At 37.6% G+C, this 107,500-nt stretch overlaps 7 protein-coding genes across 9 annotated transcripts in view; 6 read left to right on the plus strand and 1 right to left on the minus strand.

Moving 5' to 3' along the window:
- Window positions 1-13,899, plus strand: part of myo10l1 (myosin X, like 1) — a gene marked incomplete at both ends in the record, with an annotated part of 58,069 nt that extends 44,170 nt beyond the window's left edge. Inside the window, 18 exons of the mRNA XM_081380522.1 lie at window positions 5-94; window positions 1,540-2,334; window positions 3,706-3,829; window positions 4,010-4,253; window positions 4,583-4,678; window positions 4,772-4,865; window positions 4,947-5,002; window positions 5,722-5,864; window positions 6,236-6,430; window positions 7,352-7,509; window positions 7,624-7,747; window positions 8,334-8,631; window positions 8,720-8,927; window positions 9,054-9,190; window positions 9,279-9,402; window positions 10,246-10,725; window positions 12,704-12,895; window positions 13,795-13,899. Coding sequence (XP_081236648.1) covers window positions 5-94; window positions 1,540-2,334; window positions 3,706-3,829; window positions 4,010-4,253; window positions 4,583-4,678; window positions 4,772-4,865; window positions 4,947-5,002; window positions 5,722-5,864; window positions 6,236-6,430; window positions 7,352-7,509; window positions 7,624-7,747; window positions 8,334-8,631; window positions 8,720-8,927; window positions 9,054-9,190; window positions 9,279-9,402; window positions 10,246-10,725; window positions 12,704-12,895; window positions 13,795-13,899 — 3,663 coding nt within the window. The remainder of the gene's footprint in view (window positions 1-4; window positions 95-1,539; window positions 2,335-3,705; window positions 3,830-4,009; window positions 4,254-4,582; window positions 4,679-4,771; window positions 4,866-4,946; window positions 5,003-5,721; window positions 5,865-6,235; window positions 6,431-7,351; window positions 7,510-7,623; window positions 7,748-8,333; window positions 8,632-8,719; window positions 8,928-9,053; window positions 9,191-9,278; window positions 9,403-10,245; window positions 10,726-12,703; window positions 12,896-13,794) is intronic.
- Window positions 13,900-18,703: 4,804 nt separating this feature from the next.
- On the plus strand, window positions 18,704-26,092 carry pttg1ipa (PTTG1 interacting protein a). The gene is made up of 7 exons (XM_081381504.1): window positions 18,704-19,160; window positions 19,614-19,666; window positions 20,823-20,931; window positions 23,813-23,915; window positions 24,177-24,242; window positions 25,032-25,078; window positions 25,525-26,092. Exons 1-7 carry the CDS (start codon window positions 18,971-18,973, stop codon window positions 25,569-25,571), a joined length of 615 nt encoding a protein of 204 aa, XP_081237630.1. The 5' UTR covers window positions 18,704-18,970; the 3' UTR covers window positions 25,572-26,092.
- An 834-nt stretch (window positions 26,093-26,926) lies between these two features.
- On the plus strand, window positions 26,927-31,129 carry sumo3a (small ubiquitin like modifier 3a). 2 transcript variants are annotated; one of them, XM_081381507.1, is made up of 4 exons: window positions 26,927-27,305; window positions 28,240-28,368; window positions 28,627-28,698; window positions 29,577-31,129. In XM_081381507.1, the coding sequence occupies exons 1-4, from the start codon at window positions 27,285-27,287 to the stop codon at window positions 29,637-29,639; spliced, it is 285 nt and encodes a 94-aa protein (XP_081237633.1). In that variant the 5' UTR covers window positions 26,927-27,284; the 3' UTR covers window positions 29,640-31,129. The 2 variants fall into 2 exon arrangements, with proteins under 2 accessions (XP_081237633.1, XP_081237634.1); XM_081381508.1 differs by lacking the exon at window positions 26,927-27,305 and adding an exon at window positions 27,331-28,144.
- Window positions 31,130-31,238: 109 nt separating this feature from the next.
- Window positions 31,239-54,088, minus strand: abcc6a (ATP-binding cassette, sub-family C (CFTR/MRP), member 6a). Its single transcript, XM_081381506.1, has 31 exons — window positions 53,969-54,088; window positions 53,066-53,242; window positions 52,496-52,621; window positions 49,158-49,295; window positions 46,997-47,116; window positions 45,798-45,859; window positions 45,555-45,686; window positions 44,885-45,091; window positions 43,842-44,019; window positions 41,908-42,069; window positions 41,665-41,757; window positions 40,440-40,643; window positions 40,011-40,157; window positions 39,789-39,876; window positions 38,768-38,837; window positions 38,521-38,647; window positions 38,187-38,363; window positions 37,876-38,043; window positions 37,584-37,776; window positions 37,181-37,259; window positions 36,690-36,798; window positions 36,371-36,578; window positions 35,938-36,248; window positions 35,592-35,791; window positions 35,264-35,390; window positions 34,855-34,956; window positions 34,587-34,733; window positions 34,141-34,299; window positions 33,859-34,025; window positions 33,489-33,683; window positions 31,239-32,097 (listed from the first exon to the last, which is right to left on the minus strand). The coding sequence occupies exons 1-31, from the start codon at window positions 54,008-54,010 to the stop codon at window positions 31,989-31,991; spliced, it is 4,524 nt and encodes a 1,507-aa protein (XP_081237632.1). The 5' UTR covers window positions 54,011-54,088; the 3' UTR covers window positions 31,239-31,988.
- A 16,452-nt stretch (window positions 54,089-70,540) lies between these two features.
- On the plus strand, window positions 70,541-74,573 carry coq7 (coenzyme Q7 homolog, ubiquinone (yeast)). 2 transcript variants are annotated; one of them, XM_081381027.1, is made up of 6 exons: window positions 70,541-70,750; window positions 71,432-71,610; window positions 71,698-71,812; window positions 71,895-72,034; window positions 74,146-74,214; window positions 74,320-74,573. In XM_081381027.1, the coding sequence occupies exons 1-6, from the start codon at window positions 70,660-70,662 to the stop codon at window positions 74,395-74,397; spliced, it is 672 nt and encodes a 223-aa protein (XP_081237153.1). In that variant the 5' UTR covers window positions 70,541-70,659; the 3' UTR covers window positions 74,398-74,573. The 2 variants fall into 2 exon arrangements, with proteins under 2 accessions (XP_081237153.1, XP_081237154.1); XM_081381028.1 differs by having other exon boundaries at window positions 70,554-70,750; window positions 71,413-71,610.
- A 13,679-nt stretch (window positions 74,574-88,252) lies between these two features.
- notum2 (notum pectinacetylesterase 2) lies at window positions 88,253-95,946 on the plus strand. Its single transcript, XM_081380234.1, has 12 exons — window positions 88,253-88,336; window positions 88,520-88,854; window positions 89,072-89,124; window positions 89,621-89,716; window positions 89,797-89,857; window positions 89,956-90,032; window positions 90,106-90,205; window positions 90,941-91,129; window positions 92,971-93,071; window positions 93,176-93,323; window positions 93,531-93,578; window positions 94,787-95,946. The coding sequence occupies exons 2-12, from the start codon at window positions 88,541-88,543 to the stop codon at window positions 95,085-95,087; spliced, it is 1,488 nt and encodes a 495-aa protein (XP_081236360.1). The 5' UTR covers window positions 88,253-88,336; window positions 88,520-88,540; the 3' UTR covers window positions 95,088-95,946.
- Window positions 95,947-103,682: 7,736 nt separating this feature from the next.
- On the plus strand, window positions 103,683-106,716 carry ccr7 (chemokine (C-C motif) receptor 7). Its single transcript, XM_081380405.1, has 3 exons — window positions 103,683-103,777; window positions 103,972-104,012; window positions 105,044-106,716. Exons 1-3 carry the CDS (start codon window positions 103,762-103,764, stop codon window positions 106,232-106,234), a joined length of 1,248 nt encoding a protein of 415 aa, XP_081236531.1. The 5' UTR covers window positions 103,683-103,761; the 3' UTR covers window positions 106,235-106,716.
- Window positions 106,717-107,500: the final 784 nt, after the last annotated feature.

The following is a 107,500-nucleotide window of genomic DNA, read 5'->3' on the forward strand; positions in this document are numbered from 1 at the left end:
AAAGAAAAAGAAAGAAGGGGAAGAGAAGAAAACCGAGGGAGGCAATGAAAAGAAAAATGAAGAGGAAAGGGAAGGAGAGGAAGGGGCAGCAGAGGTAAGAGACTTTAATGTTCCTTTTAAAAGCTTAGAGAACATGCATTTTAGCAGTGTATGTATTTTAAGGCCCTGAAATCATGAAATCACCATTAGGCGATTCGCTTTTCTTTTGAAGTTTCCTAAAAAAAAAAAAATCAGGGTTTATTTATCATGAATATTCAATATATGTTTAGCTGAAATTTAAAATGCTGATTGCCTGTAATTTTGTCACGTAGCTTTTTCTTTTTTTCTGTGGAAGCCCATGTCCATCACATTAAAGGAGAACTCCGGTCAATTTTAACATTGAGCTCATTTTTTTGTAAATTTGGAGTGCTGTCAATACAGAGAACAACGACAAAAATCGGTGTTGCCTACACTGTGTTATCCTCTTTTTAAAATTTGCACCCTGTTGACTTCAATGGGGCAAGATTTAAACCTGCTTTTAGCCCTCTTAACATCCTTGATGTGACATTACAAGTGCCCAGCCAGTGATGTTATTTCAGCCAGCGCACATACCTGTATTTACATCCTGTTTTCGGTCGAAGTCCAAAGTAGTCGATTGTCGAGTTCATGCGCGTGATCATAGGTAACTAAACCTATGCGCGTGAACTCGACAATCTACTACTTTGTCAGTCAGATTCACCCGTGTTCACTCTGAAGGAATCACTCACATGGCTGGGCACTTGTAATGACACATCAAGGATGTTAAGAGGCTAAAAGCAGGTTTAAAACTTGCCCCATTGAAGTCAACAGGGTGCAAATTTTAAAAAGAGGATAACACGGTGTAGGCAACACCGATTTTTGTCGTTGTTCTCTGTACTGACAGCACTCCAAATTTACAAAAAAATGTACTACTCGGACGGCGTCGAGTTTTTTGGGGTCGATTCAGCATGTAGAATCAGCGTCAGGCTGTCGTTGCGAGAGAGAACTCTGATTGGCTGTTCAGTTTAGGTGTTAGCCCATAAAAGTCCTGGCAGAAAGCGATGCATAAGGATGTAGTGTAACGACAAATTATAATTTTTTTTAGTGTTGACAACTTAGTGTTGACTAACAATTGTTGCAAACTGGTACTACCAACAAAATATTAGTGCATTCCTGGAACTGGGCGTCGTTACACTACATCCTTATGCATCGCTTTCTGCCAAGACTTTTACGGGCTTTTCCCAAATCACTTGCCAAGTGACCTCGACGTCCGGGTTAGCGGTAGCATGAGCCATTAGGCAAGTGTTATTTAAATAAACTCCTGATGTACTTACAAACTTTCCAATGCCTCGTTTTATGAGCACAGAACCTATTTATACTACTGTAGAAGTTTGGTACCATTCTGGGCATTATTAGTGGGGTAATTTACGAGATATAACCTTGGTTCCATTAGAGCCTACATTAAGCCATTCGGCTGATATCTCTAAATAAGCTCAACCATGTTCAACCAAGGGAAAAAATCTCTCTTCTGTCCTCCTTTAGTCCCCACGCACTGCTGAGGAGGCCCGTCAGATGGAGGAAATTCTGCGTTTGGAGCGAGAGATTGAGCGTCTGCAGAAGAAAAGAGAAGACGGTGTGTCTATGCTATGTGAGAGCTCGAAACAAGAACTCCGATTGCGGCGCGATGCAGAGGTCCTGCGCGAGAAGAAGAAGGCTTCCCGTGTCGCCACTGAATTCCTCGAACTACTCAACACCGGAGGTCCAGAAGTCATCCCTGGTGATCCTAAACCACCTGTCTCCAGACCGGCAGCCGCCACTGAGGAAGAGGTAGACGAAGGCTTCCACGCAGAGGAGGAGTGCATACCCCTTCCAGAGATCCCTCCTCCAGCAGAAGGTCCAGTGGATCAGGAGATCTTAGCCACTCTGCCACCTCCTCCTGCCGCTTTCGCCGAAGGCACGGTAGCTTCATCTGCACCCAATGTTCCACCTGGGGCTCCGCCCCCACCTCCTCCCCCTCCTCTTCCTCCCCCTCCTCCCCCTCTCCCTGGCGAAACCAAAAAGGAAGATGGAAAGCCTGAAGAGGCTAAAACAGTTAAAGAGGAGGATGGGAAAAAGGAGGGTGAGGACGTAGACCGCACCAGCAAGCTGACCGCAGCGGAGTCTCTGCCGGACACAGAGGAACCCATCTACAGCGTCCCCGGGGACGGCGAGTCGGACTATGACCAAGACGATCTTGAGGATGGACAGAGCAGCATTGCGGCAACAGACACAGAACACGCACGCAAGTCCACCTGTACCAACGCAAGCCAGGAGTCCTACAACCGCAGTTCAGATTCAGTGAGTTTTGCAGAGAGAATATGCACACATGTTCTAAAGCAGTGGCCCTCAACATGGAAGCTGGGGCCCAACAGGGGGCCACTGCAGAATTCCAGAGGTAAAACTTTGAAATAAGTCTTTTTTTTTTTGTCTAAAAATTATTTAGATTTTGTTAATATCATAATTTTAATTAAAACGACGAAAAACACAAAAAACAGACATAAAACATCACAAAAAAAAAAAAAAATTTTGAACAGAGAACTACAAGAGGTAAAAATTAGCAATAGATAGGAGGGCCTTCAAATATTGTCTTGGACACAGGTGGGCCTTGGTGTCAAAAAGGTTGAGAACCACTGTATGGGACATTCCTACAGTGCCATTTGGATCTTTATAATGGTAGCCCAATTAAAGGAGCAGTTCACATTTCTATTCCTTTAAGTTAGCTAGTAAGTTTTAAGTTAGTAAGTTAGCTAGTATTTTTATTTATTTTTCCTTTTAAGTTAGCTAGTGTTGGGTTAACATACATATATTTGAATACTCGCACACTGGAATAAATGCTGGATAAACATGTTATCTCTTATTGTGTAGTTTGCGATAAATGCCAGATTTGTGTCATAACCATTCTTTAAAAACAAGACTAGAATCACATTGTGTATAAATGTGGTAATTGTATAGATTCTTTTCTGTCTTAGCCAAAGACTGTTTACATACCAAGACAGTACACCAGTATTGCTATGAATGCAAGAAACTGCAACATGCAAAATAGCAGCTCTATAAATACAAGTCCTGCCTTCTAAATAAAACAGCCAGTCACCAATTGGTTAAGATATGGCGTCACTGCAGTTGCTTTTAGAAGCATATCAGATATATAATGATAAATATGCTATTTAAATATGAGTTTGGCCAGCAGTCTTGGAAAATTCTGTTTATTTCCCTTTCAAATAGATAGGAGTTGGTCTTTAATGCCTGAAATATCTGCCTCGAGACATTGCAAATATGGCCGCCAAGTGAACTGTCTTTCTTTGAAAGGAACTGTGTCTTTCTCATCCTTCTTCTGGACCAAAATACTGTCAGATTAAAAAACTAATGAGTGCAAAAATAAACTTCACACACACAGAGGTACTTTCCAGGACAATCCATATATAAGTATTTTTTGTTATACTACTAGTAATACTAGTTATAAAAACATTCTACATTTTTACAATTTAAAAAAAATTATTTACTTTATTTTTATATCGTTTTTACAAATGTGGATATGCCCTTATGTCCCCCAGAATAGGTTTAGTCAGATTTAGCTCACTTCTGGGTACATATTAGTCCCCAAAATATGAGTAATTATGTTCATGCACATGCTTTCCCACTGGCTGATCATTCACTCTGTCTCTCTTTAAGTATGCTGAGAGCGATGATGAGCATGATGGGTACGTGGACACAGATGAGGAGGTATCCAACGGTAAAGTCAACATCTTGAATGGGAACGGACCTCCGTACTTCCACAGTTACCTTTACATGAAAGGTAAGAAATCAAATGATTCAATCTTTTTATACAAAATAAAGTCCCTAATGCAATGCCTCAACTATTTTGACTCCAAGGCCCCCTATTATTGTCAAATACATTAGAATGTAATACCATCTCACAAAAAACAGCTTGGTCAATGTTGTTCTCATGTTTTTGTCTCTTCTGCCTCATCCACAGCTGGGTTGATGATCCCGTGGCGCAGGCGTTGGTGTGTTTTGAAGGACGACACCTTCATGTGGTTCCGCTCTAAACAGGAGTCGTTAAAGTCAGGCTGGCTGTACAAGAAGGGAGGCGGACTTTCCACTCTCTCTCGCAGGAACTGGAAGATGCGCTGGTTCGTTCTGCGTGACTCCAAGCTCATGTACTATGAGAATGACAGCGAGGAGAAGCTGAAAGGGACAATTGACATCCATTCAGCCAAGTAAGTTTAAGAGAAATAGGATTATTGTGGTATCATTAGGTGTCAGTGTCAGATAGGAAAACACTTTTTGTGATTGTTGATTATCTTACATTTACATTAAATTTATGCATTTGGCAGACACTTTTATCCAAAGCGACTTACATTGCATTTCAAGGTAGCCTACACATTTACATTCTTATCATTTCTTGCTTTCCCTGGGAATCGAACCCGTGAGCAACCCATTACAAGAGCCACTGCTCTACTGTTTGAGCTATATGACTTAGTACAGTTCATTCAGAAACCCTAGATTCATCTGAAGTTTTATCTAGTTTTTGTTTATCTGTTTTTAGGGAGATTGTGGATAATCATGAGAAAGAGAATGCTCTGAATATTGTGACAGATGAGAGAACATACCAGGTGTTTGCCGAGTCACCAGAGGATGCCAGGTACAGAATTCTGACAATTGTATACCCACGTGTTTTTCGTAATTGGACCAAATTGCTCTCCCTCACTCTGCAAATTTTCTCTCTTTCTCTTAGTGGTTGGTTTACCGTGTTGAGTCGGGTCCAAAATGCCACACCAGAGCAGCTACTGGAGATGTCACATGAGCAGGCCAATCCAAAGAACGCTGTGGTCAGTGTCCTTAGACTTCATGCACTTAACCGTTAAACCACCTTTCTTTTATGACAACTGTTTTTTCTCTCTTTCTCTCAGGGCACACTGGATGTTGGATTGATTGATTCAGTTTGTGCTTCAGACAATCCTGACAGGTGAGTGTTGTCTTTGTTACAGAATGCTAGAAGATAGCAAAACTGCTGAAATTGCTTACAGCACTTAAAGTTGAAGTGTGTTATTTTTTCAATTTTAAAATACTTCCTCTTATACAAACATAACAAGCAATGGACTAATTTCACATTTCCGGCATTCTCAGAAGCAGAAGCCATTATAGTTGGGTAAATTTCTATAGTGGTGAATGGAAACTACAACAAATATAATGTTTTGCATTTATATTTACTCCAATAGCCAAAGTCTAAATCCACAAAAGTTTCTATGACTTTCCAAAAGAGAAAAAAAAATTGAGAAACTGATTACGGTGGTAAGAGAGAGAAAGACAAATTTGCAGTCTATTTGTTGAATTGGAAACAATAATGCAGTTAATTCGTTTATTTGCAATTTAATGCCAAGGTAATATAACACAAAATATACTGTTATTAATGTGCATTACATTTTTATTTTAAATATTTAAAACTAACGATGTTAATGTTTAATTGTGGAAACATGTCATCACTATGAAAAGGGTTAATAATAAGTAAGCCATTTGTTGGCTTCTTAAAAAGATCTTTGATGGGTATCAAAATATCAATATTTTAATGCTTTTGTTACTAGAAATTACACATTTCACCTTTAACCTTGTACAGCTAAATATCTGAAGATATACAGTATCTAAAGTTTTTTTCATCTGGTGCCAACACAACTTCCTTCCGAATAGGCCCAATTCATTTGTGATCATCACAGCCAATCGTGTGATCCACTGTAACTCAGACCTGCCGGAGGAAATGCATCACTGGATTAGTCTCCTGCAGAAACCGAAAAGAGACTCCAAGAGTGATGGACAGGAGTTCTTGGTCAGAGGTGTGTTACTCATCTGTAACCTGAATTTAGCTACCAAATCTAAGTGTACATTTTATGTGTGGATGATTTGTGAACGTGATTTTACCAAGTACAACATGTACTTGAATCAACATCTTTGTTGATCCTGGAAGAACGTTTTAATCAACCAATCAGATTTGAGGGACAAGTTTACAGTTTATGTCAAGTTTTGGCTTACATGTCTTACTTTGCAAAACCATGGTGCCCGTGGTGGATTAGTTATATTGGGTAGTTGGCATTAAATGTCCATGAGTCTTATTGTATAACGGACAGTGTATATTTTATTTTCTGTAACTTGTGACCATTTCTTTAAACTGTGCATGTGTGTGTCTGCGTGTCCTTTCGTGACACAGGATGGCTCCACAAGGAGATGAAGGCGGGGGCCAAAAGTTCTGCTCTTAAGCTGAAAAAGCGCTGGTTTGTCTTGACTAACAACTCGCTGGACTACTTCAAGTCGTCTGAACGTAATGCATCTAAGATGGGCACTCTTGTTCTGAACAGCCTGTGCTCTGTGGTCCAGCCTGAGGAGAAAAGGTTTAAAGAGACAGGTGAGTATAACTAGTTAAAGCCAGTTAAATGTATAATATGGAATCCTGGTGAATGTTACTTAGAGCAAAGTATGTCACACATTTGACACATTTGAAAAAAGAATTGTTTGAAATTACTGGGATGCATTTGCGGTATTGTTTGCAGTCTGCCATTAGTAGCAATTACAGACTTTACTTTTAAAGCTAGAAAAGTCCTTAAACCAATGAAATCTCTAGTATTTTGTTTAAATAATTTAAATTACACTACTTTAAGATTTGTTTAATGTTTTTGAAAGAAGTATTTAATGCTCATTTAGGCTGCATTTATTTGATAGAATACAGTAAAAACAGTAATATTTTGAAATATGATTACAATGTAATATAATTATATATTTTTATTTTAAAATGTAATTTATTCCTATGATGCAGAGCTGTTATTTCAGCAGTAATTACAGTCTTCAATGTCACATGATCCTTCAGAAATCATTCTAATATTCTGATTTGATGCTTAAGAAACATTTCTGATTATTATCCAAGTTAAAAACTGTCGTGCTGCTTAATGTTTTGTGGAAAAAAGTGTGATACTTTTTTTCAGGGTTCTTTGATTAATAGCAAGTTCAGAGCATTGATTTGAAGTAGAATTTTTTTGTAATAATGTGAGAAAGTATTTACTGCCACTTTTATGCTTGTGTGAATTCATTTATTTTAGAAAAAAGAAAAAGAATCTTACTGACGCCAAAACGTTTGAATTGTAGAACAGATACAGTATAATCTTACTAATAATCCTAAATTGATGTCAAATACAAATATTGAAATTGTTGGTTATATGCCATCATTTTGCATTAGTTTTGAAGATTGAATATGAACATTTTTGAAGTTATGAATGTTTTTCTTTCTATAAACTAAGTAACATGGTGATGCTGATGTCTGATTTCACTGCAGGTTATTGGAACATCATAGTTCATGGACGTAAACATTCATACCGTCTGTACACCAAAATGCTGAATGAGGCCATGCGCTGGGTGTCTGCCATTCAGGGCGTCATTGACAACAAGGTGCCCATTGAAACGCCCACCCAGCAACTCATTAGAGACATCAAGGTAATCGTTTTTAAAAATATAAGTTTAGTCTTTGCACTCACGGTCAGAATGAGTAAAACTGTTGTTTATTAAAAATGGTACATACATTTCTTGCCTTTTCTGACATTTGTATAGGAGAACAGTGTTAATTCTGAGGCTGTGGAACAAATGTATCGAAGGAACCCCATCTTGAGATATACTCAGCATCCCTTGCATTCACCTCTTCTGCCACTGCCCTATGGAGAGGTCAGCGAAAGCCGTGAGTAGCTTTCATCAGCTGAACACACAGAAAGAGACGGAAAAAGTTTATGCTGTTTATTTTTGTGCCGAGTAGCCTTTTGTGTTTGTACATCACACATGTCAAACCTCATTTCATGTGGCCCGAAAGATAATTTTATTATTCTGTGATCTTGTCGTATTTCCACCTCATTTCATGTAGCCTGCAAGAACTGATGATGAACTGATAAATTCAAATCTGCTCAGCACCTGACATATATCACAACTAACATGATCATTTTAAAAGTGTTTAAATCACAAAATACATTTACTTACACATATTTGAGAATCTTAATATCATATCTTGCAAAGGAAAACAAAGGAATAAAAACGTTTTAAATGACAAGCTTAATCACCATGCAAATAGGAATGTGATACGTTATATACTTCTTTCAGAGCAGAGTTCTTCATAAAAACAATAGACTGTTTAAAAATTCCCATTATGAAATATATGGAATTTTTTTATTGTCATCAACCAAACCATAATGAGTTTTTATACGTACTGTACATAATATGATTAAAGAAAAGAGTCATCTTACTAACTTACTACTCTCTCGCTCTCTCTGCAGTGCAAAAGGCGAAGGGTTACGGAAGCCTGCAGGATGAGGCAGTGAAAATCTTTAACTCTCTTCAGGAGATGGAGATAGTTTCAGACCCTGTTGCCATAATTCAGGGCATCCTGCAAACCTGCCACGATCTGCGGCCACTGAGAGACGAGGTGTACTGTCAGCTGATCAAACAGACCAATCACGTGCCCCAACCCAACAGCCCCGCAAACCGTGCACACTGGCACCTGCTCACCTGCATGAGCTGCACCTTCCTGCCCAGTCGTGCCATTCTGCGTTACCTTCGATTCCACTTGAAGAGGTAACAGAGAGGCATGCTTATTAAATAGCATCTTGGGGTCTCAAAGGTCATTTGACAAACACTATGTCTTTTTTGTGAATAAACTCAGGATTAGAGAGCGCTACCCTGGCACTGAGATTGAGAAGTATGCCCACTTCATTGGTGAGTCCCTGAAGAAGACAAAGACCAGGGAGTATGTGCCCTCTCAGGAGGAGATCGCCGCCCTGCTGATCAGACAGGAAATGACAACTACTGTGTACTGCCATGGAGGAGGGTCTTGCAAGATATCCATCAACTCGCACACCACAGCTGGAGAGGTGAGAGGAAGAGAGAGTTTTTTTTTATCATTTTAACATCTCTGCTTAGAATTGTAAAATTATATGACACAGCATGCCCTAAGAATTAGGATGAAAGAGATCTTATTTGTGCTTGTTTGTGTGAAGGTGGTGGAGAAGCTGATTCGTGGTCTGGCGATGGAAAACAGTAGGAACATGTTCTCTTTGTTTGAACACAATAAGGTGGCGAGCCGGGCCATTGAAAGCCGCATAATTGTGGCAGATGTGCTCGCAAAGTTCGAGAGGTAATGAAAATGTGACCGTTCATATGGTGTATTTGATGACTGAACTGTAAAATGACTGAGGCTCATCTGCACTGCTTTGCTCTTTCAGGTTGGCAGGCGGTGAGGAGGAGGAGGAGGAAGGGCCCTGGAGGCTATATTTCAAGCTTTATTGCTTTCTTGATGTGGAAAGCATGCCCAAAGAGGGAGTGGAATTTGCCTTCATGTTTGAGCAGGTGAATTGCAAAAGTACATTTTATTTTGTATACCCATTATAGAGCATTCTTTGTATTGATTCTCCTGATTTAAAGTCACCATGAAATAAAGATTGACCATTCTTGTTTTTTTTTTATCAAATATTTCAGTATTCATTATAAATGATTTATCAGTGCACATTAAGATTTTCTTAATTCATGTGCCCTCGTAATCTTTAATCAAAGTAACTTATTCTCCCACTTCCAACAAAATCTGGTCTCTTCTCTGATAACACTGATGTATGTTTGAATGTTTTTAAATTCCAGCTCACATAAGAATATCTTTATAATTGTTATCACTTTATGAGCATATTTATGAGCAAAAGTCTTAAATATATTTTAAATATATATTTCTTGGAGAAAAAAATATAATATATATACTCTAAGTGCTTGCTGTTGTATATTGCTTATTTTATGTATTGTCTTTTTTACCTATAGTCTGTAATGAAGTTTGATGATGATGTTGATGAATTATGTTTTGTAATTATATTTGCTAATATTATTAATTAAACATATTATAAAGCAGAACTGCCCAAAAATTATAACTTGATTTAGGGCCGTGTATCAAAGTATGTTTGATTACATTACATTACATTAACCTATATTATAATAAAAATCAAATTCACTTATATTCGGTACATTTCAATGCAAAAATAAAACAAAAATGTTAAAGCAAAAAGATCATTTAGAAGTGAAGATTTGCTTCAATTGCATGTTGTGATACAGCAACAGCAACTTTTTTGGTTCTAAAGTGATAGTTTTTTATTATTATTATCATTTCATTCCCCCTTATCTCTCTCCCTCTTTTTTCACCATCTCTCTTAGGCTCATGAGAGTCTCATCAGTGGCCATTTCCCAGCCCCTGAGGAAACCCTTCAGCACTTAGCAGCCCTGCGACTGCAGTACATCCATGGCGATGTGGCCCGTACGCCCTGGAGCCTGAGCAGCGTCTACCCCGTAGGACGACTTCGCACACGCATCTTCCAGTCCACTAAAGCAGGGGGTGCCGGAGTACCCGGGGCTGGTATAGCAGGGCCGGGAGCTCACACTTTGGAACGCCGGAAGACCAACTTCCTGGACGGGACGCTGAGACGCAGCTTCAAGACGGGATCGCTGAAGAAACAGCGTGTGGAGGAGGAACATATGCTGGAGATGTTTGTAAAGGAGGAGATGTCAGCCACACTGACCAGTGTGTTGGAGAAATGGAGTCGTCTACAGGGCATGCCTCAGCACCAGGCCATGCTCGGTTACATGACCATCATCAAAGAGTGGCCGGGATATGGATCTACACTGTTTGATGTGGAGGTGTGAATCATTTCTTTACGGCCCTGGGCCTGTGGTGGGGTTACAAACATCAGTAAGGGTTGATGGCCCTTAGGGCCACCATAGTGGTGAAGTGTAGGGTTTAGTGATAGATGTGTCCCCCAATAGTGGTTAGGGTTGCAAAATTATGGGAATTTTCAAAGATGGAAACTTTCCATGGGAATTAATGGGAATTTAAGGGAATTAACAGGAATTTATGGGAATAAATGGGAATAAACTGGGAATTTTCTCAAAGTTGAGGGTTGGCTCTTCATAGGGAACTTAAATATAGTTGAGGAAAGTATATTTTAGCATAATCTTGACTAAAACAAACAGAATGCCATTCAAATACACTTGAATATCCATGCCATTCCTCAATCACATGCACATAGCACACTGCTTACTGCATGGCTATGAGACCACACCCCCTACTGGCACTGTGCATGCCTCCATCACATGTACAGAAGCCCAAAGCACAAGACTATTGAAGGCACACATTTGAGCCTGTGGACTAAACAAAGTGAAATAAGTTTTGATGATATTATGGGGAAATATATTTATTAAATGTTTAAATTGAAAATATCACATACAAATGTATTCATCTAGTAGATAGCAAGCTGAAAAGTTAGATGCTAAATAAGCTAGCATAACTTTATTTACCACATAAGTAGGACTGGGCGGTATGACGGTATATATCGTTACCGCGGAAGAAAATGTCAACCGTAACAGATTTTTTTTATTCCGTGTATACCGCAACATGTAAATAAGTAGGCGTGGTTAACTCGCGTGCAGCGTGCGTGAGACTGAGACACTGATATTTGTCAAAGAAACATGAAGAAAGACCAAGAGGATCCCCAAAAAGGAATTACGTTTTCAAAATTAACGTGATATTTTAGGGGGGAAGGCGCAGAAGTCAACTAGAGCAGTGCAGCACACTGAAAGTTTAGAGAGACGCACATGCTCGCAACGGGGCTTACTTGACAAGAAGTTCATATATCAATATTCTAACGAATAGAAATAACCTTAAATAATGTATCTATCCGTCTCTTATGTGTACAGTTACTTTCAGAGTGGACGCGCAAGCGGTTGCCGTGGTAATGAATATTTCCAAAATTCCCCAGCTTAACTTCCCATGGAAATTTACCGGAAATTTTCCGCCCCTTTGCAACCCTAATAGTGGTCAACAAATATTGACTACTACTTTGCTACATTATTTTAAACCTATCACACTACACTTGGAATTCAAAAGTGGTAAGTGTAAAAATACAGGAAATGCAGGATTTCAATCATGACAACTCTGAGAGTAGTTTTGGCATGCTAATGAATATAGGTAAGACAATGTTAATGTATTTGGTCTTAGCAGACCAGACTTGCTACTGCCATTAGATACACAAACTGTGAACATGTATTATACAGCATAAATAGACTTACATAAATCCTGCAGCAGATCTAGGCAGGTGGAGCTGGCCTAGCCAGGACTAGCCAGCTGTGAACACTGAACCATACTATTTAAATGTTGAGCAAGCAATCTCATTGGCTGCAGGATCAGCAGAGGCCAATCAGCTTGTGCCACTTGGTAATGGTGTGATTGCTTGCAGATTGCATGTAAGGGCCTCAGCCTATGCCATCTAGAGAAACTCAATTAGAAATATGAAAATATACTCAAATTAAAAGCATCTTTTTATTTTAATCCTAAAAACTTTTAGCCAACTTTACCAGAAAAATCATGTTGAATGACCAACTTCAACAGTTAAATTTTGCATTTGAACAGCAACCAGAACAGCACTGAGCATCATAAACCGTAAGCCTAGTTATGGGAAGGGTTTACATATTGCACGCATAATCCATCATAAGCCAAGATTCATGAATTCATGAGCTGCTTTTTCAGCAGGGATATTTTCAGATCTTCCACTATTATGAGAGTACATTATTACATGACATTATTAATTGCATGTGTTTGTTTTTATATATCTGTCTGCAGTGTAAGGAGGGTGGCTTCCCTCATGACCTGTGGCTGGGTGTCAGTGCTGAAAACGTCTCTGTGTACAAACGGGGCGAACCCAAACCACTCGAAACGTTTCAGTATGAGCACATCGTTTTCTTCGGAGCACCTCAGCCCAGCACATACAAAATCATTGTTGATGAAAGGGAGATGTTCTTCGAGACGTCTCAGGTAACACGCTTCTGTGTCTCTGTTATCAGTGCAGAATGTTGTTACATTGCTTGTTTAAAAGCTTTAGGAGCATGCAAGTCTTTTGAGGATGTACACTACAGTTCAAAAGTTTGGCGTCTGTAAGATTTGTTTTTGAAAGAAGAGACCTATGCTCATTGCTCAGGAAGGATACATTTATCAAAAAATACTGTAAAAAACAGTAATATTGTGAAATAATATTACAGTTTAAAATAACTGTTTTCTATAAATGATAAAAATGTAATTTATTCCTGTGATTGCAAAGCTAAATTTTCAGCATCATTACTCCAGTCTTTAGTGTCACATGATCCTTCAGAAATCATTCTGATATGCTGATTTGGTGCTCAAGAAACATTTATTATTATTATAATGTTGACAACAGTTGTACTGCTTGATATTTTTGTGGAAAGAGTGATAAGTGAAAAGAAAGTTCAAAACAACAGCATTTATTTGAAATAGACTTAAGTAACATCATAAATGCATTTACTGATAAATTTAATGCATCCATGTTGACTGAACCTAAAATTCTGAAAGGTAGTGTATTTAGTGTGCAGACACTGGACTGTGAATTCCTCAAGTTCTTTAAAGTGCATCTTGACCAACCTGTCTTGTCTTATGTAGATACATTTCTGTTCCCTTAAATCACAGGTTAAGTGGCCATATTGTCTTCAACAAACCAATTTTATAAACCTATATTACAACAGAAATTAAGATAGCCTCTTACACTAAATGAAATTAAGATAGCCTCTTACACTAAATGAAATCTTTGAATCTAGGGCTTCTGATTTAGTCACTATATTCCATTTACTTGTAGTTTTTAAAGGATTAGCATGTGATTTTTAACTAGTGATTAACCAGTGTGTTTTGTTGTGTGCTTTAAGGTGGGTGAAATCACTAAGATCATGAAGGCATACATCAACATGATCGTCAAAAAGCGCTGCAGCATCATGTCCATCACCAGCAACAGCAGCGCCTGGATGAGGTGATCGACAACAGCCAGAGCTCAAAGTGTCCAGCAACACAATGTGACGAAAGTGAGGTATACTACTGACCGTTGATGATTGGTAAAAGAGAAGGAGAGCAGAGAAGAAATACTGGAATCCTGTCTGACCCGTCCTAAATACAACAGCACACATATTTATTTGGACCAATTTCACCTTTACGAAGCACAACAAAGCCTGGTAACCTGCTCAATGTTCCCACCCCTCACTGCCAGCACTCTGACTTATGACCAAACTTATTTATTTCCTTGCCTCCTCTTCTCTTCTCCATTTTGTTCCCTTCTCTCTATCCTCAGTTTTCAGTCAGTGATGTTGTACCTATCCGCCAACCACCTACAACTCCATTTACTGGTAGTTTTACTGAGGTGTGTATATTGTGCTTGTGTTTGCGCACACACACACACACACAGGTGTATGCTTTGTGGAGCACATACATTTTGTAAAGCCATGACTGCTGGAGGCCGTTCAGAAAGCAGCCAGGAGAAAGCTATGCGTTAACATTCCCATTGAGCTCAATGGCAGCTGCTAGGCTGGTGCAGGACCCCCCAGAAATACGCGATTTGGTTTCTGCCATCTTTGCTCATGTCCGCTCAGTTTCACTTACAGGTTTTTTTGAGCCATAAATGCCACGTGACATCACTTTCTGGAGCCGCAGGAAAATGACATCATGGCAGCACTGATTGGCTGATGGTGCCAGAAGGAACATGCACAGTCGCTTCAAAAATATTAGTCACTGATAAAACATCTACTATATTATAATGAAATGTGTGCTATTTATATGTTGATTCCAAAAATGTGTAGTTACAACCAGCAGGGGCCACCTGGAGTCAGTCAGCCAATGAGATCGCAGTATATCTGGGGCCGGCAGTATGTTGATATCAGCAGTGTGACTGTTCACACATCAACTCATATTTCACACATTATCAATGCAACAAACGTCCTATTTTTTTTTTTTAAATGCCAGAGTCTATAAATACATATGATAAAGTGTTACATTTGATACTGTCTAAAATTATTTGTACTTACAGTAATTGCAATGTTTCCATATTTCATTATTTTGCCAGTTTTACAAAGCTTGTGTAACTCAATGCACAAAAGCATTGAGACCAGTTTGGTGATTGCGAGTGTTCAACAAAAAAGTGTGCAGGTCCTAGGCATCTCTATTCGCTATTACAGGCAGAGATCAGATAATGGTTATTAATTATTATGCTAGTAGAACCAGGTCTGCCCAATGCAAGCAATGAAAAGAGGCCCTGTCAAGTATTAAGCTACAGCAGTCTAGATTCAATAAGCATGTATTTGTACTGTTTCAATGCGTATACGCAACATTACACTTATCCAATGATTCTTTTAGAGCCTGTTCCACTAAGACATTTTTTGCAGTATTGATGCAAAAATTATGAGCCCACTTTATGCCAATATTTTCAGAATGCAAAGCTAGATATCTTATTTACATACACTAATATTCATAAGTTTGGGGTCAGTAATATACACTGTCTGGCCAAAAAAGTCACTGTTTGGATTTAAATAGGCAAACGCTTAAGAGTTTTTGAGTGATTGGATCATTATTGCAGTGATTATTATGTTTCTAGCATGTTATATGTTTGGCTACAGTTCTTCTAACCCTAATTGATGGAGTGTGTAGCTTTTCATTTCTTAAACATCTATGAAGACACGCACATCATGGCCATATTCCAGGATGACAATGTCAAGATTCATCAGGCTCAAATTGTGAAGAATGGTTGGGAGGGAGCATGAAGAGTGATTTTCACACATGAATTGGCAGCGCTGAGTAAAGACCTTAAATTCACTGAAAGTCTTTGGGATGTGCTGGAGAAGACTTTAAAGAGTGCTGGACTCTTGCATTGTCAATACAAGATCTTGACCAAAAATGTATGCGCCTCTTGATGGAAATATCACAATATTTATTTCCATCAAGAGGTGTATCAATTTTTGGTGCACCTCTGCAATAATGATTCGATTATTGACTCTTAAGCATTTGCCTATTTAAATCCAAACAGCAACTTTTTTTGGCCGGGCAATATATATATATATATATATATATTTGAAAGAAATTGATTATTCTATTTATTCTATTTAGATGCATTAAATTGATCAAAAAGTGATAGTAAAGTAATTTAAAGTGGTAAAAAAATTGGTTCTTTTGAACTTTCTCCATCAAAGAATCCGTAATTGTTTTTTATAATGTATAAATATTTTATTCCACAAAAATATTAAGCGGCATAACTGTTTTAGACATTGATAATAATAAGTGTACCGACTCCAAACTTTTGAGCAGAATATATAGTCCTTGCAATAGAATATGTGTCATCATATTTGACTGCACAGAAAAACCAGCACAAACTGAGTCAAGCGGGTCTTTGAATCCTACAAATGTGCATAGAAATAATTTTAGGATGTACATAGTGTGCAGGTATTGATATTACACCCTTTTACTGGACTGTAAAATCCTTGTGATCTTTAAAGTGCATCTTGACCATCTCGTAGATGCATATCTGTTCCCTTAAATCACAGGTGAAGTGACCGTCTTGTCTTTACAAGAACTGCCTGAGTCAGCCTGACAAACGACCCTAAACATCTCATTTCACAACAGACATTAAGACACATTCTTGAAGATCTTTGCTCTGATCACAATTTTTATTTTGCTTTCTGGCATTTTATCATGGCCAAAGCAGCCTTTTTTTTGTGTGTTTCATGTCATGATGGAGCTCTGCTGGCATTCTTAGCAAGGTTTCATTCCAGAGAGATGACAGACAAAAGACATAACAGAGGACCACACCACAAAAAGGGCATCATCATCATCCTCTGGCTCTCGATCAACACAGAATGAGTCTGAGTATGCCTGTTGTTTTTCTTTTTATGTGAGTGTAATCCTGAAGTAAACTGCAACAGTACCCGTGTAATTTTGCTGTTTGATATGCAACTATATTTGTCAGTGTAATGCAAGTTCTTTTGTGGATGTGTGTACCGTATGTCTGAATTTAACCATGAATTGAAACCAGGATAATGATGATGGAATATGTACGATGAAGATATTTAGGGAGCTATGTGTATGGGTATTTCTATTACAATATTGTTATGTTATATTTAAGAAACCGAATGGGAAGGGGCGGGTGAGGGTTTGCTGTATTTATCTGTTATGATAGTGTTATAGTGATAATTGGAGAAATGAAGGTGCAGGGGTCTCCCTTTCATGCTGATCTTTCTAGAACCATTACAGCGGATCAGCATTAAAGGGCAGCTTCTGCAGACACTGTTGAATTGTGTGAGCACTGTGAAGAAATGGATAGAAGACGTGACTTGACATGAATAAGTGGAAAAGATGTGAATTTCTTGTGACAGTGTGTTGGTGCACCCAGCTAACAAAAATATGTTCTAAGAACGTTTTGCTAACGTTCCCGTTAAGTTATGAAGACCTTATGTATAGAGAAAGGAATTAAGGGAATGTTTTCTATGTTTTCCTTACCATTATGCAAGTATTATGGGAACATTAATTAAGTAGGTTAACGTAAAAAAAAAAAAAATTGTTTCAGAAAAACGTTCCATGAATGATGTTTAAAATGTCATAATAGCGTTATTAAAGACCAAATAACTTAAAGACCATTCTATTAACACTTCTGAAAAAACTTTTGCTCATAACTTTGAGAGAACCTTGCCAGAACGTTCCCTGTTAACTGGGCATGTGTTGAAGTAGTTGTGTGCTAAGAGGAGGTGCATGGTGTTTCAAATTACACTCTGCCTCATACACACATAATCATAGACATACTATGCTCACACACAAAGATCAACATTACACACGCACACAAACATAGCACGGTTGGTTCTGTCTCTCTCACGCATTTACACTGGGGTCCTTGCTCAGCTGCAGGCAGCCAGTAAAAGGCCTGAATGTAAGTTCCTCATTGCCATTGTTATAATATTATAAATTATAGCTTTCTCGAAAAAAATAATAATAATAGTGCTTGTTAAAATATTGAGAGAGAGAAAAAAAATCTTTTGTAACTGGCTTTACAAAATGCTTTAATAAATTATTGTAATTTATCGCAAGTTGTGGTTTCATTTGTATATTTAATACCTTGCATGCTTGACAACTTCTTGTGGTGTTTTATGTATCATCCACCAGAGGGTGCCAAAACATCTGGTTACGCTTTATATTAAAGGGATAGTTCACCCAAAAATAAAAATGTTGTCATCATTTACTCACCTTCAAGTTGTTCCAAACCTGTATTAGCATAATAATAATAACCTGTATTCTCTCTTCAATTAAACACAAAATAATATATTTTAAAGAATGCTGGTAACCAGACAGTTGATGGATCCCATTGACTTCCATAGTATTTTTTCCATAGAAATTCCAAGTAATTCCAAATATTATATAACTTTTAATTTATATGTTGACGTTATTCTTTATTGAATATTGAAGGATATTTTTCTAAAAGTCTCATTCCCACTTATTCTCTTATAGGCTACTTAAGTAACATACACTATTATACGTAGCATACCAGCACAGAGTAATTTCTTGTTGTATACATGCATACAAAAATAAATAAAAAAGAGAGATTATGGAAGGAAACGTAGGCTCAGTCTATTGACTTTTAATTATTATTATTATTTAAAACCTTTCACCGTTTTCAGACTACTAGGGGATTAAATATGCAAATTTTGCGACAGCCGAGTTTTAACAATCATGAGCAAGAATTTCCCCATTGGAAGATTACAGTGCGACGTCATGGACTACTTAATATTCATACGTCAAGCCACCGTCATTGGAACATTACTAAGCAGCTTTTTGTATTGTGTACTTAATATTAATTAAACACGCCTTCGCCAAGGTAGGTATTGTAATTTAACCTCCCAAAAGGCTGTTTTGCGAGGTGAAAGGGAAACAAAACTTCAAAACCTGTTCCACGGTTTCGGATGAAGTGTGAAGCTGAGGATTTAAAGGGAGATATTTGCAGGCAAAAATATATATATATTACAAACAAAACAGAGGAGTCCATTTTATTGAAGTATTCGTTCATTTAAAGAAGAAAACATGAATTGTATTCCTCTCGTCCTGCTTCTCTTTGGTTTGAGTTCTACACTGGCACAGACTAACGTTACAGCACCAGCAGACAATGCAACTCAATCTTCAACTTCTACACAAACTTCAACAACACAGACTACGACTCAATCTACAAGTACAGCTACAACGACTACACCACCACCAACACCACCACGTCCAAGTAAGGCAAATAGACGGTTACAATCTAAATTTTGATAGATTTATTTATTTATTTATTTTACTGTTATAGATCCTCTAGTTTTACTGTTGTTGAATTTACAAAGAAATAAAATTAAAACTTATGACCTGTGATTACAATAACCAGAATAAATCATTACTATCATTTTTTTTTTACTACTTAGAACACAACGGGCAAAAAAAACTATTACAAATACGCATGTTTGGGGCCATATATAAGCTGTTTAAACCTTTAATTCCCCTGGAAGACCAATATGTCGTACTAGTAAATAACTGCCTCACTCTAATTTCCCATGCTGCTTTTGGTCTGTTTCATAACTACGGATGGCCAAGGCAACCACTGTCTCATAGGGTCTAATTGTTGCCTAATGTATTGAGTCAGACTCATTTCTGCATTAACTAACGTGTTCTCTCTCACACTTCTCACTTTTTCTAGGTTGTGAGAGCAAGAATGGTACAAGCTGTGACGAATGCTTGGCAGATGTGAATGTGAGTTTGGACAACCCGTTGTCTCTCTCTCTCTGTGTGATATTATTGTCCTAATATTGTCCTTATATTTATTTACTTACTTATTTATTATACATATTTTTGCCTGTCACTGGTGCACAAAGCAGACTGGCCTGTTTTATTCACTCTGTGCTCAACACAAACAACACAAACATATGGGTGAGTGTAAACATGTTACAGTAGGAAGGAGGGAGATTTGACCTGTATAAATGAAAACATAAGATGAGAAAGAGAATAAGAGTGACAAGGAAATAATGAACTCAGCGAGCAGCTGGATTGCTGGATTTGTACACTTATCAGAGTATCACTTACCTCACCTGTGGAACAGGTTTGGTCTGTTCTGGATGTTTGCAGCTTTATACTCCTAGAGCTCAGAGTCACTTGAGAGATCCTGTGCACTTCCCTTTCCCAAGTCAGTCAAGTATTTTACAAAGGCCACCGGTGTTTGCTAATCCCTAGCATACAAAAATATGTTCTAAGAATGTTTGGGTAACGTTCCCATTAAGTTCTTTGAATGTTCAAAACATCCAGATTTTCCTAGTTATTCAATCATTATGAAATCATTACATTTTATCATTCTGCAAACATTTTGGGAACATTAGTTTTGAATGTTCTCTGAAGTAAATGTTAGATAAATGTCTAACTAAATAATGTTTTTTTTTGAGAACATTATTACACACCAGATAACTTTTATTAATCCTCTATTAACGTTACTGGAAGAACGTTTGTTCATAACCAACATTGCCAGAATGTTATCCAAAGTCATGGCGCTATTAGGTCCATTTGATTGAAAGGCATTTGAATTGTTAGTGTCTTTTTTTAGCTGTAGATTTCAGGATGTCTGACGCTGACATTCCATATTTATTCAACAAACCTTTGACATGCTTCAGCGTGTCACGCTTCACTCTTCAAAGCATTATAGGCTTCAGACACGCACACACTGCTGTTCTTCTCACAGTTCCTGACATGTGCATCAGTATCAACATTCCCATCAACGTCAATGCTGATGTCATTGCCATCATCAGCTGCATTGTTGCTGTGATATCATATCTGCAACCCTCAATTCAGGGAACAAAATATATTAAGGTACAGAGGATGAATGCATATAACAATATTAGTTTTCAATCTATTTTTTCAGTGTCTGTGGTGCATCCCAACTAAAAAGTGTATAACATACCCAGCCAAAACCATCCTGCCCCCAAATTCCCTCTGCCCACTGAATGATGCTCGATGGGGCCTTTGCACAAGTAAGGAATGCTCATTTAATTTCTTGAAAAACCTGCTCAAGTACCTACATAAATATGGAGTGGTGCAGGGATGACGTCAACAAAGAAACCCGGAAGACTAATTTGCCACTGGTTCCCTCAAAATTTTCCTATGGGTTTGCATAATTTTCAGTTTATGAGTGAAATTGGGTCTGTGGTAAACATAACTTGACTATACTTGAACGTTTTGCTCCACAACCTAAGTTACACACCCATGTCGAAAACTAAGCTGTTATTTATTTATTTATTTTTAAATGTGTGTTTCTATTAAGTAACTAGATAAGAACATTTGGGGTGTGAGTGTGTAATTTACATTGTAGAGCAAAGTTAAATGATTGCCGGTTATTTAATATTGGATCTTTTGATAAATAGCATAATTTATATATGTCTAGATAACTGATTTATTCTCAGGTGAGAATGTGGATCTTATCGATTAGAAATAGCCCAAAACTTAGATGAAATTAAATGTGTGGCCATTTAAATCACAAAACAACTTTGGGCAATCAAGACATCTTTCTAATTCAGATAATCATTAGGGTTGCAAAGGGGCGTAAAATTTCCGGTAAATTTCCGGAAAGTGTCCGGTACATTTCCATGGGAAGTTAAGCTGGGGAATTTTGGAAATATTCATTACCACGGCAACCGCTTGCGCGTCCACTCTGAAAGTAACTGTACACATAAGAGACGGATAGATACATTATTTAAGGTTATTTCTATTCGTTAGAATATTGATATATGAACTTGTTGTGAAGTAAGCCCCGTTGCGAGCATGTGCGTCTCTCTAAACTTTCAGTGTGCTGCACTGCTCTAGTTGACTTCTGCGCCTTCCCCCCTAAAATATCACGTTAATTTTGAAAACGTAATTCCTTTTTGGGGATCCTCTTGGTCTTTCTTCATGTTTCTTTGACAAATATCATTGTCTCAGTCTCACGCTCGCTGCATGTGAGTTAACCACGCCTACTAATTTACATGTTGCGGTATACACGGAATAAAAAAATCTGTTACGGTTGACATTTTCTTCCGCGGTAATGATAAATACCGTCAAACCGCCCAGCCCTACTTATGTGGTAAATAAAGTTATGCTAGCTTATTTAGCATCTAACTTTTCAGCTTGCTATCTACAAGATGAATACATTTGTATGTGATATTTGCAATTTAAACATTTAATAAATATATTTCCCCATAATATCATCAAAACTTACTTCACTTTGTTTAGTCCATAGGCTCAAATGTGTGGCTTCAATAGTCTTGTGCTTTGGGCTTCTGTACATGTGATGGAGGCATGCACAGTGCCAGTAGGGGGGGTGTTCTCAATAGCCATGCAGTAAGCAGTGTGCTATGTGCATGTGATTGAGGAATGGCATGGATATTCAAGTGTATTTGAATGGCATCTGTTTGTTTTAGTCAAGATTATGCTAAAATATACTTTCCTCAACTATATTTAAGTTCCCTATGAAGAGCCAACCCTCAACTTTGAAAATTCCCAGTTTATTCCCATTTATTCCCATAAATTCCTGTTAATTCCCTTAAATTCCCATTAATTCCCATGGAAAGTTTCCATCTTTGAAAATTCCCATAATTTTGCAACCCTAATAATCATACTTAAATTTACCTTACAAATTATTTTAGTTTTTAGTTTAAAATAAATATTTGGATTTAGCAGAATTTCAGTTGCAGCCATAATTATTATTCTTAATATTAACATATTTTAATGCATGTGTTTTTATTGATGTCTAATAATCATTTTTGTTTAGTTTTTGTGTAAAAAAACTGAAATGAAACAATAATTAAAAACATTTATGCATATTGGTAATCAGGCACTTAAAGGGATAGTTCACTTTGAAATTAAATTTTGGTATGTTTTAGCTTACCTCAAGGGCATCCAAGATGTAGGTGTCTTTTTTTCCGCAGTAGTTTCAATTTTGATATTTTTAGGTCAAACCGTTCTTGTCTGTCAGTCATATAATGCAGGTCTATGGTCACGGTCTCAAAGAGCATGCACAGAGTCCAAATTAAAACAATTCCCCATCGTCCAAATTAAACAATTCCCCATCGTAAGTACACATTGATGGCCTAAGACACGAAACAGGCGGTTTGTGTGAGAAAACAAACAGTATTTATATAGTTTTTACCTCTTATACACAGCCACGTCCAAGTGATCTGAGGGCGCGAGCGCATCCTGGTGTGTGACGTGTGCGCAGACTGGTGCATAGATATATACACTAGATTTCGCATTAAAGACATTCGTTCCAATGAACTGCCGTAGACAAGGCAACATCTAGTGTATATATATCTATGCACCAGTCTGCGCACACGTCACACACCAGGATGCGCTCGCGCCCTCAGATCACTTGGACGTGGCTGTGTATAAGAGGTAAAAACAATATAAATACTGTTCGTTTTCTCACACAAACCGCTCGTTTCGTGTCTTAGGCCATCAATGTGTACTTACCATGGGGAATTGTTTCATTTGGACTCTGTGCATGCTCTTTGAAACAGTGACCATAGACCTGCATTATATGACTGTCAGACAAGAACGGTTTGACCTAAAAATATCAAAATTGAAACTACTGCGGAAAAAAAGACACCTATATCTTGGATGCCCTTGAGGTAAGCTAAAACATACCAAAATTTTATTTCAAAGTGAACTATGCCTTTAAACATAATTAAAAATAGTAGCAGTCATAAACAAACAATATCAGGAGGATATCTCTAGTCCTTTCTCTAGCCCAAATTCATCACAACGAAAAAGTAACTACAGTACCGTAATCATATGTTCTTGCCATGATGAATGTTATAAGAATCACCTTCAGAGATCGTTTTTTGACACTTTCTATGACTTTCTGTTTTTTTGTGAATTCAGTAAACTTCCAGATTTTGATCATTACATTGTCAGTGGCTGGAGCGCTCTTCATCATTGGTTTTTTGGTGTGTATATTCTGTTGCTGCAAATGCGAGAACGCTGGGTAAGTCTGAATATACGAGATGTGTTTGACCTATTGTAAGTCACATGGCCTTTTATAACATTGTTGAGTCGCACCCTCCATTTTGCTGTCTTAAATACTATGGGGAGTTGATGTCACCTGCCTCAGGCTGTAATTACATTTACTAGCATAAATGCGAATATTGATCTGCATCTCTGTGAAATGGTAAAACAGTAGAGAACTAAGACACCTCTGGATCATATAAATAGGGCTCAACAACCTGGGAAAATTTGTCTTTCACAGATCTGGTCGATTTGATAACAAGATGAACCGGAAGTTAGACAAGACGAAAGCGAAACAAGAGGAGAGGTAAGAGATTAAAATGTTAATATTCAAAATAGAGAAGACAGTAGGAGATTCAAGATATTATATAAAACCAGTTTAAAGGGGAAAAATTGACATTTTCATTAAGTACCACTACCGTTATCAAATGTCTGCTTTCTATATTCGTGCATATACAGAGACCACTGCAAAATGTGCAGTTTCTCTGGATTTACTATTTATGTGCTGCATGTGTTTGAGAAAAAATGTTTTGAGACTTCGATTATGCAAAGAAAACAAGTTTATATTCATTTTTAAACAACACGATACTAATGTTTTGTCTTTAGTTCAGAAATAATGTTTTGGTGGAATAATCTGAATTTCTTAACTCTTCTGAAGTTAAAACATTACTATCGTGATTAATATTAAACATTATATTATTTATTTATTTATTTTTTTGACCAGTTATCATTTTCTGCAAATAAATGCTCTAAATGACAATGTTTTTACTTGAAATGTGGAAGAAATGTTGTCAGTAGTTAATAGAAAAAAACACATACATATAAATAATAAATCTAGAGAAACTGCTAATTTTACAGTGGTCTCTTATTTTATTTCCAGAGCTGTATATGCACTTACAGATTCATTATGGGTAGTGTACCAACCTCGGATTTTTCAAGGCGACAAAAGATAATGTTATGAGGAACTTAGATGTAACAAAAGATGTCCTATGAGAAACCTGTTTTACAGCTGTAATGGCTACTGATTGTCAACATACCTTTAGGGTGTGTGTGTGATTTCACAAGGAATTTATGTTCTTGGGTTTTTCTGCCACAGAAAAGCTGAGATGAAGATCAGACACGATGAGATCCGTCAAAAATATGGTGAGTCGACAATTCCCTCATCTCAGAAACTGCATAAATAAGTGAATTTGAACAGGTCATTATGCTGGCAGTGCATGCAAAATAAATCAAAACTGTCAATCATTGTAAAGGTAAGCAGCATATGACAGTGTTTTAAAAATAGGTTTAGCCTTGTGTTTTGTAACGTTTTCAAAAAAGCTGCGTTTTTAAAATAAACTATTTGCTATGACTAGTCAAATATTCATGTTTTTATGAAGTTGTGCTCCCTCTAGTGGTGATGTATTTCTGCAGTAAACACTCTCTGACACTAATGTATGTGTACATTGAGTTAATTTTTATGTTTTATAACAATATTTAACATCAGGCTTTGTCCAATGGCCTTTATTTTGAGAATAAATATGTTGCTGTATATTTGATTAATATATGTAATTTTATCTTTTGCATTTCTTTCTGTCTGTCTGTATCAGGTCTCAGCAGGGCAAGTCCTTATGCCAGATTTGAAAATCCCAACTAAAATGATGGGTGCATTATTTTATAGATGAACATTTTGACAATCCGCTGTCTATGCCAACATTATTAAAATGGATGAATGGAAGAATGAGATTCCACTGTGCTCAAAATGATGAATTCAACCTAAGTCCATTTATGTTCATTTATTTTATTTAACAATCTCCTGTGATATATAATGTTTAAAATTGTGTTTTTCAACTCATTTATTAAAACAGTCTTTTAAGTATTATTTTATAAGTACAAATGTTCATTTGTTTATTTCTGTTCTTATCAGATTCTGTTAGATCAAATATGTTGACACAGAACATATTGCATAAGCACTGAATGGGTCAGGACTTTGCATATCATATCATTCTCATACTGATTAGGCTGTTCAGTGACTGTTAAAAAACTGCCCATCATAATATGCAAGTAATTGCAAATTTACCCTGTAAAGGATTAACTGAAACCTAATTCTTAGGCTATTCTTTGTAAATGTACCTCAATATATGAAGTCAAATAAACTCTATTCTGCATAGCCTAATTTTTAGGATACTTGATAAATGCCTGCTGATGTAATGTATTGATTTATTGAATAAAATAATTAATAAATAATTAAAAGTTGCTTGCCTGTTTTGCCTTAAATCCAATAGAAAAATGTTTTTTTTTTTTCAACAAATGGTAAATGTTGAGGCGCTAAATGTTCAAATGTTGATTATCTACCTTGGGATATTAACTGTATTTTATTAATATTATTATTTAATTCACTTTCTATGGGGTCTACAAACCCTTTACCGAAACTTGTAAAATGTGTAAATATAGTTCTAACATAGTATATAGTTTTAATCAATGCACAATACATACACATCATAGTCAATACAATTTGACAAAATCTATAAAAATACAATATATTTAAAAACCCCAATTTGGAATATAAAAACTACACAATTGGTTACCAGGGCTGCAAATGCAAATGTAGGGGGTGGCGAGTTTGTAGTCATTGATAAACATATCTATTGTTGGTAACAGACTTGAAGGTTGAGATTGATGCGTACAATCACCACCAAAATGTGTGTAAAAAAGTTTGGGGTTGGGTTCAGCCAAATATTACGTTTCTGACTATTCTGTGACTGCATACTAATAAAACATACATTATACACAAAGGACAAGGTCATTTAGGCCGAGCCAAGATTTTGACACGTGACCAGAGAATTATTGTGTAATATCAAAAGGCACTTGCTATCAATCTCTCTTTTTTATCTCCAATACTTGCAATGGGATTATTTTACCAGATACCAGAAAAAACTTCCGTGAAAACCTGACAACTTCCTATCCACCACATGTATAACACATGTAAACAGAACTGGGCCAGAAAACACCGAGCATCATTGTGTACAAATGAGGAAATATATGGCTATCACCAGTATTTTTTACCTCTGGTTTAAGCGGTATGTAGATTTGAAATAAAATTAACTGATTCATTAGCCTTGCTCGCTCCTAAAACCAGGATGGTCACGATAAACGATGAGCTCGGGCCTGCTTATCTCCAGAAATTCGCGGGGAGCTTTGCTCGCTCTCGCGAATGAGAGGGACGTCATGTGACCAGACACTAACCAATCGTTGATAAAGTAGGTAAAGGAAAGCGCGTTCCCGTCGGCAGCTGTGTTGCTCTACAGTGTGGAGAGCGCATCTTGTGTTCAGTATATTTCCATAATTCAGACCAACAGACACCTGCAAAATGTCCGAAGACAAGCCAAAGGTGAGCCTCAGATTCGTAATTTGACCGTATTTTTAAGCTTTGTTCAAAACGGATGATGCCGAGTTCCAGTTTCATTTTATGCAACCTTGCTGTGATAGTGAGATTGCGCATTTGTGCGGGAGAAAAGCGGTCGGCACGCAATCATTGTCTTGTTTTCATACAAGTGCCATCCGTTTTTATTTTATAGGCTTCTATTTTCGTTACTGCATGTTTACAACCGTCCGCTAAGCAGATGCTCATTCAAAGTAGGCGATTATTTTGTACTTACCGCGCATTCGCCCCGGTGTAATACAGCGTTTGCGGGTTTTTCTTTGTGAGAGCAAAGTGGCGCTCACCGGCCACGTTACGCCACTGGCGTAAGGAATGCCGCAAGAACAGCGTTACGGAATGTAAAAGAGCGTCGTAGTACACGATGTTCGTCCGCCATTTGGATGGTAAATAAACGGATAAAGTGTATATTCCAAGTTAATCAAAAGTATTCACCCCCAAAGTTTCATTTGAGTAATCTCTCGGTTACGGATATTGAGTTCTGAGTTGCACCTCGCTGCGCCAGATGCTTAAAAATGGCGCACAGAGCCGCAACAATGTTTGACTAGAAGGCTAATAGTTGGTCCTACATTTGCTTGTCTGTTTTTGTGGATTGTACGCCTTGCTCTGCTCGCTGCTTTTATTGTTAAAGAGGTGGCCATCTGAACGTTGTTATAATTCGCTTTTTATCAATTCACTTAGTTCTTAAAAACTTAGCATCCACTAGGCCTTGTTGTTCACTAAGTTACTTGTCGCCTTCGTAAAAAGATGTTCCATGGGCCTCCTACTATATTGCCATGTTCCACAGCAGGGTAGCTTATTTACAAATGTTGTTTCATGCATATTAAATGTGTACATTTTGCTCACTTTGATCTCACCAAACATATGCACTTTATTATTGTTTCAGGAGGGAGTGAAAACAGAGAATGACCACATCAATCTGAAGGTGGCAGGGCAGGATGGCTCAGTGGTCCAGTTCAAAATTAAAAGGCATACGCCACTCAGCAAATTAATGAAAGCATACTGTGAGAGACAGGTAAGGCTCTTCCTGACATTACAACTACTTAAATAGTCATGTACATGTTGTTGCTGTGTGGGCCGTCCATGTGAGTCACGCCGTTACTGTCAGTGTGTTTTTGGAACAATGTAATGGAATACCAGAGAAATCACAGTACAAAACACATCTAAATCACTATAGGTTGAACTCAAAAATATTGCTTCTGATAATGATTCAAATCTGTAATATCAAATTCTAGATTGTTATTGTAAAAATGTAAACATTGCTTTCTTTCAGGGTTTGTCAATAAGACAGATTAGATTTAGATTTGACGGGCAACCAATTAATGAGACAGACACACCGGCACAGGTGAGTAAAAGTGCCCCTTTTTTATTGCTATCAAATCCCCAGTGTTAATGTACTATTACAGTATTTATTTTAATATTTTGATTGAGCTTTTTTTTATATTTTGAGTTTTAATATTAGTTTTTGTAATTGTGTATGTGTCTTTTTTTTTTTGTTTCTTTTTAGCTTTAATAGAACTGTTGCATTGCCAGCTAACTGAAATAAGTGTTTCATCTATTTACATTTTACTATTATTTCAGTTTGTTTCAAGTTACGAAAATTATTTGTCATAGTTTTATTAAGTAATAATAACACTGGAAGTCCCTGATCATACTCCCTTCAAAGGTTTACCAACCCCAAGTGTAGGGTATTTTATGTTTTGATTGTATTAAAAATATTTTTGTTATCAAAATTATTTCTTTATCAGGTCACTCAAAATAATGGGTAATTTATGTGACCAGATGATGGAATATATGTGTGTGTACACGCTATATATATATATATATATATATATATATATATATATATATATATATATATATATATATATATATATATATATATATATATATAATATACACACACACACACACACACACGTTACACACACACATCCATCCATCCTCAGGTCACATAAAATACCCATTATTTTGAATATATATATATATATATATATATATATATATATATATATATATATATATATATATATATATATATATATATATATATATATATATTACATACATACACGTTACACACACACACATCCATCCTCAGGTCACATAAAATAGCCATTATTTTACACACACACAACCAAAATGAACAGGTGACAAGCCATACAGTATTTCCATATGTTATAGTCACTTAATTATTATTTTTTTTTCTCGTTTGCGTGTTAGTTGGAGATGGAGGACGAGGACACGATCGACGTATTTCAGCAACAAACTGGCGGCTCCTGCTAAAACTCCACACCATCTGGACCCCACGCTTATCTATTTTATTCCTCATGATGTTTCATTCAGATGCTTTCACATTGTTTCCCCTTCTCTTTCTCTCTTTGTATCTCTTCTGCCATCTCTAGCTTTCCTAGAGTTGGGCATCACAAACGTGTTTCCAGTATTTATATACGCAATGGTTAGACAGCTACTGTGGTGGGGGAACAAACTCAAGAAGTTCTTCAAATTGTCCACAGGCCCCACTAGCCACTTCTGCAGGGTTTTATGTTGCTCAGAACACTGATTCACTCGACAAGCCCTCTGAACGATCACAGCAGGGATCCGCTCCATAGTGTATTCGCCCTATTAAAAGTGAAGAAGCATAGGTTTTTTTCTTTTCTTCATCTTTCAATTCTTAAGAGCTTTAAGTAGGCGTGTTTCATCTCGGATTGTATTTGCCTGTGTGTTGTAGAAATATGTTCGACCAGTGTAGTGTTCATTTGCCTTTTTAATGGGGCCGCTTCTCGTATGAGCTCACTGTAGGGACGGGATCTATGGATCGTCTTGTTGGTCGTTTATAAATGAAGAGACGGATTACGTGACAGAATTTACAGTGACCCTTTCTGGACCAAACCCCAAAGAATGGTACTCGATTAGCTGATAAAGGCAGGATTACGCCAACTAGTTCTAAGTTCATACTTTTAAAGTCTAGTCTGTAGAAATCTATCCATTTACAATTTCCATTTCCTCTTAATTGTTGGTTGAGTGGAATGACCTAAATGGACCAAACATCTTTTTTTCCTTACTGTTTTTTTTTTTTTTCCTTTTTAAATCCCAAATCTACAACCAAGTCTTGAATCAAATCAAAAGGGAATCCTTTCAGGCTTTGTTGCAGAGGTGTATCTGTCATCGCTCATAAGGACTGATCTGATCTCTTTTAACATCTCTAGCCCTCCCACTGTAATTCATATGGCTGAAAGGGAGAGAGGGTTTCAAGGGTCGGCTCCAAGATTTCCAGATGTTGGCATCCTTCTGTACTGACATGTACTTCTTTTCTTTTTTTTTTTGTCCTTTACTACTGTAAACAATAAATATAGTTTGGTACTTTTTTTTTTTTTTTTTTTTTTGCTGAGGCTTTTTCCATCATGTCCACAAAGTAATTGTTTAACAGCATGTTTTTTCAAATACAAAGCATTGTAGAAAAGCACAATGATGCATCCTTTAGCAATATGTCAAAAGTCTCTTTATACACAGTTATTACATGTATAAACATATAAAACATGAGATGAAGTGTCAAAGATTAAATATAAAATATAAATAAATTCTGGAGTGTCACAAAGGCACTTGAATGTTTGTCACACATGTAGCTTGTTGCATTGTCTTACAAGATGAGATGCAGTGTCGTTCATATCCACTTTCAAGATTAAAATATATTTCTAAAAATCTACAGTTACAGAGAACAATGCTTGTAAAACGATTTGGGATTTTTCAAAACTGCTAAATAAAAAACTCTTGCTTTCAGAATGGTAGTGAACAATATTTTCTTGAGATATTAAAACTAAGCAGTCGGCAGTTAATATTACTCTTACTGGGTACAGATTGAATGCTCTTTCATCCAGCCATTATTGTCCATTTTGTTTGTTACTTTGGCTGAAACAAACAAACGCCACATCCTGCTTGGGCGACTGTACTGCTTTTCCCCCTAAATCCTCTCTTAAAAGCTTTAATTAGTGTCTGAAAGCGAGTCTGGAATTTCTCAGGGAATTTCAGGTCAAGTATATGTAGCAATATGTTTGTAAACATATTTGTCCTCTTACACGATTCTTCACATAACTGTCTATGATGAGAACTGTGAAACCACTAGAGCTTATAGAATTGTCTTCATTGATTTGTTATAAAACCAAAATTAACTGTAAAACAACTTTAGCAAATTAGCTATTCACATTCACATGTTCTTTCACCATGGGTATGGCATAGACAGAACAGACACCATTTCTTCCCTAATTGTTATGTGTCTGTTTAATTATGTGCAATATTTACAGCTTTCCATCAGCTACACATTTCCACTGAACACTAAGCACCAATATTTATCTTCTGGCGGAATGCAAAGGCTTTTCCCCCCTCATTCCTCTTTAAGAGCTTCAGAGATGGCAGTAAACCTGAGTAAACACGTCTTAGCTTCAGTTCAGATTTATCAAGCAAACCTTTTTCATTTGTGGAGAAAAGTGTGATTCAAGTGTCTGGTCTTTTTCCCTCTTAAAGAACCAGTTGTGTTGTTGGGAATGGGATGTCCCTGTTCTGCGCTGAGAACTGGGAAACAGAGTCTGCAGATTCTTTGCTTTCACCACAAGAGGGCGCGAGAAGACAGTGGATGTCTTATAAGAGCCCAGCTTCTCGGCACATGTAATAAAACTGGCCTCTCTTTGCAATAAGGTTATTTGGAGAATCCATCTCCACGATGTGTCCTTTATCCATAACAATAACCCTGAGAAAACAAAACGGCAGTATTAGTATTGATAAAACATCACATTACAGATATTACTGACACATTTGAGCAATAATAAACATTTGTGAGGACCGCCTATATATAAATTACGGAAGCTATTATGTGAGTACAAAATGAAAAAAATAATGTGTGATGCATCCAATTCACAATGAAGGTAAGCAGCTAATACACCTTTTTAATATTTATTCCGTGCCTCTTTTTATGCCATTTCTACGCCGAGTAGGCTACGGCACCAAACGGAAATGCAAAATTACCAAAACTCACACGTCTCCCATTAAAGAGTTCACCCAAACATGAATATTCTGTCATTAATTACTCACCATCATGTCTTCCAAACCCTTATGACTTTCGTTCATCTTCGGAACACAAATGAAGATCTTTTTATCCAAGAGCTTTCTGTCCCTCCATAGACAGCTACGCAACTGACACTTTGAGCTTCAAAAAGTTCATAAAGCGGTTTGATAAAACATTTCTGAAGAGACTTGATTGCTTATGATGAACAGATTGAATTTAAGCTTTTATTAACATAAAAATTGATCAGCTAATATAAACAGAAGCTCAACTGACCATGCTTTTACACCAGAACAAACCTCATTGGTTCTTGCTGAAGCTCAAACATGCTGCGTAACACGAGAATGAACCTCATTGGTTCTGGCAGGTCAAGCGAACATCCTTGAGCTTCTGTTTACCACAACTGATGTGTGAATTGATGAATGTTTAAAAGCCTAAATTCAATCTGTTCATCATATAAAGCGATCAAGTCTCTTCAGAAAATAGAGACTAAACCATTCAATTCATATGGATTCGTTTTACAATCTCTTTATGTACTTTTTGAAGTGTCAAAGTTTCAGTTGTGCAGCTGCCAATGGAGGGACAGAAATCTCTCAGATTTCATCAAAAAGATCTTCATTTGTGTTCACGAAGATGAACGAAAGTCTTACGGGTTTGGAACGACACAAGGGTCAGTAATTAATGACAGAATTTTTAGGTGAACTACCCCTTTAAGGTGCGGTTACATTAGCAAAATGTCATGGTCGTAAAGGCCGATTGTCTATTGACAATTGCACAGCAATGTATGAAGCACAGCTCACACAAAAGTTACTTGAACACCAAGCATCATTCTGTTGGTCAACTCGGTAAATTCACGTGGCCAACTGAACCCGATGCAAAATCTGCAGGGCCTCATTTTCATGACAGGCAAATGGCTAACTTACAGTTGCATATTAAAACGGGATGTGAGAAAGTATTTTAATATTGAACATTACACAGCAGCTTTAAGCTATTTCCTGATAGACTGTGAAGATTGAGATGCAGCTGTGTGGTCTGAAAAGTTTAGGAACCACTGTTTTTGATTTTGTATCATGACATACTTTGTGTAATCCATAATGGTATTGAGGCGGTGTGCTATGGTAAGAACAGCACAATCCTCGAACTGGCTGCGAATGGTATACTGGATCAGGGTGTCTGTCTCCAGGTCCAATGCAGCTGTAGCCTCGTCCAGCACCAGAATCTTTGTTTTTCGAAGAAGAGCTCTTGCTAGACACACCAGCTGCCTCTGACCAAGACTGCAGGAAGAGAAATATACTCGCCATTGTTAATCGAAAGTCTCTTTTGCAAGCCATTGGTTATCATGGTATCAAGAAATTTCAAACCAAAAACAACATTCCCATTGTCTCAAATATGGTGGCTTTTTTTAGTCATTTAAAATGGTGAAAGAATAGCACTCTTGGATGCACATACCTGAGATTTTCACCTCCTTCTGAGCACTCATGATTGAGTTTATCAGGAAGTTCAGACACAAAGTGTTTAAGGTGCGCCAGTTCCAGGGCATTCCACACCTCCTCATCAGAATAGGCATCGAAGGGGTCCAGGTTCATACGGAGAGATCCAGAGAACAGCACTGGGTCCTGGAAAGATATTAAAATTGCAAAACAGATTTGGGAGTTCATAATAATTTGAAATACAACAAAATATTACAATTATAGAGTTATTTTGGTTCCATTAGGTAGAGTGTATACACACTTGTGGAATGATGGTGATGCGGGATCTCAGATCGTGAAGCCCGATCTCTGCAATATTGATTCCATCGATGTAGATCTTTCCTTTTGCTGCTTCCAAGATCCGGAAAATTCCAAGAGCCAAAGATGATTTTCCTGCACCAGTTCTTCCCACAATACCAATCTGAAAGGATAAAAGGAAACAAAGAGTGAGACTGTGGGGATTTTTTCAATATAACAAGGTATCATCAGGAACACTGTATTACCACAATCCCACCAAATGTTTGTCAAGTTAACTTTCAACTTTTACCATCCTAGTTAGAACATTAAAATGGTTATATTTTGGGTGGACTATTTCCTCAAGGTGTACAAGAATCTAGCCTTGTTCAGAATGAGGCAAGGTATAGCCAAAATCAAAAATAGATAGCAATAATATTTTATAGTAAATGCTGAAGTAGAATATGTATGGACCTTCTCCCGCTCCTGGATGTGAACGGAGATGCCCTTCAGGGCCAGCTCAAGGCCTTTACGGTATTGAAGACCATAATCTTGAAACTCTATGGTCCCTGTTTGAGGCCAAGCTGGTGGCAAAGAACTTCCTTCTATGCTCCAAGCTGCCTGTAAATGATGATATAGATGGTAAAGAGCTATGACTAAAAATGATGCTATTACTGACCGACAAGGAAAGAAATATGATTTTTGTTTATAACTATTAATTAGGCTCTATAGCCACACTCACCTCTTTTGGTGTGTCTGCATACTCTTTCACTCTCTCAACGGACACAATGTTGTTCTCTACATCTGTCCATGACCTTACAATCCAGCTCAGGAAACCTGTCACCTGAGAGACAGCAAAAAACATTTTAAAACAAAAGAATCACTAAAGAGGACCTGATTTGTCTGATCTTTATGTAACACAGAAGAACAACAATTAATGGCTGCATTTTATTCTCCGCATTTTAATTTGAAAATGGCTGACCACAAATGAAAGATGCACCTTTTAACGCTTGTGCAAGCGTTAAAAGCAATTCTGCAACTGAGGTTTGAGGGTTAACATTGCAAGAGCAAGTTTCCACATGCAATATCTCCAGTAGCTCTCGTAACATTTGTGTCGGATTCAGCATAGAGACATTTGAAATGATTCACACCTGAAGTGAATGAGACACAGCCAGACCGACCATCCCAGGGCTCAGGGTTCCTTTTGCCATCACAGAAAGAATAGAAGCAGCAAGAACAATGCCATTACCCAGAAACTCCAAATTCACACCCAGCCACCTGAACAAAATGACATCCCGGAATGAGGTTATATATCAGTACGATGTCAATCAATCAAAATGTATCATAGGATGCCCACCACAGGGGTTGTTGTTGAATGCAAGAAAGCTTCCCGTGTGAATTCTAGTCCAGATTGTGATATTTGATTCTGAGTGTACATGTCATTGTGATTGTAAAACTGAATGTTGAGGAGTGCCTCACCTTGTTGCTATGAAACGAGGGAAGTAAGCAGTTTGGTTAAGATCCACCTTGTGATTGGCACCCATGATGAAGCGTGACTGCTCATTGAACGCCCGGATGACACTGGCACCCTGCACAGTCTCGTTTAAGTGCGTGTAGATGGGAGAGCGACTCACTGACTCCAACCGCCGCAGCTGGCAGGAGGTGGCCACGTAGAAACTCTTCAAGGGTGAAAAGAGTGAGAGAAAGATTATAGTCAAAACCCAAGTAGGACATTAGATGGTTTAGAAGAGTTCAAGAAAATAGCATTTGCGGTTTGCAAATGAGCCTCTTTTCCTTAACCCCATAAATGCAGATTCAGGCGTACCTGTATGAAACCATAGAGGAATGCCATAGGGAGGATGATAACGGCAGCGAAAGGAGTGGCCATCAACACAATGATACAGACTTCCAAGAGTTTGAAGAAGTAACTTAGCATCATCTTTAGCCCATCTGGGACCATATTGTCGATGGCATCTATCTCTTTAGCAAAACGATTGAGGAGGTTGCCGCTGGGAGTGGACTCAAAGAACGACATTGGGGAGTGAAGTACGTTGTTCAGAAGTTCCAAGTGAAGATGACGGGATGCAATGATACACCCTAATGAGATGGCAACCGTGGTACCAAATATGGCAATTCCTAAAACACAAGAAATTATGAAAGTTTGTTTCGTTTACTTGAATCATAACTGAGGCTGGTGTAAAACACTAAGAACTAACAGATATACAAATAGCCTGTTAAGGCCTCAAGACTCTACTAACCTTGTGCAACGCCAAGAGCTCCATAGACTCCAAGTTTCAGATCTGTATTTAATTGAGTGCCGTTGATCACAGGCTGATCCGCCCACAAGCTTAACCAGTAATTATTAGACAGAGATGCTGCTTGTTGGAAGGCGTACAGGAATACAATGGAAACTATTAAAGGCAAACCAATGGTGCGAAAGTATTCAATGTACATCTCAAGTTTGACCTATAGGGACAGAGAGAAAATAGAGACAAGGTCATAATCCAAACTGATGTGGTTAATAGAAAAGGAATGTCATATTTCAAAAGAAGAAGGTTTTAACATAAGTGATCTTACTCTGCCTATCCGTGCTTTATCAACCGTAGTCAGTTTCCCCATGTCGTCTGGGATGTGGTTCTCATCAGATTCAGGTAGTGGCTCAATTGAAATGCTGTTTGTGTCCCCACTGAAAGAGATTTGAGTTTGAATCAATCAACAAACTTTATGTTTCTCATATTTAGTGAATAACTGACAAGAGTGCTGCAGATATGATGCTAAAATTTGGAAATTAGTTTGCATTTTAGCACTTCCGGTTCCAACAGTTTTTTCAAAGATATAATTTGTTTATAGCCCAGCCTTACTTCTGTTTTTACTTCTACCGATTGTATGTATGCTTCAAAGATCATAAATATTATCTTGATAAACAAAATGTACGAGAATCATAAACTTTTGTTAGTTCCAGTTATGATTTTGTGAAGAAATCTATAAGCCAATGGAAACAGTATTAGTTTCAGTTTTCTGTGTGTCATATTTATTTGCATTGAATTAGCATATTTAAAATCCCATACCCGATGAGCTGCTCTTGGGACAGATCCCTGGAAAATCGCATGTATTCAGTAACACTCAATCTTACGGATTTTCTGGAGCCTGCAAGTGGATGAGTTCAACATAAAAATTATCAGTAATTCTCAGTCTATAATGAGTTGTTTTTTTTTCACAACAATTGGATCTGACAGATCCCTGTCATCTTAGAAGATCATCTCAGACCACTATGAATTTTCATACTGGTCTTGGTTGGTTTATGATGAACAGGTATCAGTCTAGCTTATAGTACAATGCTAGTTTAAGCAGGGGAACTTTAGAAAAACCATGCTGTTCACCAGAAAAAAAAACTTTGCCAGTGAAGCTTGAACCCCTGGTTAAACTAGTTAAAAGCATGGTGGTGACACCAGCATCCATATAACATATTACCTCTCTGGGAGGCCTCCGAAAAGCACTCTTTCCTTTCAGAGCTTGCGAAGGTGTGGATGAAATCAGCAAAAGCACCATTTCGGTTCAGAAGTTCTTGATAGGAGCCTCTCTCACTGATCTCCCCGTCCACCAGAACCAGGATCAGATCCGCCTGAGGCAGGAAGCTCATTCCGTGGGTCACCAAAATCCGTGTCTTTATTGAAAATGTTGAATGTTAGAGGTTGAAAATGCTGAGGAGCAAGAAAATGACCCCGTACCCCATGCGTAAGGTAAACGTCACAGTGAAAGTCACCTTGTCTCTCAGAATGCCTTTGGGCCCAATGACTTTGTTGAAGATGTGCTGACCAACATGTGCATCCACAGCAGACAGGGGGTCATCAAGCAGATACACATCAGCTTTCCTGTGAACAGCACGTGCCAAGCTCACCCTCTGTTTCTGCCCTCCAGACAAATTTAAACCCTGGAAGGAAGTTTTAGATTTATTTCAAGATATGTATATTATATACAGATGCATGCTCAATGGTGATTGGTCTCGTGGATGCTTATTGATCCTATTGAAACAATCTAAATAATGTGACTTTTTATAAAGTGCGAGGGTCTCACCTTCTCTCCGATCTCAGTGGCGTCTCCTGCAGGCAGATTATCCAGATCTGGCAGCAGGGCACAGGCTTCCAGCACTCGCTGGTACCAGCTTTTCTTTTTTTCCCGTCCAAACAGAATGTTGTCCTGCAGACTGGCATTTTGGATCCAAGCTTGCTGGGGAACGTAGGCAATGGAGCCCTACATAAACAGAAGTGAAGAAATGCTGAACAGACAATCAACAGTAAGGATGAAATATTTAGCAATTTGATTAATGGCCATAATCATAACATGCTATTCAAAAAATGTATTTCATAAAATATATACAATGAGAGTTGTGGTTGATTAGTGCAAGTACATTGACTGAGACGGCCCCGCTTCTTTTTTCAGTCTCCCCAAGAATGGCTGAAAGCAGCGAGGATTTCCCACTGCCAACATGGCCGACAACAGCAACCAGTGAGCCACGGGGAACTTTAACGCTGATCCTGCTCACACACACACACACATACACACAGTGTAAGTGAGGGGGAAGTTGCTGAAACGCTGACACTTATTGCCTGATTGTGTATTCAGGTGCCTTGTGGAAACTTTCAGGATAATGATACCTTTTTAGACATGGAGGACCATCCTTAGACCAGCTGAAGGTTCCATTGTCAAACACTACACCATCCACATCTGACAAGCAAAGAGCAACAATGAAAGAGCAAAAGTAAATAATGTAATATCATGCCTACCCTAACATGCAATCTACGCACGCAGACTATCTGCACACATCTATGTCGCAAACACAAATTGTTCTGGAGGAAAGTGCAGATAAAATTACAGAGATTGCTTCTGGGAAACTAGTTTTCTTCTGCAGCTTGTGCAATTATAGACTCACTTTAATTACACAGTCTAATTAGCTTCATCTTCACAATAACAACTTTCAAAGGCAATCTTGAACAGATTTGATGAATGCTGCCCGCCTCCAACCCCATCAAGTTTGGATAAACTAACGTATATGGATGTATAAAAGATAACTTTAAATACAAGAAGACATGTTACATTGTAAAAAATAAAATAATAAAAAATAGTTACTAACAAGTCTAGTAACTAACAATATTTAAGTTAATAATCAATCAATAATAAAGTTAATATTGTAATATTGTTGCAGTGTTCATCTTGTCACAAGGCTAATTGTTTTTTAATGTAGGCTACTGTTGTTTTGTGCAAGGTCTATGGTAACCTAATATAAAATAAAATAAGCCATTTGCCCGAGACATAGAACATAGAACAAGCGGTTTAGCTTGATGACAAATAAAAATAAATAAACAAAAACATTTTTTTTTATAGAATAAAATGTTATGTAGTAGGCTACTCAGCATTCAAATGTAGGCAATCCAGTGAGTTTCTAGAGATCTCTAATTGTTTGTGCCAGGGAGAGGAAGTGAGACATCAGTATCACCTAACTGTGAAATTTAGAGGCTATTATCAAACTGTTGTTAATCTCGCTCTTGCTCATATTTTTACTGACAGACGGAAGTGAAGAGCAAAGGGAAAGTCTCACAGGGTACATACAACATTCGGACTGTCTTTAGCCTTACAAATCTATTGCACAATAAAGTTTGTCAACAAGTGGTCTCTCACCTGATTTAAAGGATTCTCTTGCTACATTTTCTGGTTTGATTTCATCTTGACAGAGAAATTTCCCCAGACGCTTTAGAGAGACGAGAGCCTGCAACACAAGAATAAGTTGTCCATTTAATTCAAGATCAGTAGAACCCAGAAATAAAGAAATAACAACACATACCAGCACCTTTAAATAATCAGGGCAGAATATAATGGTGTTGGAGTTGATATAATTCTCACCTGCATGGTTGTGCTCATGGCAAAAGGAAGCTGGCTTAGGGGAGTTTTCAGTATGTTGATGAGAGCCATTGATACAAAGATTTTTTGAGCATCCAGAACATTCTTATCATCAATGAGCACATAGACACCAAACATGGCAAAAGCAATCTGGCAAAGAATGGAAATTACAATCAGTCAAAACTGTAATATCACATCCTGTCTTTTAGGTAATTAGTCATTACTATAATGTCAATTTTGATTTAGGCCCTTCCCAAAAGGTTACCATCGAGTCCAAGACCATATTTTTCCTTTATTCAGATTCATGAGCTGGAGCTAGTCTGGACTATAAATAGAAAATATGGTCTTGTATTTGGACTTGAGTCCGGACTCGAGTACCACAACACTTGGTCACAGCCCTGATACATTTGTTAAGAATCTGTCTTTTCTTACCAGAAAGGACGAGGAGTTAAACGAGGCGATAGACACAGAGTATAAGATCTGTGATTTCTTCAGAGTTTTAAGCTCCTTCTCTCTGTACCCCAGGACCTGCTCCAGAAATGCCTTTTCCCAGGCGTAGAACTTCAAGATCTTGATGCCATTCAGAATCTCGTTCATTAACTTGACCCGTCCATCCATGTACTTCATTTGTATCTCCTGCGGAATGAACAGAAATCAGCCAACTGTCATCAAAACACCACAAGCTTTGCAACGACACCACTAAATAACAGAGAGGTTTTGGGCATTTTCTTTACTTGATGTCTGGCTGCCCTGCTTACAAGAAGCTGCATAGCTGGTTACCAGCCTTGTTCCTACAAGGATTCTTGACTGAACCAGAAAGACATACATAAAAAGGAGTGTTTAGCTGATGAATCGAATGGTCCACCAGTTGGACCAGCATCAAACCAATTTGTGCTGGTTTAAGCTGGTCTTTTCACGTCAGAATGATTAACATTGAAGAAGGCAATACATTTCTAACTGCATGTTAAGATATTCTAGAACACAACAGTTATGAGCTGAAAGATTGACTCAGTCAGTGGCATGCCAAATGTCTGTTTTCTGAAAAATAAAATTGAAACTTTTATTGCCATTTGCAAGCATTGTGGTTGCTTTGCTTTGGAGGAAACATGAGGAACTTCAAAGGAGCAAGAGAAGCTTGAATCCAACCCGCACACTCAAGCTGTGCTCACTTCACTATCTAAACCAGCTGTGGACCCTTCACGCTGACTTACTTTAGCACTCATCCATTCATAGCACTCCTCAACAGTCTGATGTCTCAGAAAGCATCTTATTGGGTGAAATAAATGAGGATCTTAACTCATTTTGATCTCCTTTAATGAGAATCCCATTCAGAATTAGCCATCCCTCTTTGAACTTTAAGGGTTTTGGGTGTCTTACTCGACATCTTACCCACACAGCAGTATCGTTCTTGTGATTGATGGACAAACATGAGTTGTTAAAAGCCCACCTCCTTGATTTACATACTCATGTTAAGGGGTATGTTAAACAAAATTTCATATTTTTAAATGGTTAGTTAGCTTTGAGGTATGAAACTTTTTATATGTGTAAGTAACCTCTTATATGTTTAAGTATCGAGGACATCAAGATTTAAGGAGTCTGGGCCTCAAATAGCAGGTGAGTGACAACACATGAATCCTGAGTTACAACATTACAGTACCTGGAGTTTGCTTCTCTTCCTTGCAATGAATCCGTTCAAAGGGAAGATGAAGATCACGGTGGCGATGCCCGCTAGAGCTGATGGTCCTAAAAGCTGAAATAAGACATGTCTTGTTTATTTCTCTTAGGAAGTTAAAACAACTATTCAACCAATATCTCCAAATGTTCAGACTTTACTTATATTACTAGAATGGAAATAGTTTACTGGAGTGCAATGAAAATACACAAATATGTGTGCCCTCACCTGCCAAAGAAAGAAGAGACAGAGTGTGACCTCAATGGGTGCCAGCCACACAGCATTGAAATACACCACAAAATCCATCAGCTTCTGGGTATCGGCAGAGACCAGATTGACTATCTCCCCCACTGTGCATGTTCTGCGTGCTGCGCTATTCACGACAAGAGACTGGGGATAAACAAGATGCAGCAACAAAAGCAGAGAGAAAGATTGATTAAAAACATGTAAAAAATGTATAATATATATACAAACACTATATGTACAAAAGTATTGGGACACCTGACCATTACACTATCAGGGACATTGCATTCTAAATCCAGACATTAATATGGAGTTGGTCCTCCCTTTGCAGCTATAACAGCTTGTACTCTTCTGAGAAGGCTTTCCACAAGATTTTGGAGTGTTTCTGAGAGAAGTTTTGCCCATTCGTCCAGTAGAGCATTTGTGAAGTCAGGAATTTATGTTGGACGTGAAGGCCTGGCTTGCAGACATCCCAAAGGTGTTCATGAGGTTGAGGTCAGGGCTCTGTGCAGGCCAGTCAAGTTCTTCCACACCAAACTCATTCAACCATGTCATTATGGGCCTTGCCTTGTGCACTTTGGCACAGTCATGTTGGAGTAGAAAAGGGCCTTCCCCAAACTGTTCCCACAAAGTTGAAGCAGCATTGTCCAAAATGTCTTGGTATGCTGAAGAAGATTAAAGGAGAACTCCGGTCAATTTTAACATTGAGCTCATTTTTTTGTAAATTTGGAGTGCTGTCAGTACAGAGAACAATGACAAAAATCGGTGTTGCCTACACCGTGTTATCCTCTTTTTAAAATTTGCACCCTGTTGACTTCAATGGGGCAAGTTTTAAACCTGCTTTTAGCCTCTTAACATTGTCGAGTTCACGCGCGTGATCATAGGTAACTAAACCTATGCGCGTGAACTCGACAATCGACTACTGTGGACTTCGACCGAAAACAGGAAGTAAATACAGGTATGTGCGCTGGCTGAATTAACATCACTTTTATTCATATCTTTCACATCTACCGCAGTCAGATTCACCCGTGATCACTCTGAAGGAATCACTCACATGGCTGTGCACTTGTAATGACACATCAAGGATGTTAAGAGGCTAAAAGCAGGTTTAAAACTTGCCCCATCGAAGTCAACAGGGTGCAAATTTTTAAAAGAGGATAACACAGTGTAGGCAACACCGTCGTTGTTCTCTGTACTGACAGCACTCCAAATTTACAAAAAAATTAGCTCAATGTTAAAATTGACCGGAGTTCTCCTTTAAGGTTTCCCACCACTTAAAAAAAGCCCCATACCATTATTCCTCCTCCACCAAAAGTCAGACAGGTAACGTTCTCCTGGCATTCGCCAAACCCAGACTCACCCAACAGAGAAGCGTAAATCATCACTCAGAACACGTTTCCTCTGCTCTTGAGTCCTCTTTACACAACTCCACCGACGCTTAACATTATACTTGGTGATGTGAGGCATGCAGCTGCTCGGCCATGGAAACCCATTGCTCCCACCGCACCGTTTTTGTGCTGATATTAATGCCAGTGGAAGTTTGGAACTCTTTAGCTATGGAATCAGCAGAGCGTTGGTGACTTTTATGCACCATGTGCCTCAGCACTCGATGACCCCACTCTGTGACTTTACGTGGTATTCCAGTTTGGGGCTGAGTTGCTGTTGTTCCTAAATGCTTCCACTTTCCAATAATAGCATGGCTAGGTGCTTGATTTTATACACATGTGGCAATGGGTCTGATTGAAACAACCAAATTAAAAAGAGGTGTGTCCCAATACTTTTCCATATAGTGTATATAATATTACACTATATATATATATATCTGTACTGCTCTTGAAACGTTCTGCAAATACTCCCATTACCAAATATTATTGAACCATATGTTCTGACAAGGTTTTTGTGTTGGTGAAATGGCCTACCTTTCTGTAGACCAGACCCATGACAGCTGTTTTAACCCTCATCCCCACAGTAAAGCAGGTGTATGTGTACTGGTGGTTGAAGACAGACTGCAGGCAGGACAGGAGGAACACAAGAGAGGCATAGAAATAGCCCTTCCACAGCGGAGCATCCTCATCCTTCATAAAGCCTAACAACAGACTTTGAAAAAAAGAGAAAAAGGGGTCAATAAAGGCACTATAGAGTACAAAGAAATTTGCAGATTTTTGATGTAACTAAGCATTTGGCTAGATTCCTCTGTAACAGACCACATCCAACCATTGTGGTTTGGCTCAAGGTTTACAGTAGCGAGTAAAGCCGCAGCTTTCTTTGAAAATGAAGAATGGTAGATTTGTTGAGATTAACAAGACGTAGCATGTTCAACTGGAAAAATGTTTTTCTGAATCCTAACCAAATGCTAAAATCCATGTTGCTTACTCTGAGGGCAGAAGACCTTGAATGTTTCCATAGTTCCCACCAAAGTCCACCTTTTTTGACACAAGATCCCAGTACAATATATCTACTTGCTACAGTTTGCTCTGTAGCAGGGAGATCTTGCTACAGATCTCCGTGCTACAGTTTGCTGGTAGCTGACTAAACCTCCCATTTAACTGGCAGCTTTCCTGTAGTAACCACAACCCCGACAGTGTTCCTCTACCCTCCCCGAAGCTAACACGTCTAGGGCGGACGGAGTGCTGTGGTCATCTCTCGCTCTCAAGCTTTCAGACTTGAAGCCATAATTGCTTCTCTGTGGGCATAAACAGCATGATCTCTGTCTGGCTTGTATGGCGTCTCTGACTCAAGCACCTGCCGCACACTGCCACTTCCTGTTTTCATCCCAAGATATTGTGAACCGTAAGATGTCTCTTCTAAAAATATTTTGATAACCTAGCGAGCTGTCTTTAAAAGCACAGAGAGGCCATCTGTGTTTATTTAAAGGCAGAACTTTTCTTAAACACAACTCAAAGCCCAAAGTTTGAGAACTTAAACTAAGAATGAGGCCAAGAATCAGCTTTGACTTTCTCACCTTAGAACCTGTGGAACTGAAAACATGAAGGCATCATGGACCATGAGGCACAGCGTCCCGGTTAGGAAGTAGGGTCCGAAGCTACGCGCAAGTGTCCGTAACAGACAGAATCCCGAACTCTGCTCTTTTTGAATCTTCCTGAGGAGTTGGGCCTGGTCTGGTAGTCGAGATCCCAAGGCAACACTGGTGCTTAGGTGGTTCTCCTGCCTGTAGATGGAGAAGAGGCAAACGGACATGTGCGTAAGGAATTGGTGCTGAAGCCTAAATGCAGTTGTTAAGCTTGTTTAATCCCTCTTTGTAAGTTCTAATTGAAAACAGAATGACATTAAAACATCCTGCGGCACAATGCAAGTTTCCACAAATTGTAAAACGCATGAGAACCCTGACATGTGAGGCCTTAAAAGTGGATTTCAGAGGACTTGAAAACACTGTATGTTCAAAGCAGAAAAGTGTTAACAAGCAAACCAATTGACACAATCCTCCTGTTTCGACTGTGTATGCACCAGGGCTCTTTTTGTCTTTTTGTGGGCATCTTTCAGATGGAAATGTGATCGCACTGATCAAAGCAGCATGAGGATCCATAGCAACATAAACAAACAACTTAAATGTACACGTGCCTCAAAATTTTGTGTGTGAAAAAAACATGTCTGATGTTTTAAATGGAACTCACTGCTGTAATTTGGTACGCTCCGCTGTCCATTCTTCTTCCAGGTCGGATATAATCCTTTCTGATGTATCTTCTTCCCTCAGACTCCACAGATCTTCTGCTTGCAGAGGAGAACGGTATCCTTTAAAAACCAACCTGGAAGCACACACAATACAAACCGAATGCATTTCTTTCACAGGACCAAGAAGAATTTAAAAGAGTATTTTCACTAATTAGTAATGGTGTTTAAATCATTTAATTCCATACCCGCTAAACCACCAGAAGAGGATCTTTGACAAGAACGATGCATCTTGAACAGGACATGCATTCTGAGAAAACGACAAGAACAAGTTGGTTACAAATACACTATATGGCCAAAAAGTACAGCATGTGGATATGTTTAAATTAATAAAAGTAAAAGGTTTTTGGTTTAACAAACAGTAGGCCAAATAGAAATACCATTGGTTCCCATGATCATTTGGCTATAATTTATTGGATGGTATATATCGTCCCAATTTACTAATTACTATTTTTACTAATCATATGTTAATTAACAGGTTTGGGCCAAGCCAAAAATTTCAATTATAACAAGGCTTGTCAAAACAGTTCTAACATTATACACATAAATAACCAGATGTGAGGCAGTCAGTTTTAGAAAGAAGAGTTTCACAGTTTTGCTTTCTTGGATGGAGAACGCAGTGGCTAGAAATCATATTTGGCAACAGTGAACTGAGAGTAAACAGAGAAACAGTGTGAAAGCATCTGTGAGTAAGAGTGGTAGACCTCTTTCTCTCTGTGTGTGTGTGTATGCCTTATGTGCCACAGTAACACACTTCCACCCACTGCTGACCTCAGTGCTGCCCCTTTGCCCACACAGCCAACCACCCAAACACTCACTCTCTCCCGCCTCCTCACCGGAGGTCTCACTCTTCAGGATGCAGTGAATAACCCTACACAGGAAGTGAATGAGCCAGGAGGGGATCAAGGGGTGTGGCACGACGTCTGTGGCTACAACCTCATCACAAACACTCTAATTCCTCTCTGAGCTTGTTTCCTTGTTTTTCTCTGGAGGAGAACAGTCAGATGGACCACTATCTCACAAGATGTTAGGAGATTACGTTCTGTGTTGCTCTGCTCAGCGCTATGTGTGTAATTTGCATACATAACAACCAAACAGTGGGCAGAATGAGTCAAGAATTTAGTTTAAAAAAGGATATATCATTATCCGGGAAGGAGGACCACAGAGTGTCCGTGTAGATGAGTCAAGCTCTTTTATCCAATCATGAGTTCAGCTAATATCTAAGTGCAACATTTTTGCGGGAGACAGTAGTTGGATATGCTACAACCATTACCATAATTCACTTCAAAATGGGGGGGGGGGGTTGGGTTCTATATTACTTAAAGACAGAAGTAAACACCACAGGATTGTTTGTGATGGATTATTTTAGTTGATGAAGAGTTCGTACCTTGAGGGCGGCTTTGCCTGAGGGTGCTCGGTCTGCAAAACAACTAAGGAAGAGCTGCGCCAACTGCAGGGAGAAGTAAGAGAAAAAGGCCAAATACCGCACAATATCCGGAGAGAGACCCTGAAAAGCAGAGACAACAGAAACAGCGGATCATATCCAGATTAAAGAAAGAGAGAGAGAGAGAGCACAGGCAGACTTTCCCATTTAAATGAGTACCACAACCAGGGATTTCCCGTAATGCTACCGTGATGTTATTCCAGTCCTGATCCACAGACTTCCCAACATGCTGTTTACATGCTGAACATTCTGTTCATATGGAACTCTCTGGAACACAACTTGTTGTTGAATTTCCAAGGGTTAGTTCACCCAAAAATGTCTGTAATTATTTTTGGGGGGTTTTGTGCACAAAAAGTATTCTCGTCGCTTGATAAACTTAAGGTTGAACCACTGTAGTCATAGACTATTTTAATGATGATGAAATTACATAGAAGCCTATGAAGGAGTGAGCCAGCTCTCAGATTTCATCAAAAATGTCTTAATTTGTGTTTCGAAGATGAACGAAAGTCTTACGGGGTTGGAACAACAAGAGGGTGAGTAATTACTGACAGAATTTTCATTTTTGGGTGGACTAACCCTTTAATGAACCTTGACGTGCTTGTTTTCTGAGGACAATCTGGTCAATCAAAATGTCACGCGAGAACTCCCTGACTGGACATAGAAGAGCTAGTTGGTGGAGAAAGCAGGAGACATGTTGTTTACTGAGTGATGTTATGTCCCAAACTAAGGATTAATGTAAAAAATATGATCTGCTGTTTATTCTAAAGGAAATCATGCAGTGCAGTGCCCCTTCTTACTTCGCCTAATGTCAGAAGACATGGGTGTGCACGAGCATTAACAACATAGTAAAGCTTATTTTGAACAGTTAAGGGAAATCATGGTGAAAACCAAACTCTTTAATGGCCTGCTTTATATAAATGAATTACGTATGAAAAGAGCCATAAAAGGCCTCGAGTCACGCTACAATCTGGAAACTCATAGATTGCTGCTGTTCAAACCTCCGGCCACTATTTGCTGGTGAGGAGCCAACAGTATCTATATTTACAAACTTTACACATGTGCTGTTCATATGCTGCTCATGCATTTCTAAATCTATAGTAGATACTAAGTTTATCTTGCTGGTGTCCTGGATTTGGCGTCTTGGCTACACTATTGGAGCACAAGCCATGTTGAGACAAATCTGTAGTAAACATCCGTTTGGCCATGGAGTCCCTTGCTAAAATAGAGGCGTTATTCTTTACTACACCACAAAATAAAAAACAAGGCCAGAGTGGTTTCAGTGGTCAAAATGTAGGTCAGTCAAAATTTCATCCCACTCTTATCCAAGGATAAAGTCAGCATAACAGGGAGAAATATCTGTCTCTATGTTTCGACTGCGTTTTGCACAATATGGGTCAGAACTGCCTAGTCTCGTTTCTAAAATGTTAAACCTTCTTTTGTGCAAGGTTGTTTTCTTGTGTTATTGTGTGTGGCAAAATGAAATTGATTAAAAAACGTATATTTAAAGCACTTCTTATTAAGATATACCCTGTATTTAAGACATTTTCAAAGATAGCGAAAGCAAAAAAAGAAAAAACATTGGCTGAATTTATTTGTTTAGCTCGACAAAATAATTAGCTTAACCCAAGTGAGTTGTTCACCTAATTTACACTGAGACTAAGGTAATTAATTTTCCAAAAATGGTTTTAATTTTGTCTTATTGAAAAAAGAAAAACACTTATACTGTACTTCCAAGGTTCATTAGGAGCACAAGTCAGATTTAAACACTTTCTGACATATGTTTCAAACTAACACCTGTACTTGGACTTCACCTGAACTCATAATATGAATGTGACAAACCAAGTCCAAACATGGCGAAAATCAACAAGTGCCAAAAGTAGAAACTGCTGGAATGCTGAGCTGCCGTGTGTTTGTGTGAGTGTGCCGCAATGTATTTGCTTGTGCATGTGTGGATATGTATCTGTGACCATGTTTGCATATGTGCACCTGTGTTTCATCCATATGTTAATACACCCATATGTGGCTGTATGTGTAGGCTTAGTCCAAGGTGTTGCGAATGTACCGTGAAACTGAAATTCTCTGTGTCAGTTGTCATTTTTCTCACCTGCTCTACAGCCAGCTGGACCTTTGCATGAAGTGGAATAAGGGAACAGACCACGCCCAACAGCCAAAAGAAGAACAGGAAGGCAGAGGAACGGCATCCCCGCACTCTCTCCCAATGAATCACGCACACGGCTAACACCTGTCAAACACACAGCTGTAAATGACATTGTTCTCATCTGCTAAAATTACAGTTCATACAAAACAAGTAATAACAAATGACTTTAAAAAGGAGCCTAATTACAGATAGCCCTCCCTCTGCTGAATGATGCAAGTTTACTTTAAAGGCAATGTATGTAATTTTTTGTAAAAAAAAATTCAAAATACTTTCTCCTATCCCAGCCTGAGCCATTCGTAGGATACAGCTCTAGAAAGTGTAAACACTGTGGTTCTCTTTGAATGGCCAATGGTGTGAGTTTGGGGACAGGACTGTCTGTTTGGCCGTCCAATGGAAAACGGGGAAAGTGTTCAGGGAAACTTCATTACTTCATCCTTTTTGAAATTACACATTCCACCGTTACGCTAACTCATTGTGAAGGGCTTTAAATAGATTTAATTACATTTAATAGATTTAAATTACAACTATCGAGGCCATGGCCTTTAGAGAGAAGGAAGATCAGTAAGCAAATAACTTTGATAATGTCAAAACATGACCGACCCAACCGAGAAAAAAAAGCTATGAAAAAACATTGTAGCATGCAGGTTAATTCAGTCAGTTAGCAACTTTGGCATCAAAGTATATGGATAAAACACGGAGCATTTGAGAACTGAATTTAAGTTGATATGATCCAAATTAGAGAATGGCCTGACTGCAGTGACAGGAATAGATAAGATCAGAGAAAATAGTAGATGAAATTTGTTAGGGAAACTTTACTTGCAAAATTGTACTATGTTTTCTTGAAGACCTGAAGACTAATCCATCATTAAATTTACTTTGTTTTTGTTTCAGTTGTTTTGTTGAGGTTATATTGGATTTTTTCCCGTCTACCACCACAGCTGTCTCTTCTAATAAAACAACAAAGCGTATAAAGTGTGGCCTCTGTTGAACCCACATCTTTCTTAATTACTGTGTCTTTTCTTCATCCAAAAAATTGACGTTCTGCATGTCTCAAAAGCAGACTGTCAACCAGTGGCTCTTGCTGATCCCAAGCTTGATGTGATGTTCATTTGTTGCAGTATCTCCTAGGTAGCGCAACACATAATTTGATTACATAAAAAGCAGCCTCCTGGTACGGTACAAATTAAGGATCAGGACTGGATCCAAAGACGCCTCCTCAAAACCAAACCAAAGCCATATAACCTCAGAGAAATGGGGTGAAGCCTTTAAAAGGAACTCTTAATCATGTCCTAATGAAAGACGCCCGCGGAGGTTTGTTGCGCTACCTGGAAACAGAACATGTAAACCACATGTAACATCTGCATTGTTGATGTTGACTTCACGTCTCACGAGAATAAGTCCTCTGGACAGTGGGAGGAAGCCAAAGCTAGCAATTATACTGGAGAGTTAAGAGCGATAGAAGACAGAGACAGATCTGCTTCCTGCAGCTTAAATGAGAGCACACAGTGAAACCGGCAGCAGCTTATGGTTGGTAGAAAATGTACCAAGCATAACAGCAGACTTCAGCTCCAGACAACAATATTTACCAAAAGTTCAATATTGAGGGGGACCAGATTAAGGAGACATTTCAGGTATCTGAATCTGGTGGACTGGTGGCATACAGTCCCAGCAAAGTCTGATGTATCTTCCTCGAACTACTACTCATAACTAACCTGAAGATGGAGAATTGCGCAGTGCCAGTTACGTTTGCCATAGATTTGTGCAAGTTTATGGTGTTCCTTTAGTGAAACAGGTGCTACAACAATCCAGACGGTGTTGTAAATAAATTGCAATTGGTGGGGTGCTCTTAGTAAATTCCCTCTCTAGGTTCAATAGAATTGTGGTGGTTGTTTCTTTCTAAACTGTTCATTACATGAGCCCAAATATTAACCAAGAAAACCCACAGGTTGAGCAAAGCAATGAAGCAATATTTCCAGAATTTGAAAGCAATATTTATGCACCTTCATAATAGATCTCTTAAATTGTTATTGAGTATTTCTACCTACACTCCATCACCTGCCCAAGTTATGACACTGCTTTATTTCACTTTTTGACCAATTAAGATCACAATCTGTTTAAGGACACGATGACACTGTTTAACTCTTTAAGTGTTTTTACGTTGACACTAGCCAGTGTTGACTTAGGTGTCTGAAAAGACCACAGATGGGTCATGAGTCTGGTCTGGAACCCAGAAAGCGATGATGAGATTGTGTTCATTAGGCCATGTGTAGGTGTGCCCCTAACCTAGTTTACCTCAGAATGTCACAGTCTATTAGATGAAAACAGATCCTGCCGTGTTAGGGGTTAGGAGCTATTTTACAGACATAAGCAGGTGTGTTGTGAAATGAATGTAGGTGTGGAATGAATAAAGCTTAAATCTTTAATATATATTTCCATATGTGGGCTGATGCATCCATCTTTAAGACATATGCTTATGTTTTGGATACTGGTTCCTAATTTGGGATGCTGGTGTTCTGAACTAGCTTATCACAAACAAAACTAAAGATCCACACACTGCTGCAAAATTCCCAAATTTCCACTTGATGAAGATCCTCTGAATCAAAACACTGTTGAAAAAATGGAAATTCTACAACAGTGAGTTGATCTACCTCTTTAATTTGTTGAGATGTTTGACAGTTTGTCTAATGTCAGACATACATACATTCTCTTCTTATTTCTTAACTAGCTTCACCAGCAAGACTTCTTTGGTCAACCAACTTTAAAAGAAAAACAAAGCCAACTGGCTTCACTAGCTAAAACTTTACATTAGCATATAATAATGTTAGCCAGTCTAGCCCAGAATGGAAATTCATTTTGGTCTAAACTGGCGAAATGTTTTAAAAAATCCAAAAAATGAAATTGTCTATTCTCAGAAGTGTTGTTATGTATGAAGCACAGCTCAGACAGAAGTCGCTTTCAAAGCAGCTTTCTTTTGCACAACACAGTGAATTCAGGCGAGCGACTTGAACCTGTTGCAAAGTCTGCACATGGAAATCTTTCAGCCTAATTCCTGATTCTCTGGAATCCTATCAATCCTGATTGGAATTCCTGGATTCCTATTGAAATGACTGGATTTCGCCATTGGAAATTTGCTGAACAATGGTAAATGAGGCCACACCTCAAGCCTGGGCACCAATCTTTACCATGTTTAAGCTTAAACGTAGCAAGCTAAGTAACAAAACCCTGATTTATGCCTGTACTGCTACGTTTTTCTCATAAAATTTGGAACTTAGAGGTTACATTACCACGGTCAGGCTTCGTATGATAGGACTGAGCAAGAAGACAAGGTGTTGCTGGATTTCCTGTCTTCGTTCCAACAGGATGTAGAAGAATTCCACAAAACCAAAGGATGCCAAGAAAAACCCCAACAACTGTAAAAGAGCAAAGAGGAATACAGTTCATATCAGAGTGAGAACTGAGTCACTCTCCCGGAATCTCCGGTGGTCAATGACTGTAGAGAAGAGGTGCGATTTACATTATAATAAGACTGGATTGGAATCTGTGTGGCTCTGAACAAACGGAGAAACAACTGTATTTCAAACAAAAGAGTTTTAGAGCGGAAGAGTGAAAAGTGACATCACAGCTCACTAGAGTGCTAACCGCACTCACACCACAAACTGAGGTTACACACACCACACTCTCTTTTACTGTCTTCCTCGGCCACTAAAGCGTGAACTCGACCCCTCAGTCTACCCAGACCACCACGTTCACTTTGTTTTAACATTCTGGTTTGAATTTTATAGACCACAAATCTGGTACTTTTGAGACCCGGACAGGCTTGTATAACATTAACAGTTCTTAGCGGTCTGTCTCACCAGCTTGGCATTGCAGAGTGAAGAGAGGGGCAGCCGACCTCGGCCGTGGCAGTACAGATGAAGGCAGTAGAATGGAGAGAGGACCCACAGGTAGATGCATGGAGCCCACACCAGGACTGTGTTCTGGAAGCAATTGCTCAGTTCAGGGTTATGCGTGTACCATGTCTGGTTCCAGTCCTGGAGATAAAGAACAGGATGTGCTTAACTTTTCAACAAGTTATATGGTAATTGACAGTCTTCATTCTTTCATTGGATCAATATTGTCTTGATCCAAACCCTCTCCACAGAGAAATATGATCTGAATGTTCCAGAACATCTAAAATTAGGTTATAATTTTGAACATCTTGTGCTTTGTTTACCATGTTGGTAAATCTTTCTTATTTTGTATTGCTTATCGTGGCCAAGCTCATCACTGACTTTCTCCTTTCTCTTTATATTAATGGGTTAGAGACAGCTGAGATTGCATTAATTAAACTTGAGATTGGACTAAATCAATGTAACTGAAGGAACAGATCTGCCAGATATTCTGACAACTGAAGAAGTTTGTGAAATCAGTGTATTAAATTGTACATTTATTTGCTAGCTTGTTTAAATGTAAAATAAATCATATTCTAAAGATTGACCACAATGCATCATCTGAACCTAATTCAACACATTTAATAAATAATAATAAGCAAATAATCAAAAAGTCATACAAAAAAAACCCAGATATATTCTGGTTTTCTGGTTCTTGGCAACATCCAATGTTTCCAGAAAACTTTCAATATAATATCATACATATAAAATAACAACTCTTTACAGGTATATATGTGACATAAACAAAACATAAATCAACCATATATGTATATTTATATTCTTGAGTAATATTCAAGATTTAAGGTCTGACATTAGAGGTTTGCTCACCCATAGTGGGTCAAGTCCACTTAGACTGCAAAAGGTATCCATTCACTCGTCTGGTCCTGAGGATGTACCTATCCCTGTTGTGTATCCTGGTTCTTTAGACTGTTCTGTCACTCTGTGCTGTGCCTGAGTCAAACTCTCCCTCCGTCCTGGGATCTCACACACTCCCTTATTCACTTTTGTCACTCCTTGTTTCTGTCTGGAAGTGTCTGCTTTTTGACCACCAGTCTAACAGCCGCTTAGGTGGGTGGTTATATTCACTCTCTCCTCCCAGCAGTCTTCTTTAAACTCTCTGTCTCTCCCTCCTTCTCTATTTATCTTACTCTTTCCCCGACTCCCACGTCTTTAGGTTCTTTATCAAAACAGTAATGTGGTTTTGCAAAACTCTAAGACACCACCCGAAAAACATAGACTCAACCCTTAACATACAGTACTCCTCTCCCCCTTTGCATCATATAAAACACTATCACTCTCACTTTCCCCCAAGCAGTCACCTCCACTTCGGTCCAAATGCAGAAAGTGCTGCTAGTAGCACTGAAGTGCTATTTGTTCGTCTTTATAGAAGTGCTATTTTTCACTTTTCCTGCATGTACCTGAGAAACACTTAGTATGATCACACACACAACCAAGCACCACACTCCACCTTGAGGTATGCATTTTTGTCCAATGTGAGATACTGTACACTTATTACACACACTCAGTCCAACCTGGAGTTCAGTACCTTGCCTTATATCTAGAGGAGTTTGATTCCACAATCTTTCAGTTGCCATTTCATACCATAGGCTAGTGGTCAACTTCATGACAGCAAAATAAATAAGCTTCACATGTCACTTTCTAGAAGCTAGACATGCAGTCACATGCCTTCATCTATGAAAACTATTAACAAAACTATGACCAAGACTACATTAAATACAACTTTACTTGAATATTAAGATATTTTAAGCACATTTATTTTCACTTTTGTACAATAAACAATTGTGGAAGCTGTCACCACTCATTGCCTAATTTAAAATCTGGAACCTGAAGCAGAACCAGTTGAGACCCACTGCTATACCATTTATGGTTTCACTTTATTTTAATGGTCTTTTTAACAAATTCTGTTGACTATAAGTAATGTTACACCTACATGTCTACTAACTCTCATTAGAGTAGTAGACTGATAGGGTTAGGATTAGAATAAGTTGACATGTAGTAGCAAAGTTAGTCAGTCGAATGTTTGTTGGAGGACCATCACAATAAAGAGTTAGCAGATATTAAGCAGGCAGTCCATTAATACTCTAATGAGAGTAAGTTGACATGGAGTTGCAAAGTTACTTACAGTCAACAGAATATTCAAAAAGGACCATCAAAATAAAGTGTTACCCCATTTATTCAATAAATGTGATAGACTGGTTTGATTTACTAATTTATCCCATACAATTTGCAATTTGTATGTGCACAGAAAAAGTTCAACAGGTGCACAAGCATATAAATGTGTCTTCTTTCAGTTGAAGGAATCCGCATTGTTCTAAACGAGGGAGCGCGTGCCCATGGATAATAATTTGCAGAACACGCACCGCAGCCATGTCCATATAAGGGCTTTCCTCACTTCTTCTCTCTTTCTTTCCCCCTCTCTCTCTCTCCTGTTTTCCTCGCTCACATTCTCACCTGAGAGCATGCGCACTAAGATATTTAAGTGAATGTCAAAAAAAATGTAAAACATTCAAAAACTATTGACTACATGCAATCGCCAGCAGTGGATACACTTATAGGCAGCATTTCGTCATTTTTATTTTATTTTAATTGCTACTCAAAATGAATAAAATTTTGTTACTTAGCCTATAGTAATTCCATTTCTCACGGAATAGATAAAAAATGGCTTCACAAATTTTTTGTTGCTAAGACCACCACGAGTATGTGATTTCAGTTGCTTCTAAATTTTCTTCTAAATTTTAAATAAGTAAACAAACCATTTATAAATAACTTATTGATGAATCACAATTTCTTGGTGAAAACCAAGGAAAGCAACTATCACCTTGTAGCCAAGGACTGTTCGCCCACTAAAGCTGGGTTGAGCCTGGTCAGTACCTAGATGGGAGACCTCCTGGAAAAACATTGGCTGCGTCTTTAGGTACTTATTATGAATAAGTAAATTACTTCACAACAGCTAAAAAAAAGTATATTGTATGAATGAGTGTAGTATGAATCTAATCCGGACGTACTACATTGGCCATGTTGTCATTATCATGTGATGGGGACACTATACTGTCAACAACTGCCATCCTTCGGATAAGACCTTAAACCGAGGTCCTGACTCTCTGTGGTCACTAAAAATCCAAGGAAGTCTTGATTTTATGCACAAATATATCCATACACAGTTATCAGTGCAGAAAACTATCCTAATCAACTGGCCTTATTAGCTAGATGTGTCATATTATAAAAAGTCTTGCTGTATTTGTTCTCAAGCAGAACATGCGAGAACTGCAGGCCTGCATCTGGCTGCCATGTCAAATGGGTCAAGTGTGTTTAAAAGAGAAGTGCTCAAGCATTCTCCTGGAAACAGACCAAGAGTAATGCACTGAGACACAGATATACTCACGCAATGCAATACACATTTTCACACACAAGAACTCATTCACATAGGCACCCAGACATTCTCACACACAAGTTTGTATTACTTGACTGGCACAAGTTAAACAGACGGTGAGACTGATATTATGTCTGTCTCTTTTGAAGCTCTCAGTAGTCTGTTATGAAGTAACATCAGTCCAACAGAAACCCTGGAAAAGGCCAGTACACTGATGGAAATTTTTAGGTCGACCTCAGTCAAGGAGCTTCTGCAGAGACATGGAAAAAACGATGGCTGGTCAAATCTTCCCACAAACGGCTAGTCATGTGTGTGAGGAAAGCTGTTTTGAGTTATCCTTCAAGGTGAGAGAATATTTATATATCAAGGCTTTTCTTAGAAGATGATTCGTTTTGCAGCACCAGGTCCTATTCTTCTTAAATCTCATAATAAAGATGATAATAACATGACTCATTTCTCACATACATTGATTTTACCAAGTCTAAGATCCTCAAGAATCATTCCTAATGACCAGAGGATCCTGTAAATCAACTCAATTACAATGAGACCTCTGAAGGAGGCTTGAAAGAAAGTGATAAAATAGCAGCAAGAAGCCTCACTTCTCATGGCGGTAATGACTTGGAAGGAGGCGCAAAGGAAACAGATATAATCAGTCCTGGTTTGCTAGTTTTCATTGTGTTTAGTGAAGCTCACAAATCAAGCAAGATCTAATGCAAAATGACCAAACTCAAGATGTTTTTCCAATTATTTATAACTCATTGTGAAGGAATGTGATGTTGTGGTCAGAAATGAAAATAGCAAGACTCCTAGAACTAATGGTTCTTAATGGTTTTCTTTTTTGGTGAACTATCCCTTTAACTAATGTGGCAAAACAACATTGAATAATTTTTTAACATTCTGAGAGCTGCTTTCATGTATGAATGTTTATAAAATTCACACACTTTTCGGTTGCATATCGACTCTCTCTTAGGCTTTCAGTGGCCAGACCACCTATAGAAAAGCCAACATTGCACAAACATGCCATTATACTGTCAGAACAACTAAACAGAGAGAGATGAATTGATGCATTCTTCCTGGTCAACCATGAATCCACCAGGGGTTTGACAAACGGACTCCAAACAACAATGACCATCTCATTCTGTCTATAGTTTTGAGCACAGCACTTATGGCAGTAAATGAGCCTTAAAAAACTTCATCAAATATAAAAATGTCCCATTACTCTATTGCACGATAAAGCTGTTGCTGAAGATCATATTTACATGTGACGGTAGCTCTAAGAGAACAAACAACAGTCTGTTTCCCATCTAAAATACTCAAATCAGCATGGCTGCCCACTTTTGTTTTTGTTAATCAAGACCAGACAGCTAAATAACAGTCTTACAACCAAACAAGTCAAAGTGCCATTATCTTTTTATGCTGTGGGTTGGGGCCAAACTATTTCCCACAGCTGAATTGTGTGTATCAAAGGTATTCTAGATACAGTGTTGTGCATCAAGTTGTGTGCTCGCACCTCCAGGACATACACTTCATCATAACTGTATGTTGGATAACTAGTCTGTGGTGTTGAGTGGGAAGCTAAAAATAGTCAGGATACCAAAATTAAACATAGACGTCACTTCAGATAGTATGCACTCCTGAACCTATACCAACCCATAGAGCAATTTTCTGAGGAAAAAAAATAATTCTTAGAGAAACGGTTCAATGAGATATAAAAAAATTCAGTGGTAATGTCCAAACTTACTGGCATTTTTATGTTGGATCTGCTCGCAGAAACTGATTTCAAGTACAATCTTTGTTGATCCTGGAACAACATTCCAATCAACCAATCAAATTTGAGGGACACGCTTACAACCAGGGTTAGGTCCTTCTACATCAGTATTCGGCTATCATTTCCCTCTGATTTTAGGGATAACTTTTGGTTAGGGTTAGGTTTATGGGGTAGGGATATGGTTAGCATAATATTTTCGGACAGGAATGTTGTTCCAGGATCAACAGAATATGTTGACCCAGGAACGCGTCTAACTTTGCAAAATCAGGACGTGGGATCTACTCCGCATATGCTTCACCAATTAGCACAATGCTGTATGGTCTCGATGGAGATTTAACATTGGTGGAAAAGGAGGCTGAAGTCAAAGCAGTTCAAAGGAAGTTGGATTATCGCCACTTTCAGCCAAAAAGAGTTGAGCTGGCATACAAAAGAGACCAGAGTGTCTATGACAGACTGGCAGAAATAGTGCCAGTGCATTGGTACACCAGTCAAACTCAACTCTCATTCCTCTAGCCCCTCTCTTTCTCTCTCTCTCTACCTCTACCTCTCTATCTCTCTCCCTTTCATTTACTCTGGAGCGAAAACAGTCTAGAGAAAATAATGGTGTCATTTTCAACCTACTCTCTCCAGTGCAGATAAATATAGCTCTGGCCACAAAGGTGCCAAACCCATTAAGACACAGCTTTTGGTAGGAAGTAAGAAAATATCTTCTTTTCTTTTTTTTTAAGAACCATAAAGTCTGTGGCAAAGGGCCAAGGAGTGGTAAATCCAGATGTGTCAGCCTACGCATGCAATTATGACTTGTGTTGTTTTCTGCCACGCTCCCCCCCCCCCCCTTCCCTCCCTCCTTCCTTCCATCCTGCTACGTCGTCTGCCTCTTCTCGTGATTCAGGAGGCATCAAACGTCTGGTTATGTGATGAAAAGTTCGCTGAGTTGATGAGGATTATGACGGGCCTATCGTCCACAGACATGTCTCACAGTTTTCCGCTAGCCATTCTATTCCTGAGGCATTTGCCACAAGGATTTTCTGAAAACTGAATTGTGAATTTAGGCATCAATAAAACTACCAATGTAGCTTAGAATATGGAAACACGCACAAAAATTATTATACCATATTTTATTACTTTCATTTTAATATATTTATAAGTATAAGTATTAAGAATATATACGCATACTGTATATACACACTTTTTAAGTATATTTTACATGCATTTTACATATTGCTTACTTAAATATTTAGTTTCATATTGCTAACTTCGCTAGAACATCTTAACAGAGCTAAATTTAAAAAGTCATTAAAAAATGTTTTTTTCTGTGGTCATGTCTTATCTTGCCTAGAGCATGACGCCCCTGCTTGATAATGATTTGTATTGCTGAGATTTGTGCTTATGAAATGGACTGAATTCCACGGTAAACACAAAAGTAAAACCACAAGAGGAAGAGTAATCGCCTGCTAAGTTGCAGACACTATAAATGGAGGGTACCTCTGTCTGGATGAGATGATGGTTTGCTCTCACCGGAAGTGGATGCGTCAAGATTTTCAGCACTCCAGTCAGTCTCCTAATTATAGGCTGGTTGAACGAAATCTTAATTTTATGCATCTATAAACTCACCATATAATTAAGTCTACATGGCAGGCCTATCAACAAATGTAACACCTTCACATCAGAGCCAGAGATGTTAATCTTTCCTGACACTGCCCACACCCCACACCCCATATCTATAGGCCTGTATGTATGGAAGCAACTGAAGATCATGAGGTAATTTTATTTAAAAAAAGATATAGAACGCCCACCACCACCACATTATACAGACCGTCCACAGTAGTCAAGTCAAGTCACCTTTATTTATATAGTGATTTTTACAATAGAAATTGTTTCAGCAGTTTATAGTGATAACAGGAAAATAATGCAACAAAGTTTGTTTCTAGAAGAAAATAGCGTCATAGTCTAGCTTAAGTAAGTTCAGTGATGGTTCATTTTTTTTGTAAAAAAGTTATTAATTTAGTTCATTTATATATATATATATATATATATATATATATATATATATATATATATATATATATATATATATATATATATATATATATAGTCGCTCTGGAGAAAATGTCATCGTCCAGCTCAGTTCAGTTCTCATATAATGGTGTCAATGCAGGCAGATCAATAATATTGTTGATGAAATGTCCCCAACTAAGCAAGCCAAAAGCCAAAGGCAACAAAGGCTAAAGTGGCAAGGAACCCACACTCCATCAGGTGTCAGAATGGAGGAAAAAAACCTTGGGAGAAACCAGGCTCAGTTGGGGGCCAGTTCTCCTCTGGACAACTAACGAACAGTGTATGAATATGATTCAGGTAGAATTAAAGTTCAGAAGTCAGATTGGATCAGAACATTCAGAATATTTATCCAGTTCCATCTGGTTGACTACCTTCTTTGACCCCTGGCAGGGGCCTGCAAACCTCAAAATGTAAAAATGTCCACATGCCATAAAAGCCATGCAAAACATTGGTGGCCCTCCATTGCAACTGTAAAAAAACACTTATCATTTCCTCAAAAATTATAACCTATTATGTTGTCATTCGGTCCTTTAACAAATCAGATTTTGAAGGGAGCATTGTAATTTTAGCAGCATGTGGGCCACATCAGGATGATGAATCACTGTGTCATTAAGGCTATTGCATCTTATTCTCAAACTGCAGCACAAGGTCAAGAGTCCTTGATTGAAGACTCCAAAAGCTATCGACACACAGTGACCTGTACGTGCAACCATATGGAAAATCTGCATGCTACGCATGTTAACAAAAGGAAGGACAATGTTGTGGCAAGACTGTCCTTGAGTAAACATCGTCCAATTACTTTAACCTTATTTAATAGGATGCTGTGGCTTTTTACAAACTATAAGCAGGCCCTCTTGCCTGAAAATAGAAGCTTGTGGAAATCCGTGGGATCGGCCCGCAGACGGCTCACTGGAGCCTATCCTGTAATCTAATGTAGAATACCACCTACTCACCCCTGCTCAGTGACGTACATCCATTCATTTATGACATAATTCGTGGTACAGACTCATGCTACACAAACACAACTTAATGTTTATTGGCGTACTTTGGCTAAAAATATATTTGCAGGACTGAGTAATAATCGGGAGCTCTGAGTCCTTTATGAGTGTTTCTCCACAATGAGCGAGAGTGTTTAACGAAACAACATTTTTTTGTAGTGCCATCAGAATATTTGATATTTTTATACTTTCCACAGCTAATTGGGATCAGATGGAGCTCTAAAAATGTTTCAAATTAATAAAGCATTTTGGGTTTGGTTTTATACTCTAGTCTATACTGTCAACGGCACTGAGACTTTTTACACAGGCTCTGATAATTACAGTATGCCAATGTACCGTACATATGTCTCCATACATACAAAGCTGTCCTGGTATGTCTATATCAAAAAAAAGTATGCTTTATTAAACATAAACAGTTTAAACTTGTATTTTCCAAAATTATACTCTGTTACTGTCTTTGTTTTTTTTACTGTCCATGGTTTTGTTTATGACAAATGGCACAGCTGTCCTCCAGATGGGCAGCACTGCAGTCTGTATAAAAGAGGAGGGACAGTACTGTAACAGGGCAAAACCTTTTCTCTCTTTCTTTTTTGCAGTGCCTTCACAAATCAGAATATTTTCCTCCAGTATGAATTTCTGAACACATTAAAACAGAAAACATTAGGTCATGATTTAAAATAAGATGTTATTGAGAAAAGTCACAGTTCAATGAGCTCACTGTTATGAGTCCACTTGTGCTGTATTAAAATGGTCCAGAAAAAGATATTTCAGTTTTCTATTATGACAGAGATGCTCAGGCATCTCAGACACACCCTGACGGCCATGGCAAATTAAAACTGTAGGTTTTCAGGAAAAAGACTACGCTCACATTCGCACCTTTTAAACATGTCAGTAGTAAACTGCCTGGACTTTGGAACAGTACTATCTTCGAGTGTTGTATAATCTAACTCAGGCCCTGTTTACACCTGGTATTAAGAAGCCTTTCAGTCAATCCGATCACAAGTGGTCAACGCTAAATACAGGTGTAAATGGGGTCTAAACCGTTTTGAGCTTGTCCACTTTCGACCACTTCCAGAGGTAGTCAAAATGCATTCATTTCGAAATGCATTGCTTTCATAGTTTAGACGCTCATGTGGTCGAATGCGTTCGAACAGCCTCAAAAGACTGCCTACTCTCCACCTACACTCAAAAAAGTGCTCATGGGCATTCATTGGATGAACATAAATCACTCATTTTAGATCAATTCAAATATTATACATTTATAAGGAGATGTATTTTTGTTTTTTTGAAAAAATGTAAATTACCTAGGTTGTACATGTAATGAGAGTGAATTTACTTGGATCAATGACTGAAATTTACGTTTGTGGCCTGACCCCGCCTACTGCGCGTGTCACTGAGAGCTGTGGACTGTGTTCGAGAAACTTTTTTTGCCGCCATTGGAGTCGAGAACTTTCAACGGATCCTGTAATCGAGTAACGTTATTCAAGACATTTCTAACAATAACAATGCAATTTCATACCCATACAGTTAAAAAAGTATTTTACCCCTATGTACACTTTGTTAGGCGAAGATGTATTTCATGGTGAAAAAAAAAAACGTTTCCGTTGACATTGAAAATCAGTAGTTTTACCATTAGCTTTAAGTCTGTGAGATGTTACAATTGTCTGTATTCTGAGGTATACTAAAAAATAGTATGCGATTACTATATCATTAGATATAATGATATTATATATAATACATTATATTATTGGTTAAATTAAATGTAATATTGGTAGATTTCAAGTTCTATTCAAAAATATCTATTATTTGTTATCTATTACTATTATTAGATAATAATACATCCCGTCTATTTACAAATGAAATCAGTATACTAAAAAATTGACATTGAAATCAGTAGTATTCTGAGGTGTTTTGTGTATTGTTTAAACTATAATAATCTAGTTTTCTGGGATGTCAACTTTGTCAGCTGAAGACCTAAGTTTGGTTTGAGGACGAAAAACGTACCAAGCACAATGTTCTATCACTGTCCCTGATTTCTAAAATGCACTCACTTCGTTTGGCATGGTCTTGCGTCTGTCAGAGTAGAAATTTTGCATTTGAATGTAAATTGCATAAACTTATCTCTCCCATTAGATCGAAAGATCTGAAAAAGCCTGTACATTTACCCATAGACCCTCCCCGCAAAGAAATCAGTGGTCAAAAGTTGACAAAAGACAAAACACCAGTGATCTGATTGACCAAAACGTATCTTAATACCAGGTGTAAACAAGCCCTCAGTGGTGCCCAATCCTGTTCCTGCAGGAGATACCTTCATTTAAAGTTTAGCTTCAACCCTGATCAAACACAACTCAACCAACTAATAAAGATCTTCAGGAGCACTTGATAATTACAGATGGGTGTGTTGGATCAGGGTTGGATCTGAACTCTGCAGATCTCCAGGAACAGGATTGGACACTCCTGATCTAACTGATAGATTATGACCCAATGGGCTGCAGGTATGTTCTTATAGTCAGCAAGGAAAAAACAATACTAAATGCAAATAATATAATGTGTGACTAACCACATTATTGTAAGTAGAGAGGTCAGGAGAAAACACAAAACATTGTAGTTGATGTTAAAGGCCACGCATCTAATCAAACTCTACTAGCTTATATTTTGTTACAAATACAGCTGTTACTTCGTAACTTGTTAGTAATACCAGTTGAGAACCATCAGTTTTGTAAATAAATAAATAAATACGTTTGTCAGTTCAAGTTGTCTCAATTATCAAATACAAAAGAGTTTTAAATCAGAATGAATCAGACTACTAGACCATCTTCATATCTATAGTCTACGGATGAATGTGTATAAGCTAGTGTATAACAGGATCATAATATACTTTTAAAGGCCCACTGAAGTGCCTTGGAACGCGCAGCTTTGTATGATGCGTTGACGGAATTTCCACTGAAACAGGAAGGTACGGCGGGACATATTGAATGGCTCCTACCTATTTTCAAATAGCCAATATCTAGGAACCTTCTAGAGACTTTTAATTGGACAGAAGATGTGATGGGAAGCTGAAGCCCATAGTGATGTCATAAAAATCTGTGATCCATTTTAGCGGAAGTGAGAGACTGTAAGTTTTAAACCCTTATAGTGCGAATTTTGTCATTGTTTTGAAACACACCAGCTTATTAATAACCTTAAGGCTAACATATTCATACTAAAGGCTAAAAAACTTTTTTTTTTTTTCAGGGGGCCTTTAAAGGCATCTTTCCCAACATCTGCAGATTCAGAATCATCTCGTCTAAATGATACATTAGTAATAACGTTTGTATATTATTTTGTCCGTGATTTGCAGACTATTGCTTGTTTGCCGGCTCATTGTGAATTCTGATTCATCCCAGCCAGCCACAAGGAGGTTTGTCTGGACATGAAGGCATGCACCCCACAGCCAGGTGCATATGCAAAACATGCCGGACAAGCCCCACACACTTTCCCCTACAGTGGTCGACTTGTTAAAAAAGCACAGACAGACGCAGCGACATCTATTAGCTTACATCGGCCTGCTGAATTCACACAGTCTGCAAGAGCAGCCTGTTTTTGAGTGGTTTAACAAGGTCTGCTGTTGAGAAGAAACATTTCTGAGGGCAAACTCTCCGATATTGGCGGTAAAGCTTCTCCTCTCTCTGCTTAAATAGCGGACTATAAAAAGAGGCGTGAGTCTACTGAGACAATGCAAATTGAAATCTGAATTTGATTCTTGTGCTGTTGTCGTTGCTTTTATGAGCTGGTTTGTCTTTCTAGGGGGATACCACTGAGCAACTATAAAATAAAAAGTGTTGAGCCAATTTTTAAACTTGCACCAGTGTTGCATAACAGGCACAAGCAAGTAACCCAGTTCCTGACCACAAGACTATTATATGCACCAGTTTTTCCCTCGAGTCTGCTGAGCTACGCAGGTGATTTTAAATCCTTCAAACCCACATTATATTAAGTGTCTTTAACATGGACTAACATTTAATCATTTAATACAATGCACTTATTGTGCATGCACATGTTTTTACATACTTGTATTTAAAAAAATGTTTGCATGTAATTACATCTGTAATTCATTTCTTTAAGTACATCTATAATTACACTGTTGACCCTTCCCACCTCAATAACAGCAAACGTGTTTTGCAATAAAACATATTGTACCAATCATTTTTTTAACACCTAATATAAAGTGGGACCAATCCTTCTTAGTGTTATCGTCATGCTCCCAAGGTCCCAACCTGTGTTCTAAACAGGGGTTGTATAAACAGAATAGTGGCCGATCAATAATATTCACAAAAAAACAGTGCAACAAACTCCATTTGTGACAAAGTGATATGACACCAGGTGATGTTGAAATTATTAAAACAGTCTTCCATTTAAATATCTGGTAAGACAATTGCACATATCGCTCCCGCAAAAACAATCAAGAAGATTCCAGAGGTTATACCTCAACGTATTGAGCAACTGAAAATTGTCATTCATCCAAAAGCATTCAAAGTACATTTTATTCTTATATATATATATATATATATATATATATATATATATATATATATATATATATATATATATGAAGAGTTCAGATGCAAAAGCCTTTAAGTGCCATCTGAAATTTTCTTCTAGAATGATCATTTTTATCAAGCTTGTATATTTAAGTTAAGCAATTTCACTTAAATGACAATTAATAGGTCATTTGCATTGCCATTTAAGTGAAATTATTGAACTTAAATATACGAGCTTGATAAAAATGATCATTCTAGAAGAAAATTTCAGATGGCATTTAGAGGCTTTTGCATCTGAACTCTTCATATATATATATTGTGCATTTTGCATTAATTGGCTACAACCCATTGACCAATTTTTTTTTTATATAATTGTATTAGTAATAGTAATTGTATAATATTTTACTATTAGAAAAAAAGTAAAAACCTTAAAGTCCGCGTGAACCGGAAGTTGCAAACGACTTGTGTTGTGACGTATTTCCCAGTGAAAAGGAATATTGAACAGAGGGCAGGGTTTTACTCTAGCGCTCCTCCTCTCCATCTCTTGCTCATAACAGACTAACGGTTTGAGGGGAGTGGTTAAGCGTTTCCCAACCCAAGCCGTCAAACCTCCATCATCAGAGAAGGAACGCCATTCCAGACCAGAAGTAACTTTTCAGACTTTGATTAAAGATTACGACGGCAAACAATTTTTTTCTGTGTATTAACTTGCACGGATTAATTTTTCACCACAAGACTAGTAATATGCGCTAACAAAGTAAATAGGGTCAATTTTGATTTCAGTTGGACTTTAAAGGCACACTATGCGAGATTTGTACCTTAATATAACAGCTTCGAAATCATTTTGATGGTAAACAAACTTGTAATAGGGCGAATCATCCCGATAGCAAAGCGGGGGGGGGATGCCGCTGGCAAAACCAGCAATGCAGGTTTGAGAGGTGGCGCCGCACCAAATCTCGCGAGAATCACGACTTGCTTTACGGCACGACGTCGCTTACATCAACAACATATGAAGCAGCCTCTATGGAAGACACTAGCACGCATTTCAGACGTGAATCATGGCAGAGTCCACGAAGAAAACGAAGAAAGCGCAGGAAGAGTGCAGAGATGGCTCTGCGTGTGTGGTATTTACGACGGTAACGTTAAATACAAGTACTCCAGAGCGACTCTAGGGGTTGCTGTTTGAGAAAAACGGAAACTGCATAGTGTGCCTTTAAAATGAATCGCTACTATTGGTCACCATGCTTGGACTTTGGCAACATAAAAGGGATGTGCAAAATATACAGAGATTTCTTCTCTGATTGCACTGTTAGCTACTTTTTAGTAAATTAGTACTACACTCTTGATGTGCCACTATGTCCAAATTTTTGAAACTCAATATATCAGAAGGCCCTCAACAAACAGAACATCAAGGCAAGAGTTGTCACGTCTCCCTCATCAGTGCAAACAAATAAACTAAATTTGGCCTGAAGCACTTAGACATTACTCCACCACAGCTATGTCTAAGGCTGTCTGACCAGAGCCTTGGAACAGAGGTGAACACATTATTTCTTTCAACACTTGTGGACATGTTACATGCCTACAGACACACACTTATTGCTTTTATAAACAATTTTTCTGGGTAATAACATCAGCAGGACTTTATAGATAGACAAGAACCCATTATCGACTAAGCTGAAGATGTCAAATACCAATAACATAAAATATTTGTGGTGCTTAAATTATATGCTAGCTCCAACCACAAACCTCTGCTAGCGCTATTATTCTAATCTATTACACCGCAAAATGATGGATATCTTAATTTACATATCTTGTTTAAATAGAATCATTTGAAATATAAGTGTTAACATTGTAATACTTTTTCCCCCTAAAGCAACTGCTCTATGTTTCTCAATTGTTTGATCTCACTCTTTTTTTTTTTTTTACTTTACATCATATCCCATAGGCTGTTTAAAGATGAAATTGTCTTGTCATGTTGATCTAGCATCAGATCCCCACAACTAACTCATAGCATTGACTTTACAGACCGACTTCTACCTACAGTTCAATGTTTACCTGCTAGTCGCAGTTCCACAGCAGTCAGCACCTTCTTTCTTCAGATGGCCATGCTCCATTTTTATCACTGCAGTGAAATATGTGCAGTATGCCTTAATCTAAGACATAGGCTATACAGAAGCCAACAGCCGACTTGGGTGGAAAAATCACATTCTACACTTGGACGCCTACAATTTACACGCCATGAAAATGACTGTGTAATGAAAATTTCTGTAGGCCTACTGATTTACTAGACTGTTCCACTAATTACAAAGGGTGAAATACACAAGGACCAGAAGTTGAAACTAAATGTAAAGGGCAATTGTCTGTATACACCACTGAAATGCAGCACTGAGAACTGTGCAAGTATAGGAATAACAAGTAGATAGGACATTTTTACACTGACTAGGCTATACTACCCAGTCAGTTGGGAAAAATGTCTCGTGCTGGATGTACACAATACAGACCGCTGCTAATTTGCAGACTGTAGCGCGGTGATGTCACGTATTTGCGTCACGTATGTGTTACCACGTATGCGCAAAGTATGACGTATCATCTGTTTATAATATGCACGTGCGCCATACTGACTGTTGTTAATTGCGCATGTACAAGTTCATTTAAATCACTTTCGGATGCTGCTAGCGTTTGTTCGAAAGCGATGGATTCGATGGCAGAAAGTCAATAAGCATTATTTATGCTGTTTAAACAATTGTGCGTTTGTGTTAACGGCTTTTAATTGTAAGAGATGCCAGATTTTAAAAAAAGTAATGACATGTCTTATGATATGTATTAGCATTTGAAATGACAGCATTTAAAACAAATTAAGGCATGGAAGATGTCTTAAAATAGAACAGAAAGACTTTAATTAATGAAGTCATGTTGATTGTTGCTTAAAAAAATACTTTTTTTTTTGCGTTTAAATATTTCAGTTCACAGACAACTAGCAAAACATGTCAATCCTGGGCGATGGATGGAGTACAGCTGTGACGATATAAGCTGCGACCATTCTAAGCATAACAGGCCTACCAGCTTTTGATTAACTTCATCATTATTATTATAATTTAATTCTCAGGGCATTCCCAGACAACAAAACTCAAATAACTGCGGAGTGTTTGTGTTAATGGTAAGTCAGTGTTGTAACTAGTCACACCATAAAGTATTATAAATGCCCTACATCTGAAAGATTTTGCACGTGTTTTTTTGTTGTTGATCATATTAATCAATACTAAACAAACAGTTGTTTAGTATACTATTGTAAAAAAAATGTATGTCTGCTCTAATGTGCTTTAATTCATAATGTAGTATGCACTCTACATTGTAATGGATGGGGTGTTTTGATTTCACTGAAGTAATCCTTAATGTTCTTTTTCTTTCTTTTCAAATCCAGAGTGACATGCTAACATGCTAACTATAGATTGCAAATAAATTCATTGCATTTATCAATCTAAACAAGTGTATTTACTTTTTTGCTGTTTTTGTTATTATTTTAGAGTTTGTTTGTTTTTTAATACTTTAACATTTTATTAAAACATTATGCGCATGCGTTTTAAAGACACGTGACGTCAAAACACGTGATGTCACCGCGTAACGCAAATAAAACGCATGCGCTGTCACCGCGATATGGCGCATGCGTTTTAAAGACATGCCACACGTAACACGTGACGCAAATACGTGACGTCACAGCGCTACAGTCTGCAGCGTCGTTGGAGAATTATCTGATCTTGTTACTAGCAAAATTCCATATTCACAAATCTAAATATCTAAATGCTAAACCTCTCTTTCTTATATTTGTGAAAGAACTTGAAAAATACCTATCTTCAATTAAGTTGTCTGAGAACAAAAAAGCCTTAAAAAAACATTATCTGTTTGTAATTCTTTTACTTTTTTCAGTGTCATGTAATTCTCATAATTTGTCAATTTGTTTAATTTATATTATTCCCCCCATTATTTTGTTTTTTTGTTGTTTTTGTATTCTGTTGTTATCTGTTATTACTTGTGTATTGTTTTAAGCATTAATAAAAAAATTAAAAAAAGTACTTGGAGAATTTAGCTGTCCTATTGACAAATGTTTTCTGTATTGTTTCGATACATTTAAATGACTTGCACACTAGTTGGACTAATTTGTGTGTGAGTGCCACCTATGGGCCATTCCGTGAAATATTGAAAACCTATTGAAAACTATTGAAAAATACACAAGGAATATTTTGTGATACACATTCTTTACAAACATTTTCTTTGTTTGTTATGGTTGTTTTGTGACATATTATAGAGTGCCCTTTCCATATACATAATAAATACTTTATGTTCTATGGCCCTTTCCACCAGCATGCACGAGCAAGTAGCATAGGCAAGTAGCGGCAATAAAAAAACCCAATTTTATGGTTTTGTTAACTGAAATATGTATTTATATTGACAGTATCAGAGACTCTGTGAATAAGAAAGCTGTAAAAACTTTGAAAATTTGTACATTTTACAATTTATTTATTTGATTTTATATATGCGTCTATAATACTTTCCTCCCCCTGGCAATTGTTTTGTTTGTTGTAATTTGTATTTCAATCTTTGTCTGTTCCTTTTTTTTTTTACTATTTTGTTTCTTGATAACATGTTGTATGTTATAGTTCTTCGAGAAAAAAAAAAGCATAGGCAAGTAGCGACGCGATGACGTCACTTAAAAGCGCCACAACCTTCAGTACTAATACATAATTTTTCTCTTTACAGTGCGATATATAATTGTATCATTTCTAGACATGCAGAGAGCCGCGAAGTGTGCTTTGAGACCTGACCTTAGTCTTGTTTTCTGTCCATCAAGCGTAAGGAACTGTCGCGCAGTAAACAGAGGTATGTGCATGTATGTGTGAGCTCATGACAGCTGGATCACACACTGATGTCAAGAAAACAATTCCTCGAACTTCAGGTGTAATACTGCTGAAATTATTACTTTTAGTGGTAATAAGATCAGTGGGAAAAAAAAAATCAAAACTCGTTATTTAAATGACATGATTTTTTATTTTAGAGATTGTGTAGTTCATCTTAATCATCTAACAATTTCAGAAATTTGCATATAAGAATAGAACAATTTTTTTCGAATGCAGATATGTGAATGATGATACTGTGCCCACATTATTATTGTCCTCCTAATGTACTGAATATAAATGTACTAAATGGGTTCAAAATAAGGCCTGAAACTTTTTTTTTTTTTTTTTTTTTACAAATGGTCATTATGGAATTGCTTAGCCTTTAGAAAATTTTGAAATTGTGAAATTTAATTTTCTAAAAAAGTCTTGGGTGCACCAGACTTTACATTGTGGTCACTAGAGATGTAAGTAATGTAAGCACTAGTACTACATACAGAAATTCCCATGTTTTCATTTTTGCTGTTTCATAGTTTGTGAAGTGATTACTGTTATTTAAAAATGTGGAAATAGTAATAAAAAACAGTGAGAAGGAGTGTCCAACCTTTTGTATATTTAGAGGCAAAGTGAGTGTTCTTTGTCTTACAGAGTTATTGTGTTTGTGCAGTAAATGGCTCCGTGTTATGTAGAAGATACAGCGTCCTTCCTCCACCACGTGATGAAGAGGAGAAAGCCATGCTGGACAGTATGCTGAGAGTTGACCACGCAGGAGAGTACGGAGCCAATCGCATCTACGCTGGTCAGATGGCAGTTCTCGGAAGAACTCAGACAGGGCCTCTGATCCAAGTACTGAACGACAATCTAATGACTTTAAATGCACATATGCCAAGTTTAGTGGAATAACTGATGTAAATGTGCTTTTCACATCTGCAGCATATGTGGGACCAAGAGAAAATACATTTGGAAAAGTTTAACGAGATCCTGGGCGAGCATCGGGTTCGACCAACATTATTGTTGCCGCTATGGAATATCGCTGGTTTTGCATTAGGTACGTTTTTATGGATACGTGCTTATTTACTTGCTTTTGCACTGTAGCTTGTAATCATTTACTCTTACCTCTGTGGTTTCAGGGGCCTGTACTGCTCTTCTGGGTAAGGAAGGAGCCATGGCCTGCACTGTTGCAGTAGAGGAGAGCATCTCAGAGCACTACAACAGCCAAATCCGAACACTGATGGAGACTGATCCAGAGAGATATACAGAGTTATTACAGGTAATGTGTGTGCTTATACCAGTGCTGTGCTTGCACAGAAAGGGATTGATATACTTCAAATGAACTGGTGTGAACAAAATCTGGCCAAAACGAAGTTTGTTTGGGGAGTTCGAAACTTTCTGTAAAAGTTCACTCCGGCTGGTAAATGCCTTCAAACTACCATTGGTCAGTGGCGATTACATAATAAGGTGGGTGTGCTCTAGGGCTCCGCCTTCTTTGACGCAGTTCATTGTAGTAGAGGGAAGTTCGGATCATTTTACTGACTCGGATCTTTGAATCTCGTCATCAAAATGAACAAATCTGTTTCGAGTCATTTAGTTAATTTCAGCAAAATGTTACATGTTAGCCAAATTCTCCAAACACATCAAATGTTGATCGCATTTAGAATAAGAAAAAAATTGCAATGCAAGATAAAGGCCAAATTATGAGAAACAGAAATGATTAATTCATTTATCTTGGTCTTCTTGCTATGCAGTCTGTTAGTTTACCTCACCTCCTGAAGTTGTAGTTCATCCCGTGTCATCCTCATAAACTGAGCTATGCAGAGTTGATTAGTTCACGTTTCGAGTCTATCGACTTCGGGTTCGAGTCATTCGCTCATCACGTGACTGCCCCATATAGGCTGAGCTATGCAGTCGGTACCAGATACAGAATTGATTGGTTCATCTTTTGAGTCTTCGGGTTCGAGTCATTCGTTCTGACAAAAGAACGAAAGACTCAGAAGAATCAGACCCGAAGACTCGAGAGGTGAACTAATCATTTCTCTTTCCGGTACTGACAGCAGAGCCTCTATGGGACTGACAGGAAGAATGAAAGACTCGGACCCGAACCCAAAGACTCGAGAGATGAACTAATCATTTCTGTTTCCAGTACAGAACCCATAGGATGTTGCGCATGCGCGGTCAACACAAAATGAACGAATCACTGTCTGAGACAACTCAGTAGTCCAGAGTCATATTAAAGATTTGTTCAAAATGAACGAATCGTTCATGACCAACCAATCACTAGTTAATTCATTCTGTTCAGTCCGTCAAGGTCAGACAGTAATAACATGAACACAATGGAGAGCACACTTTCTCACCACTGCCATTTTTGTGGTGTTTATTTTGTTATTGAGAGGAAAGCGTGCAGCTATGGAAGCTTTTTTCCACCACAGAATAAAACATTTTAAAAGATAATTGTGACTTTTATCTCACAATTGTGAGTTTACATCTCGCAATTCTGATTTTATTTCTCAGAATTACGAGATATAAAGTCAGAATTGCATGATATAAAGTCAGAATTGCGTGTTATAAAGTCACAATTGCGAGATATAAACTCACAATTGCGTGCTATAAAGTCAGAATTACGAGATATAGTCAGAATTGCATGATATAAAGTCAGAATTGCGTGTTATAAAGTCACAATTGCGAGATATAAACTCACAATTGCGTGTTATAAAGTCAGAATTGCGAGATATAAAGTCAGAATTGCATGATATAAAGTCAGAATTGCGTGTTATAAAGTCACAATTGCGAGATATAAACTCACAATTGCGTGTTATAAAGTCAGAATTGCGAGATATAAAGTCAGAATTGCATGATATAAAGTCAGAATTGCGTGTTATAAAGTCACAATTGCGAGATATAAACTCACAATTGCGTGTTATAAAGTCAGAATTGCGAGATATAAAGTCAGAATTGCATGATATAAAGTCAGAATTGCGTGTTATAAAGTCACAATTGCGAGATATAAACTCACAATTGCGTGTTATAAAGTCAGAATTGCGAGATATAAAGTCAGAATTGTGAGATATAAAATCAGAATTGTGTGTTATAAAGTCAGAATTGAGAAGTCAGAATTGTGAGATGTAAACTCGCAATTGTGGAAAAAAATAGTTTGACCAGACTTGTCGTTCTTTATAACACTAACCTTCATTCAATTTAAACTTTCTGTGATATTTTATTCATTAAAAACCTGATACTGATAAAGCATGTGTGTTTGGGCTTCACTTAGAATACTTGTGCTTCTGGTGACTTCATCTTGTTTTAGTTTTTTTTGTACAAAATGCAAAAAGGTGGATATCTAAAATACACACTAAAACATAAACTAAATGTTTTTAATTCAATCAGATTATTAAAGAATTTCGTGATGATGAAATAGAACATCATGACACAGGATTGGAGCATGACGCGGAGTCGGTGAGTTTTATATGTGGGTTTCCTTGTTGGAATCATTGGAAATGTACGTTACATTGTTTTGCAGTATTGAAAAAGTATTTTATTAATTTGTTTGTCCCTCTTTAGGTGCCAGGATACTTTCTTTTGAAAACAGCTATACAGGTTGGCTGTAAAGCTGCCATCTTTATTTCTCAGCGTATTTAGAGTCATTTTAACAATGTATCACATGTAAATATGGTTTTGTTTCTCATTTATGTAAACAGTTGATGTAAAGAGAACACATTTTGAAAGTGTTTAAATGATGCTGAAAGAACTTTTGGTATCCACAAGTTTTATAATGAAAAAATTCAAACATAATATGCCCAAATAAATGTATTCACAAAATCATTGTTTTATGTTTTATTTGACCTGGAGAGGACATCCTTTACAGAGAGGCTATGACAGAAACTATAGCAGGATAAAATTAAATATGACATCATTATCACAGTTAAAAGTTTCTATTTTGATAAGACGTTTCAAGTAAAGTCAGATGACTTGGGCTTGAAGATTGAAATGATTGTAATTTGGAAGTAATGAAATATGAAATGCATATTATCGTGTATGTTATCCGTATGGCGTCACCTGGTGGTCAGAATAGGGAAAATTACTTAAAGGGATAGTTCACCCAAAAATGAAAATGCTGTCATCATTTACTCACCCTCATGTTGTTCCAAACCTGTATGATTTCCTTTCTTCTGCTGAACACAAAAGAAGATATTTTAAAGAAGGTTGGTAATTAAACAGTTGCTGGTCCCAATTGACTTCCATAGTATTTTTTTTTCCTACTATGGAAGTCAATGGGGTCCATCAGTCGTTTGGTTACCGACTTTCTTCAAAATATCTTCTTTTGTGTTCAGCAGAAGAAAGGAAATCATACAGGTTTGGAACAACATGAGGGTGAGTAAATGATGACAGCATTTTCATTTTTGGGTGAACTATCCCTTTAAAGGGATTGTCCACCTATGATGAAACTTCTGGCATCATTCTTTCAATCAAAGTCATTGCAAACCTGTATGCATTTCTTTCTTCTGTGAAACATAAAATAAGATATTTTGAAGAACTGTTAAAGAACAGTTTCGGTTCCCGTTACCTAAAAAATACAGACGTAAGAAGGGTTTGGAGTGACATGAGGGGGTGGACTATCTTTTTAGGGGTGGGTTATCCCCTTAATGCAAGAGATGTAATGGACAGCTCTATGAAAATCTACCTTGCTATGAAGGCCAGACCTCCAGAGAACATTTGTCGGAATATTTTAAGATCGTAAGAACAGCGGAAGACATTTACATGTCTTCATGTAACAAGCACTTTAGTTTACAGTGCATACGTTTCCTGGAAATAAACTCCATGACCTTGAAATTATTAGTACTATGTTCCAACATTTGAACTACAGGAACATGAAAACAGACACGAATGTAACATCTGACAATTATAAGCAGAGATTCTGTGAACTGAGCAGTTTGTCTTTCCAGTAAACCAATTTTTCCACGTCACAATGGATCAGATCACACAATGTTTCAGTGTTCGGATGACATCACCTTCCAGCCATACTGCTGCACACGGAGACAAACTACTGGTGCGCTCTAGTTCACATATATAAACAGTGTGTTCATAAATCATAAATCATGTCCCTCAGTTTAGCTCCTGTTGCAAAACACTCATAAATTGCAAAGGGTTTGAGAAGAGGTTAAACAACTGTCTGTTGTTACTGATTTTGTTTAGAACAGGCATTTTGTAAATGACAGCTGTCAAACCCTTCTGAGACGCCAAATTGCTTCATTAGGTGTGTTAATTTCTCAAGAATTCAGAATTCTCAGAATTCAGAGTGTTGATTTAAACGAATCTCTTGGCTTTTGCTAATAGACTGCTAAATAGTGTTTATTTAACTTCAACTACACATTAATGGCATTGGGGTCATTTGTTGCCCTATGCAAGAGTGCATTCTTCCTCCACTTAAACACTAACCTAAATATCAATGTCTCTAAGCACTGATTTGATATGTTGTTTTTTTTTTTACAAATTACATAGCTGTAAATAAGTTGTCTCTTAATAAGCATTGAAATTATTTCCTAATTTATGTACATTAATTTTTTCATTCACTGTTCACTGCAGTCGCACATCCATATTGATTGCCATAGTATGAAATTTTCAAAGATACAAGTTCACAATATATAAATCTAAACTCATTGATTGTAAATTGTTTGTTTCTATAGACTTCTAGTTGACCATTTCTCTATCCCCACAATGCCCCAACACGTCCGTTACGCTGTTGCCGTCATTAATTTGTTAAATATAGAATTTCAGTATAGGCTACTCTAAATATTTGATCTTCTGATCAAGTACTTAGCACACAGTGAAAACTTGCTAAAATACAGTGTCGGTATGTTAACAGGGACATTGAGGCGCTCATTGGCGCCCCCTTCAAGTTGGTGGTGCCCTAGCAGCTCTCTAGTTCGCTGATGCCTATAAGCAACTCTGAATGGCTTAAAGGGTTAGTTCACCCAAAAATGAAAATTATGTCATTAATGACTCACCCTCATGTCGTTCCAAGCCCGTAAGACTTCCGTTCATCTTCGGAACACAAATTAAGATATTTTAGATTTAGTCCGAGAGCTTTCTGTTCCTCCATTGAAAGTCAATGGACGGCATACTGTCCGTGTCCAGAAAGGCAATACAGACATCATCAAAGTAGTCCATGTGACATCAGTGGCTCGATCTAAAGTTTATCAAGCGGCGAGAATACTTTTTGTGCGCAAAAAGTAAACAAAAATAACGACTTTATTCCACTATTCATTTCCTTCTCTCTGGGCCTCGAGTGAGTTCGCGTAGTGTTTCAGCGTAGCGCGTCTGTGTTGTACGTCACACGTAGGCTCACTATTGGCCGACGCTGGTCATGTGTGATGCGTGTGACGTACAACACAGACGCGCTATGCAAAAACACTACGTGAACTCACTCGAGGCCCAGAGAGAAGGAAATGAATAGTGGAATAAAGTCGTTATTTTTGTTTACTTTTTGCGCACAAAAAGTATTATCGGCGCTTGATAAACTTAAGATCAAGCCACTGATGTCACATGGACTACTTTGATGATGTCTGTATTGCCTTTCTGGACACGGACAGTATGCCGTCCATTGACTTTCAATGGAGGAACAGAAAGCTCTCGGACTAAATCTAAAATATCTTAATTTGTGTTCCGAAGATGAACGGAGGTCTTACGGGCTTGGAACGACATGAGGGTGAGTCATTAATGACATAATTTTCATTTTTGGGTGAACTAGCCCTTTAAATACATGCAATGCATAGGCTACATATGTAATGCCTAAAAATAGTTTAATGTTAGATATCAAGTTTTTTAAACCTACCAGTTTTTCATGGTTTTATATTGAGAAGGAAATGGTTACTTAATCAAAACTAACAAATATTTTCTTGCAGTATTAACATTTATATGCTTTTGAAAAATGTGTTGAATATAACAAAAGAGGAAACAAAACTACAGCTGTCTAAATATATATATTTATATTTATACTTAACTTCATGACCCTATAACAAAAGAAAAGTACCAAGGAATCAAAATGTGCTTTTAGCTAGAGAATTATACATATAAATAGACAATCATATTAAGAAAAATTATGCAATGAATCATATCATCTTTGCCATGCACTTATTCTATATAAACTGTTGTACTCTTTTGTTCAGGGGAATTCTCTCTGAAATTGGTCTGAGATCCTCCCAGCCGTGATTAAAAGCATATTCAAAGGCATTGTCTGGAGACAAAAATTGTCTAATTACACGTCTGACTCGATGTAGGTGTCAAAAATGAGACGCCTAGTAGAGTATTGCATTTTTTTTAGGTGTCGAAGAGGAGACGCCCCATTTAACTTAAGTCAGGTTTGCTTAGGAAAAATCTACCACAATATTTAATTTTATTATGGATAATATGGAAAAATAAATGGAAACAATATTTTTTCCCATTGCTGCAGATTTAAAAAAATAATAAAAAATTGACATATACTGTTAGTCTGCCCCTCTATTCTCTGGACGACAGCAGAATTTGCACTTCTTAAAGCCCACCTGAGTCAGTCAGGGGTTTATTTCTGTTTTAGATTAATAGTGCTGACAGCTTCGTTGTATGATGTAAGATGTTTAAAAAAAGCAACAAGTATTGAACTGCGTATTTGGCATCTGGATTGTGTGACAAAATTACTATAACATAAAAGCATGAGTGATGAGAGTCCAGTCAAGCTGCAGGTGTTAATACCAGTAAACCATAAAACCGACAACTATCTCACTGTTTTAGAGAACAGAGAGGAAATACCAAAACTTTGAGTCAATGCACAGATGTGTTTGCATAAAAAACAAAATAAAAAAAAAACATAAAATAAAGGATGTTAAAATAGAAGTAAACAATGTTATTTACTTTTCTCCAAAAAAGGAAGCATTTTTTTCTTATCCCAACTCCTGTCTTCCAGGTGTACCTATTTGTCATGGACCATAAATGTATTTATGTAAGCACAGGATATATAGCATACAAGCAATCAATTTGCACTTATTACTGATAATCCCCTCTGAGCAATCTGAGGTTACCTTTTCAGTTGCAATGGGTTAAACCTACTTGGGAACATATCAACCTTTATGTCAGCACCCCAAATACTTAACCATAATGCCTCCTATAATAATGTCCCACAGTGCCAGAGCCAACAGTTACCACAGAAGCAGATCCTGTCTTTACCACTTCAGTCTGTCATCATAAATATAACATCAGTCTATCAGTTCGACTCAGTTAATCTCACTCACTTCTCAATCTGGTAGTGTGATGAGGCTTTTTTTAAATGTATGATCACTTCATCAAACATGGCAGATGTTAGCTACATAATAATTAGGTTTCCATGCAAGCACTGTGTTTGATCTGTTTTTCTTCTTCTATTTTTCTGCCCTAAAAGTGTATAAGAGTCAGAGATCGTGAATCATAGAGACCCCGAATTTGGCAAGATGGTCCCAAATGTGCACCACTATCTATGTTTTAAATCATAACTTTGGAACCATAAAGGCTATAAACAAAATACTCATAAAAACTTTCATTTCCATCTTTTTTTCTCTCTGTCATTTCCTGCCAAATAAAAACAACTTTTTCTGCATGAAATTTGGCACATGCCATCTTGAGACCCTTATGATTACAATTATCTAAGGAAGTTCTAAGCATCTAAGTGATGCAAATATAAAAGCCAATGAAAATTTGGGGTGTTGCTTTTGTGGTTTTCAAGTATTACTCGGATAAACCAACAAACATTGATGCCAGCAACTAGTCAGTTTGCAGCAGCCAATCAGTGCCGACTATTCAGAAATAAACATGTTTGTATATAGTGTCAAACTGAGGCTGTGTACCAAATTTTGTAAGAATCTGCCACAATGTGCTGCTATAATAAGCAAATTTTATATATACAATTAATCTGTCATTCTAATTTTTTTTGAAAACCCTACTTTTTAAACTCGTCCTAGGCTGTTTGTCCAATTCATACTAAACTGGGTATCCACCATCTCAAGATACTCCTGACAAATAGTTATCAAAATAATTTTGATTCATTTAGTTTGTTGTGGCGATAGGCTGATATATTTGTTGGTGTGGCCCGTGACAAATCGGCCTATATCATGTCCAAACTTCACAAAACATTGTGGTAATGGACAAAAAGACATGGCAAAATTGAAACATGCCAAATGTCATGAATTTCTGATGGTCAGCTGATGCTAACTGTAAATTCTATATGATCAGCCATTTATCTCAATAATACTGACAGATGAGTCTTTTTCCATCAGTTTGGATGGCTGAATATTTTTTCAGTCAGTCTGTTTTGTAAGTATCATACATTTTGTAAGCTCTTTTATTAAAACCTAACTTATAGTATCATTGGAGGTTCAAGACTTGATGACTTTGCAGTAAAAACACATACTATTTGGAAAAATGCAGGCACATGAGCCATTAGTGCTTGGACCCTGACGATTCAAAATGATTCAAATTTATTTTTATATTTATTTGTAATGAGCAGGATTACTCGCAAGATGAAGTATTTAAATACTTTACAATTTGTTTTTAAATTTGTCAAAATTAAAATACTTTAATTTGTTTATGAGGAAACATCCATCAGGAAACATATACATCATGCATAAAGACTAACTGATAATTATGCATTAATAATAATGTGGGTTTTGGATCCTGTGTAACTGTATGTCTGAGAAAGAACTGTTTCGCCTAAACTCACTTCTCAGAGGAATCCACTTTTATTGCGAGGAAATCGGCATCAAAAATAGGCTTAAAGAATTCAAAACATTATGGCTCCTGTATCTGTGAAAAATTGTTGCTGTAAATTTTGAGTACAATGGTAATATAAATCCACACAAACCATGAAAACTTTCGGATGCACGTCATTTTGTTCCTTGGCAACATCTGAAGCATCCAATAAATCCCTGAATGTTGAACACCCTTTCTAGCTCATACAAAATACCTGTATAGATTTGTCAGGTATTTTTATGCATAAGATGAAAGTGTGTCTAATCATGTTTGTACTGTAAACCCTAGTCTGCTGTTAAACTAATGTCTCTTCCTCCTTATATTTCTCTGGTTTATCACATAAACAAAATGCTGTTATTATTTACTCACCCTTATGCCATTCCAAAACTTTATGACGTTTTTACCACAACCATTATTCTTATTTTTAGACCTTGCAGGTTAATGAGTATATTATACAGAAATCTCTATCTATTAAAATTGATGACCAAACTGTGGCGTATATTTTGGCCACCACTCCATTAGTATAAGTGCATGAGTTGGGGTGTAATAACATTAGCGCAGAACAGGTGAGCATACGTATGAATGTATAGATGTTTGTCTTTGTAAGTCATGACATTGTTTGAGGAGCCTACAGTTGTGTTGGCACCTCCAACGGCTGCATTTCGGATCAGATGGGGCAGCTTATGTGAGGTCCCAGAGGGTGGCGTGACCCCAGGGAACATTAATCAATGGCTTTGACAGGAGTGTGGCTTCACCAGCATGACTTCAAGGCCATTCTGCTGCTCAGCACTGTCATGAGTTTGTGCTGGCTCTTCAAGCTATTTGCCCAAGCATTTGATAAGGCCCCACATGACCCAACTAGTGGACTCTAACATACACTTACAGACGGATCCCAAAAGAAAAAGTGATGTAGGGGGTAAAACTCTTGAACAAAGCACTTCAACCTAGGAAACTCAATGGCAACTGCCCTTGTAAAAAGTATACTACATTTTTTTCCCAGCTGACATGTAAAGCAGCAATGTTTATATACAGTCCAAAAACACTGGGATAGACAAACAGTCATTTAAGGGATAGTTCACCCAAATATTAAAAATTCTGTCATTAATTACTCACCCTCATGTCGTTCCAAACACGTAAGACTTTCGTTAATCTTTGGAACACAAATGAAGATCTTTTTTATCAAATCTGAGAGCTTTCTGTCCCTCCATTGACAGCTACGCAACTACCACTTTGATGTTTCGAAAAGTTCATAAAGAGATTGTAAAACTAATCAATATGAATTAAGCGGTTTAGTTTAATCAGAGAACATAAACAGAAGCTCAACCGAACCTGCCTGACATGCTAGAACAAACCTCATTGTTTCTTGCTGAAGCTCAAACGCGCTGCGTAACACAAGAATGAACCTCATTGGTTCTTGCGGAAGCTCAAACGTGCTGCGTAACATGAGAATGAACCTCATTGGTTCTTGCCGAAGCTCAAACGTGCTGTGTAACATGAGAATGAACCTCATTGGTTCTTGCGGAAGCTCAAACGTGCTGCATAACATGAGAATGAACCTCATTGGTTCTTGCCGAAGCTCAAACGTGCTGTGTAACATGAGAATGAACCTCATTGGTTCTTGCCGAAGCTCAAACGTGCTGTGTAACATGAGAATGAACCTCATTGGTTCTTGCGGAAGCTCAAACGTGCTGCGTAACATGAGAATGAACCTCATTGGTTCTTGCCGAAGCTCAAACGTGCTGCGTAACATGAGAATGAACCTCATTGGTTCTTGCCGAAGCTCAAACGTGCTGTGTAACATGAGAATGAACCTCATTGGTTCTTGCGGAAGCTCAAACGTGCTGCGTAACATGAGAATGAACCTCATTGGTTCTTGCCGAAGCTCAAACGTGCTGTGTAACATGAGAATGAACCTCATTGGTTCTTGCCGAAGCTAAAACGTGCTGCGTAACACACGAGAATGAACCTCATTGGTTCTTGCCGAAGCTAAAACGTGCTGCGTAACACACGAGAATGAACCTCATTGGTTCTTGCCGAAGCTCAAACGTGCTGCGTAACATGAGAATGAACCTCATTGGTTCTTGCCGAAGCTAAAACGTGCTGCGTAACACACGAGAATGAACCTCATTGGTTCTTGCCGAAGCTCAAACGTGCTGCGTAACATGAGAATGAACCTCATTGGTTCTTGCGGAAGCTCAAACGTGCTGTGTAACACACGAGAATGAACCTCATTGGTTCTTGCCGAAGCTAAAACGTGCTGCGTAACACACGAGAATGAACCTCATTGGTTCTTGCGGAAGCTCAAACGTGCTGCGTAACATGAGAATGAACCTCATTGGTTCTTGCGGAAGCTCAAACGTGCTGCGTAACATGAGAATGAACCTCATTGGTTCTTGCGGAAGCTCAAACGTGCTGTGTAACATGAGAATGAACCTCATTGGTTCTTGCGGAAGCTCAAACGTGCTGCGTAACACACGAGAATGAACCTCATTGGTTCTTGCGGAAGCTCAAACGTGCTGTGTAACATGAGAATGAACCTCATTGGTTCTTGCCGAAGCTCAAACGTGCTGCGTAACACACGAGAATGAACCTCATTGGTTCTTGCCGAAGCTCAAACGTGCTGCGTAACATGAGAATGAACCTCATTGGTTCTTGCGGAAGCTCAAACGTGCTGCGTAACATGAGAATGAACCTCATTGGTTCTTGCCGAAGCTAAAACGTGCTGCGTAACACACGAGAATGAACCTCATTGGTTCTTGCCGAAGCTCAAACGTGCTGTGTAACATGAGAATGAACCTCATTGGTTCTTGCGGAAGCTCAAACGTGCTGTGTAACACACGAGAATGAACCTCATTGGTTCTTGCCGAAGCTAAAACGTGCTGCGTAACACACGAGAATGAACCTCATTGGTTCTTGCCGAAGCTAAAACGTGCTGCGTAACATGAGAATGAACCTCATTGGTTCTTGCGGAAGCTCAAACGTGCTGCGTAACATGAGAATGAACCTCATTGGTTCTTGCGGAAGCTCAAACGTGCTGCGTAACATGAGAATGAACCTCATTGGTTCTTGCGGAAGCTCAAACGTGCTGTGTAACATGAGAATGAACCTCATTGGTTCTTGCCGAAGCTCAAACGTGCTGCGTAACACACGAGAATGAACCTCATTGGTTCTTGAGGAAGCTCAAACGTGCTGCGTAACATGAGAATGAACCTCATTGGTTCTTGCCGAAGCTAAAACGTGCTGCGTAACACACGAGAATGAACCTCATTGGTTCTTGCCGAAGCTCAAACGTGCTGTGTAACATGAGAATGAACCTCATTGGTTCTTGCGGAAGCTCAAACGTGCTGTGTAACACACGAGAATGAACCTCATTGGTTCTTGCCGAAGCTAAAACGTGCTGCGTAACACACGAGAATGAACCTCATTGGTTCTTGCCGAAGCTCAAACGTGCTGCGTAACATGAGAATGAACCTCATTGGTTCTTGCCGAAGCTCAAACGTCCTGCGTAACACACGAGAATGAACCTCATTGGTTCTTGCGGAAGCTCAAACGTGCTGCGTAACACAAGAATGAACCTCATTGGTTCTTGCGGAAGCTCAAACGTGCTGCGTAACATGAGAATGAACCTCATTGGTTCTTGCTGAAGCTCAAACGTGCTGCGTAACATGAGAATGAACCTCATTGGTTCTTGCTGAAGCTCAAACGTGCTGCGTAACACAAGAATGAACCTCATTGGTTCTTGCCGAAGCTCAAACGTGCTGCGTAACATGAGAATGAACCTCATTGGTTCTTGCCGAAGCTCAAACGTGCTGCGTAACATGAGAATGAACCTCATTGGTTCTTGCTGAAGCTCAAACGTGCTGCGTAACACAAGAATGAACCTCATTGGTTCTTGCCGAAGCTCAAACGTGCTGCTTCTGTTTACCACAACTGATGTCTGAGTTGATGAATGTTTATATGTGAATAAAAGCCTAAATTCAATCTGTTCATCATAAAGCAATTCAATGACGTCCAAGGTGAACGTTAAGCTTTCTCCAATGTTAGAGCCGTGGAGGTTGGTATTTCCCATAATAAGACCATCTCAGTTACTGCTTAATTGGAACGCTTGAGTAAATAAACCCTTTTCGCACTTTCAGGTTTGAAACGTGGAAGTAAACAATAAAAAGGCAAACTTTTGATTGCGTTTTAAGAAAATTTCATAATTACGCTTACTCCGACATAACATGAAGTCACCATTTACAGTTGCAGTACATGGGAGACCACAGCAATTACTTTTTGCGTTCCGATTTGCTCCTGCAGCAAAAGAAAATGCAAAGTGCTGCATAAAATGACTTTCTAAAAACTAGATGAAGATAGATGGATTACTGTAGGCTAACACTAATTTATGTTAGAAGAGAGAGATATGTTAATTATTTTTTCTAATTTAATGCCAGGGTTATACTGTATAAATCAAAGTGTACAGTGTAGAGTTAAAAATGTACACAAAAATATGGCTACACTTTATTTTAAGATGACGTAGTTACATTGTACAAACTCAAATAAGTACTGAAAAATACTATTGAACTGCATGTACTTACTATAGAGTTAGGTTTGGTTTATGGTTATTATTCATAAATTAGTGTTATTACTACAGTAAGTACACGTAGTATCTTGTGACTACGTCACCTTAAAATAAAGTGTTACCCAAAATATTTTAAAATATGTACTGAGCAACTAGATTAATGATATATAGCAAGGTCAAACATTGTGTCATCACACATTGTATGAAAAAAAGTTTATTGCTTAATTGTACAGCAACACACAAGTAAATTGTTTTCACAGTGGTTAGTGCATCATAGCTCAAAGAACAATGCAACACAACAGGTGTAGTATGTTCAGCCATGTAATACTACACACCTGCAACGTTCTTATACACCTCAGTTGGGTGTGGAATGATGTGATGAAGCTCTTGCATGATAAAAGTGACTTTTGAGTTGCACTCTTGCTGTGCAATCTCAAAATGAAAATCATGCCACTTGTTTTCTATGGCTATTACATCATGGAGCCTGCCAAGGCCATCAATCCCATTGACTGCTTACAGAAGGTTAACATGTCATCTACCATAACGCCTGCTTCAGCACTTTAGTGGGCGTCTCACACTTTGCACCAATCCAGCAAAGCCTGAGATGTCAGTGCTGATGACAAACAGCCATAATCACCGAACTGTTCTCAGCAAAAATCATCACTCCTCTTGGGTCTTACACTGTGAGCGTGCAAGTCACCTGCACCTTTGCATATATATTTCTCTCTCATAAAATGCACTTGAGCACTGCTGACAGTCAAAACTATCTCTGATTTTCAAATGATCCCATACATCCCATGGTTCAATTCAACCTACAGCTCTAGATGAACTTGGATCTTGCACTGAACAAGCCGAACAACTGCCTGGTGTGCAAATCGCAAGCATTCAGCTTAGGTGTTTAGATGATGTGATCCCTTTGGATCACGACCTTTACACATTACTCTGCTCTGAAAATCAGATCTATACAGTTCTCGGAGGCGCGGCATGCTTTGATGCCTGTCAGCTGAGAAATGCTCTCGCCTGCCTTCAAATGCAGTGTTGACACACACACGGACACAGACAAAGTGCTCGGACCACTCAAGTGCTTAATGTCAGGAACTGACCTTGGCTGTACATTCCAAACAAACCGAGCGCTAGGTCTTTGCTGGCCAATGGCTTGGTCACTTGATTATGACATGGAATTGGTTTCCATTTGAACGAAAATCAGACATTATGGTCATCTGTTCGTCTTTGTGTCATTTCTGGTCAAAAGTCACAGAGTTGCTTCGGGTTCAGACCCACAGACAAAGCCTAACTATCTGTAGCATCTAGCCAGCTTCTGCAAAAATCTATTGAAGCAGATATCAAAGACAAAGCAATGCCATCTAAAAGATTTTTTCAAAACATTCTGGCTTGTATTGGAAAAAGCAGGTGAAGGATTTACACCTTTTTTTTCTCTGTTTTTCTGCATTTTGAGGTCTGCTTCGCAGATTGTTGCAGTGAATTTTGGGAAGACAGGAGCACTGTGCGTGCTTCTAAATACAGAAAGAATGAAGAATGTTTTAAGCTCAGTAGATCAAATTCAGAAATGTCATTTGATTAGCTGTTTAGACATTTTTGTCAAAATATTTTCACATATCTGAAGCGTTTCTGGCAACACTTTAAAGACTTCAGGTCTTACAACACAATGAAAGGTAAAACATCTTGAGTCTTAAACTGTGCCTATACGAGAAGTCCAGGTTAAGCAATCATAATCTTTTATTATATTATATTAATTATATTATATTATATTATATTATATTATATTATATTATATTATATTATATTATATTATATTATATTATATTATATTATATTATATTATATTATATTGTTGGTTGGTTTCTAAATAACTTTTTCCATTGTCTTCGCTGTAAAAAAAGTTGCTTCCTTATTTTTAAGTACAATCAACTTGGATGTTTAAGTCATTTCAACTTAAATTACATTAAACTGACTTTAAAAATGGGTTGAATCTTGTATAACTTATTTTAAAAAGTTGAAAACTGCTTAACTTATTTTGATGAGGTAAAGCAATGTAAAAACATTTGTTGTCATCATTTTTTACAGTGTAGAATAGATACACTGTAAAAAAAAAAAGTTGAGAAAACTTAAAAGTTTAAGGCAACCAGCTGCAGGACATTTTTGAGTTAGCTCAACTTACATGTTTGAGTTATCTCAACTTTTCTCAACTTTTTTCATGTTAAATAGTTGAATAAACTTTAAAAAATTTAATTTGTCATACAAAACGTAAGTTGGATTTTTTATATATTAGTAGGATTTTGTTGTTGGTTTTATTGTAGCTACATTTATATGATTGAAATAATATTCCTTTTACCTTTTATTGATTCTTGTTGAGTATACCAATCTTTTTTTAAGTTATACCCAGCGATTTCTGGATAAAACTGGATTGACAATTGATTACCACAATATTTGTAGAAAATTCTCATGTCAAAGTCTAATAAAGAGACCTTTTTCAAGGGACAGTGCTTGCATTTAGATGGAAGCTTTAGTTGGTCAGATGCAAAGATAAAAAGTTTTCCCATGGCGAAGATGTAACAAACTTTCCATGACATCATTCATTTACATATAAATTTCACCATGATAGATAAGCAGAGTGGATAATGACAGCATCAGTCTCAGCGGCAGCTTTATGTGAAGGTCACAATTTAACCCTATAGCATTAAAATCAGCAGATACTATGTAAATCTGTGCACAATTCACTGCCATTTTACTATCTCTTTCTTTAATTTAAGAGTTCGCATTTTCAGAAGAGACACTCAAAGGATTATTAGGAGTGAGTGAAGAGTTTCTCCATATTAGAGTGAGCTTGGGAGAGGTCTGCTCCAATGACCTAGAGCCACATGCCATGTAGCTGCTGGGTTATGCAGGTATTTCAACCATGTAGGTGTTTAAATCAAAGTCGAGGGGAGGGCGGGAGGGCTTGTTGTGAGACTAAGTTAGGTGGGGAGGGGAAGTCTTTGAAATATGGTTGGGAGAGCGCATGTTATCTTTTCTCCTCGCCATTAGACGTCCAGGTTTGGTGTGTCATTGGTTGCAGCCCAGAGCTGGCACCAGCTCAAAGGGGATGTTGAGAAATGCTGCCCATATGGTGGCACTATAAAATCTAGCACAGACCACAACCAAAGACAATGATCTGTTCAGGACGCCAGCACAGCATCAATTCAAAAACCACATTTCCCGCAGCGCCTGAGGATTTTTGGGGACCGGGACCAGTTGCTTAAAGGGGTGAGTGTTCATTTTAAGACTGTGGCCATAAGGTTGAGCACTTGTAATTTCATTAGTGGTGTCAGATTAAGTCATTAAATGAATTAAAAGCAGTGTCTTTTCAAAGCATGGGCCCTTTATGATCAAAATTAAGATGTTGCTACAAATCATTTCATGCGGACTGTTCTGTTTGGCCTTTTTTAGGGAGGTCCTGTCGGATTTGATATGAATATTCTGTGTCGTGTTATGTTCCTGCTTCTGCTGGGACTCATTTCTTGCCAGAACAACAATCGCAATGTTAAGCCGGGTGGAAAACCTGCAAAGAAGCCTAACACCCAAGCTGTAGAGGCAACCCAGCATGGTCCTGAAGATGACCCAAACCCTGGGCTGGCAGGTGCTGCCGATTCCAGTAAAGAAACAAATCCCGGAGGTCGCGGCACCACCCAACAAAGCGCATCTGTCAACAAGCCCGTTGATGAAATGAAGCTGTACTTTCTTAAAAACACATTAGTGACATGCAACGACGGTACTGCCGCTGGGTAAGACACAGCAATGATATCCTCACTGCTAGCCATTTAATGAACTTTTGTACTGTATTAAACTGTATGTGTCAAGTTAATGAACTGTAAGACCATTAGCTACAAAATTGTAGCAGTGTGGTGATGTCACATTCAATATCGTTCCTATGACCGGTTTGAAAATGTCCTCATATGGTCCTCATATGGGTCCTCATCTATATTTATTTGTGTCCCACAGGTTTTACCTAAAGGAGTTCAAAGGAAGTAAGAGATGGCTGATATTTTTGGAAGGTGAGTATTTTAAACAAAGTTAATTTTGTCGAGAGAGGTCAGCGGACTTAAATGCGGTGCTCTGCGTTATTTTGACTGCTGGTCATCTTCTTAGACCTCATTTTTCTTGCTTTTTCGGAGCACGTCACATCAAGCTGGTTCACCAGTATGTCGAGAAGATATATAGTTTCACTGTGCATAAGAGCACATAAATAATGCAACGTCTCTCAACAAGAGGAAGTGACTTTAAATAGCGGCGGAGAGACTAATAAACTTACTAAACATGTAATTGTTACAATAATAAGCCGTAACTGTTCTAACATGCTGACGTGAATTCATTGGACTGTTTTTGTTAAAAGAAAACTGTATCCTCTCTACCGCAAGTTGTTGTTTTTACCAGAAGGGAGGAATCACAAGTTAAATATTACAAATTTGTGCCAATATTCAAACTGTCTAAGCTTTTGAATCTGCACAAAGGATGGTTAATGTGAGGTTAATTCAAATTAATCATATTTAGGTGGCTGGTGCTGCTACAACAAAGAGACCTGCGATTCTAGATACAAAGCTATCCCCCGACTTATGAGCTCGACTGACTGGCCTCAGACACGCAAAGGTATAGGCTGATATTAACCATACACACATCTGCTAGCAAGCCATACTTCAGTGATTCTTAATGAAAACAATTATTTGCAGGAAGTGGTTTGCTATCAACACAAGCTGATGAAAATCCTCACTGGTATAATGCCAATATTGTGTAAGTTTCTGAAAAATTCAAGAGTGAGATTTATATCAGCTATATAATTAACATCTGACTGGCTTATGTATCTTATCTGATGTATCTTATGTAACTAGGTTTGTTCCCTACTGTTCAAGTGATGTGTGGAGTGGTAACAAAGCAGCATCGAAATCCAAACAGGGAAAAGAAACAGGTACATGTTTGGTCTGACCATTACCATTTTTGTTACCAAAATTAGGATGCCCTATTTCTTTATTCTGCCACAGAATATGCTTTCATGGGATCTCAAATCATTCGGGAGGTGATCAAAGATCTTGCCCCAAAAGGACTGAAACAAGCCAAAGTTGTGATGTTGGCAGGAACGAGGTGAGATCTCACTGGCTGTGTGACCAAACTCTTGTTTGAAAATAAAGTTCATGACATTCACGACATTGATTTGTATCTGTATGTTCCTCAAATCATGGAAATGATTTATAGTAAAAGATAGATTCATAAATAGTATTAATCCCCAAATACAGTAAGCTTTCTGCATTGTCTGGCCTCGAAAAAGGGATTAGAGGTTAACTATTATTATTATTATTATTGCTCAGACAATTATATTTGTGGATGTTCTGTAGTTTATTTCCACAAAGAACTATGACTATTATAATTCCCATAATTGGATTTGAATTAACTTGTAAACAGAGAACACGAGCAACCATTACACCTGTTGCTTCATTTTGAGATCTAATAACAAGATGCTATGAACAATTGAAACAGAGCCATCTGGATTACCATGAAATCCTATTCCCGTCCATGGACCACCCCTTGAGTTTTACCAGAAGACCACCTCCATACACTGACCGAAGCACTATTTTCAGCACATCCTGTTGTCTACCATTAAATTTTTAACTGCGGCCTGTAATGCTATAGACAATGACATAATATCTATATATGTGTCCTGCCATGCAGGATTCTTCCAAGGTTAGCAACATGCTTTGTTGGTTTTCCCAAAGTCATTTCATATTCAAAGCGATATTTGGAGTTCATTGGTTTGACAAACTAGATTTTGGGGGCTGAGGTAATATTTTGGGATTGAAAGGTCCTTATTCTGTCCTGCAGTGCCGGTGGAACAGGTGTGCTGCTGAACATTGATAAGGTGTCCAGTCTTCTGGAGCAGCTGGGTGCAGATGCTCAGGTGCGCGGCCTTGTCGACTCAGGCTGGTTTCTGGAAAGCAAACAGCAGAAAGTTCCTGACTGTCCAGACAGTGCTTCCTGCACCCCTGTAGATGCCATAAAAAAAGGACTTCGGTAAAGTATACACTCAAGCTATGGGGTTTTGGTAACATTTTAATTTATTACACAAATACTTAAGAGTGAACTGAATAATGATTTAAGACACTTAATTCCATGTTATTTACAATTAAATTCAAATGTATTATACTTTTATAATTATAATTTATATTAAATGCAGTTAGTTGAATATGTAGTTGAACGAGTGCTTTTTTGACCCACTTATGTAGGACTTAAGTAAAACTTTATGTGTAATTTTTTTTAATTCGATTGGGTTACACTTTATTTTAAAGTGTCTGTGTTACAGTGTAATTATACATTTAAGTACTGAGTAATATTAATTTACTACTATGGTTGGTTGGTTTAGGGTTAGTTGCATGTAATTATGCATAATTTATAGTTATTACTACAGTAACTAAAATGTGTAACAAGGACACTGTAAAGTGTGTTACCTTCTATTGTCTTTGAAATATGGTGCACTGCTGAATGTACTTATAAGCCTTTATTGTCAATGTAAAACTTTACAAAGTGTACTTAAGTGTGTTAAAAACATAGTCATGTACACTTAAGTGAGCTTTTATTTCATTACAGTTTTTCTCAATTGCTTTGGCACATTTTTCGAGTCAGTCTTAACATTCTCTAAACTGTAAGTGCAATTGTCACAGCTGTTTACTGGAACATCACAACTCTATTTCATGTCTGCAAAACGTAGTAACTCACCCAAAACACTGGGTCAAAATCTTTAGATGTTTTATCACCATGGAAATGGAGCTTGAAACCACGAAAACACTAACTGCTTTGTTTTGTCTGTGTATCACACTGAGCATTTTAAATACAGATACAGACAGTAGGTAAAAACTGACTGGGAAAAGTCAATACTGTAGTACACAAAAAGAAAATGAACATTTGTATTTACAGTACATTTATTTTTGCAGAAATGTGTTACATGTAAGCTGAAAATTCTCGGTTCCTTGTTTATTTTTACGCACTCTTTTATGTCTTTCTCTAACACATACATATATATTCATTCATATCTTCCCATTGCTCTTCAATGACAAGAATATTCAGTTTACATGTAACACATTTCTACAAAAAGAATTACTGTAAAACTACAATTGTATTTATACAGTACTGATGTAGCTGCTGCTGCTCAGAGTTGTGATGTTCTTCACTGTTTAAAAATGGTGGTGATTGTGCTGTCAGCAAACTCCATACACACACTCACACACACACACACACACACACACACACACACACACACACACATATATATATATATATATATATATATATATATATATATATATATTCTTATTTAAGTACAAAAAACAATCTTTAGCAAACATTATAAACATTCTTTGTCATAAATATTTATGGAATATATCATGTCTGGCAGATTTTGAACACAGAATGGATAATTTTGCATGCGATGGCTCACATGATGAAAGAATGTTTAGAAGTTGTGAAGAGTTTGACAATTTCACTCATAAGTTTTGATCAATAAGCCATGTGCACTTAGTCACTGTGCAAATTGTAGACACTTGTACTTGTTGTTTTGCACACATGTGCCACAAGAAATTCAAATCTGACCTGAACAGGAAGCTAATTGTTGAGAGATATGAACTTTTGAGGGGGGAAAAAAGTCTCATTTGAGAACTGAGCCAAAGCGATTGAGAAAAACTGTAATATTATATTACCTGCAGATACAAAAAAAAAAAAAAAAAAATTGTAAGTGTACTAATTTGTTGCTCATGCTGTGCAACTATACTGTTTCTCATAGGATTAGGCATTTGAATTAAACTTCAGTGCATAACTCATCCACATATTGTTATTTTCTGATGATTTAATATCTCTGTTAGTTTTTGGAGTGGTGTTGTTCCAGAAAAGTGCAAGCAACAGTATAAAAGAGGCGAGGATTGGCAATGCTTTTTTGGACACAAACTGCACTCCTACATAACCGGTGAGGGTGTGCTGTCTGTGCGATATGAATGAAAACATTCTCACAGAAGTGGGTAATGCTAATAAGAATGACTTGTTTTAAAATAAGGATGTGTCCCTTTGTAGCTCCGCTGTTTGTTGTTCAGTGGTTGTTCGACGAGGAACAGCTACGAGTGGAGAACATTTACATGGGTGGCCAGTCACTCTCAGAGCAGCAGTGGACCTACATGCAGAACCTGGGAAAAGAGCTAAAAAACTCTTTCAAAGATGTTACGTGAGTACATTACTTTCATGATGTATTAAGTTACTAATAGCTGAATAATCACATCAAAATCATGTCATCAATAGTAATGTACAGTGTAAAATTTGATTAACAATGATAATTACTATTCATATTAGGAAGCAAACATGATGAATCTGTGTTTTGCTCAAGGTTGTATATCTTGTGTGTGCTAAAATGTCTTTCTGTATGTTGTTTTAGGGCCGTGTTCGCCCCCTCATGCCTTTCCCACACTTTGATAACCAAAAGGTAAGGACACGCAGGCACCCTGAGACACACTCCTCATGGGTGAGCTCACAGCCTGCATTTGAACACTCGTCCATCATGATGCATTCTAGGTGTCACCAAAATGCCACCTCATGGTTTCACACTTAATTAATGGCTCTGTCTATGAGCTCAGCTGAGAGAGCAGTGGGACAGATGATTTGTGAGGTGAACCGTGAAACTCAAGCTGCTTATAAAGAGACTGGTTAGACTGAGGGGACATTAAATTGCCAATTAGTTAAAACTTTCGTCTAAAGTGCACTCAAAGGGGCATTAGCAAGCTTCCAAGGGGGCCGCAGGATGACTTAAAATGCATAGATTATTATTAATATAATAGTTAATATATAATTAATATTAATATTAATTATATAGCACACTATACTGGTACACTAGAAATGGCATTGGGAGTGCACTCTTTCCACACTTAAGCACTTGACATAGTGCTAAACACATAGTTTTACTTCTATAATGTGATTTATTTCCTAATTAAACAGCATTATTCATTTGGAAATGTAGGGCAGGACTGTATTTTTTATTTATTGGGAATTGATTGGATTGTGAAAAGCGTTCCATTTCAGCCCTATATTGCAGTTTGCTAAAACAATGCTGGTTAACATTATGTAACCCAATTAAGACAAAAATGTTCAGTGATCAGATTCCAAAAATTAAGTACCTCATTAGATTATATTACGTTTTAAAATACTCGTATTCAGACTACAGTCTCGTTTTTATTGATTACATGATTACATGTTATTCTCACAATGGCAGTCAGATATTCATAATTCATTGATTCTCCCCACTACTTTTTTTTTGTCTTTTAAATTTTCCTTTCTAAATAAGTCCACTGCTTGTTTTTCAACATTGCAGCATTGCATATCTAATCAACTCCTGATGAACACATTAATTATTATTTGAACCTGACAGCTATTATTTTTAAATGAAAGTTATATAACCATGGAAGGCTTCTGAACACATTACAAAATCACGTAATTTGTATATGTAAAATGTTTTGCGGCAGAATTGTGACTATCTAGAGTGATGTAAAAGTCTCACTGATTCTGATATGACTGTTCAGACTGAAGTCGTATACAAAACAGACCTTTATCTAGGAAAAGATCAGATTCTACGTGGTCTGTGCTGTTCACACTGTTAAGAAAAACACAATTTTTCCGTTCGGATTTTTTCTCTTTCAGTAATTGGATGGATATCCAGGTGAAGGGGACGTCCCTTTCCCGTGCTCTGCAGTGCTGGGACAAAAGTCTTCAGGAGGCCAATAAGAACAGCAAAACCGCTCTGAAGGGCTGTCCCTTTCATCTCATCGATAACTGTCAATGGCCACAGTGCAATCCAACTTGTCCACCCCTGATTGACCAGGCCACACAACAGGAGATGACTCTGCTCCAGGTGCTGGCCAGTATGGGCCTGGACCTGCAAAAGCTAGGCTTGGATGCGAGCGGGGATATTTCAGCCAGCATGGTCAGCAATGGTGGCTAAATTAGCATTAGCAAGTGGTGGTGTTCTTATCGACACGGTTCACCTCATCCATAAATTCGAGATTGTTCAGTGGCTTCCTCTCTGGCCACTTCCAGAGAAGGACCTGGGTTTGTCTAGTGAACATGTCACTGGATTTCAGTACCGACAGTCTGCCTTTAAAACCATGTTCTATCAACAGGAATGATTTCGGATTTCAGGGTTCTCCCTGAGCGCCTCTAGACACAGTTAATCAATGGTTATCACAACTGCTAAATAATCGAATTCATCACTTCAGTTAAGAGAACTAGTGTCTGAGTTCAGTGTTTTAACTAAAACTGTCTGACAGCATCATACTGTACAAACAGAATCAAAAAGAGTTATTAAATCTGAAGAATGTACAAGTTGCGAATCAACATGGATTTAGTAGGATCTTTGCATCACGTTTTGGAGAAAACCAGCGAGCAGTCTAATAACTGCATGTATTTGAACAAAAAAAACATCAGAACATTGCAGTAAACCACATTTTCCAAACATCCTGCCACAATACTTACTCTACGTTATCTCGTATCTTCATTATTTCAAGTGCATGCTGTTTTAAGACGTTGTAGTCTATTTTGTAGGCGAGAGTCATAAAATGAAAGACATTGATGTGAATGGATAAATGTGCTATCTGTTTATTTTTGCCTTATATATGTATAAGTGTGCAATTAGATATTGACAACCTTCCTCAAATACAAAAGCCTTCCTCATTCATTCAATCATATAAGTATCTCGCATAATTACACTTCTTGCCTATTGTCATGATCTGTAATATCCATCAAGTTCTTTTGACATTTATAGTTTGTTTAAATTATCTTGAACACTAATAAAAGACGAATGGAAAATGAACAAGATGTCCTATTTTTTGGTCCCCATGAGGAAAACAGCTTATAAATCAAGTGATGTTTTTTTTTTAATCATATTAAATTATTTTATTTTGTACTTTACAATAAGGATCATTAGTTAACTACCTTAGTTAACATGAACTAAGAATGACCAATTACTTCATCAGCATTTATTCATCTTAGTTAATATTAATTTCAACATTTACTAATACGGGTATTGTTAACATTAGTTAATGCACTGTGAACTAACATGAACAAACAATGAACGGCTGCATTTTTATTAACTAAAATGAACAACGATTAATAAATACTGTAACAAATGTATTGCTCATTGATAGTTCATGTTAGTAAATACATTAATGTTAACTAATGAACCTTATTGTAAAGTGTTACCATTATTTTTTTATGTAAACATGTAGGTTTTCTGTCATGGGTATACTGTAGTTTAGTTGGATGTTTTCCAACTTTACAGGTCTGACTGACCTATAATGTGAATTCCACACCTTAAAATCTCCTCTTTGACAAAAAGGAAAAGGAAAAGGAAAATTGAAGGGGAATATCACAGTTAACAGCCAATTTACATTGCAAAACACTGAGATTGAACTGATCCGTTTGAAATGTGGTCTCAGCAATTCTAGTAAAAAAACCTCAGAATGATTTCCTAGTTGTAAAAATGTGTAATCAACCACAATCTTATCAGATATCATACTTCTACTCTTCAAATGGCTGTATTGTTGCATTTTAACAATATCAGGTTTCACATCATCTCATTGAAAAGATAACTAAATTTACTGTCTGAGCAGAACATTATGGACTGGAATTTCAAGACTTCTGCATTCCTGTATGAACTGCATTTCTTCTTCTTCTTGCTAGTCAGAAATACGTTTTCTACTTCTTCATTTCTTATATTTCTTTAAAGGAAACTACCTAATAATATGGGGATGTTGAAAAGCTTACTGGCCATCTTTCCAGGGCATCCCCCGACTGTGGCCCGAGACGCTGGAATAGGCTCCCGCAAGGCGACCCTACAGAGGAGAAGCAGTTTGGAGAACGGATGAATTAATGAAAAGCTTTTAGGCTTGATGTCAATGTCTGGCAGGTCTGCGAGGTTTTGTTTCCACATGCAATTTCCTAAAAGTGGAAACTATGAGTGGGAGTTTATAGGTTAAAAGTAATGTTTTCACATTCATTTTTAAGCAAAGACATGACTAAGACACTTCTCATCAGTGTTTGAACAAAATATGTCTTGAGGGGAATTTCACTACTATATACATGCATAAACAATTCATTTTGAGAGGTACAAAACGGTGAGGGAAAACAGGTCATATGTAACTATACAGACAAGACTAGACTGACTTCCTGTAAACAGAAGTTTGACTGCTGTACAGGTCTGAAGTCACTGAAGTTACATTTCTTGATGTTCATTGAATAATTAAGAATAAACGTAAGAAACTTTTTCCAAAATGAAAGTAGAAAAGGTTTGTGCTCACATCGAAAGCAACATTGTTTATTTTGCATCTCTTGGCTATTCTTCTGATTAAAATGTATGCATTATATGTAAAAATTCAATGTTTCAGGTGCAAATTCTGAAGCATTTAACTTTAATTTCCCTTTGATAGGATACCAGGGCTGGCTAAACCACTAGAGCAATGCAAGCGATGCCTCGTGTCACAATAATACTTGATATACTGGAATTCGATCAGCGTCGTTGGTTCTAGAAGTTTTTTTTTGTTTGTTTGTTTTCATCCATTTCTCACATAGAGATTTTTAAAAAGTCTTTGTTAAAGCATTATAAGCCATGAACCAAGGTGAATCATAACATTACAAACTTTGATTTAAGAGCCGTTCCACTGAATGGGTGACATTTCTGTCCCCAGGACATTATAAAAAACGCACTTATAATGAAAATTAACTCTAAAATAAATCGTATTATTAAGCAAAGTGTCCCACACATTAAGCTAACTGCAAAGTGAAAAATTATAATTAAAAACAAATAATAAAATCTACCTAGAACACTAAAAAAAATAGCATTTGTTGCATGTCCCCATGTCTCTATCTCTATACTTTACCCTGAAATAAAATGATTAAAATGTTTGTTTGTTTTTTTGTTTGTTTTTTTTGCATTGGTGTGTGACTTTATATCCAATCTATGCTACAAAAAAAAAAAAATCCATGAGAAAAAAAACATTTGATCTAAAATTTTAGATAAAAAACACATTTTAGTTGAGTCCCCGGGTTTTCACTCAGTCCTGTTACCCTAACACATACCCTAACACTCTAAAACAAAACTTGGTACATTCCACAAGACACATTTTTAACAGCAAGTTGCATGCTCTGGATCTTCTGAAGGCAATGGGAAGATCATAAGTAAGTCCTCTCATTTTAATTTCTGTAAATGTGATGAAATAGTAACTATGACTGAGAAGGTCAATTTCAAATACTGTCCTGTTACCTAAATTATTTCTTAGATGTTATTTGTTTACTTTAAAAATATGAACTTTAGGTAAGTCAATAGAATTTGCTCAGTGTGTGCTATTAGCATGTATGCTATGGCCATATTTCTGTATTTGATAACTTTTTGCTTAAAAACGCAACCCTGTTCCTTTCAGTCCTGTTCCTTTCAGTACTGTTACTCATATGCAAATCAGTCAAAAATACAAAGGTACAAGACTTTGTACTTTATGCCTTCAGTGATAGAAAAAACTACAGTCCCATGAAGCACTGCGAACAAGATAATCAAATTAAGAACAATGGTGGAATATAAAACTACTTTTTTAAAATGTTGATTATATATATGTTAAGGTTACAATTTACAATAAGGTTCATTAGTTAACATTAGGTAATACATTAATTAGCATGAACTAATAATGAACTGAACTTGTACAGCATTTATTATCCTTTGTTAATGTTAATTTCAACATTTACTAATACATTATTAAAATCTTGTTAACATTAGTTAATGCACTGTGAACTAGCATGAAAAAAAATGAATGACTGTTTGAATGAATTAATGTTAACTAATGAACATTATTGTAAAGTGTTATTTTTTAGTTTATTGCAAAATATGCATATATTGAAATATATAATTATTTTGAGAGCATAGAGAGACCAACTTGATTACATAACTAATTAGCTGTACTTCATGGGAGTGGGACGGAGCTAAAGAGTTATTTTGATGCGTTTAGCTTGTTTCGAATCTCTGATTGGTGGAATTTTCGGTACAGCATCATGGGTAATTTAGTTTTTCACTATTCCGTTGTTAACCACGATTATTTTAAAAAAGTTGAAGTAATATGGAATCATTTTTACTTCCGGAACCCAACTGTTTCTCTCTAATAAAGTCCGCGTGAACCGGAAGTTGCAAACGACTTTTCTCCAGTGTTGTGACGCATTTCCCAGTGAAACGGAATATTGAACAGAGGGCAGGGTTTTACTCTAGCGCTCCTCCTCTCTATCTCTCGCTCATAACAGACTAACGGTTTGAGGGGAGTGGTTAAGCGTTGCCCAAACCAATTCCTCAAACCTACGTCATCAGAGAAGGTCCTCCAATGCAGAGGGGAGGGGCATTTTCAGATTTTGACTAAAGATTACGAAGCCAAAACATTTTTTTGTGTGGATTGACTTGCATGGATGAATTGTTCACCACAAAACGATCAATTTAGGCAAACAAAGTAAATATGGTCAATTTTGATTTCATGTGGACTTTAAGCATATTTCATACAGTATATATATATATATATATATATATATATATATATACAGTAGTCAAACGTTTGGAAATGTTACTATTTTTAATGTTTTTGAAAGAAGTCTCTTATGCTTATCAAGCCTGCAGTTAAAAAAACAAACAAACAAACAAAAAACAGTAATATTATGAAATATTATCACAATTTAAAATAATGGATCTCTTTTTTAATATACTTAAAAATGTCATTTATTTTTATGATGCAAATCTGAATTTTCATCAGCAAGAACTCCAGTCTTTGGTGTCTTATGATCCTTCAGAAATCATTCTAATATGCTGATGTATGATCAATGTTGGAAACAGTTGTGCTGCTTAATATTTTTTTTATAACCTGAGATACTTTTTTCAGGATTATTTGATGAATAAAAAGTTAAAAAGAAATTTATTTATTTAGAATAGAAATCTTTTGTAACAATATACACTACCGTTCAAAAGTTTGGGAACAATAACTTTTTTTTTTTAAGAAATTAGTACTTTAATTCAACAAGGATGCGTTAAATTGATAAAAGGTGATGGTAACTATTTATATTGTTAGAAATGTTTTATTTTGAATAAATGCTGTTTTTATGAATAAATGCTGTTAACGTTTTACTCATCAATGAATCCTGAAAAAAGTATTCCAAAAAATATATTAAACAGCACAACTGTTTCCATCATTGATAATAACTGAGTATCAGATCATCATATTAGAATGATTTCTGAAGGATCATAAGACACCAAAGACCGGAGTACTTGCTGATGAAAATTCAGCTTTGCATCACAAAAATAAATTACATTTTAAAATATATTAAAAAAGAGAACCATAAATTGTAATAATATTTCATAATATTACTGTTTTTTTTTTTTTTACTGCAGGCTTGATGAGCATAAGAGACTTCTTTCAAAAACATTAAAAATAGTAATGTTTCCAAACTTTTGACTGGTCCTGTATATATATATATACATTGATCTTCTTTATTTGCCTTTTATGCTTGTTTGGCAAAGTGAAATCCACAATGTGATCTCGGGTTGCTTGGGTGGGGTTTTAATCTCCTTCACCATTTGATGTACCATACCAAGATAATGTATTGTGGTTTTGATAGGTTACATCTTCCTGTTTTCGTTAAAACCACAATTCTTCACAACTTCTATTAATTATAACGACAGGTATATAGAGATATATCCAACAGCGTTCATAGGACACTGTCTTAAAGTGCACAAGCATGCTTGCGTGCACTTTGACAAACTTTCCATATAACGACATGCATCACTTTGTTTTTTTTACTCGAGGTGGTTTGAGAAAAGGAAATTTCATCATGGTGTTGCTTTCTTTGTGATTTTGGGGTGGGGGGTTGTGTGTTCCTTTTCTCTCTCTTACTCTTTGATCTCTTTTTGATGAAGCTTGATAGCTGTAAACAATCTATGACCTGCTTTTAAAGAGTGCAAATTATTTCGCCTTTGCCCAGATTCTCTTTTTAAATTTTCGCTGATTATCCAAAAAAAATTGTCCGTAACCTTTATTTGTCAAGCTTTAATTTAAATGTATACGTTCTTTATTTTTTAGCATTAAAGTTTTTTTTTTAAAGATTCTGCTCAAACTTAAGTCACTTATCAGTCATTAAATAAAATAAAAAAAACACAAACACCAATGGCTTTTACATAAACAGGTAAGTGTACAGGTGATCGTACCAACTGAGGTTTATTCACATTCACAGATTGTGTGAGCGAAGTGCAGCAGTTCCTTTACCAAGCAAATCACCTGAGTTGTGGCCGAAACACGTCTTCCTGCTTATAGGCCTCTTTTCCTGGCAGCAATGTACACACAAACCCACAAGTGCACGCGTGCAGCAGTGCGTTTACCTGTGCAAAGTTGAAACTTAGGGGGGTGGAGTAACAAGTGGTTGAGGACAGGGAACTTCAAATAACAGAATAGTGGGGAAAAGCATGTTAGCCAAAATAAATTGTTGCAGTTTTATAGTCTGCCCTTGTTTATAGCCTACACTTTAGTTCAGGATTTTGACAGAACTTGTAGTACATTGTAAAACATCATAGAATAGTCAGAAGAAAGGCATGCTGTGATACTTTACAAAAATGATGCTTTCTTATTATCCAATAAGCTTCTAGTGGATAATTACACTGCAAAACTTTGTTTTTGCCCCCATTTTTCATGAGCCTATTTCTCTCAAATATTGTTCACAAATCTGTCTAAATCTGTGTTAGTGAGCACTTCTCCTTTGCCGAGATAATCCATCCACCCCAAAGGTGTGGCATATCAAGATGCTGATTAGACAGCATGATTATTGCACAGGTGTGCCTTAGGCTGGCCACAATAAAAGGCCACTCTAAATGTGCAGTTTTACTGTATTGGGGGATGAAAACCAGTCAATATCTGGTGTGAACACCGTTTGCTTCACGCAGTGCAACACATCTCCTTCACATAGAGTTGGTAAAGTTGTTGATTGTGGCCTGTGGAATGTTGGTCAACTGCTCTTCAATGGCTGTGCGACATCCCAAACATGCTCAATGGGTGACATGTCCGGTGAGTATGCTGGCCATGCAAGAACTGGGATGTTTTCAGCTTCCAGGAATTGTGTACAGATCCTTGCAACATGGGGCCGTGCATTATCACGCTGCAACATGAGGTGATGGTCGTGGATGAATGGCACAACAATGGGCCTCAGGATCTCGTCACGGTATCTTTGTGCATTCAAAATGCCATCAATAAAATGCACCTGTGTTCGTTGTCCATAATATATGCCTGCACATACCATAACCCCACCGCCACCATGGGCCTATATCAGTGCCTTAAAGGGATAGTTCACTTTGAAATTAAATTTTGGTATGTTTTAGCTTACCTCAAGGGCATCCAAGATGTAGGTGTCTTTTTTTCCGCAGTAGTTTCAATTTTGATATTTTTAGGTCAAACCGTTCTTGTCTGTCAGTCATATAATGCAGGTCTATGGTCACGGTCTCAAAGAGCATGCACAGAGTCCAAATTAAAACAATTCCACATCGTCCAAATTAAACAATTCCCCATCGTAAGTACACATTTATGGCCTAAGACACGAAACGAGCGGTTTGTGTGAGAAAACGAACAGTATTTATATCGTTTTTACCTCTTATACACAGCCACGTCCAAGTGATCTGAGGGCGCGCGCGCATCCTGGTGTGTGACGTGTACGCAGACTGGTGCATAGATATAAACACTAGATGTCGCCTTAAAGCATTCGTTCCAATGAACTGCCGTAGACAAGGCGACATCTAGTGTATATATCTATGCACCAGTCTGCGCACACGTCACACACCAGTCTGCGCACACGTCACACAGCAGGATGCGCCCGCGCCCTCAGATCACTTGGACGTGGCTGTGTATAAGAGCTAAAATCGATATAAATACTGTTCGTTTTCTCACACAAACCGCTCGTTTCGTGTCTTAGGCCATCAATGTGTACTTACGATGGGGAATTGTTTAATTTGGACGATGGGGAATTGTTTAATTTGGACTCTGTGCATGCTCTTTGAGACCGTGACCATAGACCTGCATTATATGACTGACAGACAAGAACGGTTTGACCTAAAAATATCAAAATGGAAACTACTGCGGAAAAAAAGACACCTACATCTTGGATGCCCTTGAGGTAAGCTAAAACATACCAAAATTTAATTTCAAAGTGAACTATCCCTTTAATGGATAAATATGGCTATTATATTTTCAGAATTCACTTATTATGACGCAGTGTTTAAGAAATTAAATTGAAACAGTGATGATATAAAAAACAATGCAAATAGATAATACATTTTGTTTTTATTATTAATGATATGTTATTAATATTATTAATGCTGGTTTAATTCAGTGAACATAGCAGAAGGAAAGTATTTTACATGTTAAACAAACGTATGGTTGTGCAAAGGTTAGACAGATGTTGTTTTTCTTGAAACAGTACAGGCTGTGGTAAAAACCCTTTCCTCTGGTTCAGAGTTAAAAGTGGTGCTTCACCTTTTTAACACAGCATGAAACAGAGCTCTCGTATTCACTGTGTTGTTAGCAGTCCTGGTGAAACATTCAAAGAGAAAGTCATCTGAAATCATGCATGCATTTTCCGGTAAGCAAACCAATTTATCTGCTCAATTAAACTGTCAAAATATATGTAAATCTTTAAAAAATATAGAGGATGTGGTCAAAGAAGAGAAGTGATCCATTAGTGAATTCGTTTTAAACCTGCTTGCCTTCTACTATGAATTAAGTTTATCATTATGTGTACTCTCTGACACACTGTTTTTTTTTTTTCAATGACAGTTTTTTGTCCTGTGTTGCTGATATGGTCGTGTCACATAAAGGTAATTTCATGGATTAAATCAGGAAAAACCGCACTCACCTTTAAATTTGACCTCTAATTCCAGAGGGATATTTCACCCAAAGATGAAATTTCTGTCATCCTTTATTTGCCCTACTCGTTGTTCAAACCCTGTATGACTTTATTCTTTTATGGAACACAAAAGGAGATTTTAGGCAGAATGACAAAATCAGTCACCATTCACTTTTAATGTACCTACTTTGCATATGAGTGAAAGTGAATGGTGACTGAAGCTGACGTTCTGTCATCTTTTGTGACCTACAGAAGAAAGAAAATCTGTAACACTTTACAATGAGGTCCCATTAGGTAATAATATTACTACAAAACTAATATTAACTAACAATGTGCAATACATTTGTTACCGTTTTTAATACTCTTTGCTAACGTTAGTTAACCTGTCCATGTCAGCTCAGGTCCATTAAATGTTATTAACAGAAACAAAATTTTATTTTAATAATGTATTAATAAAAGTTAAGCTAAGATTAACTAACTAAGATTGATAAATGCTTTAGAAGTATTTTTCATTGTTTGTTCATATTAACTAACACTGACTCATTTTAAATTCAGCATTAACTAAGATTAATAAATGCTTTATTGTTTGGAACTCTCTTCCTCTTAAACTTTGCTCAGACTTTGGGGATTTTTAAAGCTCAACTTAAGACATAATTGTTAAGTATTTTTCATTGTTAGTTCATATTAACTAATGTAATTAACTGTTAACAAATTAAACCGAATGAGAAAACGAATGAGTTTGGAACGAGATGCCAGGATTTTCATTTTGGGAGAACTATTTCTGGAGGTCTACTTATTTCTCTGTACACCTTTTAAATCCAGGATTGTATAGTAGAAAGCTTTTTCAAGCACTGTACATTTCAGCTCTAAACAGGAATCACGTACAGATTTCAGACTTTCTTGGGGTTGTACATTTATAGTGTAATGGGACATTTTGCTGAGTAACTGATTACTTAGAAGGTTTTTGCATTATTTCATTCTTCTGCATTATCTTTATTTCAGAAAAGTTGGTCCAATGAGACAACTGAATTTCAGAAAAGTTGGTCCAATGAGACAACTGAATTTCAGAAAAGTTGGTCCAATGAGACAAATGAATTTCAGAAAAGCTGGTCCAATGAGACAAATGAATTTCAGAAAAGTTGGTCCAGTGAGACAACTGAATACCAATACACAACAGAATATGAGTTATCCACAGAGCTGGGTATGGATTACAGTGATAGTGTATACCTTTGCGAAAAAAGCTACAACCGTACATTCCGCGACTGGTTCCTGCCCACCATCTACACCATCATCTGCCTCCTGGCTCTCGTGGGGAACTTTATGGTCATCCTAACCTACCTTTACTTCAAGAGGCTGAAGACCATGACTGACGTCTACCTGCTCAATCTAGCCATGGCTGACCTGCTGTTTGCAATTTCGCTCCCCTTCTGGGCAGCTAGTTTCATGAGCAAGTGGCATTTGGGTCTGTATCCATGCAAGGCCATGTTCACCATCTACAAGGTCAGCTTCTTCAGCGGCATGTTCCTTCTCACCTGTATCAGCGTAGATCGCTATTTCTCCATAACCAAGGCCGTCTCTGCTCATCGCTGTCGCTCCAGTGCGGTCTATTATGGACAGGTATCTTCCCTGATTACATGGGTGATGGCGGTGATCTTTTCTGTACCTGACTTGCTGTTCTCTGAAGTCAATGTCAATGGCACCTGTATAGCAAATGGCAACAACTATGAGGACTACCGCATTAGGATGCTGGTAAGCCAGATGGTCCTGGGTTTTATACTTCCAGCGATCGTCATTGGATTCTGTTACATCTGTATCATCAAGACCCTAGTCCAAGCCAAGAACTTTGAGAGGAATAAAGCCTTCAAGGTTATCATTGCAGTGGTAGCTGTCTTTGTGTTCAGCCAACTACCCTACAATGTAGTGATGGGAGTGACCACTCAGCAAACAACGGATTGCGGCAAGGACAACGTTCGTCTTTATGCCATGGATGTGACCCGGGCCGTGGCCTTTTTGCGCTGCGCTGTGAACCCATTCCTGTACGCGTTCATTGGGGTGAAGTTTCGCAATGATCTCCTGAAGCTATTGAAAGACTTGGGATGTCTCAAAAAGAGCCACCTCATGTACACCCGCTGCGGTAAACGAAGATCTTCTGTCGGCCTGGACACCGATACCACCACAACGTTTTCCCCCTGAATGCTCTTATCTACTTGAGAACAGACTCCAAAACAAAAAAAGGTTTTGCCAGTTTCAGTTATATAGTGGTAAATTGTTTCATAAGTTCAATTTAGAGGAAACCGCCTGTGGAGGACTGAATGGTGACATATAGTGGCATACTGCAAATTTGCTATGCAGTGTTACTAGTTACTTACTGTACAAAAACTCCTGCTTTGTAACAATAAGCTTTTCACTTCTTGTTTTTAAATTTCCCTTTGAGAGAAGAATTCACTTTCAGTCTTTGTGTTACATGATATAGCCATTTTGTTTTCAATATCTTGTCTTCAACATCAGTTTGTCTATATTGAATGTTCTTTAAAAAATGAGACAGTTTTAAGATATGCTAACTGTTCAATAAATAAGCCACATAATTCTCTTTCATGGTGAAATAGTTCTTTAAAATATGCATTCTTCTTTATTCTTTATGTCACAGTTGTTTTAAAACTGAATAAATATTTTATATATATATATCTGACTCAAGTTGCTTTGCGTGTTATAACATTTCTGTCAACTTCACATCTTCTGCACATCAAAATAACTTCCTCCTCTTCGTCTTTGCGGGTAGTTACACAACACATCACCTTAAAATAAAAACCTAGCTCGCGCCACGTGAAGGGGAACCACAGTTAGAAATACCAACATAATGCAAACATTGTGAACTATTTCATCCTATGGTTTCTCACCCTCTTTACTAGTTGTGAGGAAGACATTTACACTCATTGTCTGTGGTCACAGTATGTACTACATATGTGGTTGTGATGAGTGAGTCGGTAACAGGTAAAATTTCCGGCATGCAGAAAAGCAACATACAGCTCGATTTCATTGATTCATTTTTAAGATATTGTCCAAACATTTGGTCTCAAATTGCACATGCGCAACCCACAAAAAACACTCAAAGAGAAACAATTAGTTGGATAGTATAGGTATGAATAGTGTAAGTGCCAGAGGCTTTAATGTTAATTTCTCAAATATTCCATGATTTTTTCAGTAGGCTACATTTTACATGCACCATCTGTTACTGGATAGTCATTATTGAAGAGCTTTTGACAGCCTGTCTGAAATAACCATGAGCAAAGATGAGAGCTGTCGCACTTTCGGGGGATTCTTCTCAAGCTGTCAGAGTGCCACTGCTTTCTCCAGGTATTACAGATCACCTTACATTAAAACAAAATAGAAAAAAATGCCTTATTCAGAAATATGTATATTTTCTTAATGAATTTGTCTGGTTTTATTCTCAGCATTATC

This window comes from Scardinius erythrophthalmus (genome assembly GCF_964197995.2).
Source record: "Scardinius erythrophthalmus genome assembly, chromosome: 12".
Classification (NCBI taxonomy): Eukaryota; Metazoa; Chordata; class Actinopteri; order Cypriniformes; family Leuciscidae; genus Scardinius; species Scardinius erythrophthalmus.

What these genes read in the sequence shown, in the direction of transcription:
- pttg1ipa (XM_081381504.1), top strand. Translation starts at nt 18,971, where the DNA reads ATGAATTGTATTCCTCTCGTCCTGCTTCTCTTTGGTTTGAGTTCTACA. An exon ending in AATGCTTGGCAGATGTGAAT is followed by an intron (nt 19,667 to 20,822) that starts GTGAGTTTGGAC and finishes CTATTTTTTCAG; the next exon opens with TGTCTGTGGTGCATCCCAAC. An exon ending in TGAGATCCGTCAAAAATATG is followed by an intron (nt 25,079 to 25,524) that starts GTGAGTCGACAA and finishes TGTCTGTATCAG; the next exon opens with GTCTCAGCAGGGCAAGTCCT.
- sumo3a (XM_081381507.1), top strand. Translation starts at nt 27,285, where the DNA reads ATGTCCGAAGACAAGCCAAAG. An exon ending in AAGCATACTGTGAGAGACAG is followed by an intron (nt 28,369 to 28,626) that starts GTAAGGCTCTTC and finishes GCTTTCTTTCAG; the next exon opens with GGTTTGTCAATAAGACAGAT. An exon ending in AGACAGACACACCGGCACAG is followed by an intron (nt 28,699 to 29,576) that starts GTGAGTAAAAGT and finishes TTTGCGTGTTAG; the next exon opens with TTGGAGATGGAGGACGAGGA.
- abcc6a (XM_081381506.1), bottom strand. Translation starts at nt 54,010, where the DNA reads ATGGATACCTTTTGCAGTCTAAGTGGACTTGACCCACTATGG. An exon ending in CCATGAGCACAACCATGCAG is followed by an intron (nt 39,877 to 40,010) that starts GTGAGAATTATA and finishes CTTGTGTTGCAG; the next exon opens with GCTCTCGTCTCTCTAAAGCG. An exon ending in ACATCCAGGAGCGGGAGAAG is followed by an intron (nt 34,300 to 34,586) that starts GTCCATACATAT and finishes TTATCCTTTCAG; the next exon opens with ATTGGTATTGTGGGAAGAAC.
- ccr7 (XM_081380405.1), top strand. An exon ending in TATGGTCGTGTCACATAAAG is followed by an intron (nt 104,013 to 105,043) that starts GTAATTTCATGG and finishes TCTTTATTTCAG; the next exon opens with AAAAGTTGGTCCAATGAGAC.
- notum2 (XM_081380234.1), top strand. Translation starts at nt 88,541, where the DNA reads ATGAATATTCTGTGTCGTGTTATGTTCCTGCTTCTGCTGGGACTCATT. An exon ending in ATGGCTGATATTTTTGGAAG is followed by an intron (nt 89,125 to 89,620) that starts GTGAGTATTTTA and finishes AATCATATTTAG; the next exon opens with GTGGCTGGTGCTGCTACAAC. An exon ending in GCCATAAAAAAAGGACTTCG is followed by an intron (nt 91,130 to 92,970) that starts GTAAAGTATACA and finishes TATCTCTGTTAG; the next exon opens with TTTTTGGAGTGGTGTTGTTC.
- coq7 (XM_081381027.1), top strand. Translation starts at nt 70,660, where the DNA reads ATGCAGAGAGCCGCGAAGTGTGCTTTGAGACCTGACCTTAGTCTTGTT. An exon ending in CTGTCGCGCAGTAAACAGAG is followed by an intron (nt 70,751 to 71,431) that starts GTATGTGCATGT and finishes GTGTTTGTGCAG; the next exon opens with TAAATGGCTCCGTGTTATGT. An exon ending in GATATACAGAGTTATTACAG is followed by an intron (nt 72,035 to 74,145) that starts GTAATGTGTGTG and finishes TAATTCAATCAG; the next exon opens with ATTATTAAAGAATTTCGTGA.